At 33.1% G+C, this 118,134-nt stretch overlaps 4 protein-coding genes across 6 annotated transcripts; 2 read left to right on the forward strand and 2 right to left on the reverse strand.

Moving 5' to 3' along the window:
- Window positions 1–7,394: 7,394 nt before the first annotated feature.
- LOC126743514 (uncharacterized) lies at window positions 7,395–56,653 on the reverse strand. 3 transcript variants are annotated; one of them, XM_050450645.1, is made up of 9 exons: window positions 56,201–56,653; window positions 42,886–43,494; window positions 42,695–42,823; window positions 42,495–42,644; window positions 26,037–26,252; window positions 25,768–25,982; window positions 24,714–24,935; window positions 19,528–19,872; window positions 7,395–9,413 (listed from the first exon to the last, which is right to left on the reverse strand). In XM_050450645.1, the coding sequence occupies exons 2-9, from the start codon at window positions 43,459–43,461 to the stop codon at window positions 9,374–9,376; spliced, it is 1,893 nt and encodes a 630-aa protein (XP_050306602.1). In that variant the 5' UTR covers window positions 43,462–43,494; window positions 56,201–56,653; the 3' UTR covers window positions 7,395–9,373. The 3 variants fall into 3 exon arrangements, with proteins under 3 accessions (XP_050306602.1, XP_050306603.1, XP_050306604.1); XM_050450646.1 differs by having other exon boundaries at window positions 19,519–19,872; XM_050450647.1 differs by lacking the exon at window positions 56,201–56,653 and having other exon boundaries at window positions 42,886–43,165; window positions 43,222–43,366.
- An 8,074-nt stretch (window positions 56,654–64,727) lies between these two features.
- Window positions 64,728–70,457, forward strand: LOC126743516 (protein catecholamines up). Its single transcript, XM_050450649.1, has 4 exons — window positions 64,728–65,128; window positions 65,225–65,427; window positions 69,690–70,086; window positions 70,147–70,457. Exons 1-4 carry the CDS (start codon window positions 64,849–64,851, stop codon window positions 70,362–70,364), a joined length of 1,098 nt encoding a protein of 365 aa, XP_050306606.1. The 5' UTR covers window positions 64,728–64,848; the 3' UTR covers window positions 70,365–70,457.
- A 6,770-nt stretch (window positions 70,458–77,227) lies between these two features.
- On the forward strand, window positions 77,228–86,822 carry LOC126743515 (probable 26S proteasome non-ATPase regulatory subunit 3). The gene is made up of 4 exons (XM_050450648.1): window positions 77,228–77,492; window positions 77,547–77,903; window positions 82,756–83,133; window positions 86,154–86,822. Exons 1-4 carry the CDS (start codon window positions 77,314–77,316, stop codon window positions 86,710–86,712), a joined length of 1,473 nt encoding a protein of 490 aa, XP_050306605.1. The 5' UTR covers window positions 77,228–77,313; the 3' UTR covers window positions 86,713–86,822.
- A 9,445-nt stretch (window positions 86,823–96,267) lies between these two features.
- LOC126743868 (golgin subfamily A member 1) lies at window positions 96,268–114,844 on the reverse strand. Its single transcript, XM_050451108.1, has 9 exons — window positions 114,491–114,844; window positions 114,223–114,438; window positions 105,144–105,361; window positions 104,654–104,902; window positions 104,353–104,598; window positions 103,665–103,879; window positions 103,384–103,612; window positions 96,851–97,083; window positions 96,268–96,792 (listed from the first exon to the last, which is right to left on the reverse strand). Exons 1-9 carry the CDS (start codon window positions 114,627–114,629, stop codon window positions 96,639–96,641), a joined length of 1,899 nt encoding a protein of 632 aa, XP_050307065.1. The 5' UTR covers window positions 114,630–114,844; the 3' UTR covers window positions 96,268–96,638.
- Window positions 114,845–118,134: the final 3,290 nt, after the last annotated feature.

Raw genomic sequence — 118,134 nt, forward strand, 5'->3', positions numbered from 1 at the left:
TAATACAACGACGTAGTGTTTCCTCCAAGCGGTCACGTATCCAAGTATAATATTATATTAACCACGGCCGACGCTGCTTAACTTCGGTGATCGGACGAGAACCGGGTATTGATTGGGGTCTGTCCGTTGCATGTAAATAATTTTATTTTGCTGCATGTCGTTTTTTTTTCCAAAATTTCATTCCTTTAATTTACGTTGTATTTACATTATGATATTGATGATCAATAAAAAAAATATTTGGATTATATTTTTTATGATGGCAAGGTACACATTTTATCCTGAGGCCGCGTTCACGAAATAAAAGGCGGCACACGGAAGGAACCTCATCTCTTTCTTTAAGAATTTTTTGGTTTGTTATAAGTCGCAGGACCAGACTCAAAGATAGCAGGGATTGATTTGAGATAGGATTGCTTTACGCATGGACAATTCTATGTACCCTGTTCTAGAACAAGTTCACCAAAAAACTTAATAATTCTGGCGCAACTAGGCAAAACAAAAAATTTATTGTTGTTTACAAAGAAATTCTTCAGTAGAACCTTTCTTTTATTTTCAAATTCCACGCCAATCAACACCCGGGCATTCAGCTAGTGTATGAATAAATCGACAGCAGCAAGAGGAGTCAGCCCTAATGTCAAGAAAAATACTAAACAATTTCATACTCATTCAACATACTAGACCGAGCGAACTGGGATCAGAAACAGATGGAACTAGAGAAAACGGGCATCCGAGTATGTTCAGACTCCAAAATCGATTTTGGAGTAGGAGCTGGATTATACTGCACTAACCCAAGGACAGAAATATCTATCTGCCTTGGGAAACACCCATCAATTTTTCAAGCGCAAGTACATGCCATTGAAATCTGTGCAAGAATGTTTAACCACATACAACTTGAAAACAGAACCATCGAAATTTACAGTGACAGTCAAGCAGCTCTAAAAGCGCTAGAATCCCCTACCTGCACATCTAAAGCAATATGGACTCCAACCTGATAGGTCCAGAACCAACAGGCATTGCCTACAATACGGCAAAATACACAATCAACCTGGAGCATATACTAAAGCAAAGCGCTACTGGGAGCGATTACCAGGATACAACCATGCGAAGGCTTTCGTACCGGACGCAACAAGGAAAATAACAGATGCCATAAGGGAACTTAACAGGAACTAAAAGCCCTAATGGGATTGTTTACCGGCCATTGCAGACTGCATCACCACATGAATAGGATTGGTTTGGTGGAAATCGCCTAAAGCAGACTATGCATGGAGGAAGACGAGACTGCAGAGCACATCCTATGCAGATATCCGGCACTAGAAAGAATCAGGCAGGACATCTTCGGCAATGCCTTACCTAAGACGGAAAACATCGAGAGGGTCGGAGTGCAGAGACACAAGGTGCCCCACTCACAACAAATCTAACCTCCGAAGCCTGATCATCCAAATTTATCCCGTAGCCGAGAGAGAATCCCTTTTGGCATTTGTCAAGGAAGCAACAAGTGAGATAGACAGTTCTTAAACCAGAGTCAGGTCAGCAACAAGAAGCCCAGTGCCAGAAGCAGAGGCTTACATTTATTTACTGATATTAGTGAGATTAATAGACATAAATAAGTTGGAGGAAGCAACTTGATCAAATCAAAATCGGAAAACCATTAATTTGATTGCTGCGAAATTCTATTTTTACGATTCAGGAGTTGCAGAGTTAACTAACAAGTAATTGGACTAATTAAGTTTTAACAGAAGTTATAAAGAAAAGGTTTAAGAATAAAATTTTATTATATTTTACACAACTAGAATTCCAAATGCAAAGAGTAAAGCAAAAGCAGAGTGGTCTATAGCAAATGAGTTAAGAGGAAAACATGATGTTTTAAAAACCTATCCCTACATTTAAAAAAATAGACAATGTCTTTAATACATAAACAATATAAAAATGTTACACATACCCATCCTTATGAAACTAGGCACAGTAAGCATACTCCAAGATTAGGTTTGACATAAATTGTGTAATGTATTGTTGTCTAATATTATGTCATATACAATTTTTTGAAAAAGTATTTATGTTGTGCTCTTCTTCGTTTATTTTTTTTTAATACTTCATTTTACACATGTTTGACAATTTACAAGTAGTTTAGTATGTTTATTAAAATTTAGCTTTATCCATGAAATATTTTATTTTTGTGACAATAAAGCATATTTTGATTTGATTTTGAAGCAACATCCTATTTTCTGTAAAATTGAAAGAAACTATACTCTCCAGCTAAGATAGCCTAAAACGTAAAAATATTGGGTACATGGTCAACACATAAATTCATTATATGAAGCTAATGAGGTGATCTTAGTTGCTTTACTCGTTGGATGTGGCTTTTAGCCAGTTGTCTAAGAGGATCCCTCGCCTCTCTCTCATTTTTATGAGTATCTTTATTTTAAATATTTTTTAATTAAAGCCGTTTTTGGCATTTGAATAAAGCGGTCTAAAACTGCTCAAAAATTTCTTTCAATATTAGTGCGAGGGAAAGGAATTACATTTTCCTAAATATTAATACTAGAAGACAAGAATTCCTCCGGCCACCACTTCATAAGGATGCAATATACGGCGTGAGTATGTGACTTGGAATAAATTCAGTAGTTCATAAAATATACTATCTTTTTCTCAAAAAAATCCTCGAACGCGTCGATTAGTATTTTTAGTTACGCTTATTTTTGTTGAAAAGAAAGTTAAAAGAAATACAGTGTGTCCCAAAAATAATATATGACATTATCGACGGTTTCTTAAAATAGTAACCTCATTTTTTATTCCGTATTTTTAAAGGGTGTATCAAATTATACATAGCTGGAAAAGATAACTCAAATACAATTTACTGTTTTACTGACAAAGTTTTTTAACAAATGTTTAAAATGTAGTCCATTTCCTATTTAATGTTATCCTAAATTTACTTGAAAAATGTTTTAAATATTTTAACGATTTATGTAGAAATTAATACATATACAGTGTGTCCCAAAATTAAAATAAATATTATATTGTTATCGATGATTTTTTTAATGGCTTTTATAGGTTATTTTTAAAGAGTATATCGACTTATACAAAACTGTAAAATTTCAATTTCTTGTGACCTGCAGTTTTTAAGGTATTTACTATTATTTATTTATTATTTAAAAATTTTAAACCACTTGGTTTCGCGGTTTAATACACTGACGGGCTTTTAGCTTATCTAATGAAAAATCTGTTGGGTAGTAAAAATCTGTTTGGGTAAAACCTCAACTGCCATTTTCTCGTTTTTATCTGAGGTACTACTTCAGGCAGGTGAGCACCCTCTTGCGATCTTAGCAGTGCGCTTGACTGTGACAGCCAAGATATTTTGTTGAGCAAGATGGAATCATACGGCATTAGGGGTGTCATTTTCAATTGGTTCGCCTCCTTTTTAGCATATCATCAGGCACAATATATGGAAATAAAGAATAGCTTCGAAGTACCTTAAGGTTTGGTGTTTGGGCCTGTGTTATTTCTTATATATGTAATTTCAGTCCCCACAGTACTAACTCTTTTAGTTAAAAGGGTTCAAATACCAATTACTTTTTATTAGTTAATAAGAATTAATTTTTAGTTTTAAAATATAATAGTATTCATATTTCCTATGATTTTTGTGTATTATTTCTATCCTTTCTTTTGGAATAATAATAATATATGTAGACCATATCGTCGGTGAAACCAGAAAACCGTGTAACTCCACTTTTTGTCGAAAATTACATTTTAGTGAGAGAACAGAACTTGTAGAGAACGCTTAAATCTTTATACTAGCCAAATTTTAAAATTAACTTGGACGCGCAGATTTCTGTATTTTGTATTTAGAATTGTGTGTAAATCCAGCGTTGGTTAGATTGACGGGAAAAAAGTGTAAGTCCGTACAGTACCGTTATCAACAAGGTTATGTGGTAGGAGCTCAGTAGAAACTTAAAGTTTTTACCAAGAAAAAAGTTAATTTAATTATTTATTTGTGAGAATTGTGACAAAAGGTAAGTTTCTGCATTAGTTATTTACTTTTTCTTCAACAATGCCGCTAATGATTTGGAAATAAATTAAAATTTTGTCAGGGTGTGGTAAAAACTGGTTTAACGGATATACACAATTTTCTCATAGGTCATTTTAATCGTCGTTGTTATGGTTGGAAAAGGTTTATTAGGACAAAAATACTCTAATCTTTAATTCTTAGAATAAAGAAGTAGCCCATACTTTCAGTAGCGTTTTATTGAAAATACAGTCTTCTCTACTTATATTGAATTGATATTAATCAGTAAAATTATTTTTGCCTACATGTTTCGCACACAGAGGTGTTCATCATTGTATTTTCAATTTTTCCAATTTTACTTTAATTTTTGTTAAATCTTTCAATTTTATTTACGTATACCATATTATTTGACGTATACCACACTTTTCTTTTTAGTTCTTACCATAATGTCACGCGGACGTAAAATATTGGAACTCCTAAAAATTGAAACACAAGATCCAAATCGACTATTACATGAAGCACTCCAAAATGATGTATTATTTGAGGATAATATAGAAATCTAACTAGACATAAATACTTCAAATAATAATGTTGAAGAAATAGTCAGTTTTATTAACAATGATAACTTGCAACTTGATGAAAGTATGGATTATAATGTACCATTTGAAGAAAATTCTACTAATACTTTGGTTGCAACTGGTGTTGCAACTGTTGCGCAAATTTTGGAGGAAAATAAAGAAAACTGTTTTACGAGCTCTCCCGTGCAGAACAAGAAACCTAAGGTTCAAGTTGAAGTTTCAGATATTGGATTGAATAAGAGAAATACTGATGGCAATTTTGAAATTTCTACAGAGAGTGACGAAAGCAAATTTTCACCACCAGAGACAGAAGACGATATCAGTTTTATGAACAAAGAAAATAATACTCACAAAGAAATAGTTGAAGCCGAAGTGGAAAATGAAGGCACTGATGAAGATGAGGAGAACAAAACGTCTAGTAAACGAAGAAAGAAAAGAAAACTTCCTATTAAGAAAATAGATTATTCTCATCAAGAAAATAAGAAAAAGCGAGAATTGGGATTACCTTGTTTAGGGAAAAAGAAAATGGAAGGGAAATGGAAATATAATGTTAGTAAACCCGGCAAATTTTTATACAATCCTTGCAATTGCAAAATATCAGATAAAAAAAATGTGTTTGCATGTAAAAAGCTCGCTGAACATAAGAGACGCGAAAGTTTTTGGAATAAATCATGGCCAGAAAAAAAAGAGTTTGTGAAAGGTCTTATTGATTTTGAACCTGTGAAAAGGCGGAGAGGTCTTAAAGAAACATCGCGACGAGATTTTTCTGCTAGGTACTACTTGGTGCAAGATTTGGTAAAATATAGAGTTTGCAAGAAAATGTTTAATGCTAGCCTTGGTTTAAAGCATAACTGTGCTTTTCACTGGCTTAAATTGGAAGAGAAAACTATGAATATAGAGCGCCAGACAATGATAGATAATCCAGAACTTTTAAAGATGAGTAGCAGAAGAACAGAAGCATCCAGACTCATTAAGGAAAAACTTAAATCCTTTTTTTATTCTTTACCAAATGTGGAGTCCCATTATTGCCGAGCTTCTACACAAAAATTATATTTAGAACCCATGTGGACTAGTAAACAAGAGCTTTACCGCTTTTATTGTGAGAAATACTGCAAAGATGAAAACATTAAGCCATTTTCAAGAACGATTTTTATTGATGTGTTTCAGGAATTAAATCTTTCAATAAACCATCCGAAAAAAGATCAATGAGAGGTTTGTGTTGCATCTAAAAACAAGAATATTTCTGAAGAGGAATATCAGCAACACCTTTTACTAAAAAACCAAGCAAGAGAAGAAAAAGCAAGAGATAAAGAGAGAGCCGATAACACCGAATTCATTTTCACCATGGACCTACAATCTGTCTTGTTGGCTCCAAAAAATAATGTTAGCACTATGTACTACAAGACGAAATTGGCAGTGCACACTTTTACGTTATTTAACGTAAAAACCAAAGATGGGTTCTGCTTCTTATGGAGTGAGGTGGAGGCCGCTCTTACAGCGAACGAGTTTTCTTCTATTTTAGTGAATTTCATAGAAAAGGAAGTTGTCAAGACCAATTCCGGATTGGACCAAAAAAAAATAATAATTTGATGGGTGCAATGCACAAAATCGGAATTCGGTGTTGGCAAATGCTTTGCTAAACATTGCTATGCAGTACAACTTGATCATAATACAAAAATATTTATTTAAAGGGCATACGCAAATGCAAGCTGATTCTATGCATTCTACAATAGAAAGACGTCTTAGAGGTAAGGATATTAATGTGCCAGCAGACTACGTGTCTCATTGTAAAAGTGCAAGAATTACTCCATTTCCTTATAACGTGTCGTACTTAAATCATACATTTTTTAAAGACTTTTCTGGCTTAGATTATTATGCATCAATAAGACCTGGTCGAAAAGTTGGCGATCCCACAGTTAATGACCTTAAGCAATTAAAATACACTGACGACGGCATTATTCAGTACAAACTAAAACACTCAGATGCTGCCTGGGAAAACTTCATAGTTAGAAAAAAAAAGCAAATTACTCAATTATTTGTTCCATACGAATCTCTTCCGTGTTTGTACAATGAAAGGCGAAAAATTAAATTAGATAAATTTAATGACTTACAAGTTCTAAAAAAAAGTTTGTTACCAGACTATCATCAGTATTATGATAACATTCCCCATACATAATTTGATTTATAAGATGTCTTCGCTATATCCCTATTCAAAGAATTTTTTCTGTTTTTTACTAAGGCTTTAATGTACTAAAGTTATTTGTGAATGGCATACAATATTAAATTATTATTAGTTTTAAACCAAAGTTACGCTATTGTAGTGCCATCTACTTTAAGTTTTGTTAAGTTAATGTTTTTGCAATAATAAAAATATTTGTTGTAATAATGCTGTATTATTTTGAATTAACTTTTTAGTAAGCCAAAGTATAAAGAAAAAAGTGTATGTACAGCAACATTTTGTGGAAATAAGTGTATGTCCTATTAAAAAATATGTAACAGCTTTAAAAAAAAATATATCTATAAACTTAACCTTTTTCAATTTTTATTAGTCTAAAAAATGTTTTGACAAATTTGACTTCAAAACTTACCAACACGAAAGTTTTTAAGCTCGCCTGTAAAATTTACATTTTTGGACATACACTTTTTTCTGGTTTCACCGACGATATGTTGTCTGTCCGTCTTCGGACGTCGCAAGGACGTCTTGACGCTGTGACATATTAACGTCAACCCCCATATCCCAGTCATCTAATCCTAACATGACCAAATAAGACTAAAAATTCTGTATTCTGAAGAGGACTGTATAATAATACATAAATAAATTTTTGTTATAAAAACTGTTTATTAATCTCAATTTAAGTTAAACTTTCAGTCATACTGATTGTATTATAAATATATCAATTTAAATATTAACTTCAATGTATACTCTAAGTCACTATTTACAGTAGAACCTTGATAATGTACAAAGAAAGGATTTTTTTAGAGTACCGAGAGTTTTCACAGCAGATTAATACATTTATAGCTGGGATATCCATATATATATTGCTTTACTGAATATGCGCCCAACGATATCATAATATTATCACAAAATCACGCCAGTTTAAAACAATAATTAATAGTAAAATTAATCTGCAATAAAAACTATGCGGCCCTCGACTTTTATAATATAATTTGACAATATTGACACAATACTAATAAAAAAGTAACAAAATCACAACAAATCAACAATATAAATATGGCAATTTTATCCTGGCAACTATACCCATAAGAAAAAGTAAATTATTGTAAAAAAAATGTATAAAATAAAGGCTAAAAAGGTTTTTTTGTATAAAAAAAGTTAAAAAAAACAGTGGAGCAGTTTTTGGCAATAGAGCAGTTAAGTACCGTAATATTACCACTCTGGACGTTATACTGGACAAGTTTGCCAAATAGCACCCCTAAGGATTTTCTTATTTTTTTCTTATAGGATGTGCCACAATTTATTTAACAAACTACGTTTTAGTAGGTTAAAAATAAAAATTTGCTTACGAGGGAATAAATCCAATACTGACCAAGCATATAAAATAAAACATATAATAGAGAAAAACTGTGACAAAAAGTCATCCTTTATAAAAAAAGAAAATAAAAAGCTCGACATGTTTTATTATGCGTCGGATTTCTGATAATTAAAATGGTTCGTTAAAAAAACTGTGGTATCATTCTATATGGAGGTTATAAAAAAAAACAATAATTTTACATTACGGGCGTATCTCAAAAAAAATTTAGTTGTATAAAGAAATTGAATCGCTCATCTCCAATCGGATACAAAACTATTTACTTTAAAAAAACCCCTGAAAAAGTATAACTTTCACTGGGTAAGTTGTGGAATTTAAACATAACAATTACCAACAATAAAATGAAAAGCATAATTATCTAAGGACAGGCTTAAATAAATAATACAGAAAAAGAAAATTTTGGACAGTAGTAGTATTTAATACCGAGAAACAGATCCTGACTCCCCCATCACAGCATAATAGGATTTTTTTTTATATTTTATATTACGGGGATCTCTTTGGTAAAATCTGACTTTTGTTTGTTTTGTTGCCAAACTATTTCTTTTTGGGGGGAGGAGGCACAGGTTTAGAGACAACTGATTTTTTTTATAGGTTATAGTAAAATAGTTTTTAACACTAAGGAATATTTAGTAAGAGGTGCTACCGACTTCCGTTGCCGATTCTACTGTAATTGACTTCAATGAAAATATAAAATTTAAACTTTGAACAAAATAAACTTAACTATTAATATTGTATTGTAATGGACTTAAAAAATATTGATCCTCTTTTCATTAAATCGTCTCTATTTTAGTTTTTCGCCTAAAAAAAATCAGCTTCTCAGTCACCCCAACGCAGTTTACAGCTGGCGACAAAATAAAAAACTATTAAGTTTAAATGTTACTTGTTTTGCATTTCATAGATTGTGGATTGTTTCTCATACTTCGGAGATGGTAAAAGTATAATTATTACAATTCGATAGGTTTGAGAGATACGCGGTTTCTTTTGAGCAGAAATAATTAATAAAGGTTGTTTGAACAACATTTCTTGTTTAATAAATATTGCTCTATTAAAATAATATTCAGGCCAGTGTGTTCTTTTTTCATCGCCAGCTATCCGCCTATATTTTTTTTACCACTTAAAATTACAATATTTCACGTTTTTTGCTTAGCAAAAAAAATACCTCTCTCGCACTATTTATAATTAATTATTCATCCCATTCACTCGCACAATTAAAAGCTTCTTTTCAGGTTCACAACACCGCTTCTTCCTCATTTCTCGATGTCTGAATTGCTTGGACTATACTCAAGACTAAAAATAAGTTTTAATGTAATTCGTTACAGATGTCATAATTTTTTCATCACTGGAAATTTGGCGTATAAGATAATCTGAGTAATGTTAATTGTAGGTTGTTAAGAAACCAAAACGTTAAAACATTTTATACACTCTATGGCCTTAATGTTGAAGCTGCAAAGTGCTATTAAATTCGAGTGTTATGTTCGATCGGTCCTTTGAATTCTACTTAAGAAATGTGCATTTTTTATGTATATACAGGGTGTCCCAGATAAAATAAAATACAGTGTGACCCATTTGTTCTCGGGTCACCCTGATAAAAAGTTTATTTTTTGTGCGATTTTGCTCGGGTTTTTTTTTAATGTTAGGTCCAGAAAAACTGCATCATTATAACAAAAAAAAATTCTGCCATGCAAATTCCAAGGCCTACTAATGTCAGTTTTTAAGGGCCAAATTTTAAGAAACCATGCTAGGCATTTTTTTAGCAAAAAATTGTGCACACCACTGGATTCGGCATCTCCCAAAAAGGCCTTATACCAAATTTCACCAAAAAATATTAAATAATAACAATTTTATGATAAAAAAAAGAAATGCGCTTTACTTCTAAATTGTCTCTAAAAATTATTGAAATATTGAATTGTCAAATTTGACATCTAAAAGTAGTAATAGAACGTGTTTAGATAGTATTAGTAATCATGGAAAATTTAAATTTAAGAGAAAAAATTGAAATTGTTCGTCTTGGTGGTAACACGCGTTCGATGAGAGAAGCTGCCAGAGAATTTAATATTAGGCATCCTGATAGACCAGTAAGTCTAAGTACTGTGCAACGTGTTAATAAAATTTTCAATGAAACAGGATCTGTTTCGAAACAAAAATTTGTTACTTAAAAATAGACATAATAATAGACGGCGTGGGCTCAGAAGAAATGAAAATTACATTTTGGAATATTTTAACGGCAATCCTCGAAGTAGTGTTAGAACGGCTAGTTTGGTCCTTAACATCCCCAGAGAAAGTATAAGAAGATGTTTGCAAAAAAATAACATAAAAGCATTTAAGCCAACATTTTTGCACACCTTAGAGGATGGTGACCAGGCAAGAAGATTAGAGTTTTGCTATTGGCTTCAGGGAGAATATTTAAACAACAGAAACTTTATAGATGAAATCCTTTTTAGCGATGAAGCCACTTTTACCACAAATGGCGTAGTCTTCAGTCAAAATTGCCGCCACTGGTCCGTGCAGAATCCAGAATTTATAATAAATGCAAGGAGACAGTATTCGCAAAAAATTAACGTTTGGTGTGGAATACTAAGCGACAAAATTATTGGCCCTTTTTTCTTTAATGGTAATTTGAATACAATTGAATTTTTGAATTTTCTTGAGAATGAATTTTCGAACGCATTAGAAGATTTACCCTTAAGATATCACCTTAATTTGAAGTTTCAATTAGATGGTTGTCCTGTCCATAATGCTCGTTTAGTAAGAGACTGGTTAAAGCAACATTTTGAAAACTGTTGGATAGGACGAAACAGTCCTTTCGTTGAGTGGCCACCGAGATCCCCTGACTTAACGCCACTCGATTTTTTTCTCTGGCACTTACTTAAAGAAAAAGTGTACAAATCAAGACCTCAAAATTTAGAAGATCTACAAGTCAGAATAATCCAGGTTTGTTCAGAAATGACTCCAGAGCAAGTCCGTAAAGTTATTTTAAATGTAGGCAAAAGGAATGTAAAATGCATAGAAAACAATGGTGGATTAGTAGAAATTTTAAAAATTTAGTAGCAGTTAATTTTTAATTTTTTTGTTTGTTTTTATTTTATTTGTATTTATTTTCATTTGTATTTAGTTTGGAATTGTCGCTATCTCGCGAATCCAATTTTAATATCATTTGGTAGTTTTGGGTTATCTACTATGGCCCATCGTTATTGACGTTAACGATATTTTTCCAGGCATTTTAGATTTTTTGCGACCATAATCAACTTTGTTATTTCTTATGGACGCCATATTGGATTTGTACAACATTAAATAGCACATAAAAAGACATAGGGTATAACAACCCTATCTTGATATAGCGAAAAACATAAATTTATTTAAAAAAACATTTTTTCGGGATTGTAGTCATGGCGCTGCCATCGCTCTGTCAACACTTTTAAACTTTTAAAATAATTGTGATATTTTTTAAGTTATTGATCATTGTAATAGGTTTGACATTTTGAATAATTATTTTTTGGTTTATTTTATTAAGATTTATGTTAATCAAGTGTTTTAAAATATGTAAATAATTTAATGTAAATAATTAGTAAATAATGTAAATAATGTTTTTTTGATAAACTCTCATTGCTCAATAATAAGTTTAAGATGGACAGATTTAGAAATAGAGAAAAGGTAGATAGATTTATATGATTGCTTTATATTGTGCCGCAGAAATGCCGAACAAGCGAGGCAAATGTACCATGAGCGCTTTTTAGGAAGACGATAACCAGGTTTAGTGACTTTCAGTAGATTGCGAGATAATTTATTGAAGTATGGTTCATATAACCCAACAGAAACAGAAATAGTGACGAAAATTTAGAACTGCAAAGTGTCCTGGAAAATCGGCCCACATCGCTTCGGCAAATCGAAGCTAATGTGGAAGTATCTAAAACTACCGCCCAACGAGTTCTCAAAATCAAATCAAAATAACACACAAATATAGAAACCAAGATACAAGAACTAAATAAATATATACAAAACTGGGTACAAAAGACATAAATGTACCTGGTCAAATTTCTTATAGTAAATGTAAAAAGTAAGGAAATAGGAAAGTAAATAAAAATAGTAACAAGAAAGTAAAATAAAAAAAGTAACAAAAATATTAATACAATGTTTAAAAAATTTAATAATTAGCCAGTGCGTGCACGATGCTCAAAAATTAATATTAAAAAAAAATCATCTACTAGATATAAAGCTCTCTCCAGTAAATATGATTTCAAAGCATTGCGAAATCGAGGAAAGATGTCAATGATTTAATTTCCAAAGGCCAAGATGTCAATGATTTAATTTCCAAAGGCAGATGATTGTGCATTTTTTTAGCTCCGTAAAGAATACAGCTTTTTATTAATTCTGACCTTGGGATTGGCACATAAATATCATGCTCTGCATTTCGAAGTTTCAATACCGCCCATATCATGAGCACATTAGTCAGGGACCTCGAGAAGGAGACTTAAGACAGACGGTCAGTATTTTACAACTGGTTCCTCAGAAAATGGCAGGAATCTCCTAGATTTCCTTTAAAAGTGTTGTGGTTGGACGTAAGGAGGTTAAAGACACCACAAATGGTGGTGTCTTTAATAGGCATAATAATATTTATTGGGCCGATGAAAACTCATTTAGAAACAGCGAAGTTCACCATCAAACAAGATGGGGATATAATGTTTGGATAGGTATTTTAAATGAACATGTTGTATTTAACATTTTTAATGATAACCTAATAGGACCCAGATACTTAAAAACTCTTGAAAATTACGCAGATCCCAATTACCTAAACGATAATATGAAATAATTGGATAGGAAATCGAGGCCCTATTGCATGGCCTGCCCTTTCACTTGATTTGACGCTCCTTGAATTCTATTTATGGGGATACCTAAAAGATAAAGTGTATTACACTAATCATACTACAGTGGAAGAACTTTAAGCAAGCGTTCTCCAAGCAATTGGCAAAAATGCTTGTTTGGCTATGATTGAGAGATGTACAGTCATTGTGTATTAACAAAAATGGAGGTCTTTTTGAACAATTTATTAACTAATTTTATTTTGGTTAATTGTTGTTTGTTTAATTTCATTTATCGTTATAAGTTAGAAATAATTGTTTCGATTTTTTTAATTTTAATATTAATGAAATGACTTTCTTGTTTAAATTTTAAAAAAATTATTGATTAGCAGCCTTTATTTTCACAGACAACTAAGTGAACAAATGTTTTTTTGAATAAATTCACGTTTTCCGCCATATCAAGATAGGGTGGTTATATATGGTTGAAAAGGTCTTTTTACGTGCTATTTAGTGACGTATAAATCCAATATGACGTCCATAAGAAATAACAAAGTTGGCTATGGTTGCAAAAATATCACAATACAAATCAATCAAACCAGATGTATTCAGAGCAATTTTTATTTTAAAAGCTTAGCAGAGCGCTTTCGGCGTATGAGCCAGTGTGATTCTTGTGATTGCTCATATGTAGGACGAACTTGTAGACCCTTAAAAACACGCATAGCCGAGCACTTAAGTAGACCCTCATCTGCATTTGGTGAACATATAAAATCTAACAACCATAATTTCAGTCCAAAGTCTAATTCTAAAATTCTCCAACGGGTAACCTCTAAGAACTATAACCGACTAGATTTTCTTGAAGACATTTATATCACCAACGAGCTCATAAAAAATCCCTCTTGTTTAAATATACAAGTAAACCTTAACAGACCTTAAGTTCCATTACATAGAAAACTCCACAATTAAATTTTTTTATAAGCACTGGCAACTTTCTATTTAAAAGCTCGCTTTACATCCTTAAAGGATAACAACTTCCTTATCCGAACAAAAATTCACTGTTGTAGTCTAATTTGTGCTACCAATTTATAACCAACTCGCACTACCGCACATCATTTACGATAATGACATCTAGACCGATCTGTCGCTACTACCACTCTGATAGGTTCGCATAATATAAATATTAATTTTAAAGTAAAGTTAACTGTAGGCTAACCTAATTTGACACACTTTTTTTCCCGCCATCTAAGAAACCACAATAAATGTAAACAAAACACAAAGGAGACCAACGTTCTCCACTTTTTAAATACTGTTCGTCCTGTTTAGTGCTCTGTATAGTCTTAAGTGTTTCTAAATGTTACGTGTAATTTTAATAATATCGAAAGTGTTCCCACTATGGTAAACTTCTGGGCTTAACTGACAAGTGAGTACATTCCATTCGTTCACCTTTGACTATAGTGTCTTTTACGCATTTAACAACCAACTCATTTCAGTTAGCACTGATGATGGCTCATACGCCGAAAGCGCTCTGCTAAGCTTTTAAAATAAAAATTGCTCTGAATACATCTGGTTTGATTGATTTGTATTGTCCTTCGAGCAACACAGCAACTTCCCTTCTCTTCCCTCTTCTAGAAAAATATCGTTAACGTCAATCGATTGGTCATAGTAGACTACCAAATTTTATTAAAATCGGATTCAAGATGGCGACGATATTGCAGGTTTTTTAAAAACCTAAGTTTTAGATTTAGCCCGATATTTTGAAAACCCCTGTAGATATCGTGGATCTTAATATCGCATCTAATTGAGCTTGGAACAGCACAACTTTTTCCCCATTTAACCGAAACTATATCTCTTATCGTTTACGAAATTCCCATGTATGTATATCATTTTATCTGGGACACTGTTTTGAGCGCAAAGCCCGAAAACTGCCAATGGGCGTTTTTTTTTTACTACGATTCGACGATTAAAAATGACCGAAACCCACTTAAATGTTTATTTACGTTACAATCATAGACCCATAACGGTCATAAAATTATTTTCAAAAATAGTGGAAACTGTAATTAAAAGAATAATGACTTTTATTGAAAAAATTATTGGATATGATTATACACATAGTTTTATTCATGCTATATATACAAAGGTGTTTACACACATAATAATAATATTATAGTATGCAAATAAAAGACCGACAATTTCCGAACATAGTGGCCTACACTTGATTAAAAAAAATGATAACCTTATTAACCCTTATTGACTAATTAATTAAATGGTTTTCTTAGTATAACTATGTAACATACAACGTGCCCAAGATAAGGAGGACCAGTACAGGGATCGCCGTAACCATGAGAGATAGAAAGTTGGTTAAATGGGAAAAATAGAGCGGCTTTGGGTGCTCAATTATATGCCGCTATGAAATCTAAAAAATTCCAAGTAGTTCCGGTGATATGCGAAAAAAAAAATATTTCTCCTGAGTTTACTAGAGAAGTTTTTTAAAAAATAAATTACACTTTCTCATAGCCGCTTTTTTCCCTCTTTCAGATGTCGTTATTAAATTTAAGAACCCACGTTTCGTCTTCGGGCCACCATCATCAACTTAATCATTTTAATTCCGAATTCAACGGTATATCATAAATATTAAGGAAGAAGTCCATTCTAAAGTGGAGTCAATATAGTATTGAAAAGTTAGTAGGGGAAGTCTTTTCTCCACAAATAAAATGCTAATCCTCTGATTTCAGGAGTGATGCATTTCGGCAAGTGTTCTTGCCATCATCAGACTTGGGTTACTTAACACATACATAAATTCCGAAATGCATCACTCCTGTAATCAGAGGATTAGCATTTTATTTGTGGAGAAAAGACTTCCCCTACTAACTTTTTAATGGTATATCATAAGTTGTGGTTCAATCATGCTTTAGACCTTTTTTTTAAGTATTATTAAATAGTTTCGATACCTTAAAAAAGAGTAGGCTTTGAAAACAAAATGGTCGTCAACTCATAGGGACATGCTTTTACATGTTTTCTTGCCTAAAATATTTAGAATAATAATACTATTGAAAAAATCATTCCAAGGTCTCAATACAACTAATTTAATGCTGGCTAATAAATGAATTCAACAACGTTAACAAACAATAACAATAAATTACCAATAAAAAGCTAATAAAAAAGTACCGGGTGTACAACTAAGAGAGGTCGCCGGCCATATCTCAGTAACTAGTCATCCCTCAGCATAGGGAAAAAAATATTTCTTATAAAAGCGGCAAAGAGAAATTGTTGGAAATTTTTTACAAGTTCGTACGATGACCGCTAGAGGGCGTAATACAACATTGACATAGAAAAAATTAGTTTTATTGAAAATATTCAAAGTGAATCCTAGAGAAGAATGATGCCATTTTGAAGTATGATAAATTCTAAACATTTTTTATTTCAAACTTTTTTTTTTAATCTGTCAAATAATAGGTGGGGGAAGGGTTGAATATTTATATCTAAAATTGTTGATAACTTTTCATTGGCTTAACCAATTTTAGTGTGAAGTGAAAGCTCATATGTAAAAATTTTAAACACAAATTTTGAAAGTGTCACATTAAAAAAATCCACAAATTAAATACACAAGTTTAAATGAATACGATATTTTCTGTATAAATAGTAACGACGATAAAAATAAACAAAACAACCAAACAAAAATCAAAACAAATAAAGAAACCAAAGGTTATTAAAAGAACTGGACACTTCATCAATGCCAGATTTTGCTAGGCAAGAAATGATAAACTTATGTCAAGAGTTTTCAGACATTTTTGCACTAGAAGATAATCCACTTACAGCTAATAATTTCTATGAGCAAAAATTGCGTTAAACGGATGCTACACCAGTCTATATAAAGAATTAGAAAACGCCGTATTCACAAATAAATGAGATAAACAGACAAGTGGACAAATACAATATTCAATAAAAGTGGACAAATACAATAGTCCTATCTTACTGGTTCCAAAAAAGTCTAATAACGAAAAAAAAAATTGGCGTTTGGTCATTGATTTCCGACAGGTTAACAAAAAATTATGCGCAGATAAATTTCCTCGGATCGATCAAATTTTGGATCAACTGGGTAGAGCAAAATGGTTTTCAACTTAAGACTTAAAATCGGGATTTCATCAAATACCTCTAGATGAAATATCACATCTTTTAGTACAAATTCAGGGTCATACCGTTTCACGAGACTTTCGTTTGGAGTAAAAGTCAGCCCGAATAGCTTTCGACGGATGATGAACATCGCTTTTGCAGGAATAACTCCTGAAAAGGCCTTATATACATACAGTAGTGGCAGAAAGTAGAGCAACTTCTTTATTTTAAACACATCTATTTTATTTAGTAAGAAAATACAATCATATTGGAAATATAATACCAATAAGATCTAAGCATTATAAATCTATCAACAACTTAACTTAATATTCTTTGTTTATATTTTTTATGTACAAAAATTAATTCTGAGGCGGAAAAAAGTAGAGCAACTTTTTAAGAATTGATGTTTTTCTTTTAGTAAAAACTGAAATACAATTACAATTTTAGTATTTTGTAAAATATCCATCATTTTTGATAACTTCCTCACAACGGTGGCGCATAGATTGCAGTAACCTAGAAATTATTACTGGGTCCATATTAATCCAAGCTTCGTGTAATGCATTGAACAATTCGTCCTTATTTTTGTAAGTTTTCCCCCTTATTTTCCTATCCAAAATTTCCCATAGGTTCTCGATGGGGTTTAAATCTGGTGATTGACTTGGCCAGTCCATTACTTGAATATATTGCTGTCTAAACCAAGCCTTTACATATTTAGAAGAATGCTTTGGATCATTGTCCTGCTGAAAAATGTGCCTAAGGGGCATTTTCTCGTCTGCATATGGAACCATTTCATTTTCCAGAATATCTTTGTACATAAATCTATCCATTATCCCATCAATTTTATGAAGTGGCCCCATTCCGAAACCGGAAAAGCAGCCCCACACCATAACTGATCCACCACCATGTTTTACTGTTGGATAAGTGTATCTGGGATTTAACCTTTGGTTTGCAGGACGTCGAACATATGCTATTCCATCACTTTGAAACAAATTAAACTTTGATTCGTCGCTGAATATTATCTTTTTCCAGTCATTAATTGTCCAGTGCAAATGAGATCGAGCAAAAAAAAGACGGGATCGTCTGTTTTTTTGCAGATAATAAGGGCTTTTTTGCTGGACGTCTTGCAAATAATTTGGCCTCGCATAATCTACTTCTTATTGTCCTTGAAGATACCTGAACGCCTAATTCTTCTGATAAACGCTGCTTTATTTTACTTGAACCCAAAAATAGATCACTCTGAGATATTTTCAAAATTTGTTTATCTTGATATTTATCGGTTTTTCTTGGTCTTCCTGTTTTTTTTTCTAGGTAAAACATGTCCATGCTTCACATAACGTGAAATTATTCGCGATACTATAGATTTATTCAAACTAAACCTTCTTGCAATATTGATTCGTTTTTCACCATTTTTGTGACAGTCTATAATTCGTGTTTTTAAATCAACGGATAAAGGCCGTCTTCTAGGAATTGTAAACTAAGTTTTCTTTTAATGCAACCGGTAAACAGCTGGAATTAAACTACTATTATTCGATTTGTAAGTTCTAAGAAAAATGTTGCTCTGCTTTTTGCCAGGTACACAAATTCAGTTTAAAAATAATCAGAAATATTTAGAAGGTCAATTCTTATCTGATTTAAGACTACCTACTTGACCAAAAGTATTGTGGATAAATATCATTGTTATTCCTTTGTTAGTTGTCAAGAAATTTTATTTTTTTAAAAGTTGCTCTACTTTCTGCCACTACTGTAGATGACTTTATTTGCGTTGGATGCTTGAAAAAACACCATATTGAAAATTTAAAAAGCGTTTTTGACATTTGTCGAAAATATAATCTTAAGCTAAGTCCAAATAAATGCAATTTTTTTTTAAATAACATCACCTATTTAGGTTATAAAGTTACGTCAAACGGTGTGTTGCCGGACGATACGAAATATGATATTATCATCTAGAAGGCCTTTGAATATGCTATTTTATATATACCTTTGCATTGACAAATTATTGATCCAGTGGACAATTTTATTTATTGGTCCTATGGCGTGCTACTTGTGGGACATTTGTATAATCCATTAGATCTTTATTTTTACAAAAAGAGGAAAGCTTTGGATATCCATACGATGCATTTTTCAAAATTAAAATTAGCGTAAATAATCTTAAAGATAATATTACTTTTCTATCCTCCCCTCCCCCCGTAAACACATTTCCAATGAGATTTTTGTGTATGCGTGTATCCTATCGATGGTGCACGCAAACATGATTTACGACCCCATGCAAAAAATGCCAGCTTTTCGAGGAGAAAAAAGAGCGATCCGACTTGTTGAAATATATAGACTTTAATAATACGACTCTAACAGTTTAAATCAAAAGCAGCCAGATTATCGAAGAAACTTTCCAAACAGCGTTTACCTTGAAAAAACGATACTCTTTTACCAAATACGCCATATTTCCAGTGCTATGTAAGTAAAAAAATAAAATAAAAAAGATTGACGCTTACCTTACTTACCTATAAGTGTTTTGCTGGGTGATATCGTCGATACTCTGCTTCGTGCATTCTGGCCCCAGGTGGCTGGCGGCACCGCAATTATAACAGCCGGGCGCATAGTTCCGTGGCGGTGGTAAAGGCGGCGGATTTGGCGGATGGGAGGGGCAGGAGTTCGACGGGGGCGGCGGTGGAGGAGGAAAACCGGAATATAGATAAGGGATAAAAGAGCCAATCGGGTATGTGTGGTGGTAGGCGGTGGTAGTGATCATGTTGTCGCCGCCCTGCTGTTGATTGGGCGGCGGAAATTGAGGGAAGCCGCCTCCCGTGCTGGTGATCGGACGAAAATTGCCGCCCGTCGTTATATACCTATAATAGGAAATTTGATAATATTTTTCCTACAATCATATAGTCGCCACTATATTAAACGCACCGGTTTCAAGTCGATAAAATGTACTTTTTCGGAAAAAAAAATCATAACTGGCTGTATCGCTAGTGGAATGCTTATACAATATATAAAGAAATAAATAATGCCTTTTATTCTTTATACAAATTTTATACAGAGCTGTAAAAAAAAGACAAACTTTGTGTAGAAAACTGACTCAGTCTAGCTTTAATAGCTACTCTACTGTTACGTATCCATACCCCTTTCCGGGCCTTTCCATTGAAACTTTTAATTATATTTTGAGTTTTAACATTATAAGCTTAGAACATTGAAAGGCTGGAATTAGTAAATAACAACTTTGTTTGACTTCAACATGTGCAGAGAGGCAAGGAGCGTGTTTTATTTAGAAACATATTCGTCAATTCTCTGTTGTCAAGTTTACACCTATTTTCAAAAGAGAAAATTTTCAGCTTTATATCAAGGCATATAATAATGTTAATTCGGTCCGGTAAAGTTAAAGAGACGTCTAAAAACCGATTTTTTTTTTTAATTTTGCATAGAATGTTGAGTTTGAACATTTTATTGATAAAAAGTGAGGATGAAGTAAAAAAATGTAAAATTTTAAAAATTATAGAGAATTTTCTGCTTATGTATAACTTATAATTACACCCGGCTTAACTACACTCTATTTGCGACTATAGCCATCACGTTGACCATTATATATGCTATTAAGTTATATTTAAAGCCTTAAGTAACCAAATTCTGTAACTTTAAGGATTTATATCACTTCTTTAGGTCATTAACACAAATTTCCACACGCAAATCAGAAATATCAAATATTGTAAATACGGATTAATTCATAAATAAAAAAGACTGACAAATGTTACTTACGTCAAAAATATTATTTATCGGGTATCGGTACGATTATCGTAATTTTCTGTAGTGTCACATTATAGGTAAGTACAAAGCCGACTTTACTCAAGCCGCGAAATAACAGTTGGCAACGTCGCATCACGTGGAAGATTCGGATCCGTTTTGGTGGATCCGTTTACGCTTTGAAAGCGCGACTCTGCCGAGATGGACGTTCAATTGTGATTTTGCTTTATTTACAAATGAGAATATTTTATTTATCTGATTTATTTATTGTTTCAAATATGTATAGGCGGGGTTAATAATTATATAAATGCATTATTAGACTTTTTCCCCTACAGTCTAGTCTTTTAGTTATATAAATTTCATCAATTAATAAATTAACAACTTTCTCAGTCGGTGCTAAAGAAGTGGATACAATGTTTAAATAATTGGTGGTGTCGTTAGTTTTATTTAAGTCAGAATTTGGTGACACATCAAAGCTAGAAGAAAGATACTGTAGGTACCTCTTGGTGAGTAGATTAAAATAATCTCTAAGCAATGCATATGCGCTAGGCGATATAATATATAACATAAAAGACATTACTATAGTTGATGGGCAATAACGTTTTTGCTTTAAAATAAGTGAAATTATTTGGTCTATTAAAAGTAATACTCTATTACAAATGTCACTTCTTTTTCATCCTCCAAGTTGTGCGAATCGTGGTGTGAATCAGAACTTTCCAATAAATTTAACGCCTGTTTTAAGAAATCTGAATTTTAGTTAATGAAGTCATGAAACTTCTCTAGAGATAAAGAGTATGGTTTATTAAGCTCACAATAATCAGAAGAGTTATACCTAGTTAATAGATTTTCAAGTTGGGACCACCTACTTAATTCAATTCGAAAGATAAAATCTATTTTAGGTCATTTTGGGACAACTCATTGTTTTTTAAAAAAACTTTAACATTTAGGTCGCTATCTATTGATATTTGTACTAATAATACAAGCATCATTCAAGTTTAAAGTATAGAAATATAGTTTTGTATCCCCAACAATTTTTACATTCCACAGATCAGATATTAGACTTTTTTGGGAATAATTACTCATAAGATCTTGAAAATTTGTTATGAAATCAAGTTGTTTAGAGGCTTCATTGGCAAGTTCTTTATGTTTTTGTTGTTCACTAATTCTTTCTCTAAACGTCTCGACTTTTTCTAGGAAGAGGCACACTGTTTTTCTTAAATAGGCAGGTAAATTTGGAAAAATTTGAGGCACTGCTGAGCAAACTAATCTTGCTTTAACTCTAATCTTAGTGAGTGTGCCATCAGGTAAAAGTTAATCATCTTCACGGATAATATCATATGGGTCAAAATGCTTGGAACAAAACACAGAATATTTTGTAGGAGCCCAATTATCTCTAGGTATGGCTTTTATCCATTTGATTTTAAGTTGTTCACCTTTGGGGAAGCCAAAAACTTGCTTAAGAAATACTTGCCTCCCCTGCTCTTAGACTATGTAAAAAATTTCAAAAAAAAATAGGTTTTTTAGAGTTCCCTTTAGCTTTACCGGATACTGTTAACAATTTAACTTATGATGTTAGATTTTGGATTAAAAATAAAAAGTAGAAATTGATATACCGGGTGGTGCGTCGCCGAGCGGAACATACGAAATCGCATATAAATTTTAAGGGGGTCAATTATTGGCTTCCCTGTGCATTTTACAGAAAAAATGTAAGATAACTTTTTGAAGAGACCAATCTAACAAACCCTCGTGCAAAGTTTCAAAAAATTTTAATAAGCGAATCTTGAATTATTCAATTAAATGTAATTGCAAAATTACCAAATTTTCGTTTCAGGTAAAACCAAACGGGCACCAGTAAAATGAATATTGTCGCTGACGTGAGGAAAAGTGTCGAATCAGTGACAGTCGATATTTGAAAACAAGTAGGTATGAATTATTCAATCGACAAAAAAAATAGCCATAATTAAGTGGCATTATGCGGAAAACAGTTTTAGAGCAGTATCTGAAATGTTTTCAGTTTATTTCCCCATCAAGCCGAAAAAAAAAACATTTGTTGTATTCGGCTGTACGTCACATTTGACAAAGCCTTCTAACAAATTGTTTGCTGGTGGGTGGTGTCTGGTTTTACCTGAACCGAAAATTTGGTAATTTTGGAGTTACATTTAATTGAATAATTCAAGATTCGCTTATTAAAATTTTTTGAAACTTTGGGGTCCGGTAAAGTTAAAGGGACGTCTAAAAACCGATTTTTTTGTTGAAGGTTTTGGAAATTATGAATGAACACGTGTTTGTGCGTATAATTCCTCTGCCTTATTCCTATTCCTAATGCTTATAATGAATTTATTGTTTTGACTATAAGTTAATGTATATTAAACGCCATTGTTATTATTTACCTATTAATAATTAAATATCTTAAATTATGTTTTTTTTTTCAAAAATTATACTTATTATATATTAAATTACATAAAATATCAAATAATTTAAATAAATAATACCTATTTTTTAACACCTGTTCATGTAATGTAAAATCTAACTATATTATGCCTTTATTATCTAAAATTGAGTCCACAACCAACCTATCTGACTAAAAAGTGTTCCAGACAAAACCAAAAAATACTACTGGGGACATAGTGAAGCCACTGCCATTTGTGTCAATAAGGTTGTTGTTTAATTTTTCTTGTGTGTAAATTACAAAATATGTAATTAAAAGGGGTAAAAAGTGATAAAAAATTTTATCAATTTACAATAATAGCCCCCAAAAAGTTCCAAAATTGCCCCAATATATATATTTTTTAATTATAGCAAAATCAAGAGCTAAAAAACATTGTGCAAGCCGGCAATAATTACGTATTTAACGTATGTAGAAAAACCTTCATAATTTTTAAAGTTTTGTATTTTTTCCAATCATCCTCACTTTTTTATCAATATTTCGACCACACTCAACATTCTATGTAAAAAATTTCAAAAAAAAAATCGGTTTTTAGAGTTCCCTTTAACTTTACCGGACCCTGTTAATTTAACTTATTGATGTTAGATTTTGGATTAAAAATAAAAAGTAGAAATAGATATATGTTATTCTAAGCGCCAAAATAACATCCTCAAACCGCTGCTAAAAAATTTGAAATGGCAACACCGCAGGCAAAAGCTGATGTCATCTTGACAAACGGCTTTGTGTTTACATTAGGCATTTGCGAAGTTGTGTGTTTTTTTCTTTAGTTTTTGATTGAAAAAGGAAAAAGGACGCATTTCAGTGTTTTTGTGAACTGTTACAACGGAAAAAAATTGTACGGCAGCATGGAAAAAAGGCGATTTAAACCGATAAGGTCGTAAGCCTACTTCGGATTCGGTAATTTTTAATAGTTTTTGATACAACGTCTTTTCGGTCTCCAAATGGAATTGATATCCATACTTGCTTTTTCCCAGATAAATAGGCATCAATAATTTTTTGTTGTACGTCCAGCGAATAATGCACACCACGCGGCAAATTTTAAATAAAAACCCCTCACAACCGCACAGTTTCTCATACAATACTAAAACCAGTTTGTTTTTAAGTTGCTCTAATTTTGTCGCAGTTGTTTTTATGATCCTTTTTATATCTCGAGTTTGAAGCACAAGAAAAACTTTACAGTAAACAAACCACCTTCTTGCCTGGCAAAGAAATATATTTTTATAAAACATTTTGTAGGAAATTCAATATAAACAATTTAAGCAAATATTTTAAAATATACTTTATTTTGTCTGATACTGTGTATTTCTTTGAAGCATGATACCCGAAAAATTAATATTCGTTTCCTTTCAACTAATCTTTAACCCTCTCACATTTAATTACCCTTGATTACTTAAACTTTAATTTGTGTAAAATTTTTGGTACAGTCTTCACTGACAAAACCTAGACTACCCGAACTAGTTCTCTTTTCGGATAGGAGCGAAACGACTATATTTTTAAAATTACCTGGGCAAAGGATAGTGGCCAAAAGGGTATGGCTGATGCGGCGGGGGCGGTGACGTAGTAGGATCCATCCCGAATGGCGGCATAAAGCCACCGCCCCCCGGTAACCCGTTCATCGCCCGCGTTTTTTCCGGATGCGTACGATGGGCAGGCGTCGACGAACTGCTCGTTGTCACCGATTGCACCAAGTTTGATGGAGTTTCCGGTGGTGTTTGCAGCGGACTACTGCAATATTTTAATAATTATTGAACATATCAGTCAAGAAAAATAGTCAATTAAAGGAGGCGTTTCAGGTTCGAATTTTCTGAAACTTATTCATCCAGTAAATTGAGACTTGCTTTCACTCATAGAGAAATGAATATTAAATACTTTTAATTACTCTATGCTTTCACTCTTACTAAATCTGAACGAGACAACATTAAAATAAAATTAATTGTGCGCCATTTTGGCCAAAAATTTAAAAAAAAATGAAGGTTACAGTAAAAAAATGGGGAAAATCTAATAAAAAAGGAAAAAATAAATTACTCCTTAAATTTGAGGAAAAACAAAAAAATACTATGCGCTTCAAAGTAACCTCACCTATTTACCATTTCCCTTTGGCTACTCACCTTCCAAATGTCCCGTATAGTTGTAAAATTGATTGTGTATAATTTTTATATGTATATATTGGGCAAATAACGAACATTTGACATTTGAATTTGAATCTTTATGTATATACTTATGTAAACAGATTTATATATGTATGTAATGTATATGCATGTTTAATAAAAGACGATTTATTATTATTATTATTATTAAACGTTATAAAAATTCAGCTTGTAACAGTAAGTATACCTTTATAATACTTATTTTACTCTTTTACATTCTCTAGCTTTAGGAGTGGTTTTCCCCCCTAATAATAAAAACCCAACATCAGTGTTTTGATCTAAATGATAAAATGAACTTAATTCCAAATTTTTATAAAGATCGGACCAGTTTCATATAATTCTGACCTAGTATTGTATTCTCCTCATTTGGACTAAAAAGTACCGTTACTATTGAATAGAGTAACCCTTACCTGCTGCTAGACGAATGATAATGGGAACTCTCATCGGTCAAGGTCATCGATTGCATCTGCTCGGCGACCGATGTTCTTAATGACGGAAAGCCTATTCGCAAACCATTCATGTGTTTTGTCGTTTCCGCGCTCACGACCGGCGGTGGCAACATCCAAGGATTTACCGTGGAAGGCGGCGGGGGAGGGGGATGTCTCGTTGGTGTCTGCTCTTTTAGCTTAAGAAATTTATAACATTATTGCACGAAGGAGATTTTTAACACACTATTTACCTCCTCAGTTTCAGGTTTACTGGTTTGGGTTGGGTTTGGTGAATTGTAAACCGGACTAGGTTGACTAGAAGGACCGGCAGGATGAGAAAGAGGAGGAGGTGGAGCGGATAGGTTCGCCTCCACAGAGGAACCACCGAGATGAGGAACGGGCATCATGGCTGGTGCGGTGGACTGTAGACCGGGCGGCACTACCACTACTGGATTTACCACAGGAACCTATAATTAAAATAACTATTTAATTTATGAGGTAAATTAAACACACAGAGTCTCCCTCCGCTAACAAATATAATGAGAAATGTATTAATTTGGCCCTGGAATAACTTAAAAATTTAAAAAAAAGCATATATATTAATTAAGGTAAGATCAGCTTAAATGATGGCTCAAGCCTTTGTGGTAGTCCATCTTTGCGGTATTTCTTAAATTCTGATAGGCATACTATTAGAATGTAGCCAGATTTTTAAGCCACACTTAAGTTAATGCCAGCACAGGTTAAAAGTAATCAAATCATTGGCATTTATTAACATTGGATTGGATAAATGACATGATGATGTGTATTGGTTTCATAATAGCAATGTTCTCTCAATTCTAAAAACTGTTTTTGTAATCTGCTTTATTTTTTGGCAAATAAAACATTTTGAATTTAAATCTATGCTGCTGGCTATAATATCTTCTGGATTTTCTTTAGACCAAATGTGTTTCTAGCCAGTTAAAGATTTCCCACAAAACTCTTCAACTTACAGGGTTAATTTAAAATTAATGTTACTACTATGCTGGAATTATACCAGTAGGAAATTTTACCTTCTTGCATATCTAGTGATGTTAAAGCTTTGTTACTCAATAGAGCTGCCAACAACGCTCCAGAAACCTCTAACCTTGTGAGAGGTACGTTTTTTAATAGGGTTCCCCTAGATTTGGCACAAAGTAAATAAGCAATATAAGTACGATCATTACTTTTAAGTGCAAGAATTATATGGACTTTGATGCATCACAAAATATATGCATTTCAATCCGAAGTACAACATGTCATATTTCATCTTACAGAAACTCGATTTAAATCTTGAATTTGTGGTTGGTATAATTTTTAATGAGAACAAATTTCTTGCGTTACACTTTTATCCCAGTCTAATGACTTCATAAGAACTTGCTTATCAGAATGTTAGAGGTCTACGTACAAAAATACGTGGAATTATTATAATGTTTAATTGAAATTTATTGTACCGGAACATACGAATAATGAGCTTTTGCTGCCATAGACTTTCACTGTTCCATAAAAAGGAGTGCCGATTTAGCGACGTTTTATGTGTCTGCAGATACACTCGATATACATGAGGTGCATCTGCCGGTCGAGTACATCTTACGTGTAGCTTTAGGTGAAACAATATGAACTAGTTGGGAAAAGCATTTACCGTGACAGTATCGATAAAAAAAAAGTCAGGTCCGCCAGTTTCTCTATATAAGCCAAACTGTCCAAAGTTTAAGTTTTTTTTGGATCTCCTATAAGACGTATGGCTCTCTTCTGGATGGAATCAAGCGGCTTTAAAGTGTATTTGTGTGTAGAGCTCCATATGTGAGAGAAATACTCAAGAAATGGACGAACAAGGATTCGTTCGTCGAAAGCGTTTAAAGCTTGTATGGTGTATGCAGTATTTTTTTAGAGAAACCGCGATTCCAGAAAAACCTCATCAGCAAAGCTGTAAATTGAATTTGAAAGTCTTGTCGAGAAGGTCGTTGATATACAAACGGAATAAGATGCATTCCTGAGGGACACCAGCGTTAATTTGGAATCTCTGCGAGGTGTATCCATCAACGACTACCTGGATGGATTGGTTCTTGAGTAAGCCAACCAACGAGAGTTGGTGGCAAACCATAACAATAGAGTTTATTTAAACCCTATCGAATGCCTTTGCAATATCCAGAACTATTGCACGGGATTCACCATATTTCTGAATAGCCTCGGTCCAAACATGCGTGACCAAGGCCAACAGATCGCTAGTAGACCTGTGTTTTCGAAAAACATGCTGACGGCCGCTTATGATGTTGGTGGACTCCAAGTGTTTCAAAATTTTTGGACATCGGTTGAACCCGCGCAAGTTTCCAATATCCAGGAAAGAGACCTTTTCTGTATGAAAAAGAAAACAGTTTACATAACCGTGGTGTCAGCACCATCATCGCACACTTTTTTAATACTATTGGCAGTTTTCATGCAGGGATGGTGGCCTTGTCAGTGTTCAAGTCTTTTTTGGCAAAGTCTTGAAGAAGTTTCATTAGAGAATAAATGGTATCAGCATGTGTTGATATTTTTCTCGGAAACGTGGATCAGATGACTTTTTTAGCAGTGAGATTTTTCACAAGGATTATGAAGTTTTTCGATGCGACCGAGATTACGAGAATGCTATGGTGACAAGGGGAGGAGGAGTTTTGATTGAGGTTAAATCAGGCTTTTTTTGCAAGGAGATCTTAAGTCTTATATGGGTTCAGGTATCTGCTGAAAATGAAACGCTTGTCTTAGCAGCTGTATACAAGCCACCGAAAGTGAGTTCTGATTGTTTTCCGACTGTTTGTAGAATGTCCTATGAAAATTCCAAATTTTTGATATGTGGAGATTTTAATCTACCATATATATTATGGGAAAATCAGGATGGATGCTTTGTCCTCTGGGATATTTCCAGTCCAGCAGCATATTTACTACTAAATAATATATATTTCCTGGAACTAAACCAAGTAAACAACATTCATAATCCTTTTGGGAAAATACTTGACTTAATTTTTTGTGGCGGATTTGACAAAATATCTGTTACAGCACTGATCCAATTAGTAAAGTGGATGCTTACCACCCACCTCTTTTGATAGATTTTTCATTGTCTGAGACATCCAAACTTACTGCAAAGGAAAACGTTACGGTGTTTATGTTCAGGAATTCGAATTACGGCGGAATAGTTGAATTTTTGGGAAATGTTGACTGGCAGAGAGTTTTGCATGGGGAGGATGTCAATATTCTTGTTCAAAGTTTCTATGAGGTGATCTATGATGCAATGGAGAGATATATTCCCAAAATGGTATAGTCCAGAACTGAAGAAGCTTATCAACGCCAAAAACAAAAGGTACCACCAATTTAAGAAATCGGAACTGCAAAAAGATTACGAACAATACTCTGAGCTCAGAAGACAAACAAAATATTTAATTGACATCTTTTATCTCATTTTTGTGTCAAATACTGAGCACTGTATCCCAATAAATATTAAATACTTCTGGTCGTATGTAAATACCCTAAAGAAAAACTAAGGATTGCCTGGGTCTCTGGAGTATAACGGAAAAATAATAGATGGTTCAGTAGATATTGTTTACAGCTTTGCAAACCATTTCGAGAGTTGTTATGTGGACCACAGTGGAAGTAACTACGCTACCCTATCTGAGGAATTCATTGATTATAATATCTTACCTCTATTATATTATCTATCTATATTATATTATCCTCACATTCTTTTATCAACGATAAAATCTTTAGGAAACTCCAAAACCTTGATGTTACTAAGAGTCCTGGCCCTGATGGAATACCACCACTATTTTCTCAAGTGCGCCGACGTAATTACTGAGCCTTTGCAAAGAATATATCAAAAATCATTTAACATTTCCGCTTATTTGGAAGAAATCGATATTGTTTCCCATATATAAATCTGGCTCTAAAACCGATATAAAGAATTACAGGGGGATTTTACTTATTTCAATATTTGAAAAGATTTTCGAATCAATAGTAACTCCAATGTACTTGGTGTAATTTTCCATTCTATTTCAGACATTGGACGTCATTGGTTTTAATATGATTCAAACCTCTGCACTAAATTTGTAATGTCTTAGACACATTATTGTTTGCCCTAAATAGCTTCGGATTTCGCTGCAGACTTGATTCTTGATATGGGACTACGCCAAGTATATAATATTATATAACAATTATTTCTCTTCCAATGAGTAATTGCCAAATTTACAATAATATAAAACATTTTACAAGAGAAAAAAACCTAACCTACACTACACATTGCACAAAAATCATAATGATACCTGTTAAAAACCTTAAAAATAGATAGGGTACAATTTGACTTAAATATTTTCACATCACAGAATAAATTCACAGAACATTAGTTTTCAACAGTCTTAAAAATTCTATTCTGTTAGTAAAACAATCCAACTGATCCGAGTACTGGTTAGCAAGTTTGCCTGCCCTAGTAGCAAAGGAATTATTTCCATAATTGGTTCGGTGGGATGGAATATGGAATGAGGGTGTCTTACGGGTCTGCCTATAAGGAACATATAGACCAATTTTACTGTGTATATTTGGGCAGCAAGATCCAGAATGGAGAATGTCATAGAAGACTGATAGGTAACGATGTTTATGACGGGTTTGGAGAGTATAGATGTTAAGTTCAGACTCAAACTCGTGGTAGATAATAGGAAGTGGAAGATTCCTTTTAATGGCAATGTATCTTAAAAATTTGTGGTGAACCTGTTGAATGAATTTGTGATGTTATAATGAGGTGGCCAAATACATGAACCATACTCTGAGTGAGGACGAACTAGTGCACAGTAAAGAAGCTTAATAGAAGCAATGTCCTGGAAATCTCTGGTGCACCTCTTAATAAAACGCAGCATTTGCATAGCTTTTAATACAGTCAATGTGACATGAAGAGAAAAATTTTAATGGGAATCCAAAGTTATACCAAGGTCTTTTACTACACTAGATAACACTCCCAGTGCCATTAATAGTATAAACATGATTAAGTTGGCCTGTACCTCGAGTAAAAAGTATGGAATGACATTTACTGGTATTCAAGACCATATTATTAGGGGTGCACCAACCAGCAAGCCTATTTAAGTCAAACTGAAGTTTATAATATCCTTTATTTGCCAACAAAATCGTATACAGGACGACAAAGCAACGTCATACAAAGGAGGATCTAGTTCCCATAGGGTACATTAATTTTTCTTATCTAGAATTCATAGAGGCAATATACTTATATAAACAAAATAACAAAATTTAAAATAAATATTCTAAATATCTAACACAAGTTAAAATTATTATCCAAAAGTAAAATTATAAAAACATTTAATCTGCAACCAGTGGTAAACAGCTTTTTTAAATTGGATTGTAGATTCAATGCTTCTAATATCAGCAGGTAGCATTCTATAAGCCCTGATGGCCATATAATGAGAACCTCTTTCATAGTAAGCTGAATTATGCAATGGAATGCGGAGATCGCTTCTATGTCGTGTAATCATAGTCACATCCTCAGCGTACATTGCCCTATTCTCAACAAACAAATGATTGTGTCTCTTCACAAATAACACCAAGGAAGAAAAGTATAAGGAGGGAAGGGTGAGTATTTTTAGTTTGCAGAAGTAAGGTCTACAGGAAGTTCTGTAGGTCATGCGCAATAAACAACGAATGATACGCTTTTGCATTCTAAATATATCTAGAGCTCCTCTTGCAGATCCCCAGAAACAGATACCATATTGTAAGATCGATTGTACCTGTCCGAAATAAAATAGGCGAAGAGATACCTCAGACACTACATCCCTTAATCTTTTAATCAAACCGCACAAGCTATCTAATCTAGAATAAAGGTTTTTAATATGTTTCTCCCAATTTAAATTGGGGTCAATGTGTATTCCTAAGAATTTAATACTATTGGCTACAGGGATTGACTGCCCACCAGACCACACAAGTAGAGATTCTGAGACAATATTGGCCTTCGAAAAATTAATCAACCCCGTTTTACCAGAGTTCAAAGACAACTTGCTGTCCAGACACTAGGTCCTCATGCGCTCCACTGCGGATGAGCAGCCCCGTGAAAGATCTGCCACTGTCTTTCTGGCAACTATAACTGATGTGTCGTCGGCGAATTGACAAATCAGAAGGGAACAGCTCAGGCAAGCCATTGACATATAATAGGAAGAGCACAGGTCCCAAGATTGAGCCCTGAGGCACACCTCTTCCTATAATTTGGGGGCGGGAAAACGTTGGTGAGCCGGAATGTGTCACACAAACTATTTGTTGTCTTTGCTCTAGATATGAACTGAGTAATTTAGATGCTGCACCCCTGATGCCATACCGTTCCAGGATGTCCAGCAGTAAAGAATGGACAACCGTGTCAAACGCCTTAGACAAATCGAAATACCGTCCAGCTACACTGGCCTTTCTCTCAAGATTCTCCATAATATATTGTATTGCACTATAAATGGCCATTTCCGTCGATCTTTTGGAAACGAATCCGTATTGGTGTTTATTTATTATTTGATGGTGAGTTAAATAATTCATAACTATTTGATAGATAACCCTTTCAAATACCTTCGATATGGATGGTAATACGGATACTGGCCGATAGTTGGCAATATTCGTTTTTTCTCCCTTCTTAAAAACAGGCACTACTTTTGCCCGCTTAAGAGCAGAAGGAAAAATTTGGGTAGAAAGACTCTCATTGATCACATTGGAAATGGGTCCGGCTAAGTGAATCCCAACAAACTTTAAGACGAATACCGGAATTTCATCCAAGCTAGAGGAAAATTTATTTGGAAGGTTCATCAATATCTTAAAGATATCCTGAGAATTAACGGGATTGAGAAATATGGTTGGATAATCATTATGCAAGTCATGTATATTGGAGTTACAGCTTTGTTGATGGTCAAGAGTAAAATGTTTAGCAAATAATTCGGTGATTAAAGCTGGGTTTTCAATGGACTGACCATCTTCCCTTAAAACAATATTGTTGTTAGTTTTATTTTTACCTGACTCAGATTTTATGATTGACCATGCTGATTTTATCTTGTTTTTTGAATTTTGGATTTTGTTATCATTTATAGACTTTTTATAAGAGGAGATGTAACGTCGATATTGTTTCCTTTCATGTTTGTATGTAACGTAGTGTTCCTAGAATTAGTATATTTGTACCAAACATAGAGATCTTTTATGTAGTTTGAATATCTTTTTATCTCTGGTGTAATCCAGGTTGGCTTCTTATTTTTCAACCTAGTCGTACATATTGGAAAAGCCAAATCAAAATAATAGAAGAGAATACGAAAGAAAGTATTATATTTTCCTTCAACTCCTTCAGCAGAATAGACCTCCTCCCATGCCTCCGACATCAGCATATTGTAAAATCGATTCATGTTGTGTGTTGAGAATTTTCGTCGCTTCACAACCATACCACATTGGGGAACCTCCATCTGTCTCTTGAAGCAATCATTGAAATTTGAGACTCTACTTAAGGTCATCTGCAAATTTCAGATATAGCAGCTATTCATGAAACAACTTTCAATATCATTGATGAAGATGTTAAAAAGCAACGGCCCCAAGTGGGATCCTTGGGGCCAACACCAGATGTACTCTGTACTTCATCTGATTCAAAATTGCACAGCTTAACAATCTGCCTACGGTTAGATAGTAGCTTTTCAGCCACATATATAGGGAACCGATAAGGCAGTACTTGCTTCATTTGCTTAACCAAAATTGCATGATTGACGCGGTCAAAAGCTTTACTGAAGTCCATATACACTGCATGTACATGACAACCCTCCTCAAAAGACTGGATAACAAAGTCAGTACAAGTGAGAACATTCAGCTCAGTAGACTGCCCTGACATAAAACCAAATTGTCTGTCATTAATTACAACACCAAGATGACGCACCAAAAAATCATAAACAATCCTCTCAAAAAGCTTTGGGATAGAATTAAGAATACTTATTGGTCTGTAATTCTTGACCTGAGTACTGTCACCGGACTTTGAAATGGGCGTCACAAAGCTTGATTTTCAAAAATCAGGGAAAACACCTGTCTTTGGGGATAAATTAAACTTGATTTACAGATACTGAATCGTTACAGTTAGGTGGTGGCTTGCTATACATTTCAGAAAAATACTTAGAGAACAGATTGACTATATCAATACCAGAAGAGCATTTCACGTTTTCGTAAAATATGTCTTGATGGACTTCGCTGTTGCCTTTTTTATTGTTTACAAACTTTTTTTCAAAATTTCGCAGATTATTCCTAAGAGATTGCTCTGTAAGAAACACATATTCATCATAGCAGCGTTTTTTTTAAATTTTACATCTTGTCCGTAGTACCGAAAAAACACGATAATGGGCATCCAATTGTGAGTTCAAAAATCTATTGTGTGCCCTCTTCTTTGCAACTAACTCTTTCAACTCTGATGAAGACCAATATGGAAATTTTTTTGCGGAATATAACTTTAAAGAATAAAGCAGTCAATACATAAATACATAATTTCATAGAATACATTTAACATATCGTTCAAAGTTAAATTCGTTAGCAGTGTATCCCAGTCAAACTGCGATAGGAAATGATGGTGATGATTGTCTGTTGGAAGTAATGCAAAATCTGCCATCGAAACAGTTACATCTGAGGAAGGTGCCAATACCAAGTCCAGAATTAAGCCAGTATCGTTTGAAATGTGGTTGACCTGAAATAAATTATATAGGGCACAAAGGCCAGACACTATCTGGATAGACTCGACTTCACCAGGTGACACTGAGACCAGAGAAACAGCAATTGATCCGAGCTCCTCATCCAACCAACGGCAGTGAGGTAGATTAACATCGCCCACAACCGACAATTGACAATGAGGGGAGTCCGTCCACCAGTCCTTCCAAATCGTCCACAAAAATAGCATACTTGTTAGAGTATGCTATAGCCTCTAATAGCTGATGCCTTCCTGAGCCTGAGACACAAACAGTGCCTCAATTTCCTTGCTTGATGACAAAACCCGACTGTTACACTCTTATCCACTGCAATCAGCACTCCCCCGCCACAAGAACATTCACTAGTAAAAGCCGATCTATCCTTTCGGTATACAGTACAATCATATAATTGGAGTTCATTATCAAAGTACTCACTGGCTAACCAGGTCTCATTTAAGACAATTATATGATATTGAGAGTTATAGGACACATTCTGGTGCAACAGGTCAAGCTTGGTTCGTAAAACCCTCACCTTTTGGTAATAGACCATCAATTGGAACTGAGGAAGCGACACATTCATTTTTTGAAGGTTTTTCGGAAACAATTTTAGGAATCCCTGCAAAATACTTAATAAGTAGATCATTTTCATCTTTTCTTTGTCTCTCTTTCAAGTTGCCCTTCAACTCATTTAGATCCTTTCTCTGTTGAAGTGTAAGATCAGCTTCAATGTAGACCTGTCCAGATTTCTTTTGCTTCTCAACACCCTTACTACTTCCTCGTTGCTACTTAATTCGACTCTAAGAGACCTATGCCCATTCTTATTTTTCTGGCCAACTCTGGTCACACTACGAATCTGTATTTGACATCCAGTGATACTATCCAGTAAATCTTTGGCGCGGGTGCTATCATCATTATCTTCAGAATTAAAAAGCATGATGTTTGTTTGCTTTTTCTGTCGTTCGGACATTTCCTGTATGAGATTATCACTTACCGATGGAGTAATAAGCAAGCTGGTTGGTTGAGGCTGTTGTAATAATTTAATATCGTTTCTGATGTCATTCAAGGATGATAAGAAAGCAACATTTAAGAGTTTTACCTGTTCTTTAATTTCATTGATCATGGAGCCAAATTTTAAACACTTATTTGTTTTTTTCTGATATCCTGAACTTCAGTTTCCAAGTTAGAAACACGATTCACCAAGCCAAACAAGTCAATGAGCTTAGGAGAGCAGTCCTTACACACTTACGGCATAACTGAACTGGAGAGAATAAGTGTTCTTATTTCCGTGATACTCATTCCGAAGCAAGATTTACACAAGACATACTTGCACAAATCACATGGATATCCAAATATATCCGTGGAACTCTTAGCTGGTTCCTTAAAAATACATACCAGATCATGTGCCACTCATTTTGAGATTAGATTTAAAAAACAATGTTAAGTTTCAAGTAGAACAAGAAATAACAGTCCTTTTAGGATCTCAGAAATAGGAGACGAGAATATACACCACTTAACCAAAACTAACAATTAATATTCAATTTAGAGTGAAAAGTTCACAAAAATTATCAAAGGCCAAAAAATAAACAAACAAACTCAGTGAGGTTAGGTTCAATTATATATTATTATTATTAATATTTTATTATTATGATTAATAATTATAAGCATTATCTCAAATATTAAATAAGTTTTCTTACTCACGGTATACTATCGATACTAGTTAGAAACAAACTGTGGGGAGGTTTTTTACTGCCCCAATCACTTGTAGCGCTCTCCTATGTAAGGAGAGACCTTACTTACAAATTTAAGGATTTAAGAAGAACTGCTCCACCATGGGGGCCGATTACTGCTTCACTCAACCGCCTTCAATTTCTGCAGCGGTTTTTTGTTGTAAAGTTAAATTAGTTCAAGAGAAAACAACAAAGTTCAATTTTGATTTGCTGCGAGCGTGTCTTCCATCTTACAACTGAACGGAGACGATACCGTGAGACGGCTTAAAGGCGACTCGCTGAGAGGTGACGAGCGACTGACACAAAGACGCCGCACTGGTGGCGGTTATTTATAGAACATCAAAAGGCTGGTAGCGGCATGGTAGAAAAGCGACGTTGCCGCGGATTAACTTATTTTAAATTGTGTTCAATTTTAGATTTTACAGTTTTTATCCGTTGTAGAATTACAACATATTCCCCCCCCTTGAAGTAACTACTTCAAAAAAAGAAAGTAACTGGTTAAGTTGCAAGCACAAGAAAGATACATATTATCTAGATTTAGGATTACAGAGGTAGCCTTTAGATTAAATCAATTCTAAACATTAGGCCAAAACTTGGTTACAAATTAAAGTCACTTAGAAACTTAAAACACTTAATTCTACATCCTTAAACTAAACATTTCAGGAACTTAAAATTATGCTAACAACAATATAAATTAGGCTAACACATTATCTATTCTTTAGAACACTTAACAGTCTTGGTTAGCGCCATTAGGCAAAGGACATAATTTGGTAATTGGCCTGGTGAAGGTTCCATCTCCAGTTAACACCTTAACCACTCTGACTCTTTTGTCCTTGCCTGGTAAAAGTTCAATTATTCTAGTCATGTAAAACAGGGGTTTCTCATTCAAGAGTTGTTTAATTTCGTAGAAAAAATATTGATTTTGAACCAAAGCAATTAATTTGTTCTCAGAGTTCTTAAGCTCCTCTACTGTAAGAGATGTGTCTTGTTCCTGAGCTAATTTCCTACATTTATTAATGAATCTTAAACAGTACGCAAAGCTACGTTGTAGCCTTGTAAAATTTGAAAATCTGCTAGATAAGTAATCACAAAAATGTTCCGTTGAAACCTTACTCAGATGAGTACATACCTTTTCTTCGGGTGGATTTGGAACATTGATTTGTACATTATAGGTTTCTAAGTCAAAATTAGTATCTTGCAAAAAAGGTGGGCCGTGCCACCAGAGATCTGATTTTATCAAATTTGAAGGTGTCATTCCTCGAGAGAGAATGTCCGCTGGATTATCCTTCGATTTTACGTATCTAAAGGTATAATTAGAGGCAACTTCTTGTATTTTTGCTATTTTATTAGACACAAACTGAGTCCATCGAGAGGGAGAAGCACGAATCCATGCTAATACAATCTCAGAATCTGTCCACAGGTTTACCGTAAATGAACAAGGAATTTGCTCCTGTAGAATAGTTACTACTCTTCTAGTCAATTTACTACACAAAAGAGCACCCAGAAGCTCTAATCTAGGCAGTGTAATATTTTTTATTGGAGACACTCTACTTTTTGAGGAGATAAGTATGCAAGATGTACATTTATTTAAGTAAACAACACGCATGTAAACACAGGAGCCATATGCCTTTATGCTGGCATCCGAAAAAGAATGAAACTCTAGTTTTAAGATATTGGTTTCAGTCAGTAATGGTCGCGGTACATTTAGACCCTTGAGAGCGGGAAATTCTGTTATAAACTTTAACCATTCCTTGTGAATATCTGGACTTAAATAATCATCCCAGTCTAATTTAGCGATCCATACCTTTTGCATGATTATTTTTCCAATTACTGTGATTGGGTTGATGAGACCAATTGGATCAAAAATTTGAGCTATTATAGAGAGGACTTCTCTCTTCGTATAACTATTCTTTATTTGGAGATTGGGTAAGGACACTGAAAAATAGTCACCCTTTGGATCCCAATAGAGTCCTAGCACCTTATTCGAACCATTTTCTGGAGCAATTATATAATTTTGCTCTTGTGATGAGTTGGAAATATCCTTGAGAAATAAAGTGGAGTTGGAGCACCATTTGTGTAAATGAATACCAGCCATGTTAAGAAGTTGAGTCACTTCAGAATAAGTCTTTTTTAATTTATCAAGGTCATGGGTTGAATAGAGAATATCATCCACATAACATGTTTTTAGGAGTGCCATACTTCCTAGAGGAAATTTATTTTTATTTAAATTTGCCAACTCAACTAAACAACGTGTACTTAAGAATGGTGCACAATTTGTGCCATATGTCACTGTCTGAAGTTCTAGACATTGCAATTGTTCACAAGGAGAATCACGCCACAGTATATTCAGCAAAAACGTATGCTTAGGGTTAATTCTGATCTGCCTGAACATTTTTTGAATGTCTGCAGTGAAGGCAAACTTAAAGAGTCTAAAATTTAAAAGAACATCATAGAGTTCTGGCTGAATTGAATAGCCTTTAAGCATAATGTCATTAAGGGAGACTCCGCTGGTGGTTTTCATGGAACCATCAAACACTACCCGGAGTTTAGTTGTGAGATTATCCTCTCGTAACACACAATGATGTGGCAAAAAGAACTTTTTGTGAGACAATTCATTCGTAAGGGTAAGAGGAATAACTTTAGCATGCTGCAAGGAAATGTATTCCTCGATAAAGGATTTATAGTCAGAGTAGAGCTTCTTATTTTTACTAAGTTTTGATTCAAGATTCAAAAATCTTTGTTTTGCTCTATAAAAAGAGTCACCTAACTTTTGAAATTCATTCGGAGTTTTTAAAGGTAAATCGACTTGAAATCTTCCATTTGGCAAGAAAGTAGTGGTGGCCTTAAAAATCTCTTCGGCCTTATTTTCTAAAGCGAGTGCAGGTCTTTCTATTTCTTCAACCTCCCAGAATTTTTGCATAAGAGATTCTATTGAGTTTTGTATAGGGTCACATATTGGGCTAGTCTGAACAAAAAATGAGAAGTTTGACATATCTGAAGCGTTTTCCTCAGGTTGAGTATTGTAATTCAGGTTCCTCTTATAATTTAAGGAGCTTTCAGGAAGAGATCCAGATATAATATATCCAAAGTAAGTATTTTGTAGGGTAGGTAATCCCTTTCCTAACTTAATGAGTCCATCAATTAATATTTCATTGTAAACATCACAACTGAGAAGTATATTAATTGGACCAGGCACAGAATATGTCAGATCAGCAAGCTTAATATTCTGAGGTAAGCTTAGTGAGCTTCTATTTATATTTACTTGGGGCAATTTTGACGTTATTTTTGGCAATATTGCACAAGAGACATCAAAATTGATGGTAGTGCTGTTATGTGGAAATATCTTTACGTCCACCATCAAATCTGACATTGAACACTTCTCAGAAAGAGTGGAAATTTCAAGTTTTCTTGAATATGAGGTAAGCTTTAATTTATTACATAAATCTTGGGTTACAAAGGAAGTCTGACTTCCATTGTCTAGAAGTGCCCTTGCTGTTACCGGAGTTCCATCCTTGGTATACAGTGTAACAAGGGTTGTGGCTAAAAGTATATGACTTTTTTGGCCTGTCTGAGCAATAGCTGAGAGGCATGAGGTTTGATTTTCAGGCTGAAAACATTCTAAGGGATCTGATATATCTTGTGTCGAAGAACTGGACGAATTAGGAATAACCACGGGAGTATCTTCCTCCTGTTGTGTAGTTATGTGTAATGTTTGAGGTCTTGGACTCGAAAAACTTGCTGTTTTAGCAGGGTTTTGCGATGAATGATGATTACAGACTTGGACGCTATTGGAGGGGTTATAAGAGAGAGATGAAATCTGATTTCTATTTGTCTGAGAAGCACTTGAGGGAGTACTTGTAATATTTCTTGTTGCTGGGTAACTTATGTGTAAAAGGGAATGGTGTCGACCATTGCAGATGCTGCACGAGACCTGGGAGCTGCAGGTCCCAACCATATGTTTTGTGCCTAGACAATTTCTGCACAACTGTTGAGTTTTAGTGAAATTAAACCTATCCTGTGGAGAAATTTGTTTAAATTTATCACAATGATATAACTTGTGATTTGTCGCTGAACAAAACAAGCATTTTAAATATGGGCCAGTCGAGGGGCCAGTTGACCTAAAGTTTTCAGCATTATGTAGGGTAACCCTTGCCTTAGATGGCTTAGATTCTTGTTTAAATTCATTAAAGCTGAGCTTTTCTAATATTTCACATCTTTTTTCCAGAAATTCATGAAACTGAGCAAGAGTGGGAATTGACTTAGGACCTATTTCATATTCGAAGGCTCTATGAGTAGAATGATCAACCTTTTCTAAAAATATTTCAATGAGAATTAAATCCCAGTGTTGCACTGGTACATTCATATTTCTGAGGGCTTGCAGTGTTTGTTTAGACTGAGTTAAAAAATCTCTTAAGGTCTGAGAGTTTGCCTTGACTAAAGAGGGAGCCTTCAGCAGGCGTTTAATTAAAAGGCTAATAACACGAGACTTATTTTCATACCTATCCTTTAATGTGTCTAATGCTATTTGAAAATTAGTATCAACAACCTCAATGTTTTGAATAAGATTTAACGGTTCACCCTTGAGGTAGGATTTTAAATATATAAATCTTTGTAAATCCGTCAAATCATTATTTTGGATAATGAGCGTAGAAAATAATTGAATAAATGAGTTCCATTCAGAAAAATTCCCAGTAAATGGGTTTATTGACAGTTGAGGTAGTTTGACACTTGATGAGGCTGGTGAATTACCAATTTCAGCGTTTCTACTAGAATTATTCACTATAGTAGTAGAAGAACCAGATCTTGAAGAGGTGTGTGCATAAATTTTATCTTTTATTAAAGTAAGGGTTGTGACATACTTTGCCTCCCACTCGTCTACTTCTGTGGAAATTAAAGTACTGTCAAATTGCTCAAGTTCTTGTTGAATTTGTTCATAATCATTAAAATAAGAGATTAATTGCTCCTTTTTTATTTCAAGAGTACTGATCGAGTCACAGTCTGGGTTTTGCAGCACCCAGTTATAAGTACGAGTGATTCTAGCCTTTAAACTAGCCAGTCTTTTGTTTGCACCCACTGTCAAGTCTGGTGCTTCTGCACTTTCCCTAGGTTCTGTCATTATGAATTTGATATACTAATATTAAATATAGAGAACTGAGATAAGATAAAACAGTAAATAAAACATATAATTAGGTTAAAACCTAGTTAAACTTTACAAATTATGAGAACCGAGTGGTTTTTGTTTACATGAGTAGTTATTGTAAACCAATTTACAGCTTTGGATTGAGTCAGAGCTACTTTAAGCTATACTTAGCTAAGAGATTTATTTAGAGCACCTTATTAAACCGAGATTAAAACCTTATTTTTTGCACATGCACCAATTTAACACAATAGTTTATAGCAAAGTTATTATCCTTATGAATCCAAAAGAGTATTTACAAAGAGTTTGGAACGAACTTACCAATAAGTCCTTGAGAACGCGAGCACTAACCGAGCACTACGCATTAACTAGCGATTTGCGATTTTCCGTACAATTTTTTGTCCACTTGGAAAACTTAATTTAAATGAGAGAGTACTGTGTACTAGGAGATTTGGTTACCAATCCACTCTAGGAGAGACCCAGAACATTAGGAGGAACCGGGAACTTTAAACAGGAAACAGCAGCAATCTTTACAACATAAACTGAGTGAAGTCGATGAATATATCCGAGCTCGTAGGACCAACAAATGTGGGGAGGTTTTTTACTGCCCCAATCACTTGTAGCGCTCTCCTATGTAAGGAGAGACCTTACTTACAAATTTAAGGATTTAAGAAGAACTGCTCCACCATGGGGGCCGATTACTGCTTCACTCAACCGCCTTCAATTTCTGCAGCGGTTTTTTGTTGTAAAGTTAAATTAGTTCAAGAGAAAACAACAAAGTTCAATTTTGATTTGCTGCGAGCGTGTCTTCCATCTTACAACTGAACGGAGACGATACCGTGAGACGGCTTAAAGGCGACTCGCTGAGAGGTGACGAGCGACTGACACAAAGACGCCGCACTGGTGGCGGTTATTTATAGAACATCAAAAGGCTGGTAGCGGCATGGTAGAAAAGCGACGTTGCCGCGGATTAACTTATTTTAAATTGTGTTCAATTTTAGATTTTACAGTTTTTATCCGTTGTAGAATTACAACACAAACTTTATTGATTGTAAAGGGTGATTCAAATTAGCAATTTTGAAATCAAATTGAATAATCCTTTATACTTAATTACAAAATAATTCTTACCGTCCCAGAGGCAGAAGTTAAAATAGTAAAAGGTCGCGCATGCGTCCTGGGTGAACCGCTACGCGATTGACTGGGCGAGTTGACTAGTGGCGATGTTGCCGGCTGAGGAGGCTGCATCGGGATTTGTTGATGAAGTGGAAATGCCGTCACCTATGAGAAAAACAATTAAACAATATAGTTTACTTAAATGGAAACTATACTTCTGCCGGTGCGCCAAAGGGCATTGCAGGCCATCCAGTCCTAAATTGACCCATGAATTCAAAATGAGGGGGAAGCCCTGGAGGATGGTGCATGGCTAGACCCAAAGGAAAAGGAGGACCATCATGGCTCTGTGGAAAAATTGATATTACAGGGTAATCCAAAAAGAACTCCTGATATTTTATACACTGACCTTCATGTTTCTATAATTACAAGCGTTCTGGAACTCAAATCCAGGCGGCAAAGAACGAAAATTGACAGGTTTAATTAGCTGCCTACTCTCCCGTATATCAAACAGTTTGAGAAGCATCTGACTAAAAAAGTCTCTTTGCTCAAATGTAAAGGCGGGATGTCGCGCCGCCATTGTGTACAACAACAATAGCTCGTTCAACACTTTATCGTCGGCCTCCTTTGTAATGATATCACTCACGGAGTCTGTCCTCAAAAACTTGTCAGAATACCAATTGGCCACACTATAATTGCGCGATTTTAACAAGGAAACATTAATTAACATCCGATGCCGAATTACTTCATCGCGTAGAGTTTTATTTTTGAGCACCGGGTCCTTTTCCAGTTTTTCCATTTCATTGGCTGCCATAGCCTGGGTTCTCAGTTCGTGGAAGCTGTGTTTACCGATTTCCTCGAGGTAGCTGCCCACGAACCGCAACTCGAACGGGATACACATGTTTATTAATTCACATAACAGATCAATGCGTCTGTAACTATCCAAGTCCTTGAACCATGTCAATATTTCCTCCTTACACACCATCTCCGGAACACATTGATGTCACAAGGTGAAGTTCTGGAAAATAAATGAAATAAAATATAGCTTGCAGTATTATGACGCCATCTGATATAATTTAAAGATTTTATTTACATAGATGCCTTAAGCATAATACAATTTTACATAATAAAAAAGCAAAGATAACTTATTTGAAGCACCATTTCAGTAAAACCAATAACCAGTGGAGGTTTGTGTGAGGTTGGTTTGATAGGGAAGTCAAAGAAGTAATTACAAATGACTTGATGATTATAATTATCTATAGATGGCTTTGTATTGTTACTAAAAGTTTCTTACTTGTATTTATGGAGTTTAATGATGCCACTAAATGTATCTTTTTTGACATAAATTGTATCAAATTTTGTCTTATTTGTAGCAAGAAATCCTATCCTATGAGCATATAAAAGCCAATCTAATAGTATTCTAAACTCGTCAAGTGGTAAATAGTGCGATATTGAGTCGCATATTTTGCTACAATGAAATCAGGAAATGTGTCAAAATGGTTGAAAGAGCTTTTAATTTATTAAGTATATTCTTAGTCCTTGTTAAAAGTTAATTAATAATATATAAAAAAAGCTTCCAAAATAGTAATTTTATATGTTTGACAACCTTATGTCCGTTTTCTTAACAACCTATATGTTCAATTCTAATTACAACATGCAAGATCTTATAATTTTTAACAAATAGGATGCGATTGTATTTAATTTTAAAGTATATTAAAAATTGCGCTGTTACTATTATTACCGCATACTTACTAGTCACAAGTGAGCCCGCAGAAGCGAGGGTTCGTGTTACATTATAGCTTATACTTTGTTACTTATTAAAATCTTTATTCAAATAATAAATTATTAAAATCAGTTAAATAGGTCAGACCTTCACGCATAATTTATATTGGTCACCTATCACAAAACCACCTGTCCACTTATAAAACAATGCCATCCATGTACTATTTATTATTTACATTGTCCGACAAAGGGAAAGCACTTTTTAAGACTTTTGAACAATTTAAAAATGTTTTAATAATCAATGTGTTATATTTAAACTAAGTTTATAATAAACAAGCAGAAAAGACTAAACATTTCGGCTATTTACATTTTTTATATTTGTACACATTATTTGATAGATATTGGGTATTCTCTATGATTCATATATATATAAGTATATATGATATACAACGTGTAACATAAGTGATGACTTTAACTTTAAGGGGTGAATTTCCTTGTAATTTTTTAAGTAAAAAAGTTCATATAAAGGTATGTCCGGGGACGCCTCATTCTCGAGATACAGAGGATGTTAAATTTTTTTTAATCGACTTTTTATTAATATCTGAAAAACGTTTTTTAATGTTTAATTGCTTAGTTTGATATAAATATCAAATGAAGAAAAAATGGTGGCGTACACACAAAACAAATACATTTTAATCAGCTAACCACTTGCCACGTCATTGCAATTATTATTTAAAATTTAAACTCCAAAAGTAGCATTTTATTAATTAGTTTATTCGAAATGTTTTTCAGTTTTTAAATGGTTATTTTTCAGGTAATTTTGAAGCTTTTTAGTATTTTCTATAGAGGTCAGACACATGCTGAGATATGAATGAAATGATGTGGAAAGAAAGAACAAGATACGCAAAAAAATCAAGTGACAAAAAGTGGTTAAAAATACCACTGTTGTTTTATTAAAAAAGAAACACACATAAAATGTTTGAGGTAAATATGAGAATTCCAAGAGATACCTTATACAAATAATAAACAAATTGTAAAAATTTCAACAAATTCGGTAAACGCGTTTTTTAGAAATTCAAAAATTGATTTAAAAAAACAATTAACACCCTGTATTTCGAAAACGAAGCGTCTCCGACATACGTTTATATGAACTATTTTTACTTAAAGTTACAAGGAATCATTTCTTCAAATTAAAGTCATGACTTATGTTCCACACTGTATAAAAATTTACATATTTTCTTAAAAGTTATATCCGATCATTCCATGATCCTATTCCATTTCAATACGGCAATGTAGGACCCCATACCATACCACGTATCATGAAATTTGTATACATTTTCTTTCGACTTTTAATTATTTAATCACAATATCTGAAAACTCCAATTTCCAGTTAATCAAAAATCTTACTAGTAAAAATTATTTTTTATTAGAAACCTTTTTAATTGGTAGTTTTCTTGTGATGTTACGAAAAAACTATTTTCAGATGCCCAGTTTGCAAGTTTAAAGACTGTAGACACTTGACATATGTCCACTTTAACTATCTCATATCAGGTAATGTCCAGTCAAATTGTCCACCATCAATGCAATCAGGGATCTTTTGTTCCAACACACTTTTTATTCCCACAAATTTTATTGATAATCTTGTCTCTTAGAAAATAGAAAAGGCATTCTGGCTAAGGCTGGTCTTTCAAAGGATAGCTTAACTCTTGAGTATGTCTGTCCAAAAATCCACCATGAGCAAATTATCCAAATTGAGGTTATTTCTGAAAAATGAAAGAGCACATATTGCTTCTTAAAAGTCTCTTTATAATGATGGAGAGTTTTAGTTTACAGAAGAGAAACTTAATGAAGTAATTAAAGAATTCATTAACTCTCAATTGCTAAATGCTAATTGTCTAACTTCTGGTTACAGGTGCTCAGTGAAAGACAAAGCCTGTGCCCTTTTAATTTTTAAATGCAGTCCATGGCTTTACAAGTATTTAAGGCAATTTTTCCAATTACCATCCCCAACATCTTTTCAAGCTATACTCTCCAATATACCTTTCAATTGTAGACAAGTCAAACCATATTTGGAACACCTTAAATTGAAGGCAGAGTCTATTAGTGAACTAGATTGTTGTTGTGCCTTGATGTTTGATGAAATATCTCTAAGTTCTGGACTTTTTTATCAAAAATTTAGTCAACAAATTTTAGGGTTTGAAGATTTAGATTCTCTGGGTAAAAACACCAACCATGCAAATCGTGCTCTTGTATTCGTAATTGGAGGTCTTAAAAAACCATAGAAAATGCTAGTGTCCTATTTTTTTACGCAACATACAGAGGTTTTAATAAACCTAATAATTAACTGCATTAAAGACTTGCAGTCGATTAGGATAAAGGTCTGTGTAACTGTTTGTGATCAAGGTAGTACTAATACAGTGTATAAAAGAGTTTGACATGATGCGATGCAAACTATACCAGCAACTTATTGATATGCCGGATCCTCTATAGGAATTTTATATTTTTATATTAATTATTGATGATTTTTAGAGCATATATTTTATACAAACTCTATGTCAGTTATATAAATATTATAGTTTTTATATAAATTTGTATTGACAGTGGTAGTCGAGATATATTGAAGCATATTTTTTGTTTTGTTTTTAGATTTATATTTTGTTTTTCTGCATTAGTGTAACAAATATATTTTTTGTTATTTCTTGTTACTATATGTTAATTATTTTTAGAGAATTTTAGGTTATATTTTATTTATTATTATTTTATATAGCATTAGCTTTCCAATTGCAGTTATTATTTGCAGTTATATATGTACGATTTCATAATTGCACATTTAAATAGAATTTTGGGTTTTTCATACTTTTTGTTTTATTTAGAAGTTCTGACAAGTTTATTATTTTTAAACCTTTTTATTATTAAACAAATTATTTATTTATTGCAGTCTATTACAATATTGCAATTTGTATTGTATCATAAATTATTAACAGTGTTAATTACATATTATATTAGAATACTTGAATTCTTACATTTTTAATTAAATATTTGTGTTTACATAAAATCATACAGTTATGTTTTATTTTTATACCTCTAATTTAAATAAACATTATTACTGAAGAAATATTCTTTTTTGCATATGACATAATAACATGTGAGTCAATATTACCCGAGGACTTTTTTGAAGTAGAAAAAGTATAAAACTGTTTAATGGTACAAAGGTTTTTTAATTCTTTTGGTTCCAAAAGTTAAATTTACAATGAAATGTGTTAGAAAGAGCACAATCATAGATGACAATCTGTTTTATTCTAATGGAGTGCACGTAAATTGACATTTAGTAGGTTTCTTAACTTGGGTCCCTCTTAAAATTCAAATTTCCCGCGCCTAATTTAATTCATATTTGGCGCCGGAGGTTTTCTTTTAAATCTGATTGGTTACACGGGTTGCCAATAGAGTTAAGGCTTGCAAATGTCAAAATTAGTTCGAATTATCGCACATTCAGTAGAGGGCCAAAATTTCTTATCCCTAATAAGGCAATCCGCATTTCTCTATATTTGTGTTTGGTGGACGCCGCTCTTATTGCCCGTGTTCCCGCCGTTCCCGATTTCCGGGCAATTGTAGAGCGCTCCTCAGTGCATTTCTCGATTTCATTGAAACATTTTCCGGTAAGTTTCTTTTTTTTCTAGTCATTCATAACCAAGGAAAATGACGTCTTGAATGAGGTAATTAAATGCGTTATAATATAATAATATTATATATAATTGTAAGACATTTAAGATTTATTCTATTCGGATCTGTATCTATAAAGTATTATGTAGATATACTGATGCAAAAAAAAAAATTTTAATGTTTTTATATCCAATAACAAATACCTACTTAATGTCCTCTCCAGCATATTTTGTATAAAACATTTTTATCTATAAGGTGAAACTGAAAGTTAAAGGGTGGGTCAAGTTATAAACACCAGTAAGTGTTTCTTAATTTTATTATTAACGATGAAACGCAATGAAAAAATCTAGGTTATAAGTATAAAATTTAAGACATTCAAGTCAAAAAAAAAAATTAAACAGAAACCATAAGGCCACTTTAAATAAAACTGAATATTAAGTTTTAAAAATTAAGGAAGAAGAAATGTAATAACTAAAATAGGATCTCTTATTAATGACTTTCATTCATATTTGTTTCAAAAAATTACAATTAGGGCAGATGTTAATTCCCTTAATTTGCAATTCAATGGGATCATCATACCTAGACATCATCCGCAAAATTCGAGAGATCTTTTACATATGACCTGGATAAAGTCTTTAATAGTCTACCATCTGCCCTACAAGTCTGCTCTATCTCAGCTTTCTACCATATTAAAAACTATGTCTCGTCCTTGCCCCAATCTTCTTGATTTAATAGATTATTCCACCAATAATCAAATCTTGTGCCCACACATCATCTAGTTTTGTGATAGATTGGGAAAAAATTAATTTTTCTTTTTGAATTTGTTAGCTTTAGAATCTTCTTTTATTTTATTGAAGGATTGTATTTCTACTTCTCGTTAGGGATAAAGTGGATAATGATAAGCGTATAAATCAGCTGAACAAATTATGTTCCAGCTGCACTCTTGCCTTTTCATTGTATATGTATATACTTATACTTGAATAAAGATTATTATTATTATTATTATTATTATTTAAAATTAAAAAACCATATGTAATTTTTCAGTTTGTAGCAATTTATTATGTTTATTTATAAAATAGTAAAGTGTCTTCTCATAAGATGTGGCATCAAACTACAATATTATTTGAAATTGTTCTATTTTTCATGTGATCTATGATTATTCAGTATCTCATACTTTTAATATATCAGATTTTTTGATATTTTGTATGTAATTTGTTATATATATTTAGTATGTAAGTTGTTATGAAATTGCAATACTTCAAATCACAATTTTAAGGACACTTTAATTATAATTTTATAGATTGTTTTAATAACTTGTTACCATCCCTATTTCCACCTTTTTTTGTAAGGAAAATTGCTCCAAGTGTAGCATTTATTCTTACACACTGTTTTCAGTGTGTTTTTCTTACTACTACTGAGATCTTTGCCAATGAACAAATTATTGTATGCGTTAAGAAATTATTCAGGAGATTGATGCTAATATGTCAATGCAATTACTTTCATGTAATAAGTAATTTTAAAAAATTTATTCCTATTTAGTAATTTTTCAATTTATTCCATTCAAAAATTTGCGCGTTTTTGAGGTTTTTTATGAACTGTTCTCAGGCATTTGACCTTATTTTTATACCTTCCAGGAATTGAATATATTTTGTCATCTTTAGGCATTTAAAATATACTCAAAACAAGAATATCCTGAAAAGTTAATAACATAGTACATCTCACTGTATTCTTACAAGTACACCTTAACAAGTCCTAGTTATTCAGGTGACCTTTTTTAGCCAGGGCCAAGATTGAACTTCCATACCATTATGCTGAATATTTAAAATTAGATGCCAGGTTCCTGTCCAGGAAACCAGCAGATGATCCTCTGTTCTACTGGCAAACAGGTTATAGTTAACATGTTGGTCATTGATTAATACAGATGTTCAATGACCCAATTTTCTTAAGAAAAAAAGAATTGTCAGCACCAAGTCTGTTTCAAATATATTTGACATTTTCAGTACATAGCTGTGCCAAAATGAATAGGTTAATCTCATATTATTGAATGTATATGGAATCCAGATAAAAATATTTCATTTGAAGAGAATTACAAGTATAAATAATAATCTTCAAAGATTCTAGTTTTTGATAATTGTTTTTGAGATGTAAATAGCTTTCATATCTAGCCCAACTAAGGTGAACATTTTCAGGCAAATAGTTTATTATAGAACTCCTTTGTAGCTCAAACAAAAGAGGCAATATCTTGTTCATAAAATTAAATAAAATTTCCAAATATTTTAAAGTCATTGACAAACAAAATATTACTAAATTGTGCAACTTGATAAAAAATAATGAGGATATCAAGAAAAAATATATACTAAATTGCCAACTGAGTATCTGAATACTTGGAAATGGAATTCATAGCAAAGAATATGATAATTTTCTAAAAACTAAAGAGGATATCAAAACAATACATACCAAACTGTCAACAGAGTAGCTACTTGAATACCATTTACATGGATTTTCACATTGGAAGATGCTCTGGATTCTGGCTTCAAAAATTGATTGAAATGAGAAAATGGTCATAAAGACCAATAGTTTCAAAAATCTACCATCTTTATCATGTTTTAATCAAACATAAGTTTATATGGTATTCATAAAAAAAGTTTATTGAGAATTACGCTACCATTGCAATGCAGAAAACAAATATGAAAAGAAAAAATTAGCTCTACCAGTTAATTGTACAATTTAAGTCAAAAACTATCTAACCCAAAAGTTTAACTTATTGCCAATAATATATGATGTATACAATTTATCAGTACATATGCATAAGGAAAAACTTCATTTCAATCATTTGTTCCTAGTTCTGTGTCATGCAGAATGTTATTACTCAGTATTGTAGATATATACATTTATTGTCTTAATGTAATTATCTTAATAGTAAAATATTGTAGCAACAAGAATAAAAAATAAATATAAAATATAGACAATTTTTAGTAAATACATACTTATACAATTACATTTAGAGAACATACTGATGCACCACTAAACTCCAAACAATCTTTTATATTATGTATAAATGTCACTAGTAAAGTAATATTGGTAATTGGTGACAAATATTTTCAAAGTAATACATTTTAATTTTAATATGTTGTTTTGTTTATTACTTCAAAAGAGTTTAATGACCATTCTGAAAAATAAATAAGCCAAAACATGATTAATGGCCCACCTCATTGCGTCATGATAAAATAATACATAGTAAAGACAATAAAGTTTAGTATTTATATAAGAAATAGATCATGGGAAGATTATCTAGTTGAAATATATAAATTATTACTGATAAATACAGAGTATAATTCAATTTTAACTTCAGCTTTTAGTGAACTTTCCTAATTAGTTCCCATTAATAATTTTAAATAAGAAGCCAATTAATTTTTTTATTTAAATAGAGATCCGAATACACTATGAAATTAATATTTAAATTTAAGATATCCTAAAATTAAAACAAAACACTAATAGTAAAATGTATCTGCAGCAGGATTTAAGGGGAGGACACCCCTTCAGACTCTCCTATGTAAATGTTGACAAAAGACACATGAACTCCTATATAAAATATTGATAGAATACAAACTGTGTCATCCCATCTCCTTCCCAGACAAAATGGTAGTTACTCCTACAGTAAAATGACATGTTATGAATCTATTTAAGTTCGCTAAAACAACGTTAGTATGCCTATTGAATATAATTCAAATTAAAATATAAATTTCACAAATTTGTAGCATTTTGTCCTTGTTACATTGAAATCATTTCTATTTTGAGTGAGATAATTGTAAATGGTGCTTTATAATCCTAAAATCACTCAAATCGTCTAGCAATAAGTTGAATTTTTAAATAAATGCTGTGGTTAAATGAAACAATGATGTTAGTCTCTATTCTAGATCTTTCCAGTTCATGAAAGATCACTAAGATGCTACTTTGTTTATCTCTATTTCTTGCTGAGCAGGAATGAATATCAATATGTATTTAAGTTATCAGTAGCCTGTTTACCAAAAATTAGGCCAATTTAAGATAAAAGGTGAAGTAAGCAGTTTAAGTTCAAAAAACTTGAGAAGTTTCATTTTAATATTTGGGCCAAATCTCAAGCATATGATATATTTGAATAGAAATACCCCCAATAAACAGCCATAAATGTATTCTAAGAGATATTTTTTATTTATGTTAACTTACTAATCAAGATATGTGCAATTAGCAAGAGTAAGATTTAATTTATTAGCAATAACAAATTGATCCAATCTATTTTATATTAACTTCATGAATCCTAAAAGAATGTATAAAATTAACCATTTAAATATAATAATATAAGGAACAACCAAGCAATATACTGAGGTATATCGTCGTTGAAATACTAATATCTTGTAAACCACAAAAAATCAAATTTTTGTTTTTGGTGGCATTGGTTAGCGTAAACCGAGTTCTACAACTCTGTTAATACATTGAATACAACATAAATTTTACTTGGTGAATATTTTGGATTTCTAATACCTCTCAGTAAATGGCCATATTTTTGTAGGCAATATCTCTTAACACACAGTCAGGAATATTTCAGAAACAGTAATTTATTACTTATTTATTAACAATAAAAATGTCTTCATATCGCGGAAAATTGTTAGTGTGTGTAAACAAAATAACCCAGGTAAGTTTATGCATATACATTCGCTTTAAAATAGAGTACATTAGGGTGGGTTTAGGTCCTTTTGTGATTTGTCTTATATTATGGAGTAATTATTTTATTCTACTTATGCCGAATTTATACATTTTGCATAATCACAATCATAAGTAAAACTCAACAAAAAAACAACTTAAAACTTTAGGACTTTTGATTGTGATTTGTGATTATGCAAAATGTTGTACAAACTCTGCATAAAGGCAAAATTAGTCCTTATTTTTTATTAACGTATAATTTTAAAGTAGCTACGGGTATAATCGACTTTACCCCAATAAAAAGTTAAATTTAAATATTAGTTAGTTAGTTTTCTAACGTTTTTTATTTAATTTTTTAATTTAAGATAAAATTTAAATTTAACTTTTTGTTATAGTTATGTCGAGTATAATCTAATGGTATAATATTTTGAACAGATGACTTCAATCAAAATTTACATAAGCACCTACTTATCACGCCTGTTAGTGCTTTGGACGAAGAGAGAATAATAGAAAGTATAACTCCTTTTGATATCAATTATCTTCCCATAATATATGATGAAGATGATATTGACACTACTTGCTATAGAAGAAAGTGACTTTGAAAATCCCGATGGGATTTCCGAGATAAATATTTTATCAAGCAATAAAATCGATTTAGAAAACTTATTAGATCTTGACGAAAGGCATAATATGAGCTATGAAGGTGTTACGTTACAAACTATGGAGATAGATCAAGATGAGATACTTCAAAATGAAAATTCAATGGAATCGGACTATGATAATACTGGTGGCAAGACTGACGGTAAAGATCATGATCATGATACATTTCAGAAGTAGACAACTGTTCTGATAGCTCAAATAGCGAAATTGAACCACATAACCTGAGAGCCTGGCCAAAATCACATAGACGACGAAGCTTCTACATCGCAGACTACAGAGACAGATCATGATGATTTACCTGAAAACGACGAAAACCCGCTAGAACCAGACTATGGTAACATGGTAGAAGGACGAAAACGAAGCATTAAGCGTCAAGAGGATAGGTGGGGCAAAAATAAAACAAAGAGACAAAGAATGGAAGGACAACCATACATGGGTTACAGTAGAAAAGACAGCAAAGTTAGTAATAATATTCCCAAAGAGGCTCGAAAACTAGGACCACCATGCAAATCAAAGGAACATATTAGGGTCAAAAATAAGCACTGTGCAAAAATATCTGAAGAAGAACGCCTTAGAATATTTAAAAGTTTCTGGAATGAAATGAATTGGGACCAATGAAAAATTTTTGTTATAAACCATGTAACAAAGAGCAATCCAAAAAGAACTTATACGAAAACAGAAGACAGTAAAGCGAAACAGCGAAAAAACCTTGCAATATTTTTTAACCATTAATAATGAGAAACTACAAGTTTGCAAAAAGATGTTTCTACAAACATTGTGCTTGGGCGAATTTTCGCTTCAGGATTGGATAAAAAAAGGAGATCTTGGTATGACTACTTCAACAGAAGTTAACAAACAAAAGAAAAAACCTTCTTTTAGAGCAGATAAAGATGCTGACAAAGAATACCTTAAAGAATTTTTTGACAAGTTGCCTAAATTACCATCACATTATGCTCGTTCCAGTTCTACAAAATTGTATTTAAAAACCACTGTTGAAAGCTTAATTCACCTCTTTAATTTGTATAAGGAAACCTGTAATAAAGATAACAGATCAGTCCTATCTAGAACGGTCTTCAATAGTATGTTCCATTCTAAAAATTTGTCATTATATCCCATAAAAAAGGACAAGTGTGACTTATGCACTAAACATGAAGTAGGGCAACTTTCAGTGAAGAATGGAGTGTTGATAGATGCAAAAAGGATAGGGCTCAGGATGAGAAGAACAAAGACAAAGAAGAAGAAAACACTAATAAAACAGGACGCGTTTTAACAGTTGATTTGCAAGCAGTTAAAGTATATCCATTCGTTCAAGCCAGTGCCATTTTTTCAAGCTTCAAACTATGCTGTGATAATTTTACTGTTTATGATACAGTTTCTCATCAGGCAACTTGCTTTTGGTTCACAGAAACTGATGCTGATGACAACATCAACATTTGTGATCTGTTTGCTGAAATATCAGACCAAGAAAAGTAAGTTGTTTCTTAACTATATTAATATCATTAAGTTTATTAATTAAATTTATGTTTTTTGTAAGGTTGTAAATGATCCTGTAGTAACAGACATCAAAGCACTCACGATATTTGCCTAATGACAAAATGTAGGATTAGAAACTTGATTTTGATGCCAACTGGAAAGAGCTTCCACAGAGACCAAAAAAGATGTTGTGGAGTGCCCAGTCATGTATAATGAGAAAAGAAAAATAAAGAAACAAAAGTGGCAACACCTGCAAACTTTAAAATCCGTTATACCCAGAGACTGTCACAGTTTTTATGACAATTTAGCATACAGTGAAGTTTAATATTTTCATACCATTGTAAATTAAGCCTAGTTATTAATAAAAAATGGGTATATTTGTTTCTAACAAAGTGTTTTATCTACAAAGGGTAAACTGTGTATCCCACTCCAAAAACAAGATATGCATTACAATACCTCATATGCCGCAAAAAATGTTTATATAATTAAAATTAGTAAAAAGTTTAATTTCAAATAATGTTGAATGAGAAATAGATTATCTAAAAAAATATTCAATATCTAAGTTAAATACTTTAAATAAAAAATAGTTTTTTTCATCTCCTGAAAAATGTCATTTGTGGGTTTATGAGGTATTAGTACTTCAACGACGATATGAGAATTATTACTAAATACTAATAGAAAAGATTTCTTACGTACCTATACACCAAAACTCATAAAATTTATCCATATAGGATTTCATACAGAAGCATGCCTAAAGATTTTAATGTTGTGTCTTTGGAAAGCCGAAGATCATTATAAAGTATACTTTTTGTATGCCTTATTATCAATAACTTAAAAGACAAGGGTCTACAGCTAATAAATTAAATTAAAATAAATTTATACATGCAGGACAAGGTATTGTACATTGGTTTTACTGACTGCTTCCCATTAAAAAAAAACCATTAGAGCAGTATAACTTTGTCATCAACTTGTTTTCTGGCAGTAATACCAAAGAAATTGAGGAATCTTACTCTCTCTCACATCAGTGATATTTCTTGAAAATGTACTATTTAGTCAGTTACTAATGTTTAGTTTGTGATGCATGCATATTCGTCTTTATTTCTGTTTTTGTTAGTGCCTCTTGCATATAATTATGTTTAAAAGTTTAAATAAATAAATTTTGATTAACTGCTGTATGTGTCACTAGTCTAGTAATTGGTTCTTATAAAACCAAGAGTATATAGTTGACACTACATAGAAACTGATTTATGGTACCACTACCACTATGAAAGGACTAGATGTAGTTACTAATAAATTTTTTTAAGTACCCTATCTTGGAAACTGGGACTAGTTTAAAAGGCTCAACCCAAGTTACAACAACACCAAAATAACATAAGCCCATTAGTCATTATCACATACAAAACTAAGCAGAATTTTTCACTTAATAACAAAAATGAGAAAACATATTGCTGCAGGGCCAGGAATCCCCGAAAATGGCCAAGAAAGAATCTTGGCCATTAGATGACATAACCTAAAAACTTGATACTTACGTCCGCTGCATTCAGGATCATAATAAAATGCATGGGATCCGTTTAAAGAGCATCGGCCGGGGGCTGTTTTAGCTGCCAGGCCCCATTCCACACTCGAAACAAAACTGCTATAGCGGAAATTGTTGCTTTTCCCTATTATGATTATGGGCCTATGGCTATGGTAATGTCTTCTGGCTGCTGACACTGACTTTGAAAGGAAACCAAAACGGTTCGGTTTTAGTGTTGATTTCTCGTGTTTTCGGATAAAAAATACCGGATTTTCTTTTAAAAAAGTGGTTTAATTATGCGTAAGTCGATATCAGGCGGTAAATTGGAATTTCGCTGGCAATGGCCAAGCATAAAAAAATCACACACACCACACACACACACGACAGAATTCTCAACTATCAACATCTGATAAAATGGCGCGAAAACGCGTGTTGTTTCAAATGAAGCATTTAATTATCGCAAATTAGAGACAATATCTTGATTAGTGTTTGTATATTGCCGTCGATACTTATGAGAACAAAAATTTTGAATGCAAAACAACTGAAATAACTGTTAGTAAGTGCACATTAAGCACATTTTAAGTGGTTTTTTTAGTTGACCTAAATAAATTTCCACACCACGTTAAAATTCGACCCACACAGCTCAGATAATTTTTTTTTGCTACATAAATCACCGATTTTAGAAACAGTGAAGGTTTTCAACCAAATTGTTTAAATTCATTATCCGCCAGATTAATGGGCCTTTCCAATTTCAATTTATTGCTTTAATAAAGCGATGAATGTACTAATAATTTTCTATTATCTTTCCTGAAAAATCCTATATTTTAAACCCGATTGGCCCGCTATCTTCTGGCAGCTATACGTATCATCTACAGCTATTTTCCATGAGTGCCGAACCTAACGATGATAAAAGGTCTCGTCAGATGGCGCTATAGATCAATTTGCCCTATGGTCCCTGGAATCGTGAAGGCAACCAGTTAACTTTTCTGTTTTTATTTCTGTCATTTCCATGTAAAGTGACTTATGTAGCAATTTAAAGCTACGCAATCGGGACGCTCGCTAGCGAAAATCGGTGGTTATGACATGTAACTTGAGTCTTCATTCAATTTCTTCCAGACGTTAGAATTTCTTGTAAAACATTTACTTTAAAATACTTCAGTTTTAGATTTCACATAAGTGTTTTAGGTAAATATAGGATAAGTATTTCCAAATCTGCGACACCTTTTCCAGTCTCATAATATACTAACAGAGAATATAATAAGCAAATAGAAAACAGAAAATAGTATACAGTGAACGGCAAAAATATGGACCAAATTCAATAAAATTTAAATGAGGGCGTGTTCGAAAAAACGTTTGCATACGTCGATTAATATTGTTGGTTGCACATGGTATCTCATGTAGCCGTGATTAATACCAACTTTCTTATATTAAATAAAACCCTGAATGTACATATACATATGTTACATATTGGGATTCTACACAAAATTATAAACATTTTGATGTATCACATGCCATATTATGTACGTTTACATATTAATCAAACCAGACGTATTTAAAGCAATTTATTTTTAAAAACTTAGCAGAGCGCTTTCGGCGTATAAGCCATCATCAGTGCTAATAATTGTCAGTTAAGCCCAAAAGTTTTCTATGGTGAGACCACATTTGATAGTGTCAAAATTATTCTAAGGAACATACGAATACATTTAAAAACACTTAAGACTATACAGAACAATAAACAGGACAAACAGTATTTAAAAAGGAGGGCACGTTAGTGTATTTCGTGTTTTTCTTTACATTTTATTGTAGTTCTTAGATGGAGAGAAAATATGTACTTTTATTTAACTGTTTCTAAGATAGGCGGTTTAGAAAATTGTTGTGTTTATGAATTTAAGCCTCTAAAACTTATTCTACTAAAAATAGAAAACAACGAATTTCGTTTTTCTATCCTTACTTTTTATTTCTTTTTTTCTGAAAACATATAAAATATGATACATGTCAAAAAATCAGTGTATGTACATACATAAAATTATAAATGAAACTTATCCAAAACATTGCAAAGAGTATTTTCATTAATTTGCACGCTTTCTCTTTATAAACTTTTGATTCTAAATACCCCCAAAGAAAAAAATCCAGGGGTATGAGATCTGGGGATCTCGCAGGCCATTTCGTAGGACCCGTCCTACCAATACACTGTCCGGAAAATACCCCATTCAAATATTCGCGTACCTGACGAACAAAATGGGGTGGGGCACCATCCTGTTAAAACCAAATAGACCTATTTGACATATTAAGCTGATTTGGATTTTAAAAAGAAATTGCGAGAGTTGGAATTAAATCATTTTGAAGAAATTCTAAATATCGGTCTCCGGTAAGAATTTGATCGAAATAAAAAGGTCCAATAATTTTATTATTTAAAATCCCTACCCAAGAGAGAGAGAATTTAGGTTTGTAAAGGCGCATCAGCATCTGAGGCCATTTAGCGCCCTGTACGTTTTTTTTTATATTTTATTATATAGATTTACTTCTTTTAAGAATTCTATTATATTCTTTATATTTTCTTTGTTTGGTTCAAGTATATGTTTTAGGTTAGTGGTGATTGGTAAATTGTGTTTTATTTTAAATATATGCAGTCTATTGCAATGTGCAAAAATATATTTTATGGTGAGAAAATAATCCTTGCAAAAGGGGCATATTGGTTGATTTTCCTTCTTTAAGATATATTCATGAGTGGTTTTAGTGTGGCCTATCAGAGTTCTAAAAATTTTTGATTGGTCTTTTCTGTTTAAATTTACATCTAGGTACGGTGAAGGTTGTATTTTGATTATCTCAAGGAGCTTATTGTCGGTTTCGTCTAAATCTAGTTTGAGTTGAGTTTTTGTATTTTGTTATTTATTTGCAGGAATAGATCTCTGTAGTAAAAGGTATTTGATAGTTTAGAACAAATACCAGTTGGATTTGTTGCCATTTTATCAGCTGTTTCATTTCCGTCTATACCTATGTGACTGGGAATCCAGATAAAACTAATATTTTTACCATTTCTATTGCATTTGATTATTTCATTTTGAATATTTATGAATGATGGGTGTTCACCACTATATCTTTTAAGAGTATGTAATGAGCTGAGTGAGTCTGTAGCAATTAAGAATTTATTGAAAGATGATGTTTTTATGAAAGTGAATTGCTTCTTCAATAGCATGTAACTCTGCTGTAAGTATACTGCTATTTAAATTTATTGCACAACTTTGTGAGAAATATTTTGAAAAAAAAGCTGAGCTGGTATGTGTATTTGTCTTTGATCCGTCTGTAAAAATTATGATATGGTCGGAGTAATTATTCTTAATAATGGTGTAAAATTCATTTCTTATAATTTGGTGATGTGTGGATTCTTTATTGAATTTAGTTAGATTTAAGTTTATATCTATATTAATGTATATCCAGGGTGGAAAGTTATAGTTGGTATGATGGCCTATTTCAGGGAGTTTTATATTATACATTTTGAGTGATTTCATTAGTATTATGTTAGGTGGAATAGTTTGATTGCTTCGAGTATATAAATCTTCTGGTATTTGTATTTGAAAAAAAAATTTATATAATGGATGATTTGGTTGACACCATAATTTGGTTGAATATTTTAAGAGTAGTTGTGTGCGTCTAATGTCGAGAGGGGTGATTCCTGTTATACAATTTAAGCTGGTAATTGGACTAGTTGGAAAAGTTCCAGTACACACTCTAAGACATAGATTTTGTATTGGATTTATTGTATTTATATATGATTTCCTTGCAGATGTATAAACTATACTTCCATAGTCTATTTTTGGTCTAATAATGGTAGTGTATATTTTTAGGAGGGTCTTGTAATCACTCCCCCATTTTGAGTTTGCTAAAATCTTTAGTAGGTTTATATCAGCAGTGCATTTAATTTTTAAGTGTTTAAAATGGTCTTTTCAGGTTATTTGATTGTCGAAAATTAATCCTAAGAATTTGTTTGATATTACATTAGGAATTTCGAAATTTTGTATTTCAATAATGTTTGTCTTAGGGCAGTTTCTTTTTTTACAGAAATGCATTGTATTAGATTTATTTGGTGAGAAAGTGAATCCATTTTTATGTGCCCAAGATATAATGTTATTGATGCTTTTTTGCAATTTTCGTTGACATATTTGACTATCTGAAGATGAGTGATATTTTACTATATCATCAGCGAATATTCTATAATTTATATATGGAGGAATAGCTGATCTTATACTGTTTATAGCTATTATAAATAAGGTTGGGCTGAGTACAGATCCTTGACGAATACCATTTTCTAGTATAAATTTTGAGGAGAGGGTATTTGCTATTCTTACGCAGAAGATTCTGTTTGTCAAGAAATTTTTTATGAAGTTTTGTGGATGCTGTGTATGATTCTTTGATCTAATCTAATTCTCCAGAAAATTCTAGTCTGCGATCAGAATCATCATCTAGGATGAACTTTTCTTTCTTTAATACACGCAAAGTTCTTCGTTGGCTAACACCATTATTTGAGTCTACTTCAGAAGACGAAATATGGCGATTACTAGTATTAGTATCTTCCACTTCTAATAAAATATTCAATCTTGTATTTTTATTAATTTTTCGACGGCCTGGGCGTATACGATTTTTCACTGTCCCTGTTTCTCTCAATTTTCTTTCAATTTTACTTACTGTACTTCTTCTAATGGGCCTTTCTGAATATTGTGCACTAAGCAAATTACAAACTTCTTCTTGAGTTCTTTTTTTTTATCTCCGTATCCAATAAAAATTAAAATTTCAATTCGTTGAGTTTCATTTAACAGAACCATATTTACTTTAAATATGCACTGACACAAGTCATAATTAACAACTTACTTACCATGACAATATACCTTTTATATCTTAAGTAATGCTTGTTTTTTTATTAGATACTGTAACCCTTTTAAGTGCATTTGTTTCATATTTTTTGACATGTATCGTATTTTGTATGTTTTCAGAAAAAAGGAATTAAAACGTTAGAATAGAAAAATAAAATCCGTTTTACTTAATTTTTTGTAGAATAACTTTTAGAGGTTTTTAAATTCATAAAAACAGCAATTTTCAAAACCGCGTATCCTAGAAACAGTTGAATAAAAGTATGGATACATCAAAATGTTTTTAATTTTGTGTTCAAAAATGTAATCACATACGCTGTATGTGATTACATTTTTGTTATTTAAATTTAAAGAAAGTTGGCATTGACTACGGCTATAGACGCAACCAAAAATATTAAATGACGTATGCGAGCGTTTTTTCGAACACGCCCTCATTTATTTTTTTATTGAATTTGTTTCGTATTTTTGCCGTTCACTGTATTATTTAATGAGCATGTAATGACAGCCATTACTCACGACGATGAAGTTGAAGTGCAAATGAAGTTGTAATCATACGAGTAGAGATACTACGTTACTCAGCTCTATTTTATCAAATCAAGAAAAGAAAAGACAGCCAAGAAAAGCAGATCTGCCTTACTCAGGATATGGCATTGACCATCTTTGGATAAGTTTTAAGCATGAGGGGCAAAACATAACTGTGGGAGTAGTTTATAGACCACCAGCAGTGGCATGCTCTGAATTAAAATACTTGCATGACTTAATTCCAGAAGTGATTTGTACCTGTGACGTCTTTATATGTACAGGAGATTTTAATATTAATATTTTAAATAGCACCACTGTAGAATGTAAATTTTTATATAATATTTTTACGACTTTTAATTTGACTCAAATTATTGATAAGCCTGCTAGAATAACACTAAATAGTGAATCTCTAATCGACCTCATCTTTGTAAATAATATTAACTAGTCAAGGATCATGGTGTGATACCCTGTGATCCAATACAGACAGACCATGAGGCTGTATTCTGTACTATAAAATGTGATAAACTGAAGCCGATTAAGACTATGATATATAAAAGAGATTTTACACTGACTAACTCTGAAGTATTTAAATATTATTTAGAGCATCTAGATTGGCGTGAGTTATATAAGACTGACGATGTTAATACTAAAGTAGAAATACTTAATTCTAAACTGTTAGATTTGTTTGATATGCTTTGTCCATTAAAGCTGAGAAAATCTGGAAGTACCAGTCCACCATGGCTAACCCATAATCTAAAAAAAATGATTGAAATGAAACATAAAGCCTTTAAAAAATATATCTCACTAAAAACTGCTTCTAGTAGAACTTATTATATTGATCTAAAAAATAATGTCAATAAGGCTATAAAATTAGAAAAGAAGGCATATTTTTCCAATGAAATAAATACAAGTAAAGGTTCTAGTACAGATTTTTGGAAAAAAGTTGCTAATTGGAGAATTATTAATAATGAATTTACTCCCATTCCAAGTAGCATTAAAGAACCAAATATAATAAATAATTATTTTATAGATAGTACACCTGCTGCATAGGTTGATCCTGTTCTTTTAAAGGATTTTCTCAGCTCATCTATAAATTCTGATCCATTTACATTTAGACTTGTAACAGAACTTGAGGTGCTTAGGGCCTTGAACAGTGTTGGGAGCGGTGCGGTTGGGATAGACGGAGTTTCTATACGCATGTTAAAATCTTGTATTTCGACGTGTCTAGGCCCTCTTGTTAATATTATAAACTCGTCTTTCATGGCTGGCGTTGTTATATGATATCTGGAAAAGGGCTCTCATAATGCCTGTTCCTAAAGTATCCAGCCCAACTTCTGTGGGTGAATTACGCCCAAATAGTATACTGCCAACTCCATCCAAAATAATGGAAAAAATTGTAAAAACCCAAATACTAGATTATCTTCTTCCTAAATGTATAATACCTAAATATCAATTTAGGGCTAACCACAGTTGTGCCACGGCCTTGTTGAAAATAACTAGTGGTATCGCAAGGTCCTTTGATAATGGTCACTGTTGCCCAACAGTGCTCATTGACATGACCAAAGCTTTTGATACTTTAAACACTGATCTTTTAGTAGCTAAATTAAATCATTATAACCTAAAGGCTAATGGATGATTTGGCAGCTATCTGGGAAGTAGGGAACAGGCAGTAAGAATTACAGATGCTGAGGGAGCAGTGAGCATCTCAAGCTGGAGGGTTGTGGGCAGGGGTGTGCCTCAGGGTGGGGCCACTTTTATTTACACTTTTTACATCATATTTGATTCAACACATAAAACACTGTAAATACCATATGTATGCAGACGATTTACAAATCTATAGTTCAACCCCGGCTAATGAGTCCACTGCTTGAACCTTCATTAATGATGACTTGGAGCGTATCTCTCTTTGGGCTAGTCAAAACTCCTTATTTATTAATGAGAAAAAACACAGGCTATATTGTTTTCTAAAAATGAGATAAACGTAGAAACTGCCACAAGTAAAATTAACGATTCTGAAATTAATTGGACTAATCAAGTAAAAAATCTTGGTTTGCACATGGATTGCAGGTTGCAATTTGATGCTTATGTAACTTACGTTTGTCAAAAATCATATCACAAACTCAAAATTCTGTATGAATTCAAAAATGTCTTACCCCTAATTAGTAAAAAAATTCTTACTGAAAGCCTAGTACTTAGTATACCTGCCTACCTTAATATTGTATACGGTCCATTCCTAACTGAAATTAACAAATATAAAATTCAAAAAATACAAAATTCATGTGTGCGGTTTATTAAAGATCTTTCACGCAGGGATCATGTTAGTCAGCATATTTCAGAAATTTATACTTCAAATATGGCAGAGAGAAGATTTGCAAATCTTAACAGTCTAGTATATAAAGTAAAAAATCTTAAAGAGCCTGCTTATTTGTCGGAGTTTTTGATGGGCCGTGGAGATGCCCATTCAGTAGATATTTGCCATAAAAATATTTTTTCTTTTCCTCAGCATCGCACTGAATTTTTTAAATCTTGTTTTGCCTACACAGGGATCTATACTTATAATATCTTGCCTGTGAGTTTTAAGGAAGTAAGTCACACTACTTTTAAGCATAAAGTTAAGGACTATATAAGGGAGAGCAATATATCAAATAATTTATTGTGACACATAATTATTTTACTGAATATATACATATGTATGAATAAATAGGTAGGAATATTAGCAGTCTTAGTTTTAGGTTTAGATATTTAAGCACGGTGGTTATTAAAATACGCGTAGCGGTACTTTCCACCTTTATATGGTATTCTTATTTTATGTCATAAAATAAAGTTTATTTTATTTTATTTTTATTTTTATCTATACCATCATTTGAAAAATTATGGAATGCATTTTTTCAAAAATAGAACTCATAGATTCGTAAATACTTTTAGGCGGGATTTAAATATTTTTATGTCACTTTCAAGCGTCATCGCATTGTAACATGAAAATTGGTTGGATTTATCTCATAGCTGGGTATCATATTATAGTTTTCGCCACGATTACACTTAAATTGCCCATGATATGATCGATTTCGTAGTCATAATCGCAAAATGTGTAAATGCACCTTAAGATATACAGCTTCATGGCCATTTTTGAATCCCGTCTTTGACAGTGACGCTTGTACACGTCATTAGTTGTTGATAAAACCCTAACCTCTAAATCATGTTTTTCTTTTAAAAATTTCTCTTGCGTGTTAAAATACCGTTTTTTTTTTACCAAAACCCATCAGAAGCCACCAACATGTACCTCACACGAACTTTATGCACTACTATAACTATCATTTTATGTGTAACTAATTCTGGTAATGGGCATGGACATAGCCACGACCATGATGACCATTTGGACCCAAATCCTGCTTTTAAGTATTCAAAAGCCGCTAACGAGCATATAAATACCAAAAATGCTCATTCTGAGAGCCCTTTTAAAGTGAAACAGCAATTGGACACTAGTGAAATATGGCTTTATGCCATGGGTTCAACCCTACTTATTAGTGCTGCACCTGTTGTTATATTGTTGTTTGGTAAGTCAATCAATAAATAATATTGCACATATAATGTGTATACAATTAAAAGACATATGGTTTTAAATTCTGTCTTAACATAGTTTCTTTTTCTAGTCCCATTAGACAATACAGACAAGGATGCACCTTTATTAAAAATAATGCTTGCATTTGCATCTGGAGGACTCTTGGGTGATGCATTTTTACATCTTATTCCTCATGCAGCCTTGGCAGTTGCTGAAAATCAAGAGGCACATAGTCACAGCCATAGTCATAGTCATGGTGCTGGGCATGACGATGAGCATGTGCATGATATGTCTGTAAGTTATGTTTATTTTATAATACTGGAATACTGCTGTCAAAGCTTGATTTTTACGGATTTAGGGGAGTGGTTGAAGTCGTACCTGTCTGGCCGCACCCAGAGGGTGGTTGCATCTGGATTTTCGTCAGGGTTAGCACATCTTAAATGTGGTGTACCTCAAGGGTCAGTGTTGGGTCCTATTTTGTTTTTATTATACATTAATGACTTAAGCTCTCTATCACTGCATGGCCTAGTGGTTCAGTTTGCCGATGATACTACAATTCTGTGGCATAACAAAGATCAAAAAGTAAAGTAGTCAGATCTCTCATAGTAGAGGACCTTGACAAAATTAAAGAGTGGTGCATCTGCAATCAGCTTGTATTTGAAATAAGACTTTTGTTCTGGGCTTTAAGTGTAATGTAGAGGGTTTGTTTGATGAGCAGAGCCCACTACATGGTAGGGATTATTGTCGATTTCTCTGCCTCTTCATTGATGAGAGTTTAAGGTTTGACAACCACATTTTGGGCCTCTCTGCTGAACTTTCTTCTGGTTGTTTTGCAGTCAGTGTTGCCAGGCATGAGTTGGGGGGGTTGTTTGCTCGTTCAGTTTATTTCACCTTAATAGACTCTCATATCCGTTATGGGTTACCATTTTGGGGTTTGTGCTCCAAGGGACTCCTTAACATCATTTTTACTATTCAGAAAAAAGCATTAAGGTATCTGTGTGGTGTTGGTCTGAGAGTCTCTTGTAAACCTCTTTTTGTAGCTGAAAGAATTTTAACAGTTTTCTCACTCTTTATATTAGAAAGTGCAGCACTCATACATAAGTCCGTAAGTCCACCATCCTGCACCAGTCATAATACTCGTCAAGTGGACAACTTATCTCTTCCAATCCCTACCTCCTCACTTACGAGAAACTCTCTTATATTTATTAGTCGTTAAATATTTAATCATGTTGTTGGTGAATGTCGAAATTGCAACCAACATTTTTTATAATGTTGTCGAACATATTATACAAAGCTGTGAAGAGACAAAAATATTAAAACAAAAAATAATTAAAAAAATAAAACCTTGGATAACTGCTGCTATTATATGTTCAATAAAAAATAGGGACAAAATGAAAAGAAAATTGAATAAAAATTATAGTTTGGAAAAAGAACAACAATATAAAACATACAGAAACTCATTGGGTAAAATAATAAATAAATGTAAAAATGACTATTACAAAACAAAAATTGAGGAATCTAAGAATAATATGAGCAAAATGTATAAGGTTATAAATGAGGTTACAAATCAAATTACTACTAAAGGAAATGACATAATAAAAATAAAAAATAATAACAAAGAATTTTCAAATAACAAAGACATGGCAAACTTTTGTAATCAGTATTTTATAAATGTAGGAGTAAATATGCAAAACCAAATAAAAAAACCAAAAAAACAATTCAAAATTAATCATAACAGTGTATCTTCAATGTTTCTAAAACCAACTAATAGGAATGAAATAATTAAACATATTTTTTCGTTAAAAAACAATTCAGCACCTGGGATAGATACTATTAGCTCAAAATTTATAAAAAAATTTCATATTTACCTTATTGAACCATTGGTTCACATTATCAACCTAATATTTAAAACAGGAACAGTACCTACTCAATTTAAAGTATCAATAATCACTCCAATATATAAATCAGGTGATAAATGTGAAATAGGTAACTATCGTCCTATAAGTGTGATCAATAATTTTTCCAAGCTCTTCGAGAAATGTTTGAAAGATAGACTTATTGACTATTTACAAAAAAATAACATATTAACACAAAATCAGTTTGGTTTCATTGGGGGGCTCAGCGCATCCGATGCTGTCTGCGAATTAACAAAGCGAGTGAATCAGGCTTTTGATGGTGATAGAAAGTGTTTGGCAGTGTTTCTGGACCTAGCAAGGGCCTTTGACACTGTACCGCATGAGCTTTTGCTAGATACTTTAAGATCTTATGGTATTAGAGGTCCAGTGTCAAGGGTCTTTGAAAGTTACTTGGGGGACAGAAAACAGTCTTTAAAAATAAATAATGAGATTAGTGAACCATCTTATATAAAAATTGGAATTCCACAAGGAACAGTTATTGGACCTATACTCTTTATAACTTATATTAACGCTCTTACCAATCTTAAAATTCATGACGGGTCACTGATATCATATGCAGATGACACGGTTGCGGTGTTTCACGGAATTTCTTGGGGAGACACAAAAAAAACTGCAGAACTTGGTCTAGCAACAGTCAAGAACTGGCTGGATTCTTTTAAATTAAGTCTCAATAGTCAAAAAACAAACTATATTGCATTTTCTATAACAGCTGCTAATCGCCCCAGCTTTCAACAAATTAAACTTGAATTAACTGATATCAAGGAAGTTTCATTTACTAAATATCTGGGTATCATTGTGGATAAACATTTAAAATGGGACCAACACATTCTAAAATTAACACAAAACATCCGTAAACTTATTTATCGATTTCATATTTTGAGAAATATCTTAAATGAAAAACTACTAATTTTAATTTATAAATCCTTGGTTGAGTCCTTGTTAAGGTATGGGGTGATTGTCTGGGGAGGTCTATACAAGAATTGTTTAAAACAACTTAATGTAGTACAAAACTTTATTTTAAAAGTTATATACAAAAAACAAAAAAGATTTCCTACACAACAATTATATTCTGAAGAAATTTTTAATATACGCTCAATTTACATATTGTCAACATGCATTTATACACATAAATCAGAAAAAATCAAGAATTATGTTAGTCATTCCTACACAACCCGAAATAATATAAACAGACACCTAAAAATACCAAACATAAAAAAAACTATAGGGCAACGATTTTTAGGATACTTGTCCCCGAAATTTTATAACATCTTACCAAACAGCTTAAAAAATATAAATAATATTAAAAACTTTAGTAAGGTCTGTAGAAAATTTATTTATTCAAATATAGATAAATTTAATTTTTTTAAATAGTTTTGGGAAGGGAAATTTTATTGGAGAATTTTGGTTTAGTTGTAGATTATGGTTAGTTATATTTTATATTATTACTAAAATTTTGTGATTTCTCAACATACACAAACAGATGTTACAACATCTAGGTGTATGTTAAAAACAATGACTGTTAACTATTATTATTGAATATAATTAAGTTAAAAATTGTTATAATATAAACAAAATGATTAATAAATTTGAATTTGAATTTGAATTTGAATTTGAATGTTCCTTTTTCGATTAGGACTGTTACAGACCTTAAAAAGTTTAGGAGAGAACTAAAGTAATTAATCTTACCAAAAGCTTACTACAGCATTGAAGAATATTTTAACGACTCATTTTAATATTTAAAATTAATTATATATTTGTTGATCAGAAATTTATTTTATAATTTTTTTAATTTTTTTTTTATTATTCTTGTTTTATGTTGGTTCTCGCCTTTTCTTTTGTTCTTTTTTGGTTTTTTCTTTGATTATATAAAATATGCTTCTATGTACAATCAAAATCGATTCTGTATTCTGTTTTTGTCCTGTATCCTGTATAATCAAATAAATTCTTGTATTATAAATTCTAGGATTGGGAAGCTTTTAGCACAAGTTTGTAAACTTAGCAAATAAAGTATATTTTGACTTTGACTATAATAGAAGACAAATCATCAGGTTTTTCAAACTGAAAACACATTTTTAATTGATAATACTGTTAGAAAACACACTTTCATACATATTTGAAACTGAACGGCAATCCGATAGCCGACAGGGTACATTTTTTAACACAGGATTGGATATCTTCCCAAATATTCAATCAAAGGTAATACTAATGATTCTGTCATATAATTAGGTTATATTTGACAATAAATTTTCTTTGGAATACATTTCAATAAGTGAAAAAAGAGTATGTGATTCATAGTAGTTCTGGTTGACCACCATTATGCTTTAAGATGCCTTAATGCTCACATATATGAAGGCCTTGCTTTTAAAGCACATCAATACTTATGATAATTATGGGATAAATGATAATTTAATTAGTCAGAAATTTAATATTGACAGCTTGCAATTAAGGAGAATACATTCTGATATCTGTTTCTTTAAATTAATTCTTAATGGCTCATATTATTGGTATCTCTTGCATTTTATTTTTGTCAAAACTAATTGACTTAGACCTTCACCAATGTTCTTTCTGCATTCCTTTTCATCATGCTAATTATGGTATTTATTTTCTGGTGCTTAATTATGCTGTTTTCTCATTTCTCAGGTCGGTTTATGGGTTCTAGCAGGCATTGTGGCTTTTCTGGTGGTAGAAAAGGGAGTTAGGATCATAAAAGGAAGCCATGGTCACTCTCATACCGCGAAAACACCTAAAAACGACAAAACAAAGAAAAATGACAAGAAATCCCCATCATCAGCAGAAGATATAAAAGTGGCAGGTTATCTAAACCTGGCAGCAGATTTTAGTCACAATTTTACCGACGGTTTGGCCATAGGGTCATCATATATGGCTGGGAATACTGTTGGAATAGTAACTACAATAACCATTTTACTGCACGAGGTACCACATGAAATTGGAGATTTTGCCATTTTACTGCAAAGTGGGGTTTGTAGGCGGAATGCAATGCTTTTGCAGTTTACTACTGCGTTAGGAGCTTTGGCAGGTAAATTATTAACATTTTAAATTTTGTTGTGCATGTGTATGACCTATATTTGGATTTTAGGGACAGCTATTTCTCTTCTGGCTCAAAATAATGCTGGTGCCCTGGCCGCGTCCTGGATTCTTCCGTTTACAGCAGGAGGTTTTATTTATATTGCTTTAGTGTCTGTTATCCCTGAACTGTTAGATGAGGAAAAACCAAGTGTTAAACAGACTCTTTTGCAAATCCTTTTTATGCTATTTGGAGTGGGTATGATGGTTTTAGTGGCTGAATTTGAGTAATTAGGTTCCTTTTGTATTGTATTTTTGTGTGATTACTATATATTGTGAAAATTTAATTGTGTAATAGTAACAATTAAAGCTTTATTTTATAAATTCGTATCTGTTTTATCTCCCAACCTCTCTGAATGTTGTTTGTTGTATTTTTTTTTGTTATTTTAGTCTTAGGGTAACCATTTACGATTTCAATCAATTGAAGAAAAATATATGTTTGTTTTTTATAATACCTGTAAAGCCCCTGTAGATATTTTAATAAAATTTGATATGCATTTTGTATGCATCAAAAGGCATTTTCTGAGGCTCACTGGTTTTTTTTATTTGTACCAGTGACGTTCGTGAAAGGTTTAAACTAAATAATATTATTGTTAAAAAATATAACACACCACTTTTTTTTTGTTTTTGTAATTCTGTTTGTTTAAAAAGAAAATAAATAATTATTAAAAATGTTGAAAATGACTACCCTCTGTCATTATGCAAGAGCCTATATGTCGCCGCATTTGTCGACGAATCCGATAAAAAATTCCAGGAGAATTTTGAATTACGGCACATGAATTATTTATTTATTTACGGAATCCATTTACAAAAGTGTTACATAGCATACCCATGCAAACATATATATTCAGATACAAACATATCTATAAATCAATGAAAGAAGTTAATTAATTAAAGCCCCTATGAAATAATATTCTTTAACTGCCCCTTAAAAGATGTAATCCTAGAGTCAAAAAAGCTTATCTGTCCTGACAGACCATTAGCACTTCGAGCCATTCGTGTAATTGGCTCATTAATACCATAATTGGTATGGTGGAATGGGACTGAAAATATTTCTGATTGTCTATTTAATCTGGAAGGCACCAAGTTTAAAAAGAGACAATAACTCGGGACAATCTATAGTAGCATTTAAAACCTTATGCATAAAACATAAGTCGAGTAAGTAATGTTCTTCGTGACTCTAATGTGGGTAAGTTCAGGTTATCCCTGATCCACTGATAGTAATACTCCTGTCTCCTGTAACCACATCTAAAAGCAGCCACCCTTAAAAATTTATTTTGAGTTTTTTCAATCTGCTTAATGTAGCAGTTATATGACGGGGACCACACAATTGAGCCATACTCCAAGATGGGCCTAACAAGAGAGCAATAAAGTAATCTAAAAGTAAACAAAGACAAATCAGTTGTAGACCGTTGGATAAAACCCAGCATTTTCATTGCCCTACCAGTCACCTGATTGATGTGACTTTTAAAAGACAACCTGGAGTCAATAAATATTCCTAAGTCAGAAACCTCTGTTTTGACACCAATTGCTACATTATTTATTTTATAAAGAAAAGCAATAGGGTTTCTTTGCTTAGAAAAAGTAATCTTATGGCACTTATTAATATTAAGGGACATTTTATTCAAGTGGCACCAATCAAAGAACAAATTAAGGTCTTTTTCCAGGGAGAGAACTTTTTTAGGAGCACAGCATCGGAAAGGGATGTGACAGGCCTAAATAGCTTCACATTATCAGCAAACATTAGCACACGACAATTTTCAAGTTTCCAAACTAAATCAATCAAAAAGAGGCAAAACAAAACAGGGCCTGAGTGAGAGCCCTGTGGCACCCCAGATGGCACCAAAATTTCAGAGGAACATGTACCTCCAAGATTAACAATCTGGGTTCTACCTCTGATGAATCCCGATTTTAATTAATGATTTGATTTCTCTTCGAGTCATCAATATCCAATACCCGAATTCTGTACACCAAAGTTTTTAAATGACCCCATGTGGTAAAATCTAGTAGATTCATCTCTGGTGACCGAGGTGGCCAAAACTGAGGACCGCCTCGGCCTATCCAACGATTTGAATATGTTATGTTTTGTCTAAATAACGACGTTCTAATAAACTAAAATGAGCAGGAGCCCCATCGTGCATAAACCACATTACTCTTCTAACACCTAGAAGTCCTGGAAGTATATTTTGGAGAAAACGAATGTATGTTTCCCCATTCAATCTCTGTAGTAGAAAATGTGGGCCAATAAGGTGGTCTCCAATGATTCCAACCTATACATTTAAAGAAAATTGTTGTTGGTGATAAGCTTGAGCAACTATGGCGTGGGGATTTTCATCTGCCCAAATGTGGTTATTGGATTGTAGTTAATGATTGCCTCTCTGAAAAAAATTAGCTTCGTCATAAAGCTTCGGGTAAACAGAACCTGCCTTAAAAACTGAGGGTTTTGCTCAATGACTTCTAACATCCAACGAGAAAATTCAAGACGCCTAGGAAAATCTCGTGGTAATAAAGCCTAGACTCGTACGTGATATGGATATAATAATTGATCCTTTAAAATAATTCATACATCATATGATTGACATGTAACTGCAGACTTTCTAGTACTGGTGTCAGGTTGTTTATCTATTATATAATTATATTATTTATTATTGAAAAGCCAAATAATTTTTTAGACATTCTCTAATAATTGAAAAAGTTATCATTATACTGCCGAATATTTATATAAATTTGTCGATTTTTTTTTACACTACTTTCAAAATATGGATGCTTTCAAGGTTTACCTTATATTGGCTCTCGAAAAAGATTTTCTGCTTCAAGATGACAAGAAATTCTAAGTAATTAGGACATTATCTGTCTATGAAAGTCTCAAACATTTAAGTTTTGGAATTTTTCTTAGTGCATATCCGTTTTCAACGCATTTCTGTTTTACACCCACTTCTTTAAGGCAGTTGAGAGGGTAAATCATGAGATCTTCCTCAGTATGTAATAAGTTTCTCAATTATTACAGATTGTCTAAGAAATCATTTGGCGAATTGTTAACTGTGTTAAAACAAGATATTTAATGTAATAATTTGGGTGAAAATAACTACAAACGCACGTGGACGCGCTGGAACGTGTATTAACATTTAAATACATATTGTATTGGGTAGGACCATCGATGGAAGATACCGCAGCAAGCTTCGGATCTTCCATCGATGAGGTACTAAGGCATCGTGTATCGCCTCCTATTTCAACCTATGTGTTGTCGTACTAATGCGGTACCGGTAATACTCATCCGTTAAAACCGAATCTTGTATAGCCGCACTTAGGAGCTCTGCTACTCCCTCGACATACGCCAACTGTGGCGGTGTTTAGACTGCGTCTTATCAGGGTTGCCCTAGGAAGCCAAAACAAATTGTCAAATCCTGCGCTTCAGTAGCAATCCCTTGAACCTCCAACTTCAAATGGGGGCAGCAAAATAACGCCAAACTTGCTGCTTCTGCCTTTGCACCTCTTCCCGCGCCCACCCAAAATAACGGTTCGTCTTCTGATCAGCACCAAATGTTCGCTGCTTTTATGTCAAACATGCCACACCAATTCATGCGGCTGATGCAGTTAATTTCCTCTGCTTCGCAAGTCGCTTAATGGCTAACGCTCCTCGTTTCAAATCATCGATCTTAAAAATTGCCTCTGTCAATATTAACAGTATTGGCAGAAAAAAGGCGGAAATCCAAAGGTTCCTCGAAGATCACGCCCTTGACGTTCTTCTTATTTAAGAGACGTTTTTAAAGCCCCAATACCGTTTCTCCCTGGCTAATTACAATGTCATAAGGAATGATGATGATATATGAGAGAGGTGGGGGAATAGCTATCAAAAAATCACTCCACCACTTTTACTCCCCAAACCCAGATCCAACCCTCAAATCCACTTTCGTAACTATAGAAATGAGTAGCGGCCCTATCCTGATAGGCTCCGTTTACTCACGCCCCAATAGGAAGTAACTCGGTTCAAATGGCAAACCTCTTCTCCCCTGACACCTCCATTCTGGTAGGAGGCGACTTGAACGCCAAGCACCTTGATTGGGGATGCAGGCGCCAAAATCCTAAGGGTCTGCTCATACAGGAAATGGCAGAAACCATTCCATTTAATGTAAGGCTCCCCCAGGAACCTACTCAAGTCTTGACAAATGGTGCACCAGATATATTCGATATGTTCTTCTATAAAAATATTCCCATGCCTACGCAAGTCCGCGTATTGCATGAACTCTCGTCCGATCACCGCCCCATCTACATGGAATTAGGTCACCTTCCAAATAACCCCGCCCCTTCCAGTCCCAGATTCGTCAAACTGGGCTGCTTACAGGAATCACGTTCAATCTTGCCCCCCGGTCCCCTCTATTAACGACCCCTCCCCCCTTTCCTCGAAGGCGCCATAAACTGGTTGACGAAAAATATCTCTGAAGCTTTATCATCAGCTAAGAGAGAGCTCCAAGGAATTTCAATAAAACTCATATCCCAGACGATATACCAGAGGAAATAAGTAACCGTCTAAGAAAACTCGCTATAAGATCTGGCGATCCGTTCATAAAACAGCAGTATTATCGTGCAAATCGACGAGTGCAATCACTTCTCGAAGACTTTAACTCCGAGGGATGGGAGTAAAACCTCGATGATATTGAGAAAAATATTGAATAGCCTTCAGAGCTTTTCCGCCTCGTTAAGAATCTGGTTAAAGTGGGGAGGAAACCCCTCCCGTTCATTAACCACAATAACACCAAGATTTCCGACCCGCAACAAAAGGTTGAGGTCTTCGCAAATTCACTTGAAGGGCAATTTTCCCGCAACCCCCAAAAAAACCTGCAATGGCTCTCAGCATCCTGTCCAAATAGCCCTTCAAGCCCCTACCACAGCCCCGGTACCCCAGGTAACCCAAGTCGAAATCAGTGAAATAATTAAAGCCACAAAAAACAAAAAAGCACCCGGCACGGATCGTATCAACAATCCAGCCTTAAAAAATCTTGTTGACACTCAGGTTAATGGATCTTACTAGAATCATTAATGGTATATTTCAATTCTCTTATTTCCCCACCCAATGGAAATCCGCTGATTTCATCCTTCTCCTTAAAAAGGGAGAATCAGCAACAAACTCCTCGAGCTGTAGGCCAATAAGTCTTCTCTCAGCAATGGGTAAAATTGCCGAAAGAGCTATTCTCAACCAGCTCACCACGTTTTGCAACAGGCACGAAATAATCCCCGGTGGTCAATTTGGTTTTAGAACTAAACATTCCACAACCCATCAAACGACCCCGCTTGCTTTTGACATTCTCTCAGGAGCAAACCGTGGATGCACACCGAGACTGTTTTTCTGGACATAAGCAAGGCCTTCGACAAAATATGGCAAGACGGTTTATTGCATAAACTAGTCACATCACACGACAGGATGACCTGGGCGCGGGCCTCTTGCAACAATTTCTAGCACTCGGTCGGAGTCTTTTTTAATTTAACGAGAAATTTGATATTATAATACTTATTGCTCGTGTTTTTCGACACACATGGTTTTCGGCATCAGAAGAAGCACGTTCGGCACGAAAATATGCGTAGCTAGGCTATATATTCTCTATTCCATTCCAACGCACTATTTTTTCCCCGCTCCTCTAGGGGCGCAGTCTCATTACTTAATAGCCAGACCTCGTATTGCAGATATTAAACTGAGAAACGAAATAGAAGTAATGTCTACATATCAAAAGATTTGCACAAGAGCGGCACGCTCTTGTCCTTCAATCCAATCCTTGTCTGCCCACTCTATTCTTTAATAGTTTAAGAAAATTCAATACGCTTGTGACTCTATTGGCGATGATGTTATATCTAATGTTTCTTTTGTCGATTAATTTCTTTATAATTTAATTTTACGTGTAATTATAAGTTTTTAGAATTAGGTTTTATTATACTACGCCGCACCATATAAAGTACATATCTTTTACGATTTTTGAAAAATAAACGAAACGAAATACGCATACTATGTTAAATAAGGCCGAAGTGAACTTTTGTTTTTCTTATTGATTTTTTGCGTATTCAAATTGCCCTTTAGAAATGTTCTTCAACCATGTATAACATTTTTATGTTCGGTCAAGATGCATAATTAAAATGAACAAAATTAAGATTTCATGGTAGATGAGCTTTAGCCTGGAAAGCCTCAGAACCTTTTATCTCCTAGGCTAGGTCAAATCGGTTTTAACTCGAGATTAATTTTTAATCAATTGCTGGTTTCTCTATAAACCCACCTAATCATCCATAGAACAGTTTTACAGGAAAGTCCGTGAAAAGGTCGCATGATACCTCGAACGAGCATACCCGAAGGCACCGGCTGCACATTGCACAAAGTTGAAAATCAGCTCAAAATCTACAAGTATGAATTTAAAATGAATAATTGGATTTTTGGACATTTAGTTGGATTTCTTCGTGTGGTGTCGTTATTCATATAAGGGAAGCCAGCAGTTTATGTTTTTCAGTCTAAAAGGAGTCCTCGGACATGTATTTTTTCAAATTTCAATCATGTAGGTAACCTTTTATAAAATATAAAATAAGCACTCGTTTTCTGTGCCAACAATTTCTTTTCAAAACAAAAAAAAACAATTTGTATTGTTTTTTTTTTGTTTTTGTGAGCGCACTAAATAATGCGCATTTCATAGGCGTGGACACTTTGAGCTTCGCCTACCAGTATCCGTTGAACGTCCCGAGACTTCTAGGATTCATGACCATGATTTTGACTCTACTAGTAAGCACAGAACACAAATATATAGCTAGTAAAAAGACTGGAGTGAGGAGAGATGTCTCCTATGGCTGCCTCACGCATCACGCTAGAGTCGATCTACTGGAACCAGTTCGTTTCCCTCACTCTCGGTCTCTTTCCCTCCCTCATTTCTCTGCCAGACCCGCCGTTACATGTTCTCCGTTGTCGGCGTCGTTTTCCGAGAATAAATTGTGGAGGTAGCGAAATTGCCATACAGGATTTGGCCCACGCGGCACAGGTAAGATCTCTCTCCTCCGTGCAGTCTTCTTGGTTTTGACTCTAGATAAACTACATGTGACATTGACTGTTGCTGCCACAAGGTGACACTAGTGACATTTCAATTTGTTTTCTTCACAAAAACAATTTTGCAAATCATCCGGATTGAATAAAGCTTTTAAATTAAAAAGAAAAATGGTTTTGGTAGAAAACGACGTGGAAATGAAGAGCGCGGATAGCCCCCCAGGCCCAGAAGCAGGCGACAGCAAACGCGACACTGATTTGCAGAGTTTACAAGAAATTCGAGAACACGCCAGGCAGATCGAAAAAGCGGTTTCTAACAAGGAAAACCGCTTTATTTTAAGAGTTTTAAGGTAGTATAATTTCTTTTATCGGATATTTTTATTTTAATTGACTTTTTATTACAGATGCCTTCCAAATACTAGAAGAAAATTGAATGGGGTTGTGCTCCGAAGCCTCATCACCCAAATCTATCCCGTAGCAGAGAGAGAATCCCTTTTGGCCTTTGTCGAGGAGGCGACAAATGAGATAGATAGTTCTCAAACCAGAATCAGGTCAGCAACAAGGAGCCCAGTGCCAGAAGTAGAGGCTTACATTCATTTACTGATATTAGTGAGACTAATAGACACCAATAAGTTGGAGGAGGCAACTCGATGCTCACAAGCTTTGATGAACAAAATTGTCAGTCAAAATCGTAGAACCATTGATTTGATTGCTGCAAAATGCTATTTTTACCATTCAAGAGTTGCAGAGTTAACTAACAAGTAAGTGGACTAATTAAGTTTTAATAGAAAATATGAAAACAAACAGGTTTAAGTACAAAAATTTATTATATTACCAGAATTACTTCCTGCAAAGCACATATTAGTCACTTTGAGATTTTAACTGTTACATGTATGTACATATTTCAAGTGTGTTTATTTATTTTAACTTATTTGTGACAATTACTTTTTCATAATAATTAAACTATACTAAGAAATGATTTATCTTTGTTGCATATTAGATTAACTCTTTCAAAAATGAACTGGTTTTAGTCTTCCCTCCAGAATGACATAGAATAACAGGATTAGTATGAATATCTCGGATACTGCAGATATGTTTGCAGAATACTTTTCATCCGTCTATTCAGATGAGCAAGTCAATGACATATTTTTTTTTTTATTAATCCTTTATTAAATCCATAAAACATGTAGTTACAACAAAACACATTTTTTATTACCTATGTGAGGTGTGGATTTTGTCAGTAAAAAAATTCTAACTTAATTAAGTATACAATTAAAATATTTATAAAATTTAAAGCATTCAGTCACTTATCCATTCATACATCCATTCATGTCATGATTTATCAAAATATTAAATTTAAATATAAATAAAAAGGCAAAACATGAGTACACAAAAATTAAATAACAATAAAATATAACATTTATTCACAAATTAACTCATGCACTAATACACAATACTAGATGAGAGTTTCATTTAATTTTTCAGCCATATACTCATGACGAGAATAAAAGGCCTTTTCTTGCAGATATATTTTTAGATCTTTCTTTATCTCTTTATCTAATTTTTCTCTGAAGTTTATTGGGAGTTTATTCCAGACATCTAAAATACTATGTACTACATTTTTCTTAACAAATGTAAAATTTGGTTTACCAGTCTTGAAATTGTTTTTGAACCTAGTATTATGCGGACGTTGCCCTTTCAGATTCTCAAAAAAGATTTTATTGTCAAGGATAAACGAAACACATTCATAGATATAAATACAATAAAATGTTAGGATGTTATGATTAATAAAATATGGTTTAAAGGATTCCAGATAGGGTAAATTGAATATAGTTCTCAAGCACCTTTTTTGCAAGATAAGAACTCTTTCAGAGTCCCCCGAATTCCCCCAAAGAATTATACCATATCTGACTCTGGACTGTATATAGGCATGATATGCTGAAAGGGAAGCCACTGTACCCACCTCCTGTGTTATTAGTCTCAAAGCGAAGTAATATATATTGCTGCCACCAACTCAACATGGGCACCCCAATCCAATCTTTCATCCATCATTACCCCAAGGAAGTTAGCTGACTGCTATGTTCTTATCTCTGTCCTTCCAATTTGCACTAGAGAGCTTTCACTAGGCCATTGTTTAAAGTTTAATATTTGCGTTTTGTTGACATTCAGCAGAAGATTATTCATGCTAAACCAGTCTTCTAGCAATCCAACAGTTTGGGCCACTTGATTTGCACACTCCTGATCTGTATTTTTGCTGCATATAAGACTTGTGTCATCAGCAAACATAACCATATCATCATAGACATTGGTGACATCATTGGTGTAGATTATATACAGCAATGGTCCCAGAACGGACCCCTGAGACACACCTTTTTTTATTTCTTTGTAACCAGACTTGAACTGTCTACCATCACTCATTCTGTCAACTATACACTGCCTACGGTTTGACAAATAGGACTCTAGAAGTTTGAGGGCAACTCCTCTGATTCCATAGGCTTCTAGTTTTTTAAGCAGTATTGAATGGTCAACACTGTCAAAAGCCTTGGATAGGTCAAGAAAAATTGCCATTGTAGCTTTTCGATCATTCATTGATTTAATAATTTTCTGCAGTGCTGCTTGATATATAGCCCTAACTGTTGATCTGCCTTTTCTAAACCCGTTCTGTAATTCTGTCAGTATTTGATGTTTCTCAAGATAAGTTTCAAGCCTGGTGTATATAATTTTTTCAAAAACCTTGTTTATATTGAGGAGCAGTGATATTGGACGGTAGTTTTTAGGTTCAGAGGGATTGTCTTTTTTGAAGACCGGTTTAACTAGAGCAATTTTGAGAAGTGCTGGATAGGTACCCTGTTGAATTGATAAGTTTATGACATGAGCTAGTGGCCTTGCCAATTGCCCTGAAATCTGCTTTAAAAATGAAATAGGAATGTCATCATGACCTGTTGATCTCTTATTTTTTAGTTGTTTTATTGTGTTCTCTACTTCAGTTGGATTGATAGGAGCCAAAAAAATGCTGTTTGGATGTCTCTTTATTTTGCTTAGATCAATATTATTGTTAAAGTTAATGTCAGGACAGATATTTAAGAAGTAGTCATTAACAGTGTCAAGAAAATCAGATTCACTATCAGATTTAGTATTTGAACATTCCAATAATTATTAACAATACCAACAATCATACCATCTTTTAATTTTGATAAATCATTTTGTCTGAGCACTTTAACTCTGTCAATGCAGGATATTTATGAGGTTATTATGTCCTCTAAGAATAAGCTCTGCGCCGGACCAGATGGGATTCCGGCATTCTTCCTAAAGAAATGTGTTTGTGTTCTTATGAAATCAATACTGTTTATTTTTAACAAATCTCTAGGTACTGGTTCTTATCCCACTCTCTGGAAGAGAAGTTTTCTAAAACCCATGTTTAAATCTGGTAGTAGAAATGAAATTTCTAATTATCGGGCTGTGTGTAACCAATCTGAGTTGCCAAAGCTGCTTGACTGCCTGGTCAGTCATAGGATTGCCTAGAGTTAAATCTGTATTTAATCCTGAGCAATTTGGATTTATAAAAGGCAGATCTACTGATGCTAATTTGGTGCTGTATGTCAACTACCTGTACCGCTGCTTGGAGAAGGGACTTCAGGTTGACTTAATATATACAGATTTTTCCAAAGCTTTTGATCAGATTAACCATGGGATACTCTTGCAGCAGCTTAGGGCTTTAGGTATTATGGGGCCTCTTCTTCAGTGGATCTCGGGATTCATCAGAGGTAGAACCCAGATTGTTAATTTTGGAGGTACATGTTCCTTTGAAATTTTGGTGCCATCTGGGGTGCCACAGGGCTCTCACTCGGGCCCTGTTTTGTTTTGCCTCTTTTTGATTGATTTAGTTTGGAAACTTGAAAATCCCTTTCTGATGCTGTGCTCCTGCAAAAAGACCTTAATTTGTTCTTTGATTGGTGCCAATTGAATAGAATGTCCCTTAATATCAATAAGTGCCATAAGATTACTTTTTCTAAGCAAAGAAACCTTATTGCTTTAATTGGTGTCAAAACAGAGGTTTCTGACTTAGGAATATTTATTAACTCCAGGTTGTCTTTTAAAAATCACATCAATCAGGTGACTGGTAGGGCAATGAAATTGCTGGGTTTTATCCAACGGTCTACAAGTGATTTGTCTTTGTTTACTTTTAGATTACTTTATTGCTCTCTTGTTAGGCCCATCTTGGAGCATGGCTCAATTGTGTGGTCCCCGTCATATAACTGCTACAATGAGCAGATTGAGAAAACTCAAAATAAATTTTGATGTGGTTACAGGAGACAGGAGTATTACTATCAGTGGGTCATGGAGTCATGAAGAACATTACTCGACTTATGTTTTATGCATAAGGTTTTAAATGCTACTATAGATTGTTCCGAGTTATTGTCTCTTTTTAAACTTAGAGTGCCTTCCAGATTGAATAGACAATCAGAAATATTTTCAGTCCCATTCCACCATACCAATTATGGCATTAATGAGCCAATTATACGAATGGCTTGAAGTGCTAATGGTCTGTCAGGACAGATAAGCTTTTTTGACTCTAGGATTACATCTTTTAAGGGGCAGTTAAAGAATATTATTTCATAGGGGCTTTAATTAATTAACTCATCTACACCTTTCATTGATTTATAGATAGTTTTGTATCTGAATATATATGTTTGTATGGGTATGCTATGTAACACCTTTGTAAATGGATTCCATAAATAAATAAATAAATAAATTTTATCCCAAAAATATTTAATAAATTATACCAAATGACATAAAATTATTACATTACTAATAACTAGTTGTAATATATATATTTATTTCTGTTAATGTTTTATATGCTTAATCATGTTTTTTAATGTGTAAACTAGGTGTAGTAATAGTGTAGAATTATTTTACATATATTTATTATATAAAGTTTGTTATTTCAACTTCTTGACATGACATTGTAACATTGACAAATTCCATAAACTGTATTGTGTCAATTTTGGGTAATAAAAAATTTAAATTTGAATAGAGTTGTGATGCCGCAATATGATTTAAATTTTTAAGATCAGTTTTACTGTTATTGTTATTTAGTGTACTAGTCTTAACCCGGTACTCCGCTCTCAATGTAGAATTTTTATATATGCTACAGGCCAAGAGGATGTCACGCGCTTATGACCTTGTGTCAACCATGCCTTCCCCATTACCTTCCTGCAGATAAAAGTTAGTTTGCCTATTCCCTTCCGCATTTTTTAACTTATAATGGGATAAATATGCAGATTTTCACATTTTATAGATAAGAAGATTACAATCTGTTTGTTTTATACCATATTTTTTATCATATTAATTTTGTATTTTTTAACTGTTAAATTTCTCTACTAAACACCTGTTAATATACAACAAAATTAATTTATACAAATTTTTATCTTAGTTGCAGGATTGGGCTATTTTTTTCATTTTAGCTTCTGACATTTGATAAATCTTATGGCATGTTTGGAATTCCATAATATTGTGTAGTTCTAATATTTTCAATTGTCACAATTATTTTGATTTTGTTAATTTATCCTTAACACTAAACATTCAATTAGTACTTTATTATTTTTGTTTTAGGTTGGATACTATAAGGTCGTTCCTTCATGCCCGCCTAAGGACAGCAACTCTTCGCAATGATTTTGAAGGGCAAGCAGTATTAATTAACTGTCTGCTGAGAAACTACTTACACTATTCACTCTATGACCAGGCAGACAAACTGGTGTCAAAATGTGTTTTCCCAGAAACAGCTAGTAACAATGAGTGGGCCAGATTTCTGTACTATTTGGGGAGAATTAAGGCTGCTAGGTTGGAGTACAGTGTGGCCCATAAACATCTGGTACAGGCAATGCGAAAAGCTCCACAAAATACTGCCGTAGGCTTTAGACAGACTGTACAAAAGCTGTTGGTTGTTGTGGAGTTACTGTTAGGAGATATACCTGAGAGGCAAATATTTAGGTAAGGGATCATTTCGCTAAATAGAGATAACTAGAAAGGTTCCATTTAAAGTAAATGACTTGTGATACTTTTAATGATGTAATTATATAATTTACCCTGGTTTTTATAAGTTAAATGTAGCAGGGATCTCACTTTAGAATATCTAATTTATTTAAGTTTACCTTGTATATGATTAACTTTAAAATATACAGGGTGTCCGGAAAAAAAAGGAGGCCAATCCGCCGGCCACATATTATAGGGTGGACCAAAATTATGCGACTTTCGTTATGCCATTTTTTAATTGGGCCCTCGGTATTCAATATACAGTGCCTCAAAATGAGAAATATAAAATCGTTTTTTTAAAGTAAGTCGAGTGTTTCATAAGATTTTAAATTAAAATTTTGTGTGAGGGGGTTTTTTGGAACGAGAAATTGAAATCGGTTCACGGATTCGCTATACCTTGCAGAGGGCGCCACCCGCGGTATATTGCATGTGTTAAAAATACCAAAACTTTTATGTACCCCTGTATAATAAAGTTCCAGTAAAAAATTCTAATTATCCAATCTTTTCTTGTAAAAAAAGTATTCTTAGTAAATGTCGTTTTGAGAATCCGTTTATTAGATATCTTAATTTTAAAATCTCGATACATTTTATCAAGTTAACAAAATAAACGTTAATTATTTTTTTTAAATTAATGCTAAATTACTTATTATAATAAAAATCATAGAATAATGACCCTAAATTATTTGTTCTACGTAACCTCCATTCATTGTGCCTTTGACTAACAGAATTTCTAAATCTATTCAGAAGTTGCAAAATGCGTGTTTGCGATTTTCATATAATATTTTGTATAGAGATCATATTACTCCACACTTAAATAAACACTCAATATTATCTATGGCTAATCGACGTACGCTACATTTAACCAATTTTATTTATAGAGTTTTAAAATCCAAGCAACCGCCATATTTATATCAACTTTTCATATCTAGAGATCACTATCACCAAACTCGCTATACTGGCAATTTTCTTGTACCGCAACACCGTTCTGCAAATTTCCAAAAATCCTTTGCTTTTGTTGCACCTCAAATATGGAACAATATTCCAATTGAAAAAAAAACTTTAGCAATATCTACATTTTCAAAACACATTAAAAATAAACTTTTGCAAGAGCAACGTACAATTTAATGAAAATGTGAGAAAATGTTGAAATTATCTGACTATTTGTGGCTAGATCTGTGCGTTCTCTGTCAGTCCAATTTATAAATAATAATGAATTATTAGTGCTATTCTCCTAGTGACCTATGGGGGGTTCTTGTGCTTGACCGGATACCAAAATTATTGTCATAAACTGAAAATTATTAACTTTATTGTTAAGTATAAATAGTGATTTTTTTTTCTTTAGGTTTTAGTTTTTTATAGGTTTTAGTTTTTGGGGCGCTCTACACATTTCTGAAAATAAGTTCCAGACTTGGGAATCGGTTTATTAATCGCAGGGTAGTCCTTTATTTATCATCAACCGAGATTATTGTTATATTTAAAAATGAAGTGTAATTTATTTTGGGATAAATAAAAAGCTTTTGAATTTGAATGAATTTGAATTTGTATACACATACGAGCCCTCTTTATTAAAGAAAATTTAAGGCTTTGAAAAATACCTGAAATGCTCTCCAGCTGCAATAATTTTTTCTCTTAAATGATCCTTGTTTAAAATCGGAACCATATACACAAAGTCTTTTATACATTTCCAGACTGAAAAATCCAAAGGTGTAATGTCGGGCAAACGGGGTGGCCACGGAAAGGGGGCACTTCGACCCCGACCAATCCAGCGATTAGGAAATACTTGATGTAAATAGTTCCTAACATTTATAGCAAAATGAGCCGGAGCGCCATCGAGTTGAAACCAAAGATTTTGTCTTAAATTTAGAGACAAATCATTAAGCAAATCGGGCAGTATTTCTTGTAGAAACAACAGAAATGAATCACCAGTTAAAGTACCTGGTAAAATGACAGCTCCTAAAAGAAAGTTATCGACAACACCTCCCCACACATTGACTTTAAAATTTACTTGATGATGTGTCTCAACTATGACCCTAGGATTTTCTTCAGCCCATATGTGTGTGCGTTATGCATATATTGTGTGCGTTATGGATATTTGTCATGCCGTTTCTCGTGAACGTGGCTTTGTCAGTAAACAGAATCGCCCTTAATAATAAAATCCAGATTTCTATTATTCATTTCACATAACCTTCTACAAAAAGCAAATCTTGCGTTGGGATCGTCAGATCGCCCAATATTTTTTAGATTTTCGCCTTAGATTTTCTTAATAATAAATAGGGCTCGTATGTGTATACAAATGAATGTAGGTCATGTAGAACAAATAATTTAGGGTCATTATTCTATGTTTTACTATAATAAGTAATTTAGAGAAAATAATTTACGTTCATTTTGTTAACTTGATAAAATGTATCTAGATTTTAAAATTAAGATATCTAATAAACGGATTCTCAAAATGACATTTACTAAGAATACTTTTTTTACAAGAAAAGATTGGATAATTAGAATTTTTTATTAGAACTTTATTATACAGGGGTACAAAAAAGGTTTTGGTATTTTTAACACATGCAACATACCGCAGGTGGCGCCCTCTGCAAGGTATAGCGAATCCTTGAACGGATTTTAATTTCTCGTTCCAAAAAAACCCCTCACACCAAATTTTAATTTAATACGTTATGAAACACTCGACTTACTTTAAAAAAACGATTTTATATTTCTCATTTTGACGTCCTGTATATTGAATACCGAGCGTCCAATTAAAAAATGGCATAACGAAAGTCGCATTATTTTGGTCCACCCTATAATATGTGGCCGGCGGATTGGTCTCCTTTTTCCGGACACCCTGTATATTAGGGTATCCATTCATAATGCCAAAGGCTCTATAATTCGACTGAAAATTCAGTTGATTTAGCTGTGTACTTTACTACCTTAACATCTGTAACATGTCGCACCCTTATTTAGTTAAAATATTTATTCGATTTCAGGCAAGTTCAAATGCGTCGTTCTGTAGCTCCATATTTCCAATTAACGCAAGCCGTTCGTATGGGAAATCTCCATCGTTTCGGCGAAGTTTTGGAAAACTTCGGACCACAATTCAGGCAAGACCATACTTACACTCTCATCCTACGTTTACGCCACAACGTAATCAAAACAGCGATACGCAGCATCGGATTATCATATTCGAGAATCTCGCCACAAGACATCGCTAAGAAACTGGGCTTGGATTCCGCCGAGGATGCCGAATTTATCGTCGCAAAAGCAATTAGAGATGGAGTGATCGAGGCGACTTTGAACCCCGAAGGCGGTTACATGAGAAGCAAGGAAAGCACCGACATTTATTGCACCAAGGAGCCGCAGATGGCGTTCCATCAAAGGATTTCGTTCTGTTTGGATTTACATAATCAGAGTGTGAAGGCCATGAGGTATCCACCAAAGGCATATGGGAAAGAGTTGGAGAGTGCGGAAGAGAGACGGGAAAGGGAAGCGCAGGATCTCGAGTTGGCCAAGGAAATGGCCGAAGAAGACGATGATGGTTTCCCTTAAGCTGCTGCTGGAAAGTGGTTGTGCGCGATTTTTTTGTATGTTAGAATTTAACAATTATTGGAAATATTTAACATTGAATTTAATTATAAAAAAAGATTTGAAATGCTGCAGCCAGTGCTTTATTTAACCTGGTTTAGTATATTTATGTACAGTGCCTCCTATTTCTCCTATTATTATGAGGCTTTCATTACTCTGGACCATTTTTCCATCAACTTTTAATTCCGTAAAAAAATAGCTTCTGTAGCCGTAGACTACAGTAAATTTGGGTAATTTTCTCAGATATATTACACAAATTTGGTGTTTTTTTTTAAACCTTGTTTTTATCGCAAAAAAATTGTTTATTTTTTCTAATTGAAATAATAAACGGAGAGCTCGTGACTAAAAAAAGCCAATATACAGGGTGTCCCGAAATTACATCGCAATATTTTACCAGCCGCATCTTTGTCTAAAAATAAGACAAAAAGTCCATATACAGTATGGTTCAAAAGTGCATCGTTTCAAGTTACAGGGTGTTTTATGAATCATGTTAAAGATGGTTTTTTGTTAATATATCCGGAACGCCTAGTTGTAATCTTTTGAAATTTTCAACATTTACTATAGGTTTTATTAAAAACTGATATTGCAACCATTTTTGCCAAAATGTATACAGGGTCGTGTAAAAAAAGTGGTCGGTAAAGTTTAAATTGTTAAAACTTTTTTTCTAGCAACTCCGTGATAATTTTGGTATTAGAATTGAAAAGAACAAACATTTTTACATAAAAAAGGTGCTCTTGTCTAATTTCGATAGGAGCTTCCGTTTTCGAAAAAATTAGATGTAAATGTTTTGCAAAGAGAACGCGTGAGTTATTTTGGTAACAGTTAATAAAATTAAAAGGCATCTTAAAAATCCGTTGGGGATAAACATGACCTAAGACTATCACAAATACTTTATTTAAGATCAAAAATTGTTTTTCGAGTTCAATTGTTTTTTTTTTTTAATGTAATTGAATAGGTAAAAAAAGGAACAATGAATTTATTACGTAAAAAAAAACATAAAAACACCAAACAAAAAAGAACAAATTACAACAAATGTTCAAAGTGGTTTCCATTTTGCTGAAGACACAATCTTGCCCTACGCGTTATTGCCCGAGTAGCCCTTAAAACAAAAAATGGATTTCTCTTTATTTCATTAACAGCCCAATTAATCCTTTGCATCAGTTGTTCACGGGTATTTATCTCCACGGCATATACCAACTCATTTAAATTAAAATTTTTATGGGGACATAAATAATGTCCTGGAGATCGAGGAGGCCAATTTATAGGACCACCTCGACCGATCCAACGTTCAGGAAAATGGTTATTCATCCACTCACGCACATTGCGACCAAAATGAGCAGGCTCCGTCTTGTTGAAAAATATGTTTTGGCGTAAGATAAGAGGAACTTCTTCCAGAAGCTCCACAAGATTATTTTCCAGCATATGAAGATAATTCTCCGAAGTTAACCGATTGGGTAATTCTATCGGGCCAATAAATTGGTCCCCGATTAATCCCGCCCACAAATTTACCGAAAACCTTTGAAAATTACTACGCCTGATGGCTCTTGGATTTTGATCTGCCCAAAAATGCATATTATGCATGTTAAATGAACCATTTCGTGTGAAAGTAGCTTCGTCCGTCCATAAAATGGAAGGAATTAAGTTTGGATTATTAATTACCCATTGACAAAATTGGATCCTCAACAGAAAATCGTCTGACTCTAAATTTTGGACCCGCTGGTAATGAAACGGATGTAACCCTTGGGATCTTAGCATTCTTCCAATCTAATAAAAATTAAATTACTATAGTAACAATAAGTAATTTTTTTAATTACTTACTATAGAGCGAGGGATATGTGTGGCTCTTGACACATTTCTTATACTTGCCCCCGGATTTTCTTCAAAAATATTTAAAACATTTTCTAAATTATAATCTTCTTGTGGTCTGCCTTGTCCACGAGCTCTTTGAAAACTTCCGTTATTGCATAAATTTCGGTGAGTGTTTATAAAAACTTGACGATCTGGAACATGTCTTCAAATCTTCGGCGATACTCACGGACAGCCGCTAAAAAACTGCCATTACACAAACCATAAACAAAATGCATGTCAGCTAACTCTTGATTTGTAAATCTATCCATAATTTTTGAAAAATGAATCACAAAAAAGAACTAATTTACTTTGCCAAAGCAAATTTAAAAAATGTGAAATGTCAACAAAACGTTAAAAAAAATTTAACAAATAAACTAATTGTCAACAAACACAGCCAACTATTATTTTACAAGATGTTATTTGTAGGTACTTTTTGAAATACCAATTCATGATTTATTAATAATTGTTTTTTTCGAAAACGGAAGCTCCTATCGAAATTAGACAAGAGCACCTTTTTTATGTAAAAATGTTTGTTCTTTTCAATTCTAAATTATCCCGGAGTTGCTAGAAAAAAAGTTTTAACAATTTAAACTTTACCGACCACTTATTTTACACGACCCTATATACATTTTGGCAAAAATGGTTGCAATATCAGTTTTTAATAAAACCAATAGTAAATGTTGAAAATTTCAAAAGATTACAACTAGGCGTTCCGGATATTTTAACAAAAAACCATCTTTAACATGATTCATAAAACACCCTGTAACTTGAAACGATGCACTTTTGAACCATACTGTATATGGACTTTTTGTCTTATTTTTAGACAAAGATGCGGCTGGTAAAATATTGCGATGTAATTTCGGGACACCCTGTATTTTGTAAGGATTCTGTAAATTTTTTTATGAGAATGATTTGGTAATATCTAAATCTGATGGACAGCTGGTCCAACAACGGGAGACATTATATAAGTTATTATTTTTCAAATTTAATAAAAAACGATGACTCAACGTACCTAGCATAATTTGAAATTTTGATTATTCTCAATTCAATCTTTAACCGTTAAAAAAAAATTTCGGCTGTTCAGGTCATGTGTGTAATAGCACGATCGTAAAAACATTAATAAAGAGCGCATTCGTTGAGAGCGTGTACAGGGTGGCCATTTTATTAGGGGCCTCAAATGACTGGAAAAAAACAAATCAGGAAGACTTCGACATTCAAGAGCTTAATAATAAAATGCTTCAAATACATAAAACGAACCCGGATTGTGTGTACCTGACAGAGAAAATGAATAGTGTTAACTCCTGGAATTAGTAAAATGCTTAGAAGAAACTATCCAGGAATATAATTAATAAGGAAATGACAGATACTTGTGGAATTATTAAGAAATTACTTCAAATGTCCGGAAGAAATAAATCGGGATGGTAAGTACTTAGGAAGAGTATCAAATAAAAATACTTCTAAAAAAAACTCCTTTTTTGTAACTTTTGATGTGATTAATAGAAATACTGTAGAGCTTTATGTAAATTACAGTGTCAATAACTTATCTTTTGAAAAGATGGGTATTTTTTATTATGGCTAAATGAGAAAGAAATAGTTGCAGTTGTCTGGCGTTTTTAAGATTTTTTTTCAAATAACTGGAAGTGTTTTCGTTTTAAGCGAATTTTTTAATTATTTGAGTTTCATCAATACAGGGTGTTCAAAAAGTGCTGCACCGACTTTAACACCAGAATTTTAAATGAGACCCTCCGTATATTTTTAGGTTTCTTGGGAGAAATAAAGCTAACTTTCATAAGAACTACCTATCCGAATTTTGTGTAGTTTAGACAGAAATTAAGGTTTTATATTTTTTTTAGCAATTTTATGTCCTCGACATACAGTGTTTTGTAAGGCTGGTAATTAAAACTTTTTAAGAAAATTCCTACCACGATTTAAGAAGACTGACTACCTCCTATTGATCGACGGTGACCGGGTATTTTACATTTATACAGGGTGTCTCAGGTAATAAGATAAATTTTTCAATTCGCAATATTTTAAGTTTTTATGACCTGGACCGTCCCACGCTTCCAGAAAACAGACAATTAGATATTTTGCTCGATTTACAAGAAAATCCACATAAATCAACTCGATAAGGTGCTGCAGACCAGTCGGTTAGTAAATCATGTGTTCTAAAATATTTGCATAGGAATAAATGGCATCCATATAAAATTCATTTAATTCAGGCGCTTATTGAAAATGATCGCATCCGCAGAATAAAGTTTTGCGAAATAATGATAAATAAATGTAATGCAAACCCACCATTTTTAAGTAAGATTGTTTTTTCCGTTCTGTAAATACGCAAAATTTTTGTTATTGGGCACCAGAAATTCCACACTGGACTATGGAAGTCACACACAATTTCCCAAGAAGGTAAACGTATAGGCAGGAATTGTGGGTCCCTATTTTATTGAGGCCGCAGTTACCTCTGAAAATATTTAGAGTTGCTTCAAAATCAGATAGTACCTAGTTTAATTTCACTTTATCCAAATGGTGAAAACCCATTTATACCGGCAGTTCGATATAGTTCCAACAGGATGGCGCCCCCTCACACTATTCGCGAACAGTAGGAGATTACCTTACAAACATTTTCTCAAATAGATAGATTGGAAGGGGGAGTTTTATTGAATGGCCAGCAAGGTCGCCAGATTTAACCCCATTGGATTTTTATATATGGGGTTATCTAAGATCTAAAGTTTATTTTGATAAACCTGAAAGCTTAGAAGAATTAAAAAATAGAATTAGAGACGAAATACAACAAATCCGGCCTCAAACAATAAGTAAAGTATTACAAGAATTTGAATATCGACTTGGTTACTGTCGAGAAAGTTAATGGTCAATAATTTGAACATTTATTTAAATTTTTTTGTTTTTTTTTTTTATAAACCGTTCCCAGAATTCATGGTTATTTATAAAAAATTTAATCACAAATTTCTTAATAAATATTGAGGTTTGGTGAGGATAGGACATGGTATACAAAATATACTTAAGATTTTAAAAGAATTAAAAAATTTAATAAAAAATGGATGTTTCTATTAAAAAAAATTAAGTTCATAGTCAATTTTAGTCCACCCTGTATACATGAATTCATCATCAAAAAAATCGTGTAAAAAAAATTAATTTGTTCCAACTTACGCGTCCTCGCTGTATATTAAACCTATTCCAAAAGAAAACCATGTTTATAGCTTTTATGACTTAAGACCGATAAGTATTCTTGCAAGTTTGTCAAAAGTTCTAGAAAAAATTATGAATTTAAAAAATATCTAATGAATTGAGAACCTACAATATTCTACCTGATTGTCCATCTGGCTTGGTTTTGGTTGTGATAAAGCTATGTTAAATATGACTAAAAACTGATGATATGTATGCCACGGACTGCAAAAAATGTAAAGCGCTCTAATCTTATTACATTACAGTAAGGTGTTTGACACCATATACCACGAACTTCTCTTATTAATTTTAAATTTTCTGGACTTCTCGAGTGCTGCTTCTGAAAATTCTCTTCAATAGATCCAATTTGAAACTTCCAGGGGTAAATCAGATGCTGATAGGGTAAGCTGTGGTGTTCTGCAAGGGTCCATACTATGTCCTTTGCTTTTCAATATATAGGTAAAGCTCGATTATCCGTCAGGGGTCGGGACCAGGGTGCGACGGATATGAGAAAAAGACGGAAAATAGAAAAAAATACAAATTTATTTAAATAAATTAAAAACAACTTGCGAACAAAAAAAGGAATAAACAAACCTATATAAAATTAATATTAAGTCATAAACATTATGGTTTTTTTTTTAAATCTGTGATTTTTTTTTTGCTTTATCATTTGGAAGCGTTTCTTTCTTGCAAGGTGGCGTATTTTCCTCAATAATACTAGTTGAAGTTCTGCTTCTTCTTCTTGATTTTCGTACCATTGTATAATTTTTGTTACCATATCCTCAGCTTCCACATGGCTAATGCTATCTTTCGGATTATCTGGTAAGTCATCTTCACAATCTTCATGATCAGTGGCATCTTTTATGGAAAATATTTTCCAATATTGTTTTTGTCCGTATCTGTCTCGGAAATAAGTCCTTGAATAAAAGCCTTTCGATATCTTCTCTTGAAACTTTCAATAACCCCTTGGTCCATAGGCTGAATCAAGGATGTCGTATTTGCAGGCAAAAAGTGACAAGTTTTTTACCATCTTCGGACTTTAACTCTTCAATAGGATGAGTTGGCCCATTAATTATTTAAAGCATAGCTTCTTCGGAAAGATTATTTTCACGTAAGGCCGGTCGTCCATTTATTCGACATGTCGTCCACAATTTGTTTGCGACAATTGTCGGAAACAAATGTCGTAAGAAAATAAGATGAGCTCGTCCACTTGTACGCATCAAGTCGTCGGACGAGGATGCAATTTTATTACTCGCGTTGGTTCACCGACGCAGAAAAAGAAAACAAAAAAGAAAGTTTTGGGTTCATCCATACTTTACTGCCAATCAAGAGAAAAGTGCATTCGTAAGCGGCAGATCAAAAGAAATCATCGAAGATCCTATAAAATTTCAATCGTTCTACAGAATGTCACGAGATAGCTTTCTTGTATTACTTTATAAACTGGAACCCTATATCGCCAAGCAAAATACAAAATTTCGTGAGTCTATATCACCTGAAGAAAAATTAATAATAACGTTGCGGTAAGTAAAAAATTATTTTTCACGAACATGGAACGCATTTGCTGAAACCATTTCCAATGAGAGGAATAACAAATCAAAAACGGATATTTAATTATAGGCTGTCACGAGCTCGTCGAAGTGTCGAATGTGCCTTTGAAATATTGGTTTCGAAATTTAAATTACTTCAAGGTCCTATTCTCTGTTCCTCAGAAAAAACTGACAATATTGTGAAAGCATTATGCATCTTGCATAATTTCATTCGAAAACGTGAAGGAAAACTGTCCCAAATATCAGTTCAAGACGATTCTGAGAGTGTTACTTTACAGTCACTTCAACCTGATCCCCGACGAGATACAGAAGAAGCTCTTGCTCTCCGAGAAAGACTATGTCAATATGTTAATAAGCAATATGCAGCTTTGCCATGGCAAGCCCAATATGCTCTAAATTAAAACAATATAACAAATTATTTCAGTCTTACCTTTTTCATTGAATACCTTTCCAACTTCATTCCATGTTTTTTCCTGAATTTGTCTGTTTGAATATTCGCTTAAAGTGTAATCATATAATACCCTGTACTTTTCAACAGCTTCCACAAATTTAATATTAAAATTAGGGTCGTCCTTAATATTTTCGCTGCACACACACGTTCACCGTATTGAACAAACGACAAATGTCACTTGAAAACACAGCAAGCAGTGTCGTATACAAATTGTCGCAGACAAGTACTGGCTCGTTTGCGACGTGTCCGTTTAATGTACGAGAGGCAATTTAAAACTATGAGTTCTGATAAAAAGCGACATGTCGGCGACACGTCGACGACATATCGTGAACAAATGTCTTTTAGGTGGACGACCGGCCTAACTATTTTTTAACTTCAGGGAGAAAACACGTTTTAAACCAATCAACCAACACTTTTTTGGGCTCTATATTTCACAGGCAATAATCCCATATCCATGTTTTTAAAGGCACGAGGTTTTTTTGCTTTTCCAATGATTACAAGCGGAAGCCTATGATCACCGCTAGAATTTGCACAAACCATAATCGTTATGCGTTTCTTTTGAACTTTATATCCAGGTGCTGACGTCTCAGAAGATGAAGCTAATGTCGTTTGAGGAAGTGCCTTCCAATTTAAGCCTGTTTCATCGTAATTGTAAACTTGATTTCTTTGTAGACCACGCTTTTTAATTTCCTCCCGAAGCTTGTTAACATAATCTACCACACTAACACTATTAGCACTTAATTTTTCACCTTCAATAGATAACTGCCTTATTCCGTGTCGAATTTTAAATTTGTCCAACCATCCTGTGCTTGCTTCAAAAAAAGGGTCGGTACTCGGGCAATTTTTTATTGAATTCTAATGCTTTTTGTTGAATGATTGAGCCTGATAAAGGTATTTATTCCTTGACTTCGCTGCTGGGTAAACCAGTAAAAAACAACCTCATCTAATTCATTGTGGGTAACGAATTTCATCGTTTTTTGATGAGTAACATCACCATCTGTTTCCATTTTGCTGATATGGTTTTCAATGATATCTCCATGCTTTTTCAAATCATTAATTGTAGTTCGCGGAACATTATAAATTTTTGATAGTGCTGTACCGCTTTCTCCCTTTCTTAATCGACACACAATTTCATATTTTGTAGTTAAATCCAGCACTACCCGCTTTCTGTTATTATCAGACATTGTAAAACCTTAAACAAAACAGTTTTACATACACAAACACTGTACAACTATCCACCCTATACCTTAAATATTGAAACCGATATTGGAAGCTAAGTAGTGCATGTAAGTTAAAACAAATCAGTCGGTCGCGCGGTCGGGCTCTGTTAAATATTTGCCGCCGGGCTGCGAATTAAATTCTCCCAATTTATTTTCAACAACAAGGTGGGGGTGACGAATAACAGAAGTTGATGAATAATCGAGTGCCGGATAATCGAGGTCCTACTATATATGCAAACAACCTTCTGTCTTGCTTAAAAACTTGTAAGTAGCATAAATATAAGGATAATACTCAGCTGTATCATTTCTTCTATCCCTTTGATCTGGACTTGGCAAAAGCCACTAGTAAAGAAGATCTAAGTTTACTTCACTTCTCAAAACGTCATTAATTCATTAAAATCGTAACTTTATAGTGAATTTTAACAAGAATAAAGAGTACATTGAATTGATGATTAATATTAACATAGGTACTAAAACACTTTCTTGTGAGGTTTGCAAAAGTCTGGGTGTATTTTTGGATGTTTGATTTAAAACCAAGATGTTTTGAGTTACTGTTTAAAACCCATATTAACTATTGTTTACAAACAGCATATTCCGCCCTTAAGTTATTCTATCTTCATAGGTACGTTTTGACACAAGTATTAAAAATGAGACTAATTGATTCTTTAGTTTTAAGTCATTTGTAATTTTTGCGATGTAGTCTACTCACCTCGTTTGGACTTTTTTGAAAAAAGTATTGCTTGAGGTACCTACGGCGTAAGAAAGTTTTAGCCAGCTTCTTATAAATGAAGAGTGCCACTGGTTTAACATGGCTCAGAGGCGCAAGGTTCATTCTGTATAGTATTTCACAATGTTATATTCATAAAATGTCCTTTCTATTTCATTAATAAAATAAAATACGGTACTGATGTGCGCAATTTAAGGTTTATTTCAGCTGTACAATAAACTTTGTAAACTTGTAACGTTCCTCAATCAGTATGAAGAGTAGTAAAGTTAGGTTTGGTTGTAGTAGAGACATATATTTTTTTTTTAAATTTTATTTTATATAAAACAGACATTTTTGGCATTTTTTGTCTGTTTCTTAGTTTATATCTGTAAATTTGTAAAATAAACTTATTAAGATATTATTACTATAAGAGCACTTATATTATAACCTTTACATGAACAACCTCACTCGAGGCATTGCCAGGAATTGAATAGAAAACTGAAATTTAAGATATAATAATATCGCTAAATTGGTAAATTATTTTGCAATATAAAAAACATAACATAATATTTGGCATTTATTCAGTTAAATATAAATAATCATTAAATATAAATTGCGTTAATAATAATTACAGATTATATACAACCTTATCACTTAACAGACAATACTGCTTTAAACTTACGTAAAAATAGAACAGCCTAAAAATGTCAATTAAAAAAGCGTTAAACTAAATAAAATCTTATTTACATACAACAAAAAATTAAATTGGAAAACTGATTTGGCAAAACATCACTGAAAAAAATTGTCTAATGTTGATAACATACATTCTATCGATAGTTATGACCTAATGGCAATGTTTATAGTTTTTAGTTTTCTAATACCTTCGAAGCACAACCATACGGGTTAATCGCTTAACATCAGAGTCCCCGATACGATCAGCTTTTCGCATTATTTTTCGAAATTTTCGGTTTGCTGCCAAACCACGACTTCTTCCACTCTAGGGTGTCTTGAATTAGTTTTTCCTCGTCAGGAGTGAATTTTAGTAGGGCCGAGATCGCTTTTATTAAGTGCTGAGCCTCATAATCACGACTAAGGACAAAATCATGGTAATTATCATTCTAATTTAAAGTATAAGAGCTCCACGTACCTAATTAAAAACTTAATTATGACATGCTTTAAATATTTAAAATTGACATCGTCCTCGTCTCTTTTCACTATACTAGGGAAGTTTTTGGTTGAGATGTGGCTGGGTTGAATAACGGCCGGAGAACCGTTATGTTCGAGTAGGTCCGAATGATAATTCGGATTACCCGGAGTTCTTAGTTCTTGCTGTAGCGTTTTCTTCAAATCAGCTAGTCTTAATTGCAACATTTTTATTGTCTAAAAAAAGTATTTGTGCATTAGAATATGATTAATTTTTTTAATTTCATAAAAATTAAGAATATAATAATTAATAGTCCTATGGTTGGAACTCAAATTACGAGACAGTTTTACCACTAACCAAAACTCTTTATTTTAGTCTCGACACGTGTTTCGCTAACAATGGTTGCATCTTCGGGAGAAGATTAAAACAAGTAGAACAAAAAAAAAGAATGAAGCATGTCCGAACTAATCTAAAACACTAACTAAACTATATAATTGACTATAAGGGATTGGACCTTTATCCCTGTTAAGAATGTTTTTTTGATTTTTGAATATTGCTAAACTTTTGTATGCATATAATTTTCCATTCTTATTAACTGTCTTAAGTAGTTTTAAGTTGTCTGTCCCTACGAAATGACCAGTATTTAAAACATGGTAAGCCAAACTTGACTTTTCAACTCTTCCATGTTTCACATAAGCTAATTGTTCTTTAAATCTGACATTAATTGATCTTCTGGTTTGTCCTTTGTACAATCATTGCACATAATCTCATAGATCCCGGACTTTTCATTGGTCGAAACGTATCATCCATTTTTCTCTAAGAGACCAAACGAAAACAAAAACAAAGGTAAGGACACAAAGTCACGGTCTCATCCAATCTATATAATTTCTTAAAAAAGGCTTAAAAGCTACACGTGTTTCGCTCCTGTCGGAGCATCATCAGGCCTAGACCTACAGTTGTAATGTGATCTGTGTAGGTCTAGGCCTGATGATGCTCCGACAGGAGCGAAACACGTGTAGCTTTTAAGCCTTTTTTAAGAAATTATATAGATTGGATGAGACCGTGACTTTGTGTCCTTACCTTTGTTTTTGTTTTCGTCAACCTATCAATGAATAATCATGAAGAAGCAGTAAATCCTGATAAAGCTCTAATTTATGATGGGAAATGGGAAAGCACCTGAGATGGCCCCTAAACTAAGATCTCACTTAAGACTTGGTTTAGGACACAGCATAAGATCTGGTTTATGACCAGACATAACCTCAAAAATGACGGCCTTAAAGAGCATGAGGAAACGTTTAACAAAGAATAGGAATCAAGCTTACCTCAAGATGTTGGAGGGTCTTTTATAAACTGTATTAAAGTAATCTGTCACCATGAGGTAACTATGAGGTCGTATCCCGAACTTGGGAAATTGAACTTGTTAAGCTAAAGACCATATTATTTGGAAAACCAAAACGCAATTTCTGGGTACTTCTTCGACAGATAATACCACGCAGGCCCAGTTTTACAAAAACCAGTTTGACAATACAGCGTTGCCTTGCTTGGCTTTAAGTTGCAGCGAGTTCGGAAAAGTATATGGAGAGAGGAGGGGAGGACCTAACCTCAAAGTTTGTTTTTATTTTTAGTCCAATTAAAATTCGATTTTTTTGAGTAATTAGCCAGAATATTAACTAGTTTTGCGTGTATGGAGTACATAGTTTGTCTCCTTAGTGCTAGTTGTATGAGTTTGTGGATATTTTTTTGGTAAATATTACCTAACCTATAAAAAACGTGCTGAAGGTTTTATGGTTTATTCTTGCGGCCGATTTATCGAAAAATGTCTGGGAGATGCTCTAATTGTGACCAGATTTGCACTTTCAAAGATCCACCAAAAACCCCTGTGGAGGTCTTTGGATTTCCCTGCGACTGGTGCAAAGTAGTAAAATGCAAGAAATGTGCCAATATTGGATCTAGCGAAGTTCGCGCTATTGCAGCTGTTAGTCGATCTATCCCATACATTTGCAGAGACTGTGCTCCCAAACTCAAAAGCCTGTTCGAGGTAGAGGCAAAAGTGGCATCGTTGGAGCAACAAGTGCAGGACTTAAAAGGCTTTATGGAGGGTATGAAGTGAGGGTATATGTGATGATATCAAAAGCATAAAATCTGCATTCAAGAGCTCTTTTGAGGATTTAAAATCCGAAATTACTGCAATGAAAACATCGATAACTAGCCAACAGTCAAATCCATCTTCAGATAACTCTAACATGGATACCTTTTTAACTGAAGTCAATGATAGAACTGTTCGGGCTAACAATATTATTATCTATAAATTGCCAGAATCAAGCTCCGATAGAATTCAAGATAGGATACAGGAGGACCAGCAGAAAATAACTGAACTGCTGGGGGTAATTAATAAAGAACCAGCAGTCGAGAAAGTTCTCAAGGTGATTAGATTGGGTGAGAAAAGAGGAAACAAGTCGAGACCACTTAAAGTGGTATTCTCTGACTGTAAGATTGCACGGGACATACTAATAATGGGAAATAAGAAGTCACATTTACATGCATACAAATTAAAGAATGACTTAACAGTGATGCAAAGAGAATGCATCAGGAAGGTGGTTGCAGAGCTAAACAGAAGAAAAGAAGAAGGAGAGGAGAATTTAATAATTAAATATAGAAATAATGTGCCATACATAGTAAATTCTACCTCAAACAATGTTAGAAACAATAGAAAAAACGTAAATGAGCCCCATTGCAAGTATTTTGCTATAATGTTGGTGGCCTAAGAACTAAAATTAATGAATTAATTAAAGTTGTTTTATGCTCGCACTATGATATTTTGATATTTGTTGAGAGTTGGCTCTCTGATGACTACTCCGATGCTGAACTGTCTGTAAAGTCATTTAGTCTGTTCAGATGTGATCGTTCACCTTCTTCTAGCAGCAAAAGTCGCGGAGGAGGAATTTTGATATATATCAGGGATGTTATTGATTCAAGGAAGCTTACGTTGGTGTATGATTCAGTCGAACAATTATATATATTATGTAGAATTGGTAGTATTAGCTTTATAATTGGGGGAGTTTATATTCCCCCAAATTCTGCAATTAACTTATATGAAAGTCACTGCCATACTGTTGACATTCTCAGGCAAGAATATTCAAGCTGTGATTTTTATATTTTTGGTGATTTTAATGTACCTGATTCAAGTTGGGGGAATGACGACAATGGTGTGGTGGTGACTTGTCCTTTAAACTCGGCGGGTCTAGTTTTAGGTCAGCATTATGCTTGTTTGAGTTTTTATCAGAATATTACAATTCCAAATGATAGGCTTGTTTATTTAGATCTAATTTTTTCAAGCAAGCAAACTCTTGCTGTAATGGAAGCAGTTGATTGTCTTTTTGAGGGGTCATTAAATCACAAAGGGTATAATTTTGAAATTGATTTTAGTTGTGAAACTCAGTCGAATTTAAACTATGTAGAGTTTTATTATGATTTTAAAATGGGTGATTATATTGGTATTAATAATTACTTATGTGGAATTAATTGGGACTTGGTTTTAAGCTCAGCAGACATTAATACAGCAGTCTCACATTTTTATCATATACTGAATATGGCTATAGCACTTTTTGTTCCCCTAAAGAGATACAAAACTTCAAAGTTTCCTAGTTGGTTTTCAGCTGAATTAAGATATTTAGTTAGGCAAAAGAAAATTGCACACAAATGCTACAGGGTCAGTCATAATGTGGCAGATTATATTACTTTTTCAAACATTAGGGCTAGATGTAAAACTTTGACTGATATTTGTTATGATGCTGTGAACAGATAGCTGAAGGTTTTGCCCAGTTTTTTTCAACAGTCTATAGTCCTATTAATAATATAAACAATAATGGTGCTTTTATCAATCAGCAAGCAAAGTTAAATATGACCATTCCTAATCCCATCCTTTCCGTTGGGTTGATTTTTGATAAAATTACCAAGTTGCCACCCAAAGTTAGTTCAGGACCCGATGGCATTCCGAATTATTTTCTAATAAAGTGTGTATATACTATTTCATACCCTCTTTTTATACTTTTTTAAAGATCTTTAGATTCTGCAATTTTTCCAACCTTGTGGAAACATAGTTTTGTAATGCCAATTTTTAAATCTGGCGACAATAGCAAAATCGAGAATTACAATTAATACAAAAGTGTTTGTATACAATCAGCCATTCCGAAGCTCCTGGAAAGTCTTATCTATGATCAATTATATTTTTATTGTAAAGAGTTGTTACTTAGCGAACAACATGGATTTATTTCTGGAAAGTCTACTGTGACTAATTTGTTAGTGTTTTAGCAGAACCTGTTGAATGCCTTGGAGAGGGGATGTCAGATGGATGTAATCTACACCGACTTCTCCAAGGCGTTTGACAGAGTTGACCATAGTATTTTGGCAAAAAAATTGGATATTTTTGGATTTTCTAATCTTATGGTGAATTGGTTTGTAAATTCCCTGTCAGGGAGGACCCAGCAGGCACGAATAGGTAATGCAAGATCAAGCTATATTAATGTCACTTCAGGTGTTCCACAAGGTGGGCACTGTTCACCTTTGCTCTTTAATATTTTTGTGAATGATATTGGTGCCTGTTTTGAGAACAGTGACTTCCTTTTATTTGCTGATGATTTGAAGTTTTTTAGAGAGATTTTATCAATACTTGATCAGATTTTGTTACAAAGTGATTTGGATAGATTGAATGAGTGGTGTGTGAACAACAATTTGTTTTTGAATGTAAGCAAATGCAATTATATAAGTTTTCTCAAGAGAACTAAAAAGGTTGTCACTTCATATAACATTCAAGGAAGTACACTTCAATATTGCAGCATAGTTAAAGATCTTGGTATCTCGTTTGATGTTCATTTAAACTTTAATGCACACATAAACAATATTGTTCTCAAATCCTCTAAGAATCTGGGTTTTGTACTAAGGAACTGTAAAGATTTTGTTTCTATAGAGACCTGTAAGAGGTTATACATGTCAATGGTTGTTTCATTGCTGGAATATGGCTCAGTGATATGGTCGCCCTTTTACATGAATAATTGCTTGTCCTTGGAAAGAGTTCAGAACAAATTTATTAGGTTTTATCTCTATAAACTTCGAATAAGAATTCCGGATGATCATGTTTATGATATTGTTTTAGAAATGCTTGATATGAAGACATTGAGACAAAGACGGATATATGCAGATTTAATTTTTTTGTATAAATTATTGAATGGTCAGATAATTTGTCCAGAACTTCTGATGACAATATAATTTAATATTCCATCTAGGAATTTAAGGCAGTATCGTGTCTTTTCATTACCATTTCATAGCGCCAATTATGCATTACATGCTCCTATTGAAAGAACTCTAAGAATTGTCAATACTAGGGAGGTTGAAATTTTGGGCATTTCCTTATCTAGATTTAAGAGTCATATAAGAGAAATTGTTAAATTTTTTTTTTTTTTTAGTGCAATACTGAATATTATACTTTAGTATGGTATGTTTTTAGTATTTTTAGAATTCTGTTATATTGATTTAAGTTATAAAACTATTTTCGGTATTTTACATTTATAAGTAGGCTTTATTACTGCTTAATAGTTAGTATTTTACTGTTAAGTATGGTTGGGTTCAATTGATTTTGTATTTAATTTACTGTTGTAATGGGGTTGATCCCGTAAAATAAATAAATAAATAAATATTCAAATTGCAGGAAAAACAATGGCATCAACGTATCGAAAATGCCAATACGTAAAAGTTGATCCTTGAGCATGGCGTACGTGACCAATGACAAAAACAGACAGATAGAAAAATCACGTTAGTCAAAGAGAGAGAGAAAAACAACCTAATTCCAGTAAATTCTTTAAAATTCAAAGCGAAGAACAGCTAGCGCCAAATAGGAGTTCTTATTTTTACAATTCCATTAACTAGAAACTAAATGTCCCGATCAGTACTATTCATACAATATTAAATTATTACATTATAAAGGCAACCAAAGAAATAAAAACGCTACAACCTATTGACATAATTAATTCAGCACAAAAATATTCAAAATATAAAAAAATAATTTCACAAAAACTATTTTTGCATTTACTTGAGAACTTATCATTTGATGAATGCATTAAAATGGTTCTTAACTTTTGGCGCATTGCTAATTTACATGTAAAACTTTTTGACAAAATTTAATGATATGGCTTGATAATCGAAATCATTGTTGTCGCCAAGACTGATGCTTAAGGTAAGCAACTGATGCTTTAAAACACAATATATTAAAAAACGATTTATTACATTTAATTAAGACATTTATCAAATTATCAACATAAGTGTCGCTCTACTTTTACCGATAGTGTAAATGTTTGGTCTCCAACCCAAATTTGCAAAAACAGACAAAAACTATCAGAAACTTTAAAATAATTTTACAATAATTCGTTAATAGTTTTTATCAATATTTACAGCTTTATTTATTATGTTTAAAAAGAACGAAACAATATAAAATCTGTATTAATGATTTTCCAGAAGTATTTCATAAAATAATTTCAGTTTACCTTATTTTTTTCAGCAAGTTGTTCCTCTAAATCTATAATATTGCCATGTAACTGTTGTTGAGCACCTACACCCTCTTTCAACTTAGAATTCTCCAATTCTAACGCGGCCAATTTGCTTAGAATCTCTTTATAGTCGGTTTCTTGCCTTCGCATTTCTTGCTTGACCAACTCCATTTGCTGAGAGATTTCGGCGTTGCGCAACAACGCTGTATTTTTTTCTGAGGTAACTCTTAAAATATATATTTTTTTATTATATGGTTAATTTATTACAGATTACACACCTGGTTAAAGTCTTTTGTACATTTAAAGAATTCGCCTTCTCTTCACCTAATTCCCTTTCCAATTTTGTAATAATCTGTCTTAAAGAATTATTGGTCATGTGTTCAGAATCAACCGAGATTTTTAGTTTGCTGTTCTCCTCCTCCGATTTTTCAAATTCACCCTCCACGTTTTCCAAGTTTTTTTTCACTAACTTAATTTCAGTCTTTGATACGTCCTGGAATTGAATTTTTGGTGATAATTAAGGCATCATTATGTGATCACGACCTATTATCAATCAGGAGTAAACTCCTAAAAGCACCACTTATATACAGCAAAAAAAAAATGGTTAACACAAAAACGCAACAAGAGGAAAATTACAAGAACCCAAATAAAAGATCCGAAAAAAGTCAAATAAACATATATTTAAATAAAACAAAACCCGATAAAATAAATGTATATAAAACTTAAACAACTACTAATACTTCTTAACTATAATAACCAAATAAAGCAATTTAGTGCATCAAAAACAACTTAAAATAAAATAACACTTGTGCAATACTGCATAGTACATTATTATCTTAGGCACTAAAGTAATGATAAGTCCAACTACGCCCCTGTCCTTAACCATCATTTAGATTAACTCAGAACCTTGGACGGGGACGTATTCGGAGAAAAGTTGCGCAAATTCCTCTACTGTTCCCCACTCACTAATTCTGTCCTTAAAAACTGTATTTCCTCCTTATTTTCATCTTCAATATTTTTAAGAGAGGTAGATAACTCCTTTATATCTTCTGTCAGACGTTTTATTTTAGTTTCCTTATTTGTCAAATTAATTTTATTGAATTCAAGCTCAGCCTCAAGTTGCTTAATTTTGTCAAGCAAGTCATCCCTGTCCTCAAGAGCTCTTCTTCGCTCTGCCCCTTCTTCAGCAGCCTGGCGACTCAATCTACCCACCTAGAAATACTCAAATGATTTTTTAACATACCAGAGCAGACGTTCGTCTGTAAACCTGAGTCTCCAAAGAAGCAATTTTATCACTCCATGAAGTCTTAATATCCGCCAGCTGTAAATGAGCCTCCTCCAATCTTTGCTCCAGAAGTTTTTTTTCTGAATCCACAGTAGACTCCCCCTCACCTCTACCTCTTAAAATGACCACAAGATCAGCTAAATGTTTTCTCTCTTGTTCACTTTTAGCCAATTCAGTGGCCAAATGAGCCAAATCTCTGGCAGAAGAGTGCCTTAAAGCCTCCAGATCATCCTGAAATATAGACACATTTGAGGTTATCTCTTGGGATCATTTACTTTCGTAAGCAACTGAAGCACATACCTGTTTCTTTGCATCCCAAAGCTGCACACAAACATTTTTGTAACACAAACAAGGGAGTGTAAATATATGTATATTTTGAATATATACAAAATAAATTGTGAGAAAGCAGGTAAAAAAATAATGTAAGTTATATGTCGCGAAATTGAATGATGTTTAAAAGAAATTGACTTACCTGTACATCACTTAACAGCTCTTCTTGCCGTCTTAGTCGGTTAAGTTCGTTTTTAAGTTTTTCAATTTGCTGTGTGGCTTCTTTTAACGCGCCACTTTTTTCTGATAGTTCCTTGTCCTTTTCCAAGACCAGGTGTTTTACTTTTGATAATTCTTGATACTGTAGACTTTCTAATTGGTCAGAGTTTTCTTTGTGCTCCAATATTTTTTGTTTTAAATCTAAAATTTAATTTAGGTAAAATAAAGATAATGTACATTAGCAGAATATAAAACTGAATATGTAAAATTTCCAAAAAGTAAGGACTAAAAATTATTTTATTAATCATTTAATAATTTATGGAGTATTTTATGATTTTCTAAATAAGGCATATAAAAAGATGTTCAAAAAAAGTTTCTTAGGAATCTGTATTTTCAGAAGTTTAGTGTATTTTCTGTATATATCTTTTCATGATCACCTAACCATAAATGTATTGTTAGCAATTTTAGCATCCAAAAGGTATGCACAAGAAGATATGTTTAATGCTTTATATTTTTATATCTTATTGTATATAAGTTGGAACACAAAGATACATATTTGATTAGTCTTGTTCAACTACAGTACTTGAGTCCAATGTAAGAAGTAGAAAGGGCAGATTATAATTAATAAATAAAAGGGTAGGTTTCTCGGGATACTATTTAAAATGGGAAGGCGAAAAAACAAAGTGGTACCTGCTGACAACTGTCTTATCTTTTTAACATTTACCTCTTCCTGATTTAACTTTCATTCATTAAAGTTATTATTAATATCTTTTTTTTATTATTTATGTATTAAAGACAGGATACACCAATACATAAGTTAACAATACAATAACAGCATTCTACAAGCTAACTTAAAGTTATCCAAGATAAGCATCATAAAAGTAGTAATCCAAAAACCCAAAACTAATTCTCTGTACTGTAACAAAAACAAATCAAATTACAAAAATATGTAATATATAAACCGAGTTTACAGTAAGGACCTATGGGAGAATTTTGACCATAGTTAGTATGGTGAAACAGAATACGGAAAGATTGAAATGCACCACTTCTAATCCTAGCTGGTAAATCTAAGTTTATGCACTCCAACAAGCTGCTACAATCTATGTAACCATTAATTAGCTTATGTACGAACATCCACCCGACATATTCCAACATAACCCGATGTAAATGACTCTCAATTATTGCATAATCATGATCAGCAATAAACAAACCCATCCTAAATGTGCAAAATCTTGAAAAATTCTTAAAATGCCTGAGCACAAAAACAAGCATTTAATAATAATAATAATAAATAATAATAATAATAATAATAATAATAATAATAATAAATAATAATAATAATAATAATAATAATAATAATAATAATAATAATAATAATAATAATGATAATGATAATGATAATGATAATGATAATGATAATAATAATAATAATAATAATCCAAACAACTTGCCCAATAACAGGAAACAGTTGCAAAACAATGAAAAATATAGTTAAAAAAAACACACAAACAAACCTAAAAGAATGAAAAGAAAAGAAAAAAAGTAAAGTAAAGTCACATTCTCAAAAGTTATCCAAAAAATTAGAACAAATAACTATTAATATGATATAAAAACCAAATTATAAAAGTTTAACAAGATAATCACATATTCAACAAAATTAAATTAAATTAACTGCAATATACCTACCAACTATAACTTAAACACATGGGCCTTAATCCCAATTTATATCGCACATGTGACAGATCCGATTAAATATAGCGCATATTGTATATAGTGGCAATTTCAACAGGATGTTAGTATGAGGCTATGGCAGAAAGAATGTTAGGGGATGTCTAGCATTAAGCCTAGGCACCATGAAACGTACACCAGCAAGAAGTACAGTACTATCAATGAATCCATTCAGTAACCCATGCAGGAATTTTACAAAGAAGATCATTCTTCTGAGATGTAATGGATGTAGATTGAAGCATTCCAATAGTTGCCGATGATCAAACCCTCTTACCGGATATATGCCATCCTGCCTGAAGGCCAAAAACTTAGCAAATCTACGCTGAACAGATTCAAGGGGACCAACATGATTCTGATAGAGCGGGTTCCATATAATGCAGCCAAACTCCAGTTTTGATCTCACAAAGCAACAGAAAAGCAGTCTTAATGTAGATCCCAAAGTAAAACTCTGAGAACTTCTAATTATGAACCCGAGCCTTCTCAGGGCTGACTTGACTATGTTGTTGAAGTGTGGAACGAATGTAAATTCAGAGTCAAAGGTTATACCAAGATCAGTAATTTGCTCTAATCTACTCAAAATAGTATCATTAATAAAGTAAGTTTTTGATCTAGAGTAACTGACCACACTACATTTAGCCGCATTCAAGCCTAACCTGTTAACAGCGCACCATACCTCCAATGTATTTAGACAGTTCTGAAGAAAAACACAATCCCCCAAACCATATACATTTAAATATAGCTTCAAATCATCGGCAAAAGCCAGCCTATGACAAGTGAGTGACTCAGTCATTTATAAAAAAACTAAACAGGAGCGGACCCAGGTTCGAGCCCTGTGGCACACCCGATGTTACGTTAAAAAGTTTCGATTTAAAGACCTCATATTCGACATATTGAGATCTACCAATCAAGTAGGAATGAAATAAATTAAATAATCTCCCTGAAAAACCATACTGAGTTAATTTATGCAGCAAAATATAGTGATCTATCCGATCAAAGGCTTTTTGTGTGCTAGACAGATAGGATAAGTTAGTAACACAAGATCGCCCGCTAAAAAATCCAGGTTGGTCTACAGCTTAGAACATTGAAAGGCTAGAATTAGTAAACAACAACTTTGTTTGAGTCCAACATGTGCACAGGGGCAAGAGGGGTGTGTTGTTTACAAACATATTTGCCGATTCTCTGTTGTCAAGTCGACGCGAATTTCCAACGGAGGAATTTTTTTGCTATATTTTAACAACCATTATAACGTTAATTTAACTTACTTGTGTTGTATTTTATAGGAAAATTTAAATTAAAAAATATAAATACTACAATTAACCTATTTTAAGAATAAATATAATATCCTTAAGCAAAAAAATAACAAAATTATTAACATTCTTATCCCTAAAACCGTTTCTAAAAAATTTGAAGCGACAACACCGGAACTTAAGCGCCTGAGCCATAGGCATAGTGTCATCTGTCAAACGGCTTTTTGTTTATGTTCGAGATTCGTGTATTTTCTTTAATTTTTTGGTTTCAAAAGGAAAAAGGCCACATTTTAGTGTTTTTTTAAATTGCTAGGATGGCAAAAACTTGTGTCGTTTGTGCCGCATCATGATAAAAAGGTGATTCAAGCCGATCTTTTCACAAGTAAGTACCGATACTTTCATAACATCACATCATGGGGTAACCATCATCATAAACGTAGAATAGGGGATCTTATAGATATAAACCTAATAAAAACTTGAATGTGAAAGTGTGTGTTAAATACCAAAATATTTATATTTTTAAATCTAAATATATTTTTCAACATATTCATCTATCAATAGGCTATAAAGAATATAAAACTAGAATTTTGTCCCTGGTTTTATTGCAGGATTTTATGTTTTTTTTGTTGTTTTGGCAGAAAGATGGCATAATACCCATATACCTATCTATATATAGTTTTGTTTTTTAATATAGACATTAGGTAGATAGATGAAATTACTAATTTTTTATCGCCTTTAAAGAATTTTGAAATTTATTTAGATATTGATATCTATGTATAGTTAATTTTGTCTTTCCCTAAAATTTGGTCGATAATTTTTTTTTTGTTTTACCATATTGCAACTTATAATAATAATATATATATAGTAATTGGCACCACATATTAATTTATTACTGTAATTTTTTTTGCTTTTTGATTAAATATCAAATACTTATTATAAATTGCCTAATATATGCCCAAAGGGAACAATGGATTTCATTAATCGAAATCAACACAATTAAAAAGAATATATTTGTTCAGATCACATCCTTAGAAGTGATTTATTATATAAGGAAGATAATATTATCAGTAGCCAGACTTTATTAAAAAAATCAGCTCTACCTTAAAGGTAATTTTTTTTTAATATATTTTTCTAGTATAAAAAAATCGTCACAAAAAGTATTCGTGTTACTCATATAAGCTTTATTTATACCTAATACTTATTAAATTAGGTATGTGTGTAAGACTATTTTTTTACTAGGATTTCTGATGCACTGGTCAAAAACACAGCAGCCGATAATTCAGATAATTTACCAAGTGATTTACCCTTCAAAGCTGCAAGGGTAGTTTTCCTGAAGAGTGCAAAAACTTCTTTAGCTTCCAAAATGGTATATAGTACAAACAGTGAAGCTAATATAGACAAGTATGGATAATTAAAATAAATTAATATTCTTGATACACCAAATTTTGTATAATTACAGATCTGATCATTCATCATCAACAATAACTGCATCTGAGATTAATATAGTTACTGTGGGGTCTAGGTCAACAATTACTATTTCCCATCCAATCCGTTTTTGTTTAACTGCTACACATTCCCTGACTCTGCCAAGGAAAAGGTAAAAATACACTCAAAATAGACATCATTATAGCAAATTTAAAGATTATTGTTCAATTCTTTCTCTAAGTACAAATAAGACTTTTATGCCATGTATCATCTTATTCTATATATCTTATTTAAAAGTGATATAGTATTTTATTGTGTTATATTTGTAATTAAATGCAATTAATCAAATGTATGATATTTCAAAGATGTTATGTTATTATAAAGATAACATACATTTTATTGATCAATTGGATTATCATAATACATTTTTTAAATTTTTTCTTTTTAATATTGGTAATACTATATTTTTATGTATATTACTCTAGGGTAAAATGAAAATGATATCCTGAGGACTTTTTAAAAGCTAAATAACTTATCACCAAATTATGGAGAAAAAAAAGAACAAAAAATTAAAATTCGAAGATTGCAACAAACAAATTTGCGCCAAAGAAATTGAATTAGATGTCTCAAGTTATTATTAAAATACTTAAGAAATATTACATATAATACATATTTTATTTGACTTGTAAAAGTACTTGTTTGTATATTACTACTAATAAACTATCTAATCTAATCTATTGTACATAGTCTTTATTCTAAGGTAAGCTTTGTTTTTTAGTATAAATTAATCTGATATAATAATTGGTATTAGGTATTATATAGGTCACTGTTAAATGTGTCAAAACCATTGTACAGGCTAAATACTCATAATAAAAATCTTATAACCTATAAAAAACCTGAAACTCCTTCACAATTTGAACCTCCTTGTAGTTTTAACTCTTTCCGCTGAAGCAATACTGTCCCTTTGAAAAAGTCAGCATCATAGAAGTATATATTATGTGATTTAAAGTAAGTGATGTAAAACTGAGTTTTGTATAATATAATAATTATAATAAAATTTTGCAAAATGTTAAAAATGTGTGTCTTAAAACATGATTTATTAAGAAATCTATAATATTATATTAATAAAATATTTTATTTCCATAAAAATGCTTTGACAAAAATGCTGCCTTTTATTAGGACCTTCCTCTAACGAAGTCCGTTAAAAAAACACATAAATAGCTCATAAATGGGAATATTACTTATATTTAAACTCTATAATAATTAATAAAAATTTATCAGGTAAATATTTGTTGACGACGTCACTGGTAGAGAGTGCTTGTATCGGTGGCGTCAACAATGCGTTCGAGCGGCGTTGCGATGCCATTAACGTTTTCTCGTTGCTTCGTACTTTATTTTTATTTATTTAACGTATATTGACTTCGATATAGATTATCTTATCAAATTTATTTTTAAAAAATGCATGATATTTTATTAAAGGGGAGCAGTAGTATTGTTTAAAGTTTTCGGAAAAAACTGAAAACTTTTATGATATTATAAAGTGATTTTTGCCATTTCTCTATAAGCATTTGGCATCATTGTATCAGAGATGTTGCAAGCAAACAAACCTGCCCATAGTTCCACGGCATGCTACTTCTAGCCTTTCAATGTTCTAAGGTCTACAGAGATGAGTTATTTTGCGTGACTAAATAGCGACCGATTCAGGATAGTTTCGAAAATTTTTGAGAAGTTACAGAGTAATGAGATTGGCCTGTAGTTTACGATTTGATCAGAGTCCCCAGCTTTTAAAATAGGTATTATTTTAGCAGTCTTCCAAATTTCAGGGATTTGTTCTGTTGACAGTATTAAGTTGAAAATGTAGGTCAGCGGATCAGCCAGGACACCAATGCAATCTTTAACCAAGAAGCTAGGCACACTGTCTACACCAGATTTTAACTTATTTTTGAGTTTTTTACTAGCCAAAATAATATGGGAAGGATCAACGTTGGAAATGTCAAAGTGGGGCACATTATCAGACGTCGACGAATGGTTAATGAAATTTGATTGTATAAATGCCTCACCAAAGAACAGTGCAAAAGCATCAACTATGTCTTGTGGGTCTTTAATTACTACGTCATCGAGTAGCCTCATCATACAAGGAATCCTGGTGCCAACCTTCTTAGAACCAATAAAATTCCAAAAGCTAGATGGGTCCAAAGAAATATTCCTTTCGGTGTTTTATATATACAACTTATATTCATTGCGTATTTGTAGTTTCATAAGGCGTCTAAGAGAATGGAATTTATTTTGAAAGAATGGAGAATTGTACATTTTAAAGTCCTTGAAAGCCTTTTCTTTCCTATAAATGTTCTTAATCAATTCTTGAGAATAATAATTTGGAAATCTTCTTTTACGTTGCTGCTTAAGAGGAATGTGTGCGGCAAATATGCCATTCAATATATCATATAGGGCTCCACATGCATCATTAACGTTAGAGGATAAATACACAGTAGACCAGTCAGCTTCAAGGATCGAGTCATAAAGGAGATGGTAGTTGGCCTTTCTAAAATTAAAAGAATGAGATAAGTTTTTATTAAGCTGAAAATTATGGACACGTTGACCTGAGACGGTAAAATCAATTTCCAGTGCAGGGTGATGCAAATCCTCCAAGACAAAAGGCACGTCACTACGCGAAACAGTACAGGTGAAGTTAGATAAAACAAGATCCAATAGTCTGTTATTATAGTTTAGGATGTGATTACAATGAACAAGATTAAAAGTGTTAGCAAAATTATTCACAGCAATAGACTTTTGACTAACATGATTACCTGTAGGTGAGTTAATAGAGAAATCAGACACGTTAAAATCGCCCATTATTATTACACTATGGTTTAGCTTTGATATTAAAAGTGTAAACTGATCCAGAAATTGCTCGAAAATTACAGATGTGATAGATGGTGGGATGTACAAAACAATCATAAATACAAAACAATCGTAAAATATCTGTAACCTAATAGTAAATTTACAGCCAACAACATCGATAGAGGGCGCAATACTGTTGCAAAAATCAGACAAATTAATTTTTTCAGACACAATGTTTTTAGAAACTCCACAGAGAACTCCGCCACCACGTGTGGCAATAACGGATTCAAATTTTTGGTCCGACCGGTAAACATCATGTCTTTGGAAATATTTCACCACTAGATATCTCTGGCTTCAACCATGTCTCGGTGATGCATATGGTGTGAAAATCCTGAGCAATGGCAGCAAGAAAAAAAGTCTTGGTTTTAGTGTTAAGACCACGAACATTTTGATAAAAACAAGTTAAGTGGGCATCACTAGCATGTGAAAATAAAGGCGAATCTAGTTTTTTGCTACAATTCTGGGGGAACCATTGATGTATCTTATATAAAGATTATTTTCTTCTTCCTCTTTGCGTCGCTTTAACTCCGATTTGGCTGCCATAAGCTCATTGCGCCGCCGAGGCGTCATGTCTGTCTCGATGAAGAATTTACTGACAGTCTTCAATTTGTTCTTCAAAACAAGCCTAACATCGTCTGTACTACCAAGGATCATCCTAACAGCCTGCCGCCCAGAAAGCAGAAATCACACAGATACCCAAAAAGTTCATTTTTGATTTCCCTGAAGGAGCAATTCTTACTGCATATATAACAAACTCCACTACCAGACATTTTTAATAAACTTGAATTATCGATATTACCAGCCTAGCTCCACTTGAAGATTGACAGATGATGTGGATAAGAGCACACATGTAATATGGCAGCCAACAGCTGATATATATAAGTGCACCCAGCATTTTTTTGATGATTTAACTGTAATTTAGTTCAGATGTTCATTTAAAGATAGATTCTCTTGAAAAATGACCCCCAAATCTCTTACTTTGATTACATATTTTAACTGTTCCCCATCAATAAGATTCTTATTATAGTTATCTATTCCTAGTCAAAGTTTACGGGCTATTAACTACTTTCTTAAGAAACCAGTTAGATAGCTTTTTTAAATTTTAATATCTTAGAAGATGTGGGGTTACATTGTATATTTTTGGGAAGTATAAGTATTTGCTCAATGTTTACTTTTTTTGAGCAATTTCTAGTGGAAAGAATATTCTAGAGTGGACATATAGCACCCCAAGTTATAATATTTATAGGCTGTCTTTATTTTGAGTTTATTTAAAAAGATAATTCAACAAACCCTTTTATTTTTTATAGGAACCAAACATTTGAAAACATGATATGGATATAATGATGTTTTTTAAACAATTTTTTAAAAATGATTTAAGTACTTTATCTTAGTAGTGAAGCAAAATAATTCTGTGGAGTGAATTTAACTGAACTCACAGTTATTAATGAAAGGTGTCAACTTTACCTAGTATAAAAAAGAAATAAAAAAAACTACCTTGTAGAAAAAGCATTTTTCTCTTCTGAGGAGAACATCAAATCAATTTTACTGTGTGTAGTATTGTTGATATTAATAATAATTAGAAACTGTTAACCTTCCAAAAATTATAAATTAATAAAAGTTGTTAGACTTGTAAGAATAATTCATAAATAATGAATCTTAAAGGCAAACCTGCAAGTACAATTGGTCACTGGGTACCAATAATTCTAACAAAAACCTTTAATTTGCAATCCCAACTGTTGTAAACTTAAAATAGATACCTACCTTCAGCATTTTTTAAAGCATCCTTCAAGTGAGATATTTGCTTGTATGCCTCATCTTTTTCTTTTAACAGGTTTTGCAAGATTTTATCTTTGTCTTTTAAAACATTCCTCCACTCTTGCTCTTTCTGGTCTAGTCTCCTGCTAAAGTCATGCTCAATCTTGGCTATTCTTCGCCTAAACTCTTCAGGTTCTATTGGACCATCTTCTTTTACACCATCTACAATATTGAACATTAGGAGGCTATAAACAAAATCCTGTGGCTTCAAGACCTAAGGACACAACAGAGTTTAAGCTGGATGTGGAGCCCTGCAAGGACTTGCCCCTTAAGTTCTCGGCGATTTTAGCAGTAAATTTACTGAAATCACGGCCAGTTTCTTCATTAATTTTGTTTTTTAAGTTAGCAAACATTTTGTTTTTTGTTTACAACAGGAACCTTTTCATAATAAATTTAGTAGTAACAAAATTAGCAGGTTCAATCTTGGCACTAATGGTTGCAGACTAAGCATAATAATAATCACTAATTATTATTTAAAATGTTTAGTTTAACACGTCGAATATTGACTTTCATTTTTATCAGAGAAAATTGCAAATTACAAATATTTTTCTAATTTGATAGGGCTACGTCAGTCTGTCAGCTGTCAAGCGACGTTTTGACAGTGCAATAAAATCACTACAATAGGTGATTTTAGTAAGTTTTGCGTCAATTAAATATATACCAAAGAATATTGGGGGTGTAATTAGTGACGTCACATATCGATTTATTGGGATTCTTGTGAAATATTGAATTCTTCCAGAAATTCTTGAATGTTGGGATTTCTGTGTACCTTTTAAAAAAATATTATCAAGATTTTGATATTTAGGATTCTGGGATAGACAGATACCTAGATAACACAGATCCCTCAGGGTTCATAACATCAAAGTTCTAGTAATACTTGAAATTTGAATGTGATGAGGTTCCTCTAGAAACATTCATATCAAATCAAATAAAAAAAAATTATTTCCCGATATATATAAAAAGAATAATTTTTAAAATTATGCCACATTCTGGAACACTATATATCGTGGGCGTACAAAGAAAACCCTGTAAGTCCACTTTTTTCAAAAAATCGTTTTTTTGCATAGCCAAGTCCATTTAAATATAACCTATCATACTAAATACCCGTTAAGTCCAATATAGTTCAAATAGAAGAGATACGTCTAGCTTCCAAGTTATTAAGTCCGAAGAGACTAAATATTATTCAGGAAAAATCTATTAAATGCACTTAATTGGTTTATAAATTAGAAAAGAGTATAATTTATCCTTTTTTAAACCCAAAAAGTATCTCTGCCAGAAGTGCGAAAAAAATAAGAAAAAATTAGTGACAGCAGACCAACAACAGGAATATGACGAGATTTACCTGAGTCATCTAAGAAGAAAGGATGACTGCAATGCAGAAAAAATTAAAGATAAGGATAGGGCTACAAGAGAAGAAAGTTTTTGCTCAGTAACATTTGACTTACAGTCTGTGTTGCAGATTCCGTGCTCAGATGTTAGCCCAATGTAGTATTCATGAAAAATTTGTGTTTACAACCTTACCGTTACCATACACAAATTTTTGGAGAGCGGCCATTCCTATATGGAAGTAGATTCAATGCACAGCGCCATTGAATGTGCAAAAAAATACGTACAAGTGTATACCATTAAAGATTGGATTACTATTTTCCGCATCGCAAGATCAAAAATAAATCGTAATAAGCGGAGCGAAGCCTACAATGTTAAAGAATTACGTTTTAATGAATTTTACGATTTAAAAAAATTATCCGATTTGCTTATTAAAAATAGATCTAAAGATATTGGGGGGGAAACAGTCAATTGGCTACTGATTAAAAGTTTGCGGTATTCGAAATTGCATCCTGATATTATCGAATATAAATACGAACATAGCAGCGATTATAAGGTTATTAGAATTTGGGGAAAAGGTAGACCACCAGCAATTCCAAAGAAATCAGAGAAACTATATAAAGGGCCTTTACCGATAAGCACAAAGAAAAAAGAAGATCTTTTGAAATTATGCAAAAGTGGTGCTATTCCTTCGGAATTCCATGGGTGGTAGCAGTTTCTTTCTAATGCAAAAAATTTTGAAGAAGCCAGTATTGGAATTTCCGATGAAGAAACTGATTCCGATTCCGACAATGAGCGTCTTTCTCATTATCTTGTTCAGAAAAACTAATACAGTTTATGAAGAAAAATCTGATAAGTCTCAAAAAATGTGATTAGTGTGTCAGCGAAAACCTTATTAAGTTCAATTATTACTTAAAAATGCTAATAAACAATTTGGTCTAAAAAATAATGTATTTTAATTTAACCTAAATTAACTCTAAACAGATGTTTTTTTTTTTTTTTTTTTTTTTTTGGGTCGTTGGAGAAATTCTTTATGAACACTAGTTACGCGGCGCCGCCCCCAGTAGTATGGGACTCAGTGTCGAGTCTGTTTCGTCCTATACCCACTAAAACTCCACCGCTGGGTGGTGCCTTGTGGCTCCCTACACTGCGGTCTGCTAAGAAGCAGTCCTATTGTGTCCCATATATTTAGTCCCACAGGTTCAATTCTGTAGCTTCAAGGAAGTCCAGGATTGTGCCCAGTGGTAGATTTCTTATACCCTCTGGTGCAGGTTTCTCTTCCCCCAGGAATGTTGCCCTGGTTTGATTAAATGCTTCACAGAAGCACAGTATGTGAAGAGTTGTTTCGTCCTCCTCATTGCATCCCCTACATAGCGAGATAACTGATTTCCCTAGCGTATGCAGGTGTTTCCTGCTGGGTGCATGGCCTGTAAGTAGCCCTGCGACCCTTCGCAGTTGTTGTCTGGAGAGGCCCAGTATGTTCTCACCCTTCTTGAAGGGTGGGCTGCCTATAAGTTGTTTGGATTGTTCCATCTTTGGCAGCTGCTCCCAGTAGAATTTGTTCTGGGTTGTTAGCCAGTTGCCGATTTCCCTCTTCCAGGTCTTATCGCTGACATAACATGTTGGTTCAGGGCCTACCAGGCAAACAGATGTTACTACCCAAAAAAAAAAAATGCATTTAGCAAACATAAAAAATAAAATTGGATTTTACATAAAACTTGAAAGTTTAAAATCGCTTTTTTTTCACATTTTTTCACATTTAGTTTTAGGACTTACAGGGTTTTCCTTGTACGCCCACGATATAGACATTTCTAAATCAGAAAGGTTGGAGAAAAGATCTCCAAAGTTTCTAGATAATCAAAAAAATTGGTACCGGAGAATGGAAATAGATGGTCCTTTGCTATATTAGCTCAACTGATATTTAATTGATAACTAAGACTTAAGAGACAACTGGCTTTGGTTGAGTAAGGACAATGTTTAATATTAAATTAATTTGTCCTTTCTTTGACTACGTGGTAACAAACAATAAAATTCGGGTTTTCCAATATAACGCTGAAACCACTCAGATGTGGAATACAATAACAATTGATAATTACAAATTATTTATAGTGTTCATATTGACTGTAGCAAAGTGGTTCTTAATTACTATACTAATACAGATATAACATTATAAAGGGTGTTTTCAAAGTCATTTATTTTAACTGCTTGTAGGACTCGTCAAAATGATTTAATACACCAAAAATTACCTATATAAAAGTTGCATAATAAAAGATATAGTAAAACATTAAACCAAATAACAATGTTAATAAACAAATTTTTTGATATTCGCGGTGAACGCCGTGAATTTCCGTTTATCAAAATTTGATGTTATTATATGATTTTCAGTACAAATCTTTGGTTCGATCAGTTGTCTCGGTCTTTTAATTTTTGTATTTTATTTGTCTAATTATTTTGTGAAGAAAAATGACCCATGTTTACAAAAAGTAGTGGACATGATACTTATTTATGGAGAGTGCCAACAAAATGCAGCCG

Source organism: Anthonomus grandis, chromosome 13 (assembly GCF_022605725.1).
Source record: "Anthonomus grandis grandis chromosome 13, icAntGran1.3, whole genome shotgun sequence".
NCBI classification, from domain to species: Eukaryota; Metazoa; Arthropoda; class Insecta; order Coleoptera; family Curculionidae; genus Anthonomus; species Anthonomus grandis.

Excerpts from the sequence above, each read along its gene's own strand:
- LOC126743514 (XM_050450645.1), bottom strand. The coding sequence starts at position 43,461 with ATGGTGTGTAAGGAGGAAATATTGACATGGTTCAAGGACTTGGATAGT. Across the intron at positions 26,253-42,494 it reads TAACTTCTGCCTCTGGGACG|GTTCCTGTGGTAAATCCAGT; the intron begins GTAAGAATTATT and ends TTTTAATTATAG. Across the intron at positions 24,936-25,767 it reads TATCATTCGTCTAGCAGCAG|TAGTCCGCTGCAAACACCAC; the intron begins GTAAGGGTTACT and ends AAAATATTGCAG.
- LOC126743868 (XM_050451108.1), bottom strand. The coding sequence starts at position 114,629 with ATGTTTGCTAACTTAAAAAACAAAATTAATGAAGAAACTGGCCGTGAT. Across the intron at positions 114,439-114,490 it reads AAACTCTGTTGTGTCCTTAG|ATGGTGTAAAAGAAGATGGT; the intron begins GTCTTGAAGCCA and ends TCAATATTGTAG. Across the intron at positions 97,084-103,383 it reads AACTTGCTGAAAAAAATAAG|ACAATAAAAATGTTGCAATT; the intron begins GTAAACTGAAAT and ends TACTTTTTTTAG.
- LOC126743516 (XM_050450649.1), top strand. The coding sequence starts at position 64,849 with ATGTACCTCACACGAACTTTATGCACTACTATAACTATCATTTTATGT. Across the intron at positions 65,129-65,224 it reads TGTTGTTATATTGTTGTTTG|TCCCATTAGACAATACAGAC; the intron begins GTAAGTCAATCA and ends TTCTTTTTCTAG. Across the intron at positions 70,087-70,146 it reads TGCGTTAGGAGCTTTGGCAG|GGACAGCTATTTCTCTTCTG; the intron begins GTAAATTATTAA and ends TTTGGATTTTAG.
- LOC126743515 (XM_050450648.1), top strand. The coding sequence starts at position 77,314 with ATGGTTTTGGTAGAAAACGACGTGGAAATGAAGAGCGCGGATAGCCCC. Across the intron at positions 77,493-77,546 it reads TTTATTTTAAGAGTTTTAAG|ATGCCTTCCAAATACTAGAA; the intron begins GTAGTATAATTT and ends TTTTTATTACAG. Across the intron at positions 83,134-86,153 it reads CCTGAGAGGCAAATATTTAG|GCAAGTTCAAATGCGTCGTT; the intron begins GTAAGGGATCAT and ends ATTCGATTTCAG.